This window comes from Vidua chalybeata, chromosome 5, assembly GCF_026979565.1.
Source record: "Vidua chalybeata isolate OUT-0048 chromosome 5, bVidCha1 merged haplotype, whole genome shotgun sequence".
In the NCBI taxonomy this organism is placed as follows: domain Eukaryota; kingdom Metazoa; phylum Chordata; class Aves; order Passeriformes; family Viduidae; genus Vidua; species Vidua chalybeata.
In genome coordinates this window covers 33,931,415-34,059,336 of record NC_071534.1, presented here as the reverse complement: position 1 = coordinate 34,059,336, position 127,922 = coordinate 33,931,415, and the positions used below count along the sequence as shown (strand labels likewise).

Below are 127,922 nucleotides of genomic sequence, written 5' to 3'. Positions count from 1 at the left end.
TTTCCTGATACAAGAAGCCAGGATTCAAGGGGTTTCTGCCAGTCATGCTGCAAAGACTTGACAGATGTCTCGTTTATAAATAATAACATCCCTCAATGGGGAAACCTGGCTCGGTTGAATGTTAGGGAAAACGATCATGCAAGGACCGTGATGGGAGTATGTGCTATCTGTTGAAGAGCTTATGTAGGTGATAAGATGGGTAAGCCTGCACGGAAAACTCAGCTTTTTTTGGTTTGCCCGAACTCACTATGTCTTTGTAGCACCCTGGAAGTTGATCATGGTACTTTTGAAAATCACAGCTTCCAATTGACTTGTGACTTGCTTAATCATGCTTTATGAGTGGTATGGTGAGGGAAAGGAGTGCCACCTTTCCAGCTGGCTCAGGACAAGATACAAGTTTACATCAATCAGAGGAAATCCATATAGCCTGGATTTACCTAGCTGAGAGCACATGATCACCTTTTCTCCTCTTTTCAGATTCACTCCTGAATTTGTCCACCTAGTTAATAAAATTAAGTAGTACTTCAGAATATAAACTTTGCAAGGATTTTTGGTTTCTTTTTACAGAAAAAAAAAATTATATATAGGTGATAGGGATAAAAAATATCCAGCAAAATGGAACTCCAAGTATCTGCTGCTAGGCTCTCTGCACAATGTAATTAACAGTATTAGTCCATGTAGTAGCCACTTGTGCCTTAAATAAGCCACTACCTTGTTGTCTTTCACAGCAGTGGGCACAGTTTCACCCTGCCAATCTTCTCTGCCCTTCTGATGATCATTCATTTACTTGGACTTTTCACTGACCTCATATTTGATTTCTGCTCTGGTCTGGATTTAGGGGTGTTTCTGGTGTGGTGGTTGGTTTTGAAGGGGCATTTAAATGTTCATATATGTGGAAGTTAAGGTACAGTTTCATTACTGCAGGCAAACCTCTTATCTTTCAGGCCAAGGGAAAATCTCCAAACAAAACCAGCTAGTTATTCAGTGTTGGCTTGGAAAGCTGTAAATAGGCTGAAAAATAGATGGTAAAAACATAGTTCTGCTACTCTTTACTACTTGGCAGTACAAAATAAGTAAAGTTGGTCCTAACAGAAGTTTTGACTAAGCACTCTCTCGAAGAAAAAATTCTTACCTACACTCTTATCTGTAGAGTTTTTAAATTAGACAAGTACTCAGTTGTATTTCTAGGAAATATCATCTAGAAAAAGGATTTCTGATATGAGTTCTTGTCTCTCCTATCATGTAATTTTTTCCCATTTATACAAGGAAGAGCTTTTCTTGAAAGAATCATATAACTGTGACAATAACAGTATTTCACCCTCATTATTACATACCATGAGCAGCACAGCTGGCCAAATATTAGCAAAAAAGTCATATTAGAAAGTTGTTACTTACAGCATGTTGTGCATATTGAGAAATACAACAATGTATTTTAGTTCTTAGGACACCCTCAGTTTTCTGCTACCCAGGTCATGCCAGCTGCCCCTTGAGCCCCTCTCTCTGTGGCAATCTGTAGCAGCTATCAAGGCTTAGATGTGCCTGCCCTGCTTCACATCCCATGTGCCCACCTTTCTTATATGTAGAAGCTGACATGTCCAGGCTTTAGCTGTACTCTGCTGTTAGTTTTTTTTTTCCTCTCTACTGTAAAACATTGTGAGGTTTGGGGGAAGGGGGGGGGCGTTTGGGTTTTTTTGGTGGGTTTTTTATTTGGTTTTTTTGTGCCAAAAAGGCTTTGTTTACTTTATAGTCTGTTATAAATGAACAGAAGTTATGTTGTGGTGAATGAGGTTGGGCTTAAGTGCCCAATACAGAAATGCTGACTGTCAGGTGTTTGCATCTCAATAAGGTTGTCTGTGCTGGAGAGCTTTCAGGGATAAAGTCCCAAATAGTTTAAGTATCACGCTGCATGTTTTTCTCTGCCACAAGGGAGAACAGCTTAATAGGTTGCAAACATTTTTAGAACAACACTTTTCTCTTTTCTTACAAAGGAAAAAAAATCTTCAGGATATCTTAAGTCCTAGAAATACAATTCATTTGATTAGCTATGCTTTAAACTGGCGTAATGATAAGGGTCCTTAAGCCTTAAGATATTGGGTTTTATATATTCTGGAATGAGATTCTTCCCTAGAGGTAAAATTACCACCAGGATTGGGTAGAATGATCTTGGTCTCCTTTGCCATGGAAAAAATTACTTCATTTTTTAATTTAGAGAAAAACCCATGATTCATTCTTAAAATCATAAGGAAATGAAGCACCTTTTGGGGTTGGGCACTTCAAAGCTGCCTCCTTTGTAAAGGGTTGCAAGCTGCTTCAGATGGTCATCATTTCTTCCAGAGATTAAACGAAATTATCTAACCTTATTAATGTTCTGAATTCAAGTTTATCTGAGCCATAATCTTTTCTGAAGTGGCAATTTTCAAGAGCTGGAAAATAAAACAGAGAACATAATAGCATATTAATGGCTGAGGAAATTAAGGACAACATCCAAATTCCTGCCCAATGTTTACTTGTTACCATCATGCTCTGAGCTTAGCAAACATTTGTTATATATGCTCGTGTTCTGCACTGAAACATTCCCTCCATCTCACCCTCTTCAGCATCTCTCCCCAAAGTCTCTGTTGAGTTTACTGTGTTCACCTGCCTGAGTCTCAAACATACATGCTCTTCCTTCTGCTCCAGATTTTACTTTGCCTCTGCCTGAATTTCCATGAAACTCTTCCACTTGGTGCACCTGTCTACTGTTTCCCATATTGGATCCTCTTTGAAATTCATTCACTCAGCATTCTTCATCTTTCTTCTCCCAGTCCAAACTTCTACAGTCACATACTTGCTCTACCTGTTTATCACTCACAGTTTATTAAGCTAGGTTTATTTAGCTTGCTCTGATGCTGTTCCACTAAACTTTCTCTATCTGTTGCTTTAAATTTTACTAGCTGGATAACCCTCACCCACATCACTGTACCCTAACTAACCCACCTAACTACTTATTGCTGCACTATCTGTCCAGAAATGCTGTTGCGTAAAATTGCTATGACACAGTGAAATCTTACGGCCATCTTTTTGTAGGAACATGTGTTCTTTTTATCCATAAAATTTCAAAAACCTCTCTTTAAACATTTTATGTTAAATCTCTGGCTGTAACATCTGTCTAATCTTCCTATAAATTCCCTGCCTATGTTCCATGACATTTCTAATGTCATATCTCACCTGAAAGTAAAATAGTCCTTAAGCATATGCTCCTCTTTTTTAACCTTTTATTGCTAATGGTCTTGGGTGTTTTTGTCTAAAGGCAGGTGAATTGCTATCCCTTTCAATTTAATACCACTTTCTGCTACTTCAGAGCTATGCACACTGTTCTGAGAGGCTTAGCCTATCATCAGGGATTTTCCATTTCCTCAGCTTTTTTTGCAGAAGCTGATTAAATCATTCTCTTTTTCCCCCTCACTACAGATGGGGGCCATAGTGCTAATCTTCTATCTAGGTTTTCCTCTCTAAGGTTCTAACAACTCATTATGTTCTAGTTGCTGTAGTCAGTGGTTTAAATTGATTGCTTTCTTACAGTTTGTGTCTGCAAACTTGTACAAATCTGACAATCCTGCTTTTAATTAAATGCCAGTTTTATCCTATTTGCTGTGCTACTGATGGATGGATGCTTAAACCATTTTTTTAAGTGCTAGGGTCCAATTTGAAATCTTATGTGTAAATAAAACAGAGCTTTGTGAAATAGCTGGATTTATCAGGAAGCATTAGCATTCAAGATCAGTCCTAGAGTGCATCCTCTAGTCTTGTTTCTGTATGTGTTTTACCATTCTGGAACTCAGCTATCATTTCACCAAAAAACGATGTAGTTTCTTTGAACTAGTTTGGTTTGACAGACAAACTAATATTGTTTCTTGCAGCAAAGTTTATTCATCTGTCTGATAGAAGAATGCAGTGTCAAAAGGCAGAAAACAAACTGACAGAAGTTTGCTTGATTTTTTTTTTTTATATTTTATCTTACAGTATGAAAAATTAATGTAGAGATTTCCATCAGTCTCCAGCTGGCAGTTGTTGGATAAGAATGACAGTGGGTATGGGAATGGATCCGGCATCTGTGCAGATGACTTCAGAAGTGTGATGAGAATGTCGTCTGCCATAGTTCCTAGTCTGTAAGAAGGTCTGTTGCTGCTGTTCATGTCCTGCACCATGAGGCTGTAGAGTAATGACTTGGCTTGTCTTACCTCCTTGCTATTTCTGGTGAGGTTCAGCCAGCATAGTTTTGACAAAGTTTATTGAGCAACTGTGGTACCTCTTTTTTTCATCCAAACAGGTGCTTGGAGGGCTGGATTTGAGCAGTGTACCAGGCAAGTATGCCCTAGAGCAACTTGAGGAATAGGGAAAAACAGACACAGAGTCAAAATGTTAAACAGGGAGGTATGAGGAGGTAGAGAAAAAGCTGATGCTGATGAGCCTCACAGTGCTTGGGAAAGAAGAGAGGAAAAGGTGGATGCTGTATGCTGTAAGGCAGGCTGTAAGTATACTTGGGGACTAGTTTGCAAAAGGCATAGAAGCAATTTCCCTGATGGCAGATCAGTAGAGCCAGAATACAATCACCATAAAAAAGGAGCACTTTTTAAAAAAGCTTTTCCCTACTATGAAGGAGTCTAGGGAGCATCTTGTAGCAGAGCTCTTCACTATGGCAGATCCATCAAAATTAAAGAATTGGAAAGAAACACAACAAATTGAGAAAATGAAAAACAACAAATTGACAAAGTGAATGGCAGTGATAAAGTAACAGATGGAATTCAGTGTAGGTAGACATAAAGTGACTTGTGTTGGGATAAATTTTCTAAGACACAATACCACCTGGAGATAGTTGAGCAGCACAGAGTCTGTTGAACTAAAATGCTCCTTCAGATTGCCTGTCTTCCTTGCCATAAGAATACCAGGGAGCATAACACACCAGAGGCATTGGATTTGGCCATTTGCTGGTTTATTAGTCCAGCTCCAGACTTGTCCTTTTGGGAACAAATAGAGATGCTTTGCTCTCTTTGTATTCTTTCACAGGAGAGAGCTCTCTAATCTTAAAGGATGTAAGCCAGCCTTGGGTGTTTTCTAGAGCCTGTCTTTGTGCCACATTGTCCTTTAGAGTCCCGAGTTCTTGGGAATACCTTAAATGGGCAGCCAGCCTGCCACCATCTTCATTAGTGGAAAGGCTGCCAGGTTACCCCACTGCTGTGCCATCTAAGATACTGTCTATCACCTTGGTGATAAAGAGCTGACTGTACCGCTCCACGTGATAGAAATAATATCATAGGTGTAAACTACCTTATAAGATAACCTTATCTGAGTAACACCATCTTTGGTCCTTTTTATAATGTTTCCAGCACCTATGGAGCCTACTCATTCTTTTTAAAGACAGCGACCTCTGACCATACACCTGCTTTAGTTTTAGATAGTTCTGCAGAACCAGGGAGTTGGACACAATGATCCTATGGGTCCCTTCCAACTCAAGATAATTCTGTGACCTCTATCCAGCTATCTCATAAGTTTAAAACATTGTTAAACAGATTTTTGGTCTGTACCAAAGACAATTCTGTTCCTGTCTTTCTGTATCTCCAAATGTAAGCAGGCAAATGAATAATTAGAAACCAAATCCAGTGGTTCCTGGCTCACTGTCAGTCTGTGTCTTGTTGGTACTAGTTACAATACATAATCCTTCAGGGCTGTTGTATTGTGGTTTTGGGGTTTTTTTTTTGTTTTTTAATTAACAGCACTCTAACTCAAAATTATTTTGATTTTTTGACAAACCAATACAAAGTCAGTAAAAATTAATTAAGCCTCTTGATTGTCACTGCATACTTCTTGGTTAAATTTGATTATACCTCATCTTTTTGATCTAACCTTGTTCAGGTGATGAGTTGCACACAGTAGGGAAAGTCCAGTAAGCACAAAACTATGCCCCAAAAGAATCATAGTTAAGGCTGAGGGATCTCCTCAGAGAGCTGACTAAGAAGCTTGGCCTTTGCTGAAATGCAGTAGATGATGCATGCAGAATTTAGTGTGATGGCTTTTTACAATGCTTTGTTTGAGTTATCCCTTCATTTGGAGATTATTTTTCTCCTGCAGCACAATATTTCTAGGGCCTACTGTGCTTCATGATACCATAATGAAGTTGCCTTGGAAAAGGAATCAGGCAGATATTTCAGGAATTTAGTACTGGTTATTAGAAGCAATCATCTGGAATTATCCAAAGCAAATACAAACAACAATCAATCAATGGTAGTGATGTGTCAGTGAGTGTAAGCCGAGGAGGGGGAAGCACTTGAAAGAGTTTAGAGTGATTGTGTATGAAACCAAACAGACTACAAAGGAAGTGAATAGTTTAAAGAACATAAATAAAATATGCATCCTATTGTTAACATTTTGTTGATATTTTATATTACAAAATTTATTTAATGATACATGGCCATGCTATAAACATTTAGAATAAAAGTTTGAGATTGTGAAAACTGGAACAAAACCTATGTGCCATTGTAATTATTTTATATAAACAAATGTGGACATGCTTAAAAACAAATGTTGTGATTTGCTTATAATACAAGATTTGCTGTTTCAAGATGACAAGCTTTAAATACATATTAAAAAGAAGTATAACATTCAAAAGTTACTTGAGAGAAGACAAGCTGCATACTTCAGCAAACCCATAGCCAATGCTCAATTTATTTATTTCCTAGCATTAAGACCCAACAGGCATCCCCTTATGGGTTTGCTTTATTGTAAGACACTCAAAACAAGATGAAGGAAAACTAGGAAACAGTGAATTATGCCTGCAAACACCTTGATGGGTTGAAAATAAGAAAGAAGTGTAAGACCTTTCACTCTGGAAACTGTTATGAGGTATGGAGCCTATGAAAAATAGTGCTGATTCCTGAGGAGGGGAATAACTGGTTTGAGTGGGAACAGGTGACTTTTAGGAGTGGGCTTAGTTTATGGTAAAACCACGCCCTTTCATTACAGATAACCAAGAGTAGGTGGGAACTCATTGGCTGGGTAGAGACATTCCTGCTGGGCAAAGATTAGATTATCAGTGAAAAAAAAAAAAAAAAAAAGACCCAGTGGTCAGGAAAAAATTAATGGAGTCTTTGAAACCATTCGGGATCTAAGAAGCTCAGGATAAGGCAGTGTGAGAAAAGGGGAGTGGGAGGTGAGGAACAGAGGCTGAGGGAGAGCACACAGTGTTGAGGCTGCTGCACTGGTGGAGTGAGGAATTGTGGACAGCAGAAAATTCAGCTGAAGACAAGGGGGAGCAATGAGCTCTGGAAGATGTAACCAGTGATGAGGTCTGCAGGGGGAGCGAAACAGGAGAGAGAAGTGGCAAATGAGTAGAAAGTGCAAGAAGCAAGCAGAAGGATGGGAAGTGGTCTGAGGGACTGCAAATAGGCAGCAAGTACAAGAAGGACTGAATGAGAGTGCTGGGGTCTGAATGTCTAAAGGGGAATTTCCATGGTCAGGGTGGCACTCAGGAGCAACTGAGAAAACTGACAACTAAGGTGAGGAGATGGAGGAGAGGCTGCTCGTTCCAGCAGCTGTGGCATGTCGGTAAGCTTGTAGTGACTTGTTGGTAAAATATGAAGGAGTTCTTGCACTCAGTGCCTGCATGTAGCAATCCTGAGTGCCACTCCCCATACAAAGGGAAATTTAGACAGTGCTCAAGGTCCTGGGGGAAGTGACTTCGGAGGTCTTTTATGGCTATCTCCAGGGATAACAGGGAATGTAATTAGATTTCAAAGCCCTCTCTTGCACAGAAAATAATTTTATATGGTGGCTTGGAAATAGGGCAGAACCTCATCCATGCAGAACTGAGGAGAAAAGGCTGAGGAGATCAGAAAGATGCGAGTGCCCACGGTATACTGCACCAGAGAAGGGACTGGAGGGAGAGCTACAAGGACCTCCGAGCTCTCTGGTCACACGGCAAAGCAACACACAGATGATAGTGAAAGGGGGCTGAGCAAGAAGGAGTTAACCAGTGATTCGGCATTTCAGCCAAGTGCAGTGCTGCTATGAACCGCTGATTTGACAACTTCTGATATGGAGGATTACTTTTTTTGTTGTCCCTCTTCTCTGTAGCAGAGCTGTCCTGTGGTGCTCGGTGTCTATTCCCAGTCTGTCTCTTCACTCAGTATGGGAGTCCTCACTGTGCAGGGGTACCTGCCCGCGCACACACGGATCCGTCCCGCCAGAGTCACTGGCCAGCCCTTCTTGGGTTACACTTTTTGCCTTCTGATGGAATGGATTTCAGCCCTCCAGCCGAGCCAAGCGCACTCTGCCATTCCCAGGATGTCAAGCTCCTTTCGCAGGCTTTCAGTATAAGATATTTAAAAGTAGTCCTTGCCGCCTTCAGACTAACCTAGTGCGTTTCTGGTGTCGATGAATTTGAGATTGCTGTTCTCTGCCACGCTTCATCGGTCATACTAGACCTCGCTCAGTTTACATCAGAGGCAGAGTTTCTCGAGGCACTGTCGTTTGAGCCATTCCTACGCACTGGTGTCGAGGGCAAAGCGGGAGGGACAGGTGCAGAAGCCGTGCTGCATTCCTAGACCAACAGGGAGCGGGGCTGAGGCTGTGGCCGTGCCTCGCTGCCTGGCCAAAGCCGGCCGGTACAGCGGCCGCTGTCCCGCGGGGAAGTCGCGGAAGGTCGGGAGGAACCCCAGGGGAGCCCAGAGGGAGCCGCGGAGGACTCCCGGAGCAGCCCGGGAGAAGGGAAGCCGTCTGGTGCCACCTCCCGGCCCTGCCATGCTCGGAGCTCCTCCACGGGCTGGAAACTGATCTCGGTGTCGTCATTTCTAGGCAGAAACTGGTAAAGTAATATTAGCGCTTCAGGAGTATCACTTCCGCTCCTTCCCCCTTATACTTCTGAGTTTTTTATGCACGGGGCTAAAGAAGCATCACAGAACCCTGAAGTGAAAGCTCTCTTATTTTCACAAAAAGAGTGGCTGTGGCTGTGGCTGCATTACTGGGCAATTACTTAACATAATGCATCACCAATAGCCATAGGTTAAGTGGGAGGAAAGAAATTAGTTTAATTTGGTGCTTTTCATACAGCTGAAAATAGAGGTGAGCTGCTAACAGCTGAAGAATCACCCACACTATCTGCAGTTGATGTAAATGCGGATTTTTATTTTTAAAATTTTTCATTAAATCTTTCTGGGCAGTGACTAGACTGTGTGGCAAGATGTGTATATTGTGTAATTTTGTGTAGATGTGTATTTTGTACCAACTGATGTAAAAACTCATGTTCTTTTCTCTGTCAGACTTGGGGTACAGGCCCAAGTAACTACATACAGAGAGCAGTAGCTTCATTTTAGCTGCAATGTAGCAATTCCCTCAGATCAGGTCTCCCTTTTCTGGAATTAGAGACATCATTAAAACGTGTATATAAGCAGCCACAAACAAGGGCAAGGACTATTTTCTGTCTGGGGAGAGATGAAGGCAGGGGGAGGTGCAGCAGCCAGCCTTGCTGGGGTCCCACCCGAGGCACTGCAGCAGGCGCTGGTTTGCTCAAAGAGCAATTCAGCCCAGTGAAACTCTGCTCCAAGGACTCTGTAGAGCAATGAGGGGGCACAGAAAGATGGTACCAAATAAATAAATAGTTTCTTTCCCACCATCCACCATACTTAATTACATTTTTTTTCTTTCTTCTCCAACAAATAAAGGGAAAAGACCACACCAGAAGATGAATCACGCTGTCTTGGCTAACTATTCCTGCTAAGCTTGAATAGGTTTGCAAAACAGATGTGTAGAACCCAAGCAAGAAGGGTGAAATAATTAGAGTTGGAATGTGGGGCTTTTGTCCCTGCTGTAATCGTCCCTGGGCCAGATGAGAAACATTAGACATCCAACAGGTGATGTTTTCAGATGAAAAAACTGAACAGTTCCTCCTTTCTCTAAAGGCTACATACTTTTCCTATCTAATCAGTGATACAAAATGGGGAGGTGCTGACACAAGCAGGAATAGCTGATTACCTCATCAGTATGGCAGCAGGTCTCCCTTTAAAGTGAGCAATTAATTGTAAGTTTGGGAGGTTTTGTTTTGCTTTTTAATTCTGTCTTTGGTGCAGGAACCTGCAGTCACCTGTCACGTACGTTCTAGTCTTAATTTACATCTATATTGAGGCCGAGCAAAATATTATTTGCTACTACTCTCTTAACTACTCTCTAGCTCCACTGCGGCTCCTGCAATCAAAACAAATGTAAAGCAAGCAACTCCAGTTGCCAGCATTTTTTTCACTCATGTGGCTTTGATTTAAAAACTTGAGGAAGCTGAATCACCACAGCTAAATGTAACAGTGTGTACATAACATGAATAGCAAGAGCTGCTTCTGGAAAACTTAAGAGCATTTCTTCTGTTCCCCAGCAGACAGACTGGCTATGCCTATGTGTGAAAAAAACTGTAATTTCACAGAGGTGACCAGCAGAGCTGCAACAGAACTGTTCAACAGAACCTTTAAAGCAAGTGGGAAAGCAACCCCCTACAATGCAGTGACAATTGTTTCTTCTGTCTCTTTTAAAGTACCCTCCCCCAAAAACTGTGTAATGGATGTGGAGTTTTGTTGGGTTTTTTAAATGTATTATATAGTGAATTTGTGTCATGCTTTGTTGTAACAGTCCTCTGGATTGTAACTGCCAATTAAATTTCATCTATAAAACATTATTAATCCCTCAGTTGCACAATTAAAGCACTGTCATTAACTACTGGCCATGCTGTACCATGTCAATATCTTGACAGAGAAAACTTTCAGAGAAAACTGAAGCTGCTACTAAAAGGTGAAGAGTGACTCTTAAGTGTAACTAAAAATGAGGTTGGTTACATTTTCCATACTGCACAGGCTTGAAGCCTCAGCTGCCAAGAGCCCTTGCCCACTCTTCCTTCTAGGGAGGCCCAGCCTGGAGCATCCCAGGACTGAAAGCTGCACCACATTTCAGTGTGGCAGATTTGGCCGCCTCCATTTATACTTCTGTCACAAGACCACAAGCAGCAGGGCAGAGACAAAAGGGTCCATGTTCCTTTCTTGAGGAGCTGATGTGCTACTGAGATGAGTAATACATCAAGATGGTCATAAAAGAACAGTAAAGAGCCAGCTGTGGGAAGTCAAGACACTTCCAGGATCACCAGATCGAGTACAAGTCAATATAATGATTATATCATACTCAGTTTATAAATAAATTAATACCTCCTCTGAACAGTGTTATGAGCCAGCAGCGAGCCATAACTCATACTGTTGGCTGCACTGGACAGTTCTCTGATCAGGAGTTTGGATGAGATGGGGCCTGGCCTTAAACTCTTGACTTGTTCTGATGCCACCATGCAAACCATTTATTTTCTGACATGGTCTTGCCTTTCCTAGTCTGACATCATGGTGTACTTCTTTCTCACCCCCTGTTCTTTTTTGGTGTAGATTTCCTGTCTACCATTATATTTTGGCATTATGCCTTCACTCTTGACTATAAACCTCATGGTTATGCCAGCTAGCAGGGGTATGAGCCTTCTCAGATGGAGTCCATTTGTGTTGACAGAGGTGAAATAATTAAAATTTCTCCCTCAGCACACATCTCCTAAGGCAGGTATCTTCAGAAACCCAAAAGCATGCTTTTTTCCTTGTCTAAAACATATGTAAGTAACTACTCTTCCTAAAATAAAAATGAAAGGACCCTTGTATGGCAACCCATTTGCCCTTATGGCAGCAGATGAACAGTAGCCAGGAGTACTGGACAGGTAAGATTAATACTAGTTTAATGTTCATGTGAGCACAACCCAAGTTTAGCTAGGGCAGTATTTCTAAATGAGTGAATCCCAAGATTCATATTTTGTACTTGGTGCTGAGTAAACAAACACATTGACCTGCACACTGTGAATTGTAACTGTGCTTTTGGGGAGATGGCAAGGAAACAGCAAATGTTCCACTGCAGTAAAGCAGTATGTTGTAGGAATTAGGAAGGTTCAGAGGAAATTTTTTATAAGGGAGACAAGGTGGACAAGAAATGAAATTCCAACTCCTGAGTTTTTTCTTCTAGGTAACTGCTATTGTTTGGAGCCACAAAGGCAGTCCTTATACAGCCATGCTTCCTGCACTCTCCTCCCACTTCAGCGTACTGCGCTCCTTCTTCCTCCCCAGGTTATGGCACCCTCCATAGCTGGAACTGGTTCTGGGCAGGCCATTTACCTCTTCACTCTCCACACCTGCTATTTCCATGTCTCTGTATTTGATGTTAATTCTGGACACAGGGATCCCTTTCCACATTGTGACAAGTCCCCTGAAAATCTAAGTTGCTGGTTTGAATTACCATTTAAGGCATTAGTCATTTAAGGAAGCTTGTCAGAGTCACCAGCCAGTAATAATATACTTCTTACATGCAAACAGCCTCCCAAATAATAAAATAGTCTTCCACAACCCATTTTTCTCTCTGTTGTAGATGGATTTTCTGGGGATGTAATGGATCTTAAACACAATCAGGAACAGTAAGACAATGACACAAGTTTAGCAATTGTTTTGTGAGATTAGGTTAATATAACATAAAAAATGGTTCTCAGATTCTGCACACAGAAAGGTTTATGTAAAATATATAAACATTTGTCCAAGTTGTTACAGATTGCATAAATATGGCATTTTTACTGTTGCATTTACAGATGTGCATGTACAATGATGTGCAAATAATCACAATCTGATTACAATCTTTGAAAGGTACTTGAACCTTGCATCCAAGTAATGCCATGAATGAAAAATGCCCACCAAAGAATTTAAATAGCAAACTTATAACATGGTTTAAATTCATAACAAATTTCAATGCCTTTCACACATTTAAAATATTTTGTATACATTTTATTTGTATATGTCAAAATACATTTTTTTTTCCAAAATAGTGGGTTTTGCAACTAGTTTCATGCAGATACAAGGTCTGCTCAGTACTACCAATAAATCAATATAGCACAGTAGCCATTCATTTTTTAGATAAGAAGAATAAATAACCTAAATATAAACCACGAAAATATTAGAAACACGTATTTAATCATTCACAGGCACCCAAACTTTACCAAATATAATCCAGAATATGCCTAATTGTCTTGTAACAGAACTCAACATGTTGCAGCCATTCAATTCTTTACGTTAGCATAAGACAATGGAAGTCCCTATGGTTCAGACCCACCTCTCATACAGATCAATTACAATAAGATATCTCATACTATCCATGTACCTTTAAAATCAAAAATCCTGAGCTTGGTAGTAAGAGCATTACCTTACATCTTCAAAAAACCAATCAACAGAGAGAGGACATCATGTCTTCCTTAACAAAACATATCCCACCCCTGTAAAGCTAACCCTCCCTCCCCCCCAAGTAGGCAGTAAGACACAACCTTTTTAAATGAAGGGGTACAAATTCACATTTAATATAGTATACAATATAATCAATAATACAATAGCTACTACAAGCTTTATAATGTACAATTTGTTTTAATGGCTGATCTGTTCAGTGGTTTTAGACAATAAACTATGTGCCAATAGGATGTCATACTTTGAATGGTTTAATGAAAATATAAAAGCTGTTCCTAACAAAAACGATCTTCACTTAAGTATTTTTTTGTTTTTAAAGGCCACTGAAATGTATAAAATGGTCTGACACGGTGTTATCAAATTGGATGCCTTTCTCACATGGCAACAACAGTGCATATAAACATTATTGTGAGTGTAATGGGTTATGCTTTTCAAATGATTTAGTACATTACTTTGGCTAGCACAACAGTTTTGGACAGCACTCAGATAAATACAGGTATGTGAAATGTAGTGAAGCAGTTATATTTATGCATTTTTTTATTATTGTGAACACTATCAAATGAAAAAAAAAAAGGGACAAAAAGATAATAAAGTTTTTATATAGTTTAGACCTTTTGTAAAGATAGGGCTCCATATAATGTACAATGTCTAAATTCTTTATACCATAAAAATTAACGAACCTTGTTAAACACACTATTCTGGATAGCCTAATTTGCATTAACAGACATTTGCAATAGGGAAATATATTCAAGCATGCCACATGGTGGTCTGAAAAATCAAACCAGTACACATTTATATATACAGCATCACTCAGTACCTGCTCAAATGAATGTGACCATTACAGGATCTAATGTCTTTCACTACAAACTTTTTTTTTTTTTAAGTGACCAATAAAGGCAGAAAACAAGACTCTTAAAATATTTCTAATTTCAACTGACTTTTAAAGCATTTTGTATAGGAAGTAAATGCATATTGCACAAACAGTGAAAGCAAATGTTCCACCAAACATCTCTGTTCCAGGTGGTTGGACAATACAACTCTAGTTAGCTACACAAATTATGTAATTTAAAAGGGTGTGTGGTCTCTGCAAATGGTAAAGCTGTGAAAACACTGTACAAGAAAATCTGGTACACAAAAAATTAGAAGGGAAAAAAAATCCAAACTTAAATCTTTAAGAAAAACTGAGTATAGGAAAAAAATGGGAATTGTGGCACAACAAAAACATTATTGAGTAACTGTCGTCTGTGAGAGCTGAAAGCTTTTGTTGATGTAAAGTGTTTATGTACAACTAAGGCTTACTGGTTAAATATCTGAGGCGTATCTGGCCTTGATTACTTTCATTATTATGCTGTGGCTGTAAACAAGATTTCTCAGTCATTTTATCTTCTCAGCAGCTGCATTTTAACAGAAACAATGATCTTGATACAAAAAAACACACAGGTAAGAGGGTGTTTGGCAGGATATCTGAAAATGACAATCTCTGAAGGATCTTCCCACACTTCCAGTGACTGCCATACCATGGTCCACTGGAGTTACTAGTGATGTGCAATACCGTTACTTGCTGCTGTAGTAAACCTTTTATTTGGAAAGTTTGCTTATAACTCTGATCAAGGCCCCATTTTCATCTTTTAGCCTCTGGTTGTCTGCCTTCAGGTCTGGTAGCATCTATGAAAAATGAAACATGGTGGTTATTTGCTGTTACACCCCAAGTAAAAGCAGCAAGACTAGACAAGGACTGTGAGTCAAAATCTTTATTCAGCTTAAGTATCCCGGCAGTTCTCACACTTCATATCAGCAGTTCACAAAAATCTCCCCTTTTAGCATGATACATTTAAGGGTTAGAGATTAGAAGTTTTCATTTGCTTGGATTAGATACATTAAAACTCAGTGGTGCAGATGACCAGCCTCTGACAAAAACATTTATAGTAGAATGAGGAAAGTAATGAAATACTTCAAATTCCAGGGGGGAGGAAGGTGGCAGGGGGAAATTAACTACCAACAATTTAAAGAGACTTGTCTATACTGCACTTGCAGAGCTTCAAAAAAACATGCTGTGGCTAAGCATCTCTACCACTGTGCCCTTGGATGATTTCATCCTGATGAGATAGAGTGTGATTCAGCTTGTTAGCTCATAGCATTAATCCTCCAACCACTTCCCAAGTCATGTTGAAGCACACATCCTGTAATTTGACATCATGTCCCTGAATAGCATAGTTCACACAAGCTCAGATCACTGAAACAGATCACAGCAACACCAGGCTACATACTCAGGCAGACAGGTTAGGGAATGGCAAGTTACGGCTGCCAAAGGAGATAGGTGACACAAGCACAAAAGCTGCAAGGCAGAAGCCAAATGAGGTGAGAGTTGGACTGGATCAGATAGGAAAGGAGGACAAGTCAGGGCACAGAGGTTGGTACTGGGAGATTCAGCTTCCAGAGAAACCAGAAAATATCTCAGCAGTTCTCTGTACTTACATTCACACACTGATAACAAACGGCCTATCACACTCACAGCTAAATTACACCTATGCATTGTAGCAGGGGGTTCACACAGGAGGTAACAGCAAGTGCAAGTGTATGCAGGAAGTTCAGCTACCAACTTAGGTAACACCTGTTACCCTATTCTTCACTATTTTCTTGGCACTAGTTTATTTTCATTTTACACTTTATACTTTAAAATTATACTTTCAATCCCATTATATGGGATTGAACATTATGGAATGAATGGAATTGAAAGAACTAGTAAGTTTAAAAATGCAGGGTTAGGTTTCATTTCTACATCTCCTGTCCACACTCAATTCACTGAACTGCAGACTCTTTCATGTGAATCACGACGGTGAACTGAAAATGACTGAGGTTGTAGATCTCTAGTTTATTTCCCTGCAAATATCAAATTATGTGAAAGAAAGTTGACAGGAGATCATAAGAAGAAAAAAAGTGGTCTCTACAATTAGAGTAGTCAAAAATCATTCAGCTATCCTTGATTCCAACTGTTTTATGGATGAGCCTAGGGAAAGCCACCTAAGTTGAGCTCTTTAGTCACAGGGAAGCTTTCAAGTGAGACCTGTGCTCTGAACAAAAACAGCTGTAAAATGCTGATTACTTTCAAAAACTATGTAAATATATTTGAAATTGGGCAACATGAGCGATCTTTTTGCAATTGTCAAGCATTATTGTTTAAGTCTGAGCTGTAAAAAATAACTACTGTTGTCCAAGATAGGGATCATATCCAGATAACATGCATGTGTCTGCAAACAACGGAATGGCCATTTGTTCAGGCAAACCAACCAAAAGCTTTTCTTTCTCCTTTCCATTCTGCTACAGATTTTATACCAAAGGTACTGGGTGAAACCAAAACAACCCTCATCTAGCCATGCACAGGGAATCAAGGGAGTCTGGTTTTGTACTGGTTAAATACCTTGAGTAGTGTTGTGTGTGCATTCCAATGAAACCTCAAAATAAATCCAGGAATGTCACAGTCCTCTTTCACCTTACTGAGTAGGGAGGGAGCTGCAGCCCATAATGGTTAATTACATAGAGACAGACACACAGAGAGGTAGATTTTCTAGTGAACTACTTTAACAAAATCCACTGTTCAAAATTAGAGCTTTAACATAATCCAGTACCATTATATATCTGCAAATCTCTGTAGGTAGATTTTAATCCTGGTTCAATTAATAGGTAGATTAGGTCTTAAGGAAATATTTTCTCTTTTGTTTTGAGTCTGCTAGAATACAGGGGAAGACTTGTAAGAGATAAAAGGGTTATATGACAAGATAAAATGACATCAAGTTGCACTAGGAGAGTTTTATATTGCATAGTAGGAAAAAATTCTTCACCAAGAAGGTTGTCAAGCAAAACTGCTCAGGGAAGTGGTAGAGTCACTATCCCTGACAGTATTTAAAAGACATGTAGATGTGGCACACAGGGCATGGTTTAGGTGTGGTTGTGCTGGGGTACTGGTTGGGTTTGATGATTTTTCAATCTAAATAATCTAAATCTAAATAATTCTATGGTTCTGTGAATAGCAGGAGATTCATCAGGAAGGATAAGCACATGTAACCTGAAATACTTACACTTCTCATTTATACTAATCCCCATATAATTTAAAGAAATCTCTTGGAGCAGTGCATTTCTATGGGTACTCAAACTTCTCGTGAGGTGACACCATACACTTTTCATGACAAGAAGGAGAAAAAAAGGCCTTTGTAGTAAATTCAGTAAAATTACAGTAACATACTGCACACTTTGAATTCCTGCACACTTTGAATTCCAATTTGCTTCTCACTAAAATAGCAAAGTATCTTCCTGTGTTAAGATTCGATTAAAAATGCACTGTTTTGTCTGTCTGTATCATGATTAGCTAGTAACTTTGTAGTGTTATCATTTAGCAAATGATGATTCAATAATCATCTGACATATGTGGAGCCATCTCAGATCTGTAAAATAATAATCATGTAATAATCCTTGCTGGAGGATTTACTTGATTAATAAAGATTACAAAAAGTTCATGAACTGCTGAAGTACCTGTTCACACTGCTATTGTTAACCTACCATCATACTGTCAAGGCTCCCTGCTGTGTTTCCATTGCTTCTCTTTTGCTGGTCAGGCTACTCAAGCTCCACAACGACCTGCCACTGAAAACTCCTGCTATGGAGAGGAATACTGAATGGTTTTCTGTGGTTAACACCCCAAATGGCATATCATGGTTAAAGGAATGCCAGTGCTAGCAACAAAAAAGACAATATGGATGTGTAGATGTGGACAGCAGTCATTAGATTAGCTCAGCTGTGTTGAAAAACCACATTGTTTGCTGAGGCTGATGTAAGATGGACAGCCCTAAAGGGAATGCTCTTCTTCCTCATGCAGCAGTGTGCTCCTGCTGCTTTCTGCACAGTTAATTTAATGATCCAACAATACTGGGGTAAGTTGGATCAAGTACTATTATGAATAAAGGGATTTGTTTTCAGCCAGGTCAGTGAGCTGACTTCACTTCCTCAGTAAGGGTTAACACAAGGGAGCATTGCGGAATGCAGAGCCTGGATCAGGAACACCACATCCTAATGTTAGTCCAATTCCAGAAAGACACCAAGCAAAAGGATAAACCTTTTCATTTAAGGCCTCTTAGTGGGGAAAACCCAAGATCAGATTCTGAGCAGAATGCACACTCATCGCATTCCTTTCTAAGTGGGAAGGGGGGTAGATGAAAGGAAGCAGTTTAGCAAGAGTCATTGTGCAGAAGGCTGGTTTATTTTTTTTCAACTACACATCTAAAAAGCTCACTGTAAACTCCAGCCTAGACACTTGTTATATTTAGGAGGAACAAAGGCATATAGATTTTCTATATGCCACATATAGAAACCACATTTTATCCTCATGTAAGTTTTGAACCTTCCATGGGTTTCTGAAACATCCCTGCAATAACACTAAGAACAACAGACTAGCATTGTTTTCCAAGATGAAACTCAAAGGAGTTAATACTTTTATCAGAAGGGGTCTGAACCAATCTGACACACTAGGCAGAGTTTGTTTTTGTCTGTGATTTTACAGTTCATGCACTGTAGGACTCTCATCCACACTGGGATGCCTATACATATAGCAATATAAATCAATAATCCTAACTCTGTGCTAGAACTGCATGTTTTATATTGTCTATATAAAAATAAGGATTGGCAAGACTCAAATGGGAACTTAATACTTGAAAACAGTAATCAACTTGAAATTCAAATACATTTCTGAAAAAACAATACTTTGATCCCCTTTGAAACACTGAAATACACAAATGTAAGAAAAATGGTTGCTAATGCAGCTGTTCAGGAATGCACAGTACTGAAACTGGTTCTCAAACACTTTTTTGTTAAGAGTAAACTTTTTTAAACTCTATGCACTTAAACCAAACTGCAGAAAGAAAGCTCAAATCTTAATTTCAAATTGTTAGAAAACTAGAGGCAAATCTATTTGAGCATTTACACAAACGTCAAAACAAGAGACTGACTTTAGTATATCCTCATGCAAACCCAAATCCTTTCAGTTGTTGCCAAGATTTTAACATGTCAAAGGTCTCTTGGATCCTTGCCAATTTATCTTCAAGGAGAAGCTTCAGTGCTATCAGGGGCGATACCACACCATACCAGCACATCTGCAACACCTCTAGCTTGTACACTGGGCACCATGCTTTAGCTTTAGCCACACCTCCAGAACCGAGCAGCACTGAGTCAGTTTCTGACACACAAGTGTTAATAGTAAAATTCTGTGCAAGCACAAACTGAACACCTGCCTGGCTAAACAAAGGAGAAGGAAGAAATTACAAGTCCACAGAGCGCAGTTGCCTACAGGACCCTGACAACTTGGCAAGCACTCGGGTCAAGGCCCTATTCTCAGTCACCAGTCGCTCATTTATGTGTTTCAAAGATTGAATCTGCTTTATTTGTTGCAGGTTCTGCAGGAATCAAAGAAATAGGAGTGAAAATGAGAAAAAAACCCACATGCATATTAGATGAGCAGAACTGAAAGAAAACTTAGAAGAGACAGTCCTGTTTAAAGTAAATAAGCTGCTGTGAAAGGAAAGTATTAAACAAGTGGCACATTCTTGAAAAGCAATCTAAGTACCAGTAGTGATTAGTCACAGCTTTCCAAAACAGTTCAGGATGCATTAACAATGAGAGCTATTCCTGGAATTCTTCACTTAACATCCTAATTGCACAGACTGAGTCTCCTATTCAAAACCCTGTACATAATGACACGTTTAACATATACTTTTAAACAACTGTGCAACAAACTGTGTGAAGAATACTTAATTTTTAATTCAAAACTTTCACTTCTTGCTTATTGAAAAAAAAAAAAAACAAAAACAAAAAACTTTCGGAAAAAACTACATATTTGTATTCTCTATATTTATCAGAAGCCTAACTTTCCCTAGCTCACATCCTGTCTTCTCCTCTTAGGCAGACAATTATTTTCCTCTATCATAGTTTGTTTTTTCTGTATTTCACTTCTGAAGACCCCTCAAGGAATCACGGACCTTGTGTCCTCCCTTACAGCAGACTATCTTGTTCTGAATCCAAGGGAGCCAGAGGCATCACAGCTGCTCTTTTGCCTGTCAGTTTCAATTACTTTAACAGAACTTGGTGCATGTATTTTTATGAAAAGTATTAATTTAATACTTATTAAATTAATGCCATTTCCAAGCACCAGGGGGAGCTCAAAAATGAGCTTAAAAGGAAACTTCTTGTTAATCAGTGACAAATATCAAATGTCAAAATAATGGTACTTTCATATTCCACTTAAATTCTATGAGTTTTGTTGGCCATGTCCAATGTTTATATGAAAGGACATAATAGAAAATAAACCCACCCAAATTCTCACCCTTCTTAATCATATCAGAGGGTTTAACATTAATAAAGACTGGTTAAAAAACCCAAACAGAAATGAAATTTATTTTAAAAAGAATATTGCCTCTGAGATTCATTTTATACATAGTTGAAAAAAGCACAAATCAATACGGTATGTGTCACTCATTTGACAACAGCTCAATTCTATCTACTGCATTTTGTTAAGTAAAACCTGATTCACACTATACAAACGGAAGATTTTCTTTTGGTATTGTAACATGCCATCTAATTAATAAAGAGCATGAGATAAAGATTGAAACAACATTTAATGCTTAAATATCTATACAATTATATGCTACCACTATTTAATAATAATGGATTTTAATAGTAGTAATTAGTAAATAAAACATGTGAGTATCACATCAAAATTGTAGACTGCAATTCCATCTTGATTAGCTCAAGATATGTTTCACTCTAACCACCTCTGAATGTTTCTTGTTAGCCATGTTATAGAATCCTAGAACTCAGCACCTTCTGTGCAATCATACATATATGGCTGCTTATGCCAGCACCACAGCTTTGCTACAAGCTGTGTGACAGGAGTGACTCTAACATCAAGCTGTAACTTAGTTATTTTCTACTGAAATTATAGAAACCAGTAATACTGCCAGACTACATGTCTCACTGACATAATAATACACTTTGTTATTAATAGTGTACTAATTTACTTACTTTCAGTTCTTCTTCCATTTCAGATATCCTTCTTTCTAGCGCTCTTCTTTCCTAAATCAGAAGATGTGTGTTAATGCTGAACAATACAATGTTTTAAAAATTACAGCTTGTAAATACTGTGGTAACAGTGAAATACTTCAAGTTTCAAAGATCATACAACCAAAAGCATAGTGTGGACAGAAAACTTGTGATGGCAGTGATACATAGAAATTTGGTCAATATGGAATTTTAATATCCAAAGAGGAAGATATATAGAAATTAATATAAAGTCCTACAAAACCTACCCCTTCCTTTTCACTAATTTAGAAAGGTTTTAAGTACAACTTGTTTGGATTTATTTTTCATGAGCTAGGCTTTTGTAAGACCTTACTATCCAAGAAATGCAGAAAATTATCAGAAACGAACAAGAATATTAAAAGATACAAGCACAAAAACATAAGCTTTCACAGACAAAGTTAGCTGAAACATCTGTCTCAGCTCAGTGGGATCTGTCCACACTCCGAACTGCAACAGTTGATACAACTGACATTACAGGACTTAGCTCAGTACCAAAGACATCTAGTTACATGAGATCAGCTGCTTCTTGAGAAAATGTTTTTTGATTATTTTCTGCATTTCTTGTATAGTTTAATTTTCCTTTTATTTCCCTTTTTACCTGAGAAGCAGGAGAAATTATCCTTTGTATATGAACTTGATTGCACTGATTATATAACCAAGCCAGTTTATGGAAAGTTAGCTTAGGGTTTTCTATACTACACTGCAGTCTGCAGTGCAGATATGCTTTTGTTTATTTGAAACCTATTTTTCAACACATCTGACAGATCAACAGCTAATGCAATAAACTTGGAGGTTTATAGCTTGATTGCTTGCTTTCCTGTGTCAGACGATGCAGTGTATCTCATTTAAAAGCAGCTGCAGGTATCAGTACTCTACATTCAGATTTTTTTCCAGAGGGTGAGAGGCAAAAGCAACAGATTATTGCAAAGTGGACATATGCATCTGCATACAACGGTGTTATGCAAACAGCAAGCAGCATTGACTGAGGTGTGTAAAACTTTGGTTAGATCATACCGCCCAGTAGATACTGACTCTTGCCGGACACCTTTCAGATATAAATCATTTGAATTTAGTTTAATCACAGTGCAGTTATACCCCAACATTTTCCCATTATAGCAAACAACTTTAATTTTTATCAGAGTAATACATATATTACTGCAGTTGTTACTACTTAATGTACTTAACTCCTTCAAATTAAGACTTTTTTTATAATAACTGTAATGAGCATAAGTACCAGTGAGTTAACAGGATGCAAGTAACTAACAAAAATCCCACAATGTCTTACAATATTTAGAATTTTATCTGTTACCTGCTAGTCTTACAGAATACCATATATGATGTGTTCTTATATTAAGCAATATTCAACAATTTTTTCTATTACCAAGAGATGAATGATCAAACAAATCTCAAAATTTCAGGTGTCTAGAAATTCTTAATCCTTTTGAAGTATTTGCTTAACTAGCATGTTGAGCTTGTCTATTAGCAATAAAAACCAATTCAGTAAAATATTTAACTGACTTTTTATACTTCACATTATACAAAAGAAACAAATAGACTGGTCTAGGTATAATAGTCTTTGTAAAACTGTTTTGTTCCTATTATTTGAAGCTATGCTCCTCTTTTTCTTGAACTGCTTACTCTTCTAGGAACCAGTTTGAGGGATGCCAATGAAATAATGCACTGCAGTTTCACTGAGAAGGTTTGCCAATATTATTTGATTATTTCCTGGACTCAAAGTAGTTGAAATCTATGAGGTATAAAATTTTATTACATACTTCCTCAACTCTGTAAGGTCTATCAAAAAACATTTGTAACTCACAAAAAAAGAAAACAAAATACATGCTAATCTCCCATCTTATAAAATAAAATAGCTCATTTATATTTGTATCAAAGCAACTAGGAGCCACAGGATTGTGCAGACTGATGTACACAGATACTCACACATGAAAAACGGACCCCCACAGAGCTATACAATTTTTAAGTAGTAAAACCAGATGTATATGCCTACATATATTTGTATATTCAATAATACAAAGAAATACACCTCTCCACAATTCAAATTCCCAGATGAAGAATTCTAAATTTGGGAAAAAATGTTTAAAGGTACCTATATTTTTCTGAATTCTACTCCAGACTGAAACCCATAAGTTTAAGTTTTGGTTTGAAGTTTTATTACCACGTCACAAAATTCTGCAAAGGGGTATTAGCATATTTGGCAGAGTGACAGGATGTTAAAGAAACCCTTATTTTTGCCCATGTATTGCTAGGACCTTGCACATGTGCTCTCATCTGTACCCCCATCCCCATGGAAACAATCCCTTTCTGGTAAACAGTTTTCAAATGAACAATATTCACAATGTATCACCAAGTCACATCACAGAAACCCACTTCTGAAGGGTGAATTTAAATAAAATTCAAAGCCAGTATTTTCTGAATTTTACTACTGTGCAAATCTAGGCTTAATACATATTCTCATTTTCTTCACTGAAAAGGTAGATTTCAGCTGGAAAATGTCATAGTCCAAAGATGCCTTCAGCTCTTTCTCTATTGGCCTTTTATTTCTTACAATTTTTCCTCACTACTTCAGTTTTTTCCTCTCCTCTTCTTTATGTAATTTATATTAAAATATTTAGGTTTATATTTTATTTTAGTGAAGTCACATACTTGGAGAAGTATACTTAGAAAAGCTCTACAATTTCTTTTAATTTTTGCATTTTTATTGTTACATTACACATTAAAAAGGTATCTTTATAATTATTTTGAAATGCCGAATTCAATAAGCTTATTTCTACAGATCAGCTATTGATGACTAGCAGCTGAGAATCCTGCTTCAGTCACATTCAAAGTGAAGCCTCAGATTTAAACAACAAAAAATTAAAATCATAAATGTATTCCTCATTTAAAATTCTATCTGAAGTGTAATTATAAACAAGATTCAGATGTACAAATTTTGTGTAAATCCTGTTTCAGCCATACAGCACCTAAGTTACATACATACATACATCACTAAGTTATTTATTTATCCACTAGATTTAATAGTAATACATTGAGGAAAAATAACATTTCTGAAAGATATTTTACTGTTGGTCTGAATGTCTTAAAAAAAAAGTGCAAGAATTTCTAAAAAAGCCAGTTGCTGTAATGCAACAGCCTGTTCTGGGAGAAAGCCAAGCAGCAATTTAAATCTGAAATTATGTCTATCTATGCAGTACTTCGTGCATTACCTATGAACCCACACATTAATGGATGCAGCTACATCGATTAAATAATTAAATGCCCACTTGTGTGGTCGTGCTAGCAAGGAAGAAACCAATTATCTGCTGCTGAAACCTTTCTACTGATGAAATCACTGCCCACACTAGGATGCCAAAAAAATTAAAGAGAGAAATACGTGCTAAACAGCAGCAATTAAGTGCCGAGATTATTAAGATAAAGATAATGAAACTTCAGGAAGTGCCTGAGAGTATTTCTACATCTCCATGTGCTCCTGTAAAATCTGTTTATGTACGGGACAGTTTTGTTTAACCAAAACTTGTTTTGTATAAATAAAACCTAAAATACTGGAAAATCAATACAAAAGGCTAGTGAATATGAAATCTACCAGGGATTAATAAATGTTTATCACATCACTTCTTACTGTCAAAGTTTAATTTTTTTCCCCAGTTTGTCTCTAATGTGTCACTCCAGGATCACGGGAGAAGAAAAGAACACATGGTGTTCAGAGTCAATGAAGGAAGCCAAGACCATCACAAAATCAATGTAGTTTGCTTTACACTGCTGTGAAACTAAACTTTTACAGGGCTGGATTTTAAATTAACATGAAATTACAGCCTAAAATTATCATGTGTCCAACTTCTGAAATAATTCTTGTAGTCCATCTCACATATGAATTCACTGCATGACTCTTTCCCATTCAAATTAGGGTGTCTCTGATGCCCCTCTTCCTGCACTGTTTACTCATTCTTCCACTTTATCCCCCTACCCCATTATCATATTCCTCTGAAAAAAGCTACACTGCAAGGAAAGAGGCAGATAAAGATAATTTTATATCATTAGCAGGTTTAAGGTCCCACATCTGTGAGGCAGAAACAGCTACCTCATTACCAACAATAACTGGTGCCTCTGGAAAGCTCTGAGGAAATTAACTTGTCTGAATATTGGAATTGTGTTAAAAAATGAGTCACAATGAATCTGCTTAACCCTCTGGAATGCCAAAATTGTTTTGGATGAGATGGAACAAGTGGCACATCCCTGGAGGGCAGCAGAGTTTAGAAACTTGTTATCACGAACAAATAGGCAAACTAAAGGCAATTCTTAAGTGTAATTCCCAACTTACATTCATTGCCACTTTGAAACCTAAAACCCCCAAACCTTCTAAAAAATGCAAATTATAAGAAAGGTTTCTGTTCCTACTAAAATATATCCAAACCAGGGGTTGCAAAACAAGCTAAAACAAAGCTTGAACTGGAATATTTAAAAGTTCTTTGGCAGAAACTCACCCTTTTCTCCATTTCCAAGAGTGATCTGTCAGCAAACCTTTCTTGTCTCTGAAACACAAAAATGATGAAGACATTGACATGTGCTTTGACACAACACAGAATTGAGGAAAAAAACAATTAGACGTTTTAGTATTCTGTCTGAAGTATGTAATCAAAAGCATTTTAAAGTGTGTTCAGGGAAGTAACACTGAGATAAAGAATAAGCTGGATTTATCAAGCACTTCTGTGACCATCTTTGTTATTTAATCACGACACAGCCTTTGGCTAACAGGAAAAACACAGTATTTCTATCTAAAAGCATTACAAAACAGGCATCTTCACTAACATTTGCAGGGTACCCATGAAAGACAATTAAGTACAGGTGAATTGTGGTAAATATGATCTGATAATATGAAACATTCTACAGCAAGAGTAGACAAATTTAGACAAATCTAACTCCAGTGTATGTGTCTTGTATAACTGTATGCAGCACTGTTATCTGACAGCAATTACTGGTAACAGGAATGCATTACTTGCTCTTAATTTCCAAGATAAAGCTATCTAACCAGCCAGGAAGAACTGGCAGGTTATGCCAATTTGCCAGCAGCCCCAATTGTCAGTTTGAATATAAGCTTAACAGTGCAGAAAGTGTTTACTCCTACCCTGCAAAAAAGCTGCATGCAGATACATGCTGGCAAGAGCCACTACTACTTAAGTAGGCAGGAAGCAGTCTCACATGTTTTGTTCACAGCTGAAGACCAGAATCGTGCACTCTTTTCTCTTTAGAAAGAAAGAAATTCTCCATTCCCATCTTTGAATAAAAACCAAAGCTGATGCCTAGTCAAGAGCAGCCCACAGCCTGGGGTGCTTCTGATTTATTATCTACATTGTTGGTTAAGTACATGATTTTTTTGTTTTATACAAACCTGAGTGGTCTTCTCCAACTGTAGCTTAAGATCTGTAAGTTCCATGTTGGTGTCATGTAACTGTGCTTTCAGTTTTTCATTTTCAGCTAGAATCTGTTCATAAAGCTAAGAGAAAATATTTGTTTAAAAATCAGATAATAGTGAGATTAGCCAAAAAACTTCAAAAGTATGATTGAACCACAGTAAAGTTAACAAATACATTAAGAATCTCAGAAGTAAAATAAAGATGTTTAAAATTAGCAAGCACTATAAGGAACTGTTACTAAATATTTCTAGAAACAAACAGCTTTGTATAGGGCGCACACAACTTACCTTACACATAATAAAGCCACCTTTTCTTCTTTAGACTTCACAGATTACCCCACCACCGTAAACATTTCAACAAACTCCTCTTCTATTTTAAAACAAGAGCTAAACATATTTTTACCTTATATGTATGTAAGCTGGCAAACACATAATAGTCTTCACATATGCATACATCAGTTTTAATGATACTTTTCTTACGATAAATACTATCATTTTTTTATTTGACTCTATCTTGGCTCCTCTGGATTTCTCCCTTGCCTTGAAAAGTACAAAAGTCAGAAGCTGTTTCATAATGTATATTTTTCCCCACTGTAGTGGTTGCTGTGCTTCTCCATTCAGCTAAGTTACTCTAAGCAGCATTTCGGATGCAATGTGAGACTACTTTCACACAATTTCAGAAAAGCAGTAATGAAACCAAATTTTCCCACCAAACTTATTGAATTAGATACCTTCTTAAAATCAGGGCTATCATCTTTTTCTACTCTACTGCAGTATGGTTTTCGATCTTCAAGATAACTCTGTGACCCTGATCGCCCCTGTGCTGAATCGTAACGATCACCTGCAGACATGCTGAGCGATCCCGTATCATATCTGTAAAAGAAAAGTTCTGATTTTTCTTTGCCTTTGCAGCCAAACTGAGACCCCTGACTGTATCACGTTTTGAGTTTGCTGCTACCCAGCTGAAAACAACCAAATGCAATTATGTATTGTTGTTAGACCACTGTCTTCTAATTTGATGCAAATTTCATTTTTACATTCTCTATTACTTCAAGATTCTTGGTGAAAATGTTTTCAAATTGCTCAGTCTGCAGAGTAATGCATGCAGAGACATATTTTAAATGTAATTGAATTATTTAATGCAAGCAAATATTTACATGTCTTAAAATATTTTAGAACTGGCTTAGATAACTTAATTCTTCTTTATTTATAAACAAGATTTTTTTAAAGTGTATTAGTTTAATTGAAGTGTTTTAAAAAACACTAGATGAATGGACTAGATTAAGTTTTATTACAGCAACCAGGATTTCAAAACTATTTGTTGTGAGTTCTAGCATTTCAACAGAAACAGCTGATGAAACAAATCTTTAGCAGTTTTTATCCTAATAACTCAATAAAATCCTGTATTAATAAAGTTAAGAGCAATTTCACACTGCTCACTCTTCACTAATCATGTGTTACAGCAGTTTTATTTAACATTATTTTCACCAGTCAGAACATAATAAAATTCTAATAATTAAAGCTAATGGTCCAAAAAGAAATGATTTTTTAAAAATTATCAATATTTTAGCATTTACTTCTTTAACAAATCTTAAGGAAATGTGCTTTTCAAAGGCTGTATTTTTCTTGAAGTTACGTAGAAGATTTTCAGTAGGATATTCTAAAAGAGAGGCAACAAAAACTCTTGTCTTCTTTGTAAAAGCTGGGTCTGTGCTGAAAAATCTGTAGGGCATAATACTGTGCTCACTATGTTCTGTGAAATGCCCAGCCTGCCTTCAGTGCACTACAAATATGGAGTTCAACAGATTCCCCCGCATGGAGTATTCAACCCACACGTGGCAGGACTGTAGCTTCACAATCATACTTCATGCAAAATGTAAGTATCATCATAGCCTTTGAAAGCTCAATCCAACCACTGGATTTAAGCTGAATTTGTACATAAAGAACTTAAAATGACAACATGCAGACAGAAAGTGTAACAATTCTAATTATTTTGTTTAAATTGCACATACCTTGAAAGGCTCTCACTCTGAGGAGGGAAAGGTAAAAAGAGAGAAAAAGAATGGATTGGTGAATAATTTAATTAAAATACATAACAATCTGTGAACAAATACAACTAAACTCATGCACATGCTATCCACCAGTATGTATTATCTGAACTGTGTCAAGCTTCAATTTTTTTTATGTCAAAATAGAAAAGAAGAAGAAAAGAGAAGAAATATGTGCTAGAATGCACTTGACAAAATATGATTTACAAGGACGTTAACATAACACTCTAAAAGTCTCGAGTGCCCTAAACAGTGGAGTTATTGCAGCAGTTAGTGCATTCTGGGTTTGCTTCCTGTTATCAAAGGCATCTGAACAGTGTTCCTCAAATTCACTGTTCCTTCTTTCTCTTCTTTAACATCAGCTACCATGTTTTGAACATAATGACTTCAGCTCAAAACAATATATTAAGATACAGGATCACTGTTTCAACATAGCATGACTTGAAAGAAGTTACTACAGCAACAACATAAGGAAGTACTTATTAGAGTTAATTTATATGACAGCAAATTTTGTCCCCGTGGATTCACCTGGAATGAATTAATGAAAGTAATATAAAAAATTAAACTCTTGTAAGTTGAGAAGCAAAACTAAGTGATTACTTAAGAGTGAGGGAGCATCCTCTATGTATTACATCAGCCACACAAACATTTTGCCCCTCTGGGTGGTCAATACAGATTCATAATTTTTTCCAATTATTATTCCAATCTTGAGTGAAGACATTTCAGTCAAGAAACTCTACTGACATATTATCACCTGGACATCCTCCAATGTTATTCACCTAGCAGTGGCTGAAGCCATCCCCATAGGTCGTTTTCTGGGGGAGCTGATGTGGCTTGCTTGGTTTCCTTTTATAGAAGGAAACGGTATTTTTTTCAGTGTACATAGGTAAACAGCCACATTCTCCACAATATACTCAATTTCCCCTTTGACCTTGAAGGGCTTTTACTGCACAGAGGATATCAAAGGTACATGCCATAGCCTAACCACTCCTAATAAAACATCACTCTTTTCTGTCAAGAGCATGAATAATGCTGGGAATTAAGAGATTTTGTAGAAAAATGGGCAAACTGTTCTGATGTTTCACCATAAAATCATTTGCGTTGGAAAACACTTCCACGATCACTGAGTCCAACCTTTGACTGAACACCACCATGACAACTAAACCATAATGCTCTCATGTCCAGTTGTTTCTTGAATGCTTCCAGTGATGGTGACTCCACAGCCTCTCTGGGCAACCTGTTCCAATGCTTAACTACCCTTTTCAGTGAGAAAATTCTTCCTGATGTCCAACCTGAACCTTCCTGGTTCAGCTTGAAGCCATTTCCTTTTGTCCAGTCCCTGTTACCAGCGAGAAGAGGCCAACCCCCACCTGGCTACAGCCTCCTTTCAGGGAGTTGGAGAGAGGTCTCTTCTGAGCCTCCTTTTCTCCCGGCTAAACAACCCCAGCTCCCTCAGCCACTCCTCACAGGACTTGTGCTTCACACCCTTCCCCAGCCTTGCTGCCCTTCTTTGGGCATTCTCCAGCACCTCAATGTCCTTCTTGCAGGCCCAGAACCAGACCCAGGACACAGGACTCAAGGTGTGGCCTCACCAGTGCCAAGTACAGGGACACAATCCCTGCCCAGGTCCTGCTGGCCACACTATTGCTGATCCAGGCCAGGATGCCACTGGCCTTCTCGGCCACCTGGGCACAGGCTGGCTCATGTTCAGTCACTGTCACCAGCACCCCCAGCTACTTTATCCCCTGGGCAGTTTCCAGCCACTCTGTCCCCAGCCTGTAGCACCGCATGGGGTTGTTGGGACCCAAGTTTTGTACTTGAGCCTTACCGAACCTCATCCAGTTGGCCTTGGCCTACTGATCCAGCCTGTCCAGACCCCTCTGCAGAGCCTTCCTGCCCTCCAGCAGATCGACACTGCTGCTGAACTTGGTGTTACCTGCAAACTGACTGAGGGTGGCCTAGGTCCCCTCAGCCAGGTCATAGATGAAAGTATTGAACAGGACAGGCCCCGATAATGAACCCTGGAGAATTCCATTCCTGATCAGGTGCCAGCTGGATGGAATTCCATTTACCACCACTCTCTGGCCCTAGCCACATAGCAAAAACTGCACCTGTCCGAGAACTCCTGGTCAGTCAAATTTATATGTCTCCAACATTCCAGCCCAACACACTCACCCTTTTAATAATATTCATGATTTTGGGACTGATTTAGCACTATTTCACTGTAATGTTATTAATTTTATCAGAAGCACCACATAGCATGCTCTACCAGAATTAATGTCTACAGAACAGAATATGAAGTAATTACAGACCTAGGGATAATGATATGTACCATTGGAATGGGAGGAAACAGGACTATGCAGTTATGTTAATGTGCCACAGAAATAAAAAATACAGAAAATCAAAACGGCACAGAATGAGTCTCTTAACTAAAATATTTAACAGATGTGTAATGTAAGCTTTTACAAAAAAGAAAGAAATATCACTTGTGCTTTACTTCTAAGTAATGAACATGATTGTGTAGTGTGCTACTCCAGTGTTTAGGTCAAAAGAAATATATTACATATTCTTTTTATAGTTCAGCTTATATAACTAATTCCCTCTTAACACCTTTTCATCCCACTGTCAAACACCATTCTGTTTTCAAGAACTTTTCCCATCAAATCAAACCTATTATACAGTTTTCCACTGACTTTTTATCAAGACCAATAATACTCATTTAGGATATTCAGAAAACCATTTTGTTCACTGAAGAAATTACATGCATTGCACTTTTCAACTTTCTGTGTTTCCTTAAATTAACTTCTCATATTATTTTTTAATTATAATGACAGCACTGGGCTTAATTTTCAAAGCTTTTAATTAGTGTGTATAAGTAATTGGCCATAATTTATCTGAAAATAACAATGTAGGTAAAATAAAGATTTTGCTAGGTAGAAACAGAATGCTTGCTCCAGTAACCTGCTGCATCATGTCCCTGACCTGTGCGTCAAAAATCGAATCTACATTTTCTGGATTTATAATCTACATTTTCTGGATTCTATGTTTTCTATACAAATGGAATGGAAGTCAAAACGGTCAGTTATGGCCACTGTTGATATGTAAATTCAACTGTAACAAAAATTTTACAACAAAATGTATCTCTTAAAAGTTAATTAACAAATTATCTTTCTTAAATTACCTGAGTTTCTTTCTTATTTGTTCCTTCTTCTGAATCAGATTGGTGATCCTGTTCATTTTCATCACTCTGGTGAAAGAGGTAGGAGAGGAAAAATAAAACTGTTGAAAGCTTAGTAAGATTTTAATGCATTCTACACTTTGAACATGAAAATCTAAAAGCAGCAGAATACTCCAAAGAGAATACAGAGGATATATGAAGAAAATTCTCAAACAGGTACATGTTTTCAGTACCAGAAGGAGATGAAACAATTTTGCATTTGACACATGAAAACCTGACTTTTACATTATATATGGATCCCATGACAAAGAAAAGGAAAAAGGAATAGTCTGAAACATCAACTATAACCTTTCTAATCTGACAGCAGTTCTTTAATTTGCTAAGTACATAGCTACTTGCAATGTGCCAAATAAAGAGTCTCATTTTTACAGCTTTGGTACACATGCAATAGAAAACATTTGTTGAATAATTTATTTCTTTTCCATAATTAATAATTCCTATTAAGTTATGGTTAGTACAGTGTTCTAGAATTCTGGTTAGCAGTATCAACTGAAAAAACTTAATTTTGATTCTGCTCCTGAAAGCATCAAACCAAAACCAAAGACTATTCAAATTGAAAAGCATTATATTTTCTAGAACAATGAGTTATATATTGTATTACTCTAAACAATTCTCTATTTTAAGAGTAGACTACACACATTTAATTTTGCTACAAATGAAGTTTACTTACATCCTGAGTCCAAAAAGAAACTCCTGTAGATCGTCGTTTTTCTCTTGGTCTCCGTCTTTCCCTTATAGACTTAGGCTGTGACTTATCTTCTTCCTTTTCTTCTTCTTTTTTGCACCCTTCTGTTAATAACAACTTTCTCATTCACTGAATTATGACACAGTCTAATTTTCTGAAATACTTGTTCTCAGTCTTTAAAATGTTCACAATAAATTCTTTTTACCTGAAATAAATTCACTGAAGAGCTTCTTACCACATACAGGGTTTGCTATAACATACACTTCTCAGAACACATAGCTCTAAAATACTCTAGATATTAATTTCACCTCAGTCACCTAATCAAAATGTCTTAATCTAACAGCAATACAATACAACTTGGACTTACAATTCAGTTTTCAAAACTGCCATCTAATAATTGAAACATCTGTGTCAGCAGATGTATAAAAGTACAAAAAAAAAAAAAAGAGAAGGTAATCCTTTACCATACTTCATCAAACAAGCTTTTTTGTTGCATAAATCAAGGATGCAATATTAAATAAAACCCAGCTTTTACAAATCCTTCTTAGAGTCCTCCTTTTCATCACAGTCCTCTCCATTTTTGCTCTAAGGAAGAATAAATTGGGACCTCCTAGGTTAGATTATTACTGTATTACAGATGTCCTTTTCCTTTAAAACAAATTACAATGGCAATTTGAAATAGATGCAACAACTCAGGATTGTGCTTGCTACCCCCGTTACAAGTAACGTGTGCAAAAAAAAAAACCAAAAACGAACAAAAAAAAAACCCACCAAAAAAAAACCACCATTGAACAAACCTGCCCAAACCAAAGTTCTTTACTTAATATCATGCAGTTTATTTAGCTCGATGTTCTTTTATTAAATAAAGAAACCACAGAATTGAGTCCAGATAGAAGAATCACTAATCATTAATAACTATCATCACTAGTCTTCAGAGGTAAATAAACAATTTAGAATGAAGCAAAAATTAAATAGGAAATTAAAAATTAAATAGGAAAGAAGAGAAATACATTTATGGTGAGCATACACCTTTCCTAATTTAATAAACTAGGGTTTTACTGCTGAGATTTCAGATGGTAGTGTATTTCTCCCCCAGAAGTCATAACTTGAAAAAAATAGAACCTCTGGTAGCTAATATATACGAAATGAAAACCTTTTCCATAGAACAATCTAGAGTGAGTTTCCTAGAGTAAGCATGCATTATGAAAGAATCATAATCCAAATTTCAGTTCATTTTAGGAAAAAGGGAAAAAATTAGAAAGCATATCCATGAAGCCTAGCCCCAGTAACTTCCTCAGAAAATACTGTTCTAGGGAACATGGCAATACTGCTATATAGTTCATGGAGATTTCATCAGTGGATCATTTTATCTGACCCTCTGTGGAACAAAATTATCAATTTCAATCAGTAACCCTACTGAAGTTACTGATCAATAACTTGAATTAAAGTATTTCTCTCAAGTCAACAGTGGCAAGTCCAAGAACAGGAGATCACACTGTATGTTAACAGGCTCCTCATTTGACAGGCAAAGAATCAGGCACAACATGTCTCAGAATTAAAGCAGGTAACTCACATTTGAAATGAGGGCAAAATCTCTGTGACATCAGAGAAGAACATTCTGTGATCTCTGAATCATGCATCTAATCCTCAGTTTAAGATTACATAAACCAGTTAAAGCATGCAGAAGTATGGTTACATCTGAACTGCAATAGGAAAAATACCCTTTAAGGACCTCTCAGGGCTGTATGAGCAGCTGGAAAAGGTTTCCAGCTGCTTATACAACCCTGAGAGGTCCTTAAAGAAATAAAGCATCATTCCAGTCCTTCAATGTGGAAGGAATGAAAAAAACTCCTGGTTATTTAGCAATTATTTAATCAAGTAAAATTCCTTCTTAAAACATGCAAGTATTCAGACCTTGAAATATAGTATTTTATTATAATTATTGTGTTAAAGTAGAAATTAAAGCATTATGTGGATATTTATGGGAGTATATTTGAAATTTCTGTGACCCAACAATAGAAAAAAAAACATATGGCTGCGAAACCACCAAATACAGAAAATCTTTTTTCCTCTCTATATGAAAGTTTTGAAATTTCTTACAGAAGATTTGAGCAAGCTACATCCCCAATGGTCTTACGTATCTCACCCCATTCTGAAATACCTCTGGAAATGTAAGCTACTCTTTGTCAACTAAGAGAAAAAAAAAAAAACCTTCATAAACAGTAATCCTACCTCTCTCACTTTCCTTTGTTCCACTCCGAGAATAGGCAGAAGTTATACCTATAAGACTGTTTGGTCTGTTTAGCTGACTTGAACTTGATAGAGAGCTAGTGGACGTGGAGAGTGAAGAGGTGGATGATGAAGAAGTAGAAGTTGAACTTGGTCTATAGCGATGATACGGCTATTCAACAGAAAAATGTCAGAATTAATTTACCAAGATTAATGAATACAAACCACGAGATAAGAAAACATTTAACTATATAAATTATTCTTACAGTAGTACCAAAACTAAAATAATATTGTTGGAGTAAAGATTCATATAATTTCTCTACCTAAAGAGACTCATCATGAAAATACCTCTTCAACAGTTCGGGAATATCTTTGTCTATAATCATCATCTTTAGTTTCAGATTCTTTCTTTTCTTCTTGTTTTTCTTTGTCTTGCTTTTCTTTCTCCTCCTTTTCTTTTTCTTCATTTTCCTGTTCTCTGGTTCGTGTGGGACGACTTCTTCCTATAGTTTTTTCAGCTTCTTGAAGATCTGTCAGTGTTACGCCCTGTGAAAACAGCAGTCAGCAAACACCATTTAAATATAACATTAACATTAATGTAGGTGATCACATTACATAAATATTTTAAAGAAAACATTCAACTTAAGAAAATTAAATATATCTATTAAGAAATAAATTTTACCTATATATTCTACCTATAAGCTTTCCTCTTGAATCTTTGAACCAAACATCCCTCTGGTATGTGGCAAGTATTTGCTGTAATGTGATCTACCACAGACTCTCCAGCAAGCCAATTTTTAGCTGAACTAGTAGATACAGATTGCACAGAAGATCCTATAGAAATAATTTAAGACTCCAATAGATGCTTTTAATATGATTGTAAGCATACTAAACATTTCTGAAAGAACCCTAAAAATGTAATACTCATCTTTTAAGAAATGTTGATACTTTACAAATTAATCCTTGCAATTTGATTTTTAGGTCAGCAACACTAAGAAGTCTCTTGCTATTTTTAGGCTAAAAACTAGTTTTGAAATAAGCTCAGAAAGCAAACAATTTTATGAAGACAGCTTTTCTCTACTATACTTTTCAGCTAACATATCTTAGTGAGACATTGCTCAAAACACTCTGTAATCTATTCTTCAAAGCCAACTTTGCATCTTATGAGTTACTTAATTGCTTTTAGCGTTGATAAAGTTTAATCCAGTAATTCCTGGTAGTTTCTTCACTGTACAGATTCAGCAATAGTTAGCCTGTAGTCTGACCATCATTCAGGGCTCTGAATTAGTACTACAAAGTAAAAAATAAGTCCCATACAATTAAGTTGTATCAAGCACCACAGATCTCTCATTTGGAAAGCTAACCAGAAGTATTTGAGGGGTTTAAAACTGCAAAGATTTGAAAGCAACATCAGTAAGCAATGTAGCTATGGACTCAGCCTAAAAACAGGTAAGGAAAATGGCTAGAGTATTTCTTTGTGCTGTTTTACTCAGGGACTATTTGCTGATTATTCTCAGTTTGCCAGCAGACAGTGGCTGGCAGTTACTCCACTGCCCAAAGAGCATTCGAGTACCATTAGAGATACTCTATTTTGCTCCTGCCACGTTGGTCCCTGTGACAGGATTGTGCTAGTTGCTGATAGATATGGCTAAAAACTGGGAAGAACTTCCAAATATATCAGTATGCAAACTAAGAGAGAGAAATGCTGCAAAGAGATACACAGTTAGATATTAGATTATTAGCACGTAATAATAATTACCACTCTCTTTTAGTATTTTTCCTTCTCCAGAGAAATTAGATTAAAAGTATTTTTTCCTATGTCATGAATCTTATTAGCTACCTATATGCTAATCAGCTCAATTGTACTATCTACAATAGTACATGCACAGAAAAAAAAAATTAGAAATGGATGCAATTGCAGTATGCTATGCCTATTTCTCAAGAATGATGTTATGGGTATATTTTCAAAAATGTAGAAGCTTTGGTAATACCTGTGTAGATCTTCTAGACTGTCGTGCTTGCCTGGATCTAGCTTTTCTTTGGGACTCGGACTCTTCATCCCGTACTGGAGTGAGGTATGATCTAAAGAGTTAATTACAAATAAAATTAGCATATGATAATTTTTGCACAAACTTATTAAGTGGTCAAACCCCCACCCCCTCTCCAACACTGCAGAATGAAAACTAAGGCAGTCAGAAGAAAATATTTAACTATATAGGATAGATTACATTTTAGACATTTCATTCACATCATACTGATCTACTTACTCAAGACAGCAGCTTTAGCACTCAATTAAAATTCCCAGTTTTCCTACTTTATTTAAATTTTTTCTTCCCATTTTCTATAAATTTAACTTCAGCTCTTTTGATACATCACTGGTCTACTAACACAGGGGTAGAAGACCTCAGAGATTCAGCCAGTTAAACATTTATACATTAAATATGTGTGTGTACTAACTTTTAACATAACTTGTAAGCTTTCAGAAAAAGCCAAATGTACTGTTAATGCAGAAAACCTCATTATATCATCCATTTCACCAGAAATAAAGAATCCCTCAGGAGGTGGTTACCATATTTTCACATGAATCATCCACACTTTGAGTAACCCAAGTCCCTTTGAAGAAAATGAGCTTAAAAATAAATCTTCATGAAACCCACAGAAGTTCTGCAGAATAAGCAGGTAATCAAACATAAAAGGCTACTAGAGTAGACGTGCAAGGTCTAGACTCTTTTTAAGAAATTCTCTAATCCAGTTAACAGGTAAAAAACCAACAGGACATAGATACATTCACAAATGCATATATTTGTATGTATGTAAACCCATAATTAAAGAACATAAAGATTTTAATGCATTTGTTGATTTTCTGTGGCAGAATACTCTGTGAAGCTGCTATAATTTCACACAGTTTTAAAATCCTTAAATTGGCTCTAAATTAGAAAAAATGAAAAAAAATATTTGAAAAAAGCAAAATCAAGAGGTTGCTAAAAGGCTGCTTAAAACTTCTCTGAGCTTCTTTAGATCAGATTCTGTAATATTTTCTGATTGTCTCTATATATCATTAGTTAAGAATAGTTAAGTCACTGGATAAGGATTCAATAATTTGCTAGTGATTATGCCATCAGTTATTAACACCGAAATAATTTATGTTTGGAAAGAGCAGTTTGCTCACTTAATAATATATTTAGTAGCCTTAGCACATACTAGAAAGAGTTCTGAAACAATCATAAGAGTTAAAAAACTTAATTTACACAGACCTATGGATTACAACCTATGCTCTACCCCATTAAAATACTTACAACTAACTGCTATACTTGAAAATGTTGAAACAACTTCCATCTTATGGCGCATCTTAAAAACCTGCACTATGTAAATTTGATTTCCTTATCCATGTCTCTTGCAAGCAGCATTTTTGACTGACTTTCCATTTCTCAAAAACTCTAGGCTGTATCAACACAAGGAAAAAGGTTCCCATTAAGCTGCTATAGTTAACTTGACCTGAACCACCACCTACCTAGGAGGGTTTGATTGCAGAGCAGGTGTTATCTTTAGGGCTTAAAATTGCTACAAACTGTTTCCCATAACCTCCTTTTAGTAACTGCTGTACCTACGCCTACCTTCCACTAAATCTGAAATATTTTTAATTGCACAGAGAAAATGAAAAGTCTCAACTTTTCAGGTGCACACGGCAGTTACAGTCAAGAGTAGAAAGTGCTCTTCCCTAGCATCCCTTGTGTGTGCCACACAGAGCTACCTATGCTGTATTATTCATGATACAAACATTTAAGAGACTCAAGTTTGTCATTTCCTTCCCTGTTTCTTCCTTGTTTTTTTTAGGATTTTACCAATCCTGAAAATCAAATAAAGAATACAGCTTCTTCAGCTGTTCCAAAAGAATGCACCATTATGTGCTTCATCAATAAAGTACTTTATATCTTCACTTTTCAACTATCTTTGAAACAGTCTTGCAAACATACTTTCTAAATATACAATTTCAGCTGATAAACACAGATTAACCTACTTCACTACTTAAGAAAATATATAGCATATAATATTTCATACACATTTTTTCATGTGCATAGAAACATATGTAGATACACACACAAATTATCTATCTATCTGTATATATACACATATAGATATGCTTGTGCTCATATTTAGAGTGCTACATTCTCAAATGCATGCAGCAATTATTCCAATTTTGACTTCTAAGATTCATGGATATACTAATATGCCATCAAGAATGCATCTGCAACAGTGTTTTACACAATCAGCCCAGTCAGAGAAAACCACGGCATTTCAGGCCAACTGCAGGTATCTAAAACATACGTAGTATATGCACATTAGTATACACACACTAGTGAGTGCAAACGAGACAGCAAAAGCCTAATTCGAATTTTCCTTGCCTTTCTAGCTGATATAAGACTGAAATAGTATCTGAATTTTAGAATTTGAACTACTCTGAATTATTTTCAAGAAAACGCATATTTTGTTGGTTATGCTTTTCATTTGTTGGGTTTGGTTCAAATTTCACTATGGAAAATGCAGGTTCTAACTACTGTAGTTATTGAAATGGATTGTTAGCACATGTGGACCCTTCCTGAATCACGGTGGGGAATAATAAAAACATAACCTACGTATCATAGAAGTTTTTTCATCTCAGTTTTGGGTAGGAAGGAAGTCTACAAAAAACAGAGTACCCTAATTAGGCCTCTATAAGGAATCTTTAAATGCTGCTGCCTTAAGTGAACCAAAAGAATACAATTTTCTCCTGTAGTAAGGAATGGCTTCATTACCTCTGTGAACATACAGAGATACACATATCTGGCACTGATACAGAAAGTACATTTCAAACCTACTACAGGAGCAACACACAAACCTTAACTGCAGCAGGAGGGTTAAAGGATAAACATTTATAAGTACCCAGAAAAGAAAAACATGGGAAAGCTAACAGGAATTAACAATCTTTTGAAATCTTATTTTTGCTTCCATAAATAGAAGGAAACCACTCTTTATGGAAACAAATATGCACCAATCTTAACTCATCCTTCATATAACTGTAAACAGAAAAAAACACCATATTCTTAAAATAAGATTTACATCAGGTTCTTACTCATTCTTCATACTGAATATCTCTTAAAGCATTGCATTTGAAATTGTATGACTGTTTCAAGTAGAAGAGACCCTACATCATGCAATGAAATAAACAGAATGTGTTGGGTTCAATACTCTCTTCTCAATAATGTCAGGCATACAAAATGATTGAAAAAATGCTATGCTGTGACTTATTAGCATACTGCCAATGGCATACTATCTCAGTCTGCAGCAATGTAGTTGTAGTAATTAATTAATTAATTGCTAATTTAATTATTTTTAATTCAGTGTTTTTACAGAGTTCCATTACTGGTATTTCTAAGAGGATTCAATCTGTTAAGAGAAATATAAATCTGAAAATACCATATACCATATGAGAACCCAAGGCCAGTAAAAAACATACAACATCAAAGTTTAAATTTCATTAATGGTGTCTACTAGTACTAAGCTCTTAGATGAACTGAGGTACCAGTTGTTTCAATGCACAGCAAGAAAACAACATTGCTTTACATACCGTACTGTTCAAATCTGTGGTAACCAACACATTCCTTTAAATAATAAAAAAAAAGTATAATTTTTGTGTAAGAGCAATATTACTCTTAGGACCTTTACACACCTCCGTCTCTCCCTGACCTCTGATGTTGAGGACACAGTGCCAGAAGTAGCTGTAGTCATGGCTGTGGTAGTGGCTGCAGCATTTACAACAGATGGTGCAACAGGAACGGTCACTGCTGTAGGAACAGTGTCTTTTTCTTTCTCAGTACTATCCTCAGCCCACAAACGATTTGCGGTACTACAGCATAACAAGCAGCAACACAAAAAAAGAGAAAAGGAAACAGCTAAACAATGAAAGCACTTTACTAAACAACTAGTAACATGTAAATTGAGGGATGGATTTTTTTTTAAGAAGCAAACTGAGAAAGGTCTCTACTATGAAAGCTCAGCTTGAGCTATTAAATTGAATAAATTAAGAATTACCAGTTCACAATAATTGAACTTTTATTCTTCAGACTCTTCTAACATTTGACTTATTCTTTTATATCAACATGGCTTTCATGTTACAGCAGAAAGCCATTCACAATTTTTGAGCCAAATTGTATAAAATCAAAACAAATTTAACAGTAAAGTGAAAAAATCCAGAGCCCCAGGATCTACTAAACAAGAACGCATGCACATACATAAGCACACAGTAGACCTGACAAAAAAAAGGAACAAAATGTCTTGGTGCCATTACCTGCTTTGTACACCTGCTGAAGTAGTACCTGTTGTACTCTTCATAGTAGTGTTTGTGCTGGCAGGCAGTGTTTTCTGAGGACCAGCAGAAGAGGTAACTGTTGATGCAGTACTTGGAACATTAGAACTTATCAAATCATCTTGTCTTCTACCAAAGGAGCCACTGAAGGAGAGACATGTACAATGACTGCATTTATTACTTATATTTTCTCATTAAAATATCACCAAGCTGTGAATGAACCATTAAATTTTTGCCCATGTACTCTGTGCCTCAGTTGAGTCTTGGAAACTGGTGCAAAAAAGGCATTTTTTCCATTGTTTCCTTGGCTAGGACTTTTAATTTATCATTTTGGAAGGCAGCAGAAGTGTCCCTTAGTCCCAACCATTTCTTCACCGAACAGGATAAAGAATGGAATCTCACTCGTTTATGTAAGAATGTCTTGATCACATCTACTAAAGCATTCATACAGGGCCCCAAATGTCCCATTTTTAAACTGCTGTTTCACCCACACTGAAGACCTCAGAAAATGCAGAACCTTACTGCACAGCTTGTCAGGAAAGAAAATATCATCAATATCACTCCTCTTATAATTTGAAAGCAATTAAATATGCTGCCCCATTTAAAAAAAATCTTTAATCATTCCCAGGAAGAATAACATCCCACTCAGGTTTTTCCCTTGCTCTTCAAGCTATAAAGCAGACCCAGTGGTTTACAAGAAATAAATATGATTTATGCTGTATGAGACAGCCTGGTTACTGATAACATCAATGTCAAGACTCAAAAAAATGCTAAGTATGTTTCATGTACTTCAGCAGCACATATCAATATGCAGCTTAGTTATTTGATTATTTTCTTTGATCTATTCATTTTAGCTATTTCCCCACTAATTACAATGAAGAATTTGACTTAAATAGCTACATTGAAACTACACAATGCAGCAAAGTTAATAATGCATTTTATGTGCAGCATATGATTCCTCCTGAGAAAATTCTGCAAGTTAGGAACCAGCACACCTGAGAATTATTCTCATATTTTCGTAATTTACTTTGCATTCAAGTGAATTCTATATATTCTATGATGCTGATACTCAACATAGGTATGGCTATAATTTAGAATTAAAGACAGCAGTCCAATACCTCCAAGACTGTCATGCAATAACCAGAATTCAACAGAGACAGTGTTTTCCCCCTTTTCATATACCAAGCAGAAACATTCCAACATTTAAAATAATTGATTTTGACTACTGAACTCATCTGGAAAGCATCAAATGAACCCCAAACTGAAATAAACCATAGGAAAAAGAAAGTATTTAACTTTAATTACATAGTTTAAAATCAGCACAACCACTCCATCAGCATACAACTGCACATTTAAAATCAGCACAACCATTGCAATACACACTTTGCAATTATTATGAACATGGCAAAATGTCAGTTATAAACCGTCCTTATAAAATTATTCAGTACTTGTTGACATTTAAGCCTATTTTGATAGAAAAAAGAGAAAATCCCAAAATCCCATACCTTCTTTGATAACTCGTGTTTAATGATGTAGGACCTTCATTCAAACTGTTTTTCTTGACATCTTCCTCCCATTTTCTCCTGGTGTAAGAACTGCCACCACGTATTGAACTAGCAGATGAATCTCTGTAAAGGAGATTGTAATTTAGCAAACTTACATTAAAGAAGGCTGTTTTTGATGCGAGTTGAACAGGAGCTACAAATTAAAATCCTGGATAACACACTTAAAATAAACGTAACTGAATAAGGTATAAAATTGCTCTTATGGACAATCATTTCAAGCCACTGTGGAAAGATACTATATTCATACTAAAACTATTAGAAACATAAGAAGAAAGCAGCATCAAAAGAAAACTGCTAAAGAGGATTTAATCGACATTAAATCAATTGTTGTTTATTCTCTGTGGTCATTGCTAGATCTGTTTTTCTCAAAAAAGGAACAAGACGTTTTTCTGTTTGCTCCTGAGATTATCCAGTGCAATAAGGGAAATCTACTTGGCTTTTTTAATAGCTGATTTGATGGCATTTTTCCATTCTTTGAAAAGAATTATAAGAACTTTAAAAGCTGACAAGCCCTTAGAACTCATGATACTCTAAGACCAGTGTAACTAGGCTTGCAGTAGCTGTTCCTGAGGGGTCTGACATGTATCACTAGCTGATGTGACTTCAGTCATAAGGAATTTCCAGGCTGTTGTTGCAGTTTATAGCAGCAAGGAATGACCTTGCAAAAATCTACTTAGAAAAACTATCCCCAAAATTGACATACAAAACCTGAATTTCTAATAAAAATGTCAGCTCAAGATTTGAAGTTCAGATAACAAGAAGAATAAAACATATCTTTCACAAAATTATATGTAAGGCAATCAGGTGTACAAGGCAAAATAAAACAAAACTTTGAAAAGATGTATTCTATGTTCAGATACCTTTGGCCATCATAATGCACCTCTTTTTGCATGAAAATGTATGTTAGCATTTCTGCAGCTGGAAACTGTTGGTTTTATGCATAATCTATACAGTCAGACAATGCTATAAATTATCACTGTTTGAAAACGTGAAAGTTTGTCAGTCATTCTAAAATCCTATTTAAATTTTATATTAAAAAAATATAACTTCATAGTCACCTGTTTTCTTTTTCATCAATGTCAGAGGTACTGGCCAGCCGTCTTGGTATTGTAGGTGCAACATATGCAAGTCGAGTTCCTTTACCATCTTTCTCCTGAAAGACATTCGTTTTTTGTTAATTGTTACTATTATTGATTATCTTGTCTGGAAAAGCATCATTATGCCAGCTCTGGCCGTGTTTACTGTTTATAAAAATGACCTGATTATATAAATGAGTTTTAAGCTTTAGTTAACTATCATAAAAGACTACAACAGGAAAAGGAAACTGCTAATGTTTCCATTCTTGTGATGCTAATGACTTATTTCCCTTTTTTCTTCTTTGCTGCAGTACAATTCCAACAGAGATTCTTGAAAGCAACTGGTTCAGTATTTTTATATAGTACAGTACATTATTATTCTTAATCTTTAAATCATATAAACATTTGTATTTGGAATAGAAGCACAAGTTCTATTTTGTTCAGCTACTGCAAAACACTTGGTTTAGTATATCCATGTTTAGTTACAGAACCAATTTTTGAAAATAAAAAATCACTACAAAATGAAAATGAATACAAATGAGACTTTTTTCATTTATAAGATTCTTTTAGCATAATTCTCCAAGTGATGCAAATGCTATCAAATCTCTCATGTCCCCAAATTGTAAAAATGACTATTAGCTTTGCAAGTCCTAAAAAGGAAGGAAATGCCAGACCTATGTACCAGGTCACCAGACACTGAAGGAGCACATTACACTTTGAGAGATACTATAAAGAAGCCCTGTAATTTAACTTTTTGGAATTTTAGTAAAGAACAGATGTGTATTAAAATCTTACTTCTATAATACATGATTAACATCCATACTAAGAAAGGTATATGAATTCCTCAAAATGTTGTTTTATCCTGAAAATTATTACCTTTTCTTTGTTGTCCAGAGAAGAGGAAAGTCTAGGACTTGATGCAGAACGCATAACACCTGCAGAGTCCTTTTCTTTCTGAGCTTCTTTGGCAGCAGTAATCTCTGCAAGTGCACCATAACTACCAGTTTTTCTAAGACCCAACCTCCATGAAGCAGGAGATTCATCTTTCCTCTCTTCATCTTTGGGAGATACCTTGGTTGTAGATGTTGGAAACTATAAAACACATGAAAATGAATTTACATTATTAATTTATGTTACCCGTGGTAATTCATGTTCCTTGCAAAGATTCAAGAACACAGTTGTTTTTAATAATCGTAAGTGCTGAATTTATAGAGAAGTTGTAGTGAGAAGCAACCTATGCACTTTTTTCTTGAATTAGTCAATGAGATCAGAAACATAAGACCAGTCAAGGAATACCACTCTTATATAAGTTAGCTTACAAAAAACCACACTTTTTAATACACGCTGTGAACTTGAGATAAAAACTTAGAAACATGCAAATCTGGTATAAACATTTTGATTAAATATGTTATTTTGCAACCTGTACGTAAACCTGTGCACACAAGAACCTCACCATAGATTTTCCACCCTTACTGGGCACAAGAACAATGCCAGTTTTGCGCAAGCCCTGCCTCCATGATGCAGGATCTACTGACTCCACGACAGGCATGATAGGAGGAATGAAATCATACTAAAGCCAATTAAGACAAGATGAAGATGAAGATCGAAAGGAAGGAAAATAGAAACCAAAGGTTGTTTTAACACCATATAGTTTGTTCCTAGGTTTATATTAGATAACTCTTCATTACAACACAAAAATACCAAATAAAACAGTAAGACACTTAAAACCATAGTAACAGATTACAACTAAATGTAACACAGGATGTTTAGCTCATTCAGAGACAGAATTACAGCTTGCATAGAAAAGAACAACAAAGCCTGTGACCTTACAAGGTCTGTGGCCTAAATCCTCACACTGTTGAGAATACTGGAAGATTCACACTAACATATCCCTTATCTTCTTACCATGTATCATTCAGATCCCCAAATTACGTCCCACGCTAGCGTGGCTATCCTCCCAGACTTGCCTTACCTTCAGTACCTGCAGTCACAGAGCAGCATTACTGAAAGCAATGCAGAATGAAGAAAGCCTGACTTTAGCTTAGTATAGTGCATCTGCGCCCCTTGGTTTGGCCATCTATGATGTAAAAGCAGAAGTGCAGCTACAGCAGATCAGATGGTGCAGACCCAAAAAGGCAGGTGCAAGTGTAGGTGCAAGATCACACACAGAGTGCTGCTTTACTTTCATTGGTAAAAAGAGTTTAAAGCATTTTTGTTTATCTATCTGCTCCTTTAGATCACATGTACCTGCTATGTTACAAGATCATAATTTTGATATTAAGTACATTTATTTTGTAGCTACAGAAGGACCTGAGCTTTTCACATAGTAATAGGAAGATAACTACACTTTATTTTTAGCCTGCACTTTTTACCTAGAAGACCAAATATAAAGCATTAATTTCTGCATAACACAATCAGAAGTGTACTGATGATTTATAAAAGCTTATAATTTAGCTTAAAATCAAGCTTATTTCCTCTCATGAAAATACACCCTCATATCATTAAATCACATACCTGCACCTGTTACATTAAAGTATACTTTGTAAGATGAATCACTATTAGATTCTATTTTGAATATGGACGTATAACCCCAGTAAGCTCCTAGGAGCAAAATACACTTTATAGTATTCTCCTAGTAGTATGTCTTTTCTCTCTACTGTGGCTGCAGTATATCATGGTTACCACTTCTCCTGAACATGTTTTTCAGATGCATCAGTACAGGGCTATACTTTGATGATGATGTGTACAGAAAAATTGTAATGAATGACAAATGAAGATTTACTGGCTTACTATCCAGTTTGCTCCAATATTCTAAAAGTTTGACTTCTGACTATGCATTCTGTCAGAATACCTACTGTCATTTTTTTCCCCAAGCATACCTATCTTCCCCTTACCAAGTAAAACTCAAGTTCATCCAAATTAACTTTTCCTGTAAAGTTACAAGCTGTAAAAGCTTCCAGCAAGCAATATGGCTTTGCTAGGTTTGGCTTTGAGCTATGCATTGAATAAATCATGTGTCCCTATTGTCTAGCTCTTCCATGAGGTCCTAACCATATTAAAACAGAGATGAGACCCACACAATTTTTTACTTCTTATTTCAGGTATAATTTTCAACTTCTGTGCCAAAGCACTAGATGAATACTTCAAGGGACTCCCAAAAGTCACATAGTCATGCCTGTCTCTCTAGAATTAAATGCATCAGAAATACAGGCATAGAGAGACACTAGAACTGTAGCTTCTAGAAATTCTGGAGGAGTTTGGCATAGAAAAGACTTTCAAAAGATGAAGTTTAGTTTCAGAAAAAAACAAGAACTCCACTCACTGTGCAACAGAATTTTTCTTTTTCAGAAGGATTTTACATTCTGCTATTTCATAGTTCTGTATTTTAGGTCCCTGTGCATAATTAAAGACATTCAAAATTTAAAAAAAAATTAACAGTTTCTGGGGAAGAACAGAAAGTATTTTAAGAATCTGTGCATATTTTTATCAATTCACTGGTTAACCAAATCTACTACTTACACTAGAATCAAAAAAGATATACTTACACAGAAAAAAAGAAAGAGAAAATTGTAAGATTATGATATAATAGAAAATAAAAAGGTATTTTTCTTTTACCTTCTTAACAGGTGATGTAGGTGCCCCTTGGCCACCAGCTACTGAAGGTGCCATCACAGCTACTGATGCTGATTGTGTACTTGTGGTATTTGCATTATTAGCTGCCAAGGTTTTGGTCTTATCTGCAAAATATTTACAAGATTTTAATCTTCATTTTTCATTCACAATTTCATCACCTTTACAACACCGAGTAGAATTTCTATCCAACAAATTTGACAGTTTATGGCTTTATGAACAGCATTTTATTATTTATTCCTCAGTATTTTCTACCTCACTCCCAATTTACATCTTAGCTAGGTCTACCGTTTTCTTCTAAAAGGTTGTGCATGTAACAATTTTTTTGTATTCAACAGGTGTTACCAGTCAGAGACACAGAGACAGAACTACAGAATCATTCAGGTTCAAAGCGACTCAGGACATCACCTAATTCACCCTTCTGCTCAAAGGAGGATCAATACTGCCTATGAATCAGGTTGCTCAAGGTTTTGATGAATCACGTCTTGGAAACCTCTGGAGACAGAGATTTCAGTTTCCCCACACAGCCTGTATTTTAGCAGCTGGCTACAGTAGGAGATACATTAACATCTCATCTGACCTCATTAATGCATATAAATATCTCAAAGGCAGGTGACGAGGATGGTGCCAGACTCTTCTTGGTGCTGTCCAGTGACAGGACAAGGAGCAACAGCCATAAACTAAAATACAGGAAGTTCCACCTCAACATGAGGTAGAACATTGAGGGTGGCAGAACACTGGAAAAGGCTGCCCAGGGAAGTTGTGGAATCTTCCTCTCTGGAGACATTCAAAACCCACCTGGATGCTTTTGTGCACAACCTGCTCTAGGTCACCCTGCCTCGGCAGGGGAAGTTGGACTTGATGATTTCCAGAGCTCCCTTCCTTACCCTGACTATCCTTTGATTCTGTGATTCTGTAATAGTTAATTCAAACTACAGAAGCCAGGTGCTAATTCAAAGTGATAGTCTCTGATAACTATGCGTGTTTGAGTTCAAAGAAATAATTAACTGTACAGAGAACCTGATCAGGAACCTGACCAGAATGAGCTGAGGCAGGGACTTGCCTTCCAGAGCACCAATTTTCCATTTGCTTAATTCCTTCTTTGTCTCTTGTTTTTCTTACCTACATTTCACTGTCTGCCTACCTAATTTCCTCTGCTTTGTCCAAACTCCTTCCTCTGTCCATGGCTCATGAACCTTAACCTTTCTTACACAAACACACAGAAAGTGCCAGGATTGAGATACAACAACTACTGTCACTGATTTTGCTTGAGCTTCATAAAGTTACACCTTGCTTCTGTTTCATATATTCGAACACATTCTTTGGGTTTGGATGTTGCCTCCTATTTATTAGTGCAATATGAAGCAACATGGGGTTCAACCCCCACTGGTCATGGCCCTACTATAGACACATCTTTCCATCTACATGACCCACACAGCCTAGGAGCAATTAATTTAGAAAGTATACAAGGTTTTCATGCAGTGTGTAATTTATGGTATTGGTGTTACACACTTGTTTTAGTTATGGACATAGTTGATTAGATGTTTTAAATGTTGCTTATACAGGAAACAAATACAAATATAAATAGCTTACATGACCAACGGCACTATATGGAAAGTTCTTTATAAACAGAAGTGAAAAAAAATGGTGGTAAAATTCTAGGTGATAAAAAGCTGAACAAGGCAATGTGGACTGATAGTATGATTTGAGATGATGCACAGGCAGATCTGATAGAAATTTGTAAGTAATATATCTTTAAAATACACAGAAATGATTCCTTACGTTTTAGATTTCAGTTTTCCAGATTCTGTACTGCATTAGTATATAACTGTGAACTTCATATAAAGTGTTAGCAAGTTCTCCTCGAAGTTTAGTTAAGACAACACAATCCTTTTCCAGCCTAAGAACCAAGGACACTGTTGCAGCTTCAGACCCAAAAGTTATAAACAACAGTGAATTGAGGTGAGCAATCTGGGAGGATGGGACTTCATAACCTGAAGCTGTAATTGGACAATTAACACCAATATGTAAATGGACCAAAAGTTATAAAAGTCTAAAAACTCGTGACCTGTCGTCCATCTTGGGTGTAGCCTTGGCCAAGCTCTTGTACTGCTCAAGGTGTATCCTTTGAAGGCCATTTAATAAATACCTACTTTATTCCTTTAACACTGTCTAGCCTCTGCTCTAGGTGGTAACTCAAGGCATCAGAAAAAGTTATGAGGAGTGAAAGCATGGAAGGAGAAAAATGGATTTTTCACAACTGTGTTCTGAAATTTTTTCTAGAGCAGCAAGAACACAGTTATATGCATGACTGAGCAGATATGGAGTAATTAAAAGAAAATTAGAGTATGTCAAAAAAAGTAAGTTACAAAACCCAAACTGATGAAAATTTTATTTTTTATCTTGTTTCCCTGCCCTTTGCAATACGCTACTTTCATATTCATGTTTCCCTTCTTGGTCTTACAGACAGAAGTGCATTTATATTTAAACTATATTCTCATGTAACCAATGAAACAAAAACATAGGAAAACATTTTAATTATCCCAAAAGATTCAAAATCATCATTTCCAGTACTTCAGAATACTGAACACTGTTAAAATATTTCATAACCAGAATGCTCATGCCCCTTATAATAATATTTTTCACTAGAAAAATATTTCACTACCTTAAGCTGAATAATGGTAAAAAAAAGGAAAGTAAAATCTTGGAACTTAAGAGATGTAGCTCTACAGGGAAAGGCTTCAAGTGTATCTTGCCAAATAAAGTATGATAAAGCCTTGTTGATATTAAAACCCCCAAAGTTTACATAAATTAATTCTTGTGTCACAGTCAAATTTTCCTGGCACAAACTCCTGGCAATGAAGTTACCAGAGTTACCAGAGTCATAAAGTTCAGCAGACATTACAGTCAGCACAGTGACAGAGAAATTACTACATGTTATATATTATAAGTAGTTTGAATTTAGCAAAGCTCAGTAAATAATGGATTCAAGTACACTAAGGTTAAAAAAGTAATTACAAAGTCTGCCAGACACTTTTTTTTCAGCTTAATACTGAAATGCTGGATTATTTCAAACTGAAAAAAAAAATTAAAACATAATAGAAAGTTTGGTTTTGCAAATTATTTTTACTTCGACCTACATTAAATGCTTATGACAGATTGGCTAGCTCTAAAATACATCCTTAGTCTTATCTTTGCAGGTGAAGAAGTTAGAATGCATTAAAATAAAAACCAACAGCTCACCAAAACCAGTTATTTTTAAAAGTTTATGCATAAATATTAACAAGCTGTTTCTAATGACTTCCACGTCTATGTATTGTACTGGTGCATTGCAATTCTAATATTCTTTATTAGGATTGAACATACATCTTTATTGCCCGACACTTATTTTCTGGTTTGAAAGGAAAATATATTATGTTGCTCTTTTATCAGTACTTGCTACTCTGATAATTGTTCTAGAAAAAAACAACCCACTAATTCCATTTCTGAAGAGAGAAATAATGTGCATACAATGCAGAACTTTTAAAAGAACTTTCTCTTAAAGTTATATATGAAATAACAGTCCACATTAAAATAACACATTTAAAAGTTTATTTCAGTACACACAAATTATATGCACTACTACTTTATAAATACTTGAGCCAGATTAATTGGTAATTACTTCAAGATGACAAGAACAAATGAGAATGTTTGCACTTCTGCTGATCCAATCTCTGTACTAGTTCCACAAGCAAATACTGCTAAGAAGTCTTCCTCTATAATTTGATCTTCTAACTTTTTTAATGTTTCTGACATGCTACTTCAGACTTATATTGTTCTATCTAATTAACAGCATCTATTGGTTAAGCAGCCAATCAAGTAAGCTGGCTAATAGCTTTAACCTAAGTAGCTACCAGTAAAGACACCCATTTGATACATCTGTTATGACTCAACTTTAGACATATATAAACTTACTTTAAAATAACTGGAAACTTAGTGAAATACAGAAGAATAAGTGAAATGTAACATACTTAACTCTGTATCATGGGATATTAAACAGGTAAATTTATGAAGTAAATATTTAATGAAATGGAATGCTCCAAAAATATACCTGTCTCTGCTTCAGATTCTGAGTCATCATCTTCTTCCTCTTCACTAGAACAACTGGATTCATCCTTCTTTCCTTCTTCTTCTTCATCTGCTTTCTCTTGCTCCAGAGACTCTATACTAGATGCATTCTTTTCTTGCTCCATAATCAGCGTCTCCTTACTGAATGTGTAAAGAGAAGCATTTACTAAGTACTGAAAAATTTACTAAAGCCTGTTAAGTAAGACTTTGTGACAGCTTGTAAAGTCATCTTTTTAAAGACTTCATAATTTTTCTTATTTTTACTTACTTTTTAAATGTTTTCTGTGTCTGATTATTATCCATGTTGGCTGTGGATTCAATTAGTGGAGATTTCTTTTCACGTTTTTCACTATGAAGCTTCAAAACAGAGAATGATGCAGTTTAATTCTTAGAATGGCATCAGTGTGACAAAATAACAAATGGAGGGGAATCTCTAAATACTACAAACACTGGAATGCATAAAAACTTTCAAAGGATGAATGTTCAAAGCTCAAAAAATCTTAGAAACTGTTATTCCAAGTAAGATGCTCATTGTTGATACTTCAGATCATAAAATGTCCACTGGACATGGCAAGTTGTAGATCGCCTTTTTCTTCCAAGGCTTTTTTGGTCACCATAGGTGACCAAGTAAGGGCATAAAAGAAGTTTGGAGATGACTGTGGCATCACCTGAATTGAAGCCCTGAATTTAGAACTTTGTTTTTAATTTATATCCTATTCTGAGTTGGATACCATAATCATATGTATATTAAAATGCAAGATACATTCATATATATATCTATACGTGCACAAGGCCTACCAGATTCTGCTTCTTTTGTAACTCTTCTAAATATCCTAGAATATCTTCATCTGCCACATCAAATGCTGTCTGACCCTGGAGAAGGGGAATAAGTAAAACACCATAATTGTACAACAGATTTTATATGTATCAGACTACAATGTCTTCTCATCACATGCAGGTTAAGGAGAATGTTTAGAGAGAGAAATTGGAAAATATTAATCAAGCTCTACTGCAAACTGTTAGTCTGTCAGTACTAGAAAACAATTTTTTAAAAAACCCTTTTTTTTGGGGTGGGGGAGGAATTCAAACAAAAACATTTATACCTGATGAGTAAACACATTTTTAAGTGATAAAGACATGATAATAAAATTTTACTGTCATTTAAAGGAAAAAAAGAACACCATGAATGAGAAGTAGATTGATGAATATAATCTCACAGTATTAGTGCCAAACAACTGTTCACAACAACAGCTGAATGGATGGATCCTGAGCAATTCAGTATCCTCCCCATCTTAGACTATCACATATAGCTTGATTTTTTAAGTTTTAATCATTTAAGGGAGTTGCACTAAATTTAAGCATTCATGCATTCACATTTTACAGCAAAACTGTATTTTACAATTTAGATTCTATTTTATAAAAGATCTGCTATGACCACTTGTTATTTCTCCTCAGGGTATGATTTCCATGGGACATATACTTGAAGGTTGGAATCTAGGCAAAGTCCTATATTCACTGGCATAAATGCAGCTGCATCAACATGCTGGGTGGGCTTACTGAGATGCTGGGGGGATCATGACAAGATCAAACAAGGAAGTACTTCTGTACAATAACCAGTAATAGAAACAGAGCTGTCATTTAAAAGTGGCCAGAGTAGCTTATAAAAATAATGAAAGGTGTTCCTGTTTGTCTGTGCTTATTTCAGTTTCTCAAAATGTTAACTAAAGGCAAACTTATTCCTAATTATACTGTGAAGACTATCTTAACTAGTTAGAAAGGATGAACCTTTAAACCACTATTTCTGATCATACAGCAGAAGCATGTGCACCTTTCAACAAGCATTAGCCAAAACAGCTTGAGGTCTTCTAGCATTGGAACTATTATCACAAGTTTGTATTTGCACTATAACTACAGTTTTTAATATGGCCTTCTATTCAGGTAGCTATTACTTGGTAGTTAGACCTGCTATGACCACAAAAAGTCACTTTGCAGAAAACTGTTGCAGTTGGAAGGTTATATCTTAAACCCAACTCTGCAACAGTTGATAGCTAAAGTCAGGTGCCTAAACAATAATGGCTGACTTCTCTGAGATGCTAAGCACATACAACTGAAACCAAATCCAGAGTTTTCAATCCTTGTATTTCCAAAAGCAAAAAACAGGCTTTCCTTAAAAACAGGCAAATCTTTCCTAGCTTACAGAGACAAGTCCATATACAAAAAAAAAAAAAAAGCTGATATGTCTCTACACCTCCTTTTTCCTTATTCTTGTCCAGTGGATTTGAACGTACTTTTATGAGAGTGCTCTCTAGTGTAAAACATCTACATTTTCACAACCCCAGTAAAAAAATCTAACACATAAATTGAAAGTAGAACAGAATCTATCTGTAAACACACTATGACAAGAAGAATGAGAGCACTTACATGGCTGAATGAAAAGGTTTGGATCCTTTTGATGGCTATGTGAACTCATGAACATATTTGTGTCTATTGGGAGCAAGATCAGCAAGCTACACGGGCCATTGCATAAAAGTCAAAGAAATAGAGCTTAGGAAGCATTCAGGTTATGTCCAGGAGGTCCAGAGTTTCTTCCACCACACCCAAATCAGCATAATATAGTGACAACTCTTCAATATACCAACACAAAGAGTTAAAACACTACCTAAAGCTATCATAATTATCTTCAGAGATCAAATGAAAGCCTAAATGCAATCCATCAAGTCACTAATTTTGTACCTCTGAAATGCCAACAAACTCTTTCAATTACGAATTTTCATGTCAAAGATTGAATGGATCTAAATATTTAATACAGAACTAAGCATAAAGTTGGCCTGGAAATTAATTTAGACAATCAGAGAATTTAGTTCTGAACACAACCATGCTGTTTTGACAACACATGCATTATATAAAGCTCCACGTACAGTAAACAGCAGTTTATCATCACTTTTCTTACCCTGGCTTCTAAAGTCACTTTAGAGACCAGAACTTTGTATCTTGACAAGGATTACATAAAAATCCTACCACTTTGTTGACAGCCTCCATATCACATAGGTTTTCCACTAAAATGCGACATGCTTCTTCTTTACCCCAGTGAGCAGCAGCATGAAGTGGTGTCCAGCCATCATAATCTTTAATATTTACATCATAGTGAGCCTGTATTAAAAGCCTGAAGAAATTAAAAGAAATAGATCTTGACACTGCTGACAGGGATAAATACCTAAAAATTTTAGAACAGCTCTATGGTAGTATCTTTCTTCTCTTTTCTCAAAGATATTTTATTTGGGCTACTGACAGTTGATTAATTTTAATTCTCACAGAAACATCTGCCTTTTGTTTAGCGGGTATGTATACATATTTTAAGGAAAATTCAAGAAAAACAGCCTTTTCAATTTTCTTCTCTATTCACTTCCTCTCCAAAGACCATTTTTTTACAGTTAGATATTCTTCTGCCTATTACATGCAGTAATAGGCAAAAGGCTTTCTAAGGAAAAGAGTCGTAAAATGTAAAAAATTATTAGATACTGTGTTCTTATTAGCAAACTATTAAAACGTCCTTTCATTCTAAAATTAGCTGCTTGAAACTTTCACTTCCTGCCATTAACCTTTTGCAAAAATCTAGGGTTTAACATGCTTCAACTGCTCTCTCTGAGAGGGAGCAGAGCTGCTCAAAGAGACAACCTGCTGTTCTGCCTGCATTCAGCACTCGCATTCATCATGGTTCTCAGGTAAGCATTAGAGTACAAAGTACACTTAACCTAAAAAGTATTTTTATGTAAAGAGCTAAGACCTGTATGAACCACTGTCCATAACTGTTAGAAATCACACAAGAACAAAATATTCTTTTAAAAAAATTCCCTCAGTTTCTAAAGAGCCAATATACTTATAGTAATATCCTTCAATGAGTCAACTTTCACACATGCTGAGCTGCAGATCTTGCAGTCTTGCATTTAATACAGAGCACATATTTTTATAATTTGAAGCAATCATAAAAATTGCCTGCACATATGTTTTGCCTCTCCTAGGAGAAATATACAGACTGGACTACAAAAAACACAGTAAGTGAGGGAGCTAAAAAACACCCAAACAGTTATAGATACAACTCCCTTACAGACACCTGCTACTCTAAAACAAAAATTCTTCTTTTTCAACAGAATAATTTGTCTTCGTCATGTTGAAGCATCAGGGTTTTTTGAAACAGAACTCCCACTCAATAAATTGCTCTGCAGACCTTAAAGGCACCAATACTCACAGCCAGGATGTGTGCTCATTTTCACTCATGTTCAGTTTGTAAGCTCTCTTAGCTTTGCTAAAGCAGTCAAATAAATTTACAACCACGTTAAAGCAATGTATTACTAATTATGCTTTACTACAATAAAAGTGGAGCTTTGATGAAAAAGAAATTAAATATGTTACAATATGTATTGATATTACATTATGAAAAGCTGTGAATTAGGGGACATCTCACCTAAAGCTTTCCAGGGAAGATTTTAAGAGTCATGACTTAAAAACGTCATCAAAACACAAAGTTAAATTATCTAGTTTTCAAGTGTAAAAACTTTTAGCCTGAATTACACACTCTGCTTTATTTATGGAAATAAATACGGTGTCCTGAAAATATGCACCAACTAGGATGCTAATTGGCATTATAAAAAGGTCTTAAGCTTGTTTACATAGCTGCCTTTAGAAACAGGGCAAGTTTTTAATCAACTTTCTTCCTTTACAATAAGTATTTAGGCTCAACATGTATACTGTATTCATATTTTGAATGACTTAGAATAGAAAGCTAACCACATCATGATTTATGAGTGCTTGAAAATATAAAATCAAGCTTTGAGAATAGCTTGTTCTAGAGAGACTGGGATTTTCAAGATACACTCTCTACAAGTTAGAAGTGCCCAATTCCAAACAGCATTACATCAAGACAATAAAATATGAAGAAGTTAAACCACACTTACTTTAAGACTTCTGTATAGCCTTTAGCAGCAGCTACATGAAGTGCTGTACCACCAGATTTTGCATGCCTGACATCATTTATATGGCCACTGTTGAGCCACTGTCTTGCATCTCTTAGCATTATTCGTTCTTCTTCTTTTCGAGCTGACTCTATATCAACCCCTAATTCAGACAGAGAGAAGGGGAGAGGGGAAGAGAAGACACAAAGTATTTTAGTTCAAATACTTAAATTCAATTATATAACAATTTTTATGCCACATTTATATGACATGGTAAAAATATATAAATTTGAATAATGTTCAGAGTTAGATATGAATATTTTTTGAAGATTAATTCCAAGGTTATGAAAACATCCAATATTGTAAGAAAACTTGCATAATGCCTTTTATAACAAAAGGAGGGGCTAGGTGAACAAAGTATTATAAATAAATAATAATAAAAATCAATCCACTAGAACTCTTCAAACTCATTATTGAATGTCTACCATCACACTAATAACCACTGAAGTGACCTGTTAAAAAAAGAGAAAAATTCTGTTTTAATTTTCTAAGCAACAAAAAATAAAGTTTGTATTGATGTATCTGTATACAGTAAAAAACAGCTGAAGTTGTTTTATAAACAGATCTCTGTGGGAAGAGAAACAATCTTGCTTCTTAACACTAATGACAAGATGGAGCTATACCTTTTATACTTTCTAAAGAATTAATCACAAACCTTATACACAAATAGACAATACTTTGGATACTGCACTTCATAGCTCTACTAAAAAAACACCCAGAACACTGAAAACTTTTTACAGTATTTTTCACAAAAAAATTATACACTGATGGAAAGGGATAATCACAGTCTACCATCATAATACCTACAAGTATATGCATGAGGTTAAACAAATGGAAATAAATTCTAGACCCTGAATGGGTAATACAAACACATTATTTGCAAGCATTTATGTAAGTACTACTTTAAAACATAGCAGGAAAGAGATCTTGAAAAGAACTGTGAATGAGCATAATTCTATCTGTGATGGCTGAATGGTGACAACTCATAAGGAAAAGCAATTTAGAAACTGTGATCATCAAGAGCACAAACTGTATCTGGGTTGACCTCTATCAGAAAATCGTGGCCCAACCATCAACAAAATGTTTTTATGCATATGATTTCTCTAATCTTACACATTGGTAAGCAGGGACTTGAGAGATAGATACTGTAAAACTTTATGCTAAAGACAATCAAAAGATAAAACTTCACTACATACCATAAAGTAATTGAAGCAAGTTAAACAGTCAGTGTTCTGAGGACTTGACTGAACTCCTAGACTCATTCAATTAATTGCCCAGCAAAACTATTTTAATCTTGATGATTTAGGTAAAAAATGAATAGAATTACATTTTATCAGAAACTGATGAAAAACCATAATCTGGATGTTGACTCTCCAAGATGCAGGAAGACATATAAGGCTCTTGAAGGACTCAACAGAGGAAAAAGCTGAAAAACTTTCCAAGTATGACAAACATGAAGACTGAAGACCAGGAACTCTGAATTAATAATACATTGATAGTCACATATTCTCATTCCTCAGGAAGGTCCTACATATTGATATCTCAACTACTAACTTCATAGGCCTGAGCATCTGTTCGTCTTTCAGAATGACACAGCAGTGATCAGCAGATCCTGGGACAATACTCTAGAATACAGTCATTTACACGTCAGTGTTACCTGCAAAATACTACTATATAAATAAATAGTGTATATTTGATCATCTCTTAGTCACATTTATGTCCATTCCCTTTTTGTATGCTCAAAGTCCAACCATGAATCCTTATCAGCATGAGTAATTTTCTCCACCTGAAGAATCTGAAAAAAATCCTATAAGTGTAAAACTGTTATTTACATAGCTGTTTGTTCTGAGGTACTTTGGTATAAAGGAAGAACAGAGAAAAAAAACTCATTCCAGACCCTGATCTTGTGAGCTTCTGATGGGTCACATCTAAGCTTACTTTTCAGACAGGCCTAACGACCCAGGTTATTAGTCAAAACAGCAATGTTTTTGCAGAAAATGTAACTAATACTCAATATAGACCTCCATTAAAATCACAAACTATTGCATTTCTGAAGCCCAAACAAAATATAATGGTTGCAGAGGAGTAATGGCTGTATCAATACATTATTTTACAAGACAGTAAATTTCACGTCATATTTCAACAGAAGAAAGTACCAGAATCTTGCCAATCTAAATAAAACATTCCACATTAGATACTGGAGTGAAAATGGGAATTAAACTTTGTGGTACAGAAAAAAAGCTGTGCCCTAAGATAAATACAATTCCCATTATTAACTACAGAAAATGGAATGTAAACAGCCTTTATTATACCTTGTATGGGCCTTTCTCCTTCCTTTTGTTTTCCAGACCAGGGAAAAAGAAAATGCTCACCATCTGTTTCCAACCCTTTCTCCCGACGGCCCATAGATGGCAATGTGCTGCCTCCCAGCTCAGCCTCAGCCACAGCACTCGCTCACACCACCAGTGTGCTTTACTCCTCTGGCAGCCTAACAACTTATATCATTAATAATTCATTGCTAAATGCTTCCACTTTTTTCTGATCAACAAGTGTTACTCAACAGCCCCAAACAGGTCTGGAAACAGTGCGCCATTCAGTGAGCATTTAATGAAAATTCAGCATAAATTTAACTGCGGAATCATTGTTTCAGGTCGGCTCAGCCATATAAAGGCATGTTTTATAGTTACTGCAGGAAAGATCAACCTACTTTTTACTTCCTGAAGTGAATGTTTATATACAAATGTAATAGTTCGCATTTTATCCACATAAGCAAATCTGAGTTAAGCAATACACCTGGGAGAGTCTTTTTACATTACCTATAATTAAGAATGAAGAACATGTGTTTCTCCTTGGAACAGGAGGAATGACCACTCTGATAGTTACTGAATAAATAGCTACCACACTGAACCCCTGATTCACCTCACATTACCTCTCCCCACTAACTCACCTCCTGAGAATGTTTCCTATAATTCAAAATAACTGCTTAAGCAGTTAAAAATAATTTTAAGAGGACATCTGATGATCAACAGCTAAAAAAGTCACTTCAAACCATTATATGTAACCCCACTCAAGCCCTGAGGAGAGACAACACTTAAAATTGACCAGAGCTGGCCAAGACTAAAGCCACATCTCTTTCAAGTCTGCTGGTTTTCACCAGTGCAAATGAAAACTTTACTGGTAAAAGACAACTTCCACAACTCTTTGTTGAAACACTGCAGAGTAGAAACAAGACAGGTCACAATGAGAAACTAAATAATATTTTTGATTAAGCTAAATGATTCTGAGAATTGCAGTGGCCCTTATATATACATGGGACTGACCGAAGATATTAGTCATATGGAGGAACAACAAAACAAATCCTTGATAAAGGATTTTTTTATAACATACAAAGTAGTTTAACCATATGGAGTGCAAACAGAACAGCTGTTCAGCACTATTCTGGATAATTTCCATGAAACACCTGATTTTGTTATCTGTGAAGTGTTTGTAACTGGGTCAAAAAAATCTTTATACCTTACTTGAGCATGTAATTTACCTTCTCACAAATTACAAAACTAAGGTAGGTTTTAAGCTTAAAAAATTATTAAGCCAATAATTCTCCACTGAAGATTAGGTTAGAAAAATATTTTCCTAACTATCAGAGTGGTACAGCTTCAATTACAGGATACCTATTCCCTTAGTTCACAATTCCTGCACAGTCCATTATGTCAAGTCATGCAATTTGCTCAGCAGGATACAAGAGGACACATGAAAAGGCACCTGACCCTGGGTGCAATTTAGCGGTATAGCATGTGGGGATCAGAATGACTAAAGTAAAACAGATACTGGATAATAATACTAGAAAATCTTTATTCTTTAACGGCCAACACTCATTACAATAGAACTTGTATAACAAGAAGATTATTTTGGATCACTGACCATCTCCTCTCTAGTCAGATCAGACCTTGGAGCTTGAATACTAAAATAGGATGAGGAAACATTTTATTAAGCCTGTAATGTCACACAGAACTGAACTGTATTTTATTGTATGATTTATTTTTGTGCATTTAATGTCTCTAGAGGCTTCTACATTTTGTCCTGTAATAAGACGTCCTTAAAATACAGCATGATAGCTGCCAAAAAATTGGGCATAAGTACAAATTGATGATTAACAGAATGCTGAGTAGCTGAGTAGTCTGTTTCAACATTTCCTATAAAGACATAAGGCCTGCAAAAGCAGCAAAAAAGGAAACATAACAAGTGATTCTTCTTGGATTTCTAAAAGGAACAAACATCAAATATCATCACTTAAATCTAAATCACAATGAACCTGACCAATCTTTCCAAGTAATTTTTTGCCACCAAACAACTCTGACAACTGCCAATATGTAGGAAGCCGAATTTACAGCATTAACACTGCAACACAAAAAATGAAACTACAGTGAACATAGGAATAAATACATGAGAGGGTTTCAAGGCAAAAATGTTGTGGAAAATGCCTACTTAATTTTCACTCTGCATATTTTATCTACACAGAGAGAGGATATTTTGTCACCCAGGCTTTATTTTCAAAATAAATAGGCTGGTCTTCCATTACCCTTAACACTGAGTCAGGGCTGAACATTCCACAGACCCCACTGTTAACTTGCATTATCAAAACTGTGGCAATGTTTTATTTGATATGAAGGAGTGTACCATATGGAAGAAATACCAATTATCTCACTGCTAGAGGGATAATTATATTCAGCTATATGTATAGCCAAAGATGAAACTGTCACAATGCCTCACTGTTAATTGCACATTAAGAGAAACAATTAGGTTCCTATTTTAGAGCTATTAACTTCTCTAGCCACAACACACACAATTACGCACTTTTTAAGTGATTCTGATAATGACTAAATAATCATTTTTAAATGTAACATTCACATACAAATTTATGTAATATCTACATGCAATTCAGGATGCCATCAAAGGTGCATAATTAAAACCTTATTGCTGAGACAACTGTCTCATGATTTAGTAAGATACACTCTAAGTTCACATCCAGATTCATACCCTATCTATTCCATTCTTATCCTCAATCATGAAATATTTCCTGTGATTTTATGTCTGCACATAAAAGCCCTTAGTTCATATGTCTTCAAACACAAATCTAGAAGGAGGGATAATGCATGCCTTCTTCCCTTCTTCCATGAAACAAGCAAGCAAACCAACTGCCATAAAAATGCAAGAGGAAGGAAAGTAGGCTGTCTATACCAAGTGACATTTAGTATTTTAAAACAACCTAAATTATTCCTTTAGAAGCTAATAGCTACAGTGTGGGAACATATACCTTCTTCTCAGATTTATAAAGATAGTACACCGTAGATAGTTTACAGTAAGCTTCAATTGTGAAATATGTAAACCTCACTGAAATTTTCAGTACTGTGGCATTATGCTAATTTTATAATTGGGCTGTTCAAAATAATTTAATTAAACTTGCAAAATAATGAAAATTAGTGTTGTACTTAGTAATGTTGAATATCTGCATTATAAAAATGTATGTAAAATCCCATATAATAAAATATTTCTTTTTAAAAAAGCAATAACACATTAAAGAGAGATTTTGGAGGAGTTCATTCCAAACAATTCCAATTTCATAAAGAGCTACTGTGGTCATTTAGTATTGCACATAAGTAAAGCCAAGCATTTCAAGAACAACCTTAAAAAATCTAGGCTGAGGAGCATTCCAGAAACAACTCTCAAGCAAGACTGACAGTACTGTTAAAAAAGAGAACAACAAATTAAAATAGAGAAATAGTAATACAGACAAAAAATACACACAACTGTCTAATCTGATGTTCGTTGTGTGTTAACTGTAAAAACTGCTAATCAAATTTCTGTTAACACTACCAATTAACTGAATCAAAGCCTTTGCAAATCCACTGTCTACTTCCGTGTATGGTATCTCTTATTTCCCTGCAGATCTTGTCTTCCAGTTTCTTTTCACCATTTGCTCAGGGCATTAAATGGGTTTAAGCATATAAATTAAAACTGGGCAAAGCCTGAAACAATTACTAGTTTACTGTTAAATTATGTAAATCTGTTTTAAGAGATAGACACTTAAACACTATACATCCTATACTGACCAACTCTCTTAAGAAAATAAATTGACTTTAACAACCACAATTTAGCCCAAGTTTTCAAAAATACATTTAGTGTCCATAAATACAACCACCCTTCTGTATTACCTTGTCTATTTACTTCATTCTGAAGCAGCTCTTCCATTGCCTCTTCTTCAGCAATATCTAATGGAGTGTCTCCTTCACTATTTACAGCTCCTACATGTGCTCCTTGACTAATTAAATACCTGTCAATAGACAAAGAAAGAAAGCCTGTAATTAACACAGCAAAGCTGATGCTAAAAAAAACCCAAACCAATGTATCAGCCACTAGAATATAATATGCACACATAGAAATAATAGAAACATTTATATTGGGTATAAGTACCAACCCTTTTGACTGTCTGCAACCTGTGAATACCCATATGTCTTTTCATCCTAATACCCATTAATACAAATAGCCTTCTGGTGTTAGTTTGCCGAAAAGACTCCTGACAAGTTCAATACATACCTGAAAGAACTGAAAGAAGAAAATGGCTAGATAATGACCAAAAGTGATGACAAGATGAACAGGGATGGAACCATCAATTCCTGTGACCGCCTCTTATTAAGCCACTTTTCCTATAAGTCAGTGGCATACACAATTTGCCAAAATGATGACTCCTGATCTCTTTGGCAGCTTCTTAAAGTCAATAAAAACAAAACTACATCTACTTCTAAGTACCCATAAGGTCAGCTTTAGTGGGGAAGAGGCAAGGGGGAGAAAAAAAACAGTGCTTTACACATTTCAACCCCATTATGTTTTCTTATTTAATATGTTACTGTCTCAGAAGTCAAGAACCCAAAATTCTCAATTTCCAATTACATCAAAGGATCAATTCCAACAGTAGGTCACTGAAGTATTATATTATTTAACTGTACTAAACCATAAGCCTATGAAGTTATTGACAAGCTACAGTTAATGAACAATTAAAATTTATCAATAGTCTTGCAGCTTCTGACCATAATATTCCCATTTACCTAATAAATGCAATACTTTGAGGCATGACAGGAGACAAGACAAACAAAAAACTGCAAACACACCTCCTGTCTTGCACAGCTTAATTCATATATTCCATATATTTGAGGAAAAAAAATATCAGGACATATTGAAGAATCAATCATCTATCATAACAGGTGTACGAAATAAAGAGTGCTTTCCTACCTTCACTATTACAGAATGCCAAATTATGCAGGAGACAATCACAAAATTAATCCATTACTAATACAAATGCTTTGAAGTACTTTATTGCTGCCTTAACTTCTGCCAATTAATTATCATCCTAGACAGCTGGAATCTTTATCTTTAACCAATAACTCAGCATTAAATACTCTAATATATCTGTATTTTTAATGTATGACTTAAGTAGTACTTGTTACTAAATCTCTTATGTCAAGAAGTGGTAAGAACTAGTAGATCACAAAATGAAAACTAATTCCCAGAAATGCAACTATTATCTCCTGACATATACATCATCAGTTGCTATCAACAGCTTTGATGCTGGTATACCACGTTGGTTTTATACTGTTCTTGAAAGAGTGCTGTACTCTAACTCTGACCTCCCTCCCTTTAAGAGATTGAACTTCTACAGGAATGAAAAATTAATACAGAGGAACAACGTTTCTCAACAATACTAGTTGTATTAACAGTGAAACAGCTCCCCAGGTCACAGATCAGGTAATTACTGTGCAGGCATTTGCTAAACAGGCAGGAACAGCACTGCGGAAATCAACTCTTTTATAAAGTCGAAATAAAGTCAACCACTTACAAATATATCTTCATTAAAAAATCCAAGTGAATATTAAATGTTCTTTCAATGTTTACATTCTAATATAGACAGGAAAAAAACAATATGTATTTCCACATAATACCACTAGCAGAAAATTAAACTACTTCTGTAAGGAAAATACATATCTCATTGAAGCAGTATTTGATCAGCTGGGTCAACAATTTATAGATATGATAAAAGAAGGAATGCATTAAAAAGTGTAGGGAATGAATAAAAGGCTAGCATAGCATTTTAAAGAGTTATTATTGTTATAGATGGACAACTTCACAATCAATTGATCCTTTAAAGCAGACTTCAAAATGAAGCTGCTTAAAGATCAAAATCAGATCAGCAATGCTAGGGGATTAGTAGGCTTGGAGAAGTAGTTACCTGATTTTCCTTTTGCAGGTGCTTACAGGGCTTTGGTTTTCCTGGGTCAGCAAAGTAAGCATAGGTGAACTTGCTCCAAGTTCACAGGATTTAAAGGGATGGAAGAAGCACAACAAAGATAAAAGGCGGCACACTCCTAGCCAAAGAAGTGAGAACACAATTTTCCCAGCCTTCCTTCAGCCACTCCAACTAGGCCTCTCTGCTGCTATCCCTCTCAAAAAATTAACAGTGATCCTCAGGAAAATTGTGAAAAGAACATTATTTATGATAAACCAAGTAACTCAAATTCCAACTATTTTAAAGACACCTTTTAATGTGCAAACATTTTTCACCTGATAATGAAATCTACATTTGTTCTCTTTTCCATATCAATCAGATTACCTAGTCCTGTAAAAGTGCATTATGCATTTTTTAACTTACAGTACAGCTACTTTCAGCAAAGCAATGACAGAGTTCACATGGTACGTAAAGTCAACCTGCTACCTACAGAATCAACCATTTCATTAGAAACTTAGTACTACCAATGGAAAGGAGAGGAATAATTTACCATATGTAGATAACTTGACTCTGCATTGCATACACAAAGAAAATAGATTTGGTAAACAAGACCAAGCAAATGATGCCCTGACTTTGTAGGGCATAACTGAACAGAAGACAGCACCAGAATAATCCCAAGAATGAGATGATTTTCCTGTTTACATAAGAAAAATATTTCTCAAGTGAACTGTATTTCAAACTAAATGTTAATTAAAACTTATATAGTATGACTTCAAATAAGGGTGTATTTAACATTTCAGTTACCCTGGTACCATATACTAAAACCTTCACATGTTACTGTGTATTATTGTGTGTAGGTATGTATGCATCTATTAAGACTTCCATGTTTTTGGAAAAAAACCCAAAAAATGTATACAAACAACTGCTTGTATTTTACCTTTTTAAAGTAGATGTTACCTTCATCTTGAAATTTCATCTTTCTAAAGCAAGCAAACATAATGTAACTTCATTTCTTTGACAGATATTTAATTTATACAGCTACATGTATACAGTGAAAATGAAATTGAAGCTGTGTAATAAAAAGTCCAGACCCATGCATTTTGACACCATGTTTATAAAAAGGTGCTTTATGTAAACTTGGAAGCAGTGAAAAAGTAAGAACATATAAGATTTCCACCATCACCTACTAAACTTTTTTTGCATAGGACTTGAATTTGTATCTTTTGAAATTCACTTGTTCAAAAATGGTCAGAAGAAAAATTCAGAAAATCCAGTGATAATCTATACAATATATTGGTTCATTCTAAATCTAAATAGATGACGAGGAAACGGTAGTTTGATTCATACCATCCTGTTTATCAAGTTAAAGCTTTCAAGTGTTAACACTGAAGCTAAAGGTACCACTTTTAGACTCTTGGGGTCTAAATATAGAGAACTGTAAGTATCCCAGGAATACTCAGAAAGAGAAAAGCAGCAGAAGAAAAGAAAATAATTCCTGATATTTTTGTCCTGATATTTCCATGACAAGTATCATGCAGTCTGGGTAAGACTGGAAGAAGTTTGCTTAGCAATACCATTGTTTTATGAAGGCAAATATACTTCTAACTGAATTTTTTTTTTAGGAGTCACTGCTATATACTCCTCAACAGCTACTGAAAACTGAAATTAACTACTTTGAAAAAAAAAGTAAACATTTTTTTTCTAGAATTATTATGAAACCCAGATAACCCAGATACTCTCCCATCCTTTAGTGAAAAATATATTTTTATATCACGAATAAAGGGCTGGAATCTCAGTATATCTGAGACAATAAGAACCAACCCTCTGAGATTACTGTACCAAAGCCAAACAGTCCACAACAAAACCAATCCCTGGAAATAAAAAAAAAATTAACTAGCAACATGGCCTACATTCTGAATTAAAAAAAAAAAATAAAAAACCCTTACAACTGAACTTTGTGTGTGTGTACATCTGTTAACAAAATGCATATATAGACAAAAAGAGAGGAAAACACCTCTCTCTGAAGACACTTTGTATACAAAGTTGAGTCATATCTCTGAATTTAGAACTTAAGAATCTGAAAGATGCTCAAACTTGGATAACAGCATACACTGCAGATATCATTTTCGTATTATTTATCTCAGCACCAGAAAGAGGGGCATATGTTTACATTCGAACCTTGGCCCAGTTCACAGTATCTGGAAACAAGTTTGCAAAGTCATTACAGACATAATTAACTTGAAGTACTGGCTCAACCTAAAGGTCACCAGAAGGGTGGCAAGCCCAGGGAAGGGCAGAGCAGTGGCCATTACAAACTGCTTGCTGAACTCATTGGACACTCACTAGTGCAAACAAGTGGTCCCATCAGATTGCTCAGAAGACTGGACAGCAGATCCTGACTCCTAAAATGTGATGAGAGGGACCTGACTAAAAAAATGTTACATATACATTTTAATAAACATGCTCAGTATGTCCTTCCTGGAAAACAAGGCCTAATTGCCAGTAGAGGGCCCAACTAACAGCACAACTGGTCTGCCAAGAACTTTTAACTAATTAGCTAACATTTAAGATGTCAGCTAAACCCAGCTGGGTTAAAAAAAATCCATACATGGTGGCGTTCAAATTAATTCCATGAGAATCTTAACTGAATGATAATAGGGAGCCAGAGACTGAAAACGCATCACTGTATTCATGCAGCTGTGTAAACCGTAATTTGAAGAAACTACGAAAAAAATTAAAAACTGATGATTTTGGAATATGTATTTTAATTGGTTTTTTTTTAAATAAAATACCTTTCAGTATGGTTTCACTGTTTATTTTTTTTATCATATAAAGTATCAATGCACTTGTAAAAGTATATCTTTATAAAACATTCATATTACTGGTAAGAATACATTTATAGTAACTCTGGCCGAACAATTAGATCTTCAAGAGACATTTAACAAATAAAAATATAAAATTTTAATATTACTATTTCAATTTTTTTTTAAGTTGAAGTACACTGAAACCTGATCCTTCTCTTGCTTTAAATGCCTGGAAATATTTCTTAAAATATTTTCTAACTATAAAATAGTTCCACTCTGATTTCCTAACAATGTTGTTACTAACTCAGACAAGGTAGAAATACTACCTCAATATTACTTATCATTTCCAAATATAGTTTTGTTTTGGTCTGGTTTTATCAGTTTGGGGTTTTATATGGTACTTAACTTTCAGCAAAAATAAACTTAAAGGCCAGATAAGCAAAAGTATACATACCTGTATGGACAACATACTGAGATACTGGATTATAGCTTCTATGTGATTCTTGAATTATAAGGATGCACTTCTCAAAATAAGATATTGAAGAAAGGTCTGGTCTTTTTATTTTTCTTAAATGTCTTAAAATAATACAAACCTGAAGCAAATCCAGTAGCATTAGAGTGACATTATGCTAAATTCTGTTGTGGTACACAGTATAAATATGCCCTTTGTCAGTGGGCAAGTCCCACAGAAAACATACAGTTGGCTGAACAGGTATGAACAGCCAGTGTACAGCCACCTCTCAATCACTTCCTCATGCACCCTCACAATGTTACACTCTCTTTTGAACATGTAATTCAAACCCCAGATAAATGTAATGACAAAAAGCCACAACTTCATGGTTTTGAAAACATGTTATAATCCCTAGAAGCATTTGGTGGAGAGTGTTAAAATGTGTGCAACATGGGGCAGGCAACAGCAGGTCTCGCCAAGTGAGGAGGAGCCCTGCCTGCCTGGGCAGGGATCCCTCACACAGCCCCTGCTCTGCACCACCGGGGACTCTCCTCACCCCCTGGAGAGAAAACCAACAGGTTTTCCCCCAACTCCCCTCAACTCCTTTCTCCACAGCTGAAGTACTACTGCAGTTCTCTCTACTGAATCTATGATTTATAAAAGAAAATGAAGGCTCCAAATACAGCATTGGAACCAAAACTGTAGAAATTCAAGTGGGCCTAGAATCCTTTCTCCTGCATGATTTTAAGACCAAAGGAGAATAAATCAAATGACTTGAAAAACAAAGTCAAACTCGCAGGGATGCCTTATTCAGGCACTCTGCAAAATGCCATCCCACACTGTCAGTCACTGCTGTGCCTCAACATTCTGCCTCTGAGCATTTAAAACTGAACAGAGACTGGCACAAGAGAGACAAGCTTCTGTGATGGCATTTAAATTAAACCAAATAATGAAAAAATTCAAGCACTTCTAAGGTTATGCTGTTTTGCAAAATCCAGAAGACTTTCACTCATCTTTCTCTTTTGAAAAAAGAGTGTTGCAGCATTTTCTAAAAAGGAATGCTCCCCCCATAAGCAGTATCATCAGCTAGTAGCTGATGCAAAAGACCAAGTTAAATCAGACCAATTAGGGTTATTTGGCATAACTAGACAATTATTTACTCTGAAATACATGAGTGATGATTTTAAGACAGCTATTATCATCAAGAGACCTGAGGTAAATTTATGATTTTTCTCTTGCAGAACACAAACCCCAAGAACTTCTGATAGTTAGAGATGCTTAAAAAAAAAGAATACCAAAAAATAGGTGAGAAACAAATGGCCAAAAGATTTTAAGCAAATAGAAGGAGACATTTATTTTCAATTTTCATCAGGATAATCCAGACTAAAGCATGTATCTTTTTTTCTAAACAATTAATCAGTTGGCAAAGACTTTTTTATGTCCTTCAATATGCAACAGCTCTTGCAGATAGCATCAAATCCAGCTTCTGATTCTCTCCCGTGAAGCTCTTATGAAAGGCATCTTGGACCGACACACATCTTTGCTTCAAAATTGTCAAACATTCCCAAAGCTATCAAAATAGTCAAACAAACAAACAAAAAAATCTTCCTATGTAAACACCACTTTCTATCACTTCTAAATATTGTACCTATAGAAAAAATATATTTATGATTAGAAAGCCAACATTCCATAACATACCAACACATCACTGAATTTTGCACATAGCTGGCTGTTCCCAGCCTCCAATGCTCCAATGCATCCTTTCATATGCCCCAGGAAGCACACTAAGTAGAATCCCATCTGTCTTCCTTCTTGGTATGCAGGAGCATAAAAGAAACAGTGTAGATAACAGTATCTGGTTAGTTTTAGTCCTCTTGATCTCCAAGAAACCTCTGAAAGAAGCCAGCTCTAGAAATAATGGTACGTAGGTGGCCAGCTAAACTTAACAGTGCAAAATTCCAACTTGCATCATCTGAAAAGCAACTAAGCCTTCATATTTTGCCTTATTCATATAGAGGGAAAGACATTTGAGAGGTGGCAGGGCAATGTTTAGGTGAAAATAAACAGTGAGCGAAGCAACTAAAATTGAAAACATGAAGAAAGCCATATAGGGAAACATATGGCCTACTTCAAAAAAAGGACAAACCAAAAACCAACCAACCAAAAAAACCACTCTAAATGAAGCAGCACCCAAGAAAAAACTGAAGTGGAACCTGGATTGCCAAGAGGAATACAGGGCAAAAATTTCAACAGGAATGAAATGAAGCAAAACAGTGTAAATCAGTTTTAAAGTGTATATCAAATGTTATTTTCATTATGCACTTCATGAATGAGTGTTCATTTTGAAGCTTGCAGCATATTGTGCAAAAGTGAAGGCTGAGTATGAAAAACATCTCACTGCAGCTGCAGAGGTCATACTGTAACTCCAGCTGACAACACTGCTTGAAATGCTTTCTCATAGTAAGTCTCCAAGCATTTGTGGTGATTTACCCAACCATCATCAAGGTGAACAATTTGGATTGTGTTACAGTGGTTGAGAAGAAGAGATAACAGCAGCATGGAGGCAGAAGAGGAGGAGGGAGAAGGAAGACCATGCTGCTTCCCAGTTTCCTCAGCTAACAAGAGGTGATCCCACCAGCAGCTCACCATCCCTCCTGCCTTATGCCAAAAGCAGCATTGCTATATTTGGGTATGGTAGCATCAAAAATAATGATTTTACCTGTTGATTTCTATTTCAGCAGAAGTTATGAGCATGGACTTAACAGGCTTGTTTTTCTCCAACAGCCACATGGTCACATTTATAGCAGAAAAAAATTTAAACCAAGATCAATTCTTTTCCTGTGTTAAACAGATCTTAGCATATACATAACTACTACATCACAGAACTTATCTTACTTGTAATATTATGTAATAATATAGTAAGCAGACCTCTGTAAAGCAACATTACTATCACAGTGCAGTTTCTAGCATCACTCAGTAGTACTAAACTTAGTCTGACCCCCATTTAGATACCAGCAATCTGCACTTCATAGCAATTGTTTACATGTTCAGTCTGCTTTGAATTTCCTTGAAATCAATCTTCTTCCAAAAGAAAGTCCTACTCTTCATTCAAATTTGATAAGCAGCATCTTGTCTGTAATAAAGAGGTTTCAAATAATTACTTTCTTATACTTTTTTCCTGTCAAATCCACTGGTTATAGAAAACCTTCACATTTCTGTGTCTTAGTGTCTGAACCCAAATAACTCACTTTCATCAATGAACAGCAGCCCTTATGTGTCTAGAGACACCATGGCTACATCTACATGCATTTTAGAAGACCTCAAACATCTTTTATCCTACCTCAGTCAGGGATAAGACTAGAAAAAGACTAGAAAAACACACACAGATTATGATCATTTGCACTGAAATGACGCAGTTTAGGATAGCCAACAAAAGACATGGCTTTAAGGCAGGATAAGTAGGTCATAAATTGTTTTAGTGTCACTAGAAAGCCTACTGTATATGCCAAAATAGGGTCAAACTCACAACAGAGAAAACCACTCAAGTAAAAGCTGAAAGAAAATCAAAACTGAGATGCAGAGAAGTGACAATCTATACCACAACCTTGTTTTCTCCTAGAACACAATCCTCAAAACCAACTTTGTTAGTAGTTAAATTATTTTTGTATCAGATAACTCAATAAATACTATATTCAGTGGTCAACAGCACTAATAAATCCATAGATTCCACACTCTACAGATGATCTATCATCACCTCTGTCATATAGCAAATTTGAATTGGTTGATAAGGCCCTCACATGTGACAGTAAGCCATACTCGCCAAGCCTTTGTGCAATTCAGAACTTGGTTGCTCATGTATACAATATAACTAGAGCTGTTCTCCCATGTTCTAGTCCTACCTAGAAAATAGGAACTTACTGGTGGCAATAGGCAGTTACAAGCTATCAGCCAGGAAGGACCTGAGTGTTGTTTCTTGTGAGTCTATACAAGTTCTCAGGTTTCCATATCTATCACTCTTCTGTATAGGTTCTTTTCCATATGTACCACCTTCAACTTCAGAATACAGATGTATGGCATTTACTCTAAATTGTTCTCAGAATACCAATAAAATCAATGTTTTGTGAGAAACAAGTAAGATCTCTCCTATTTCACTTCTCAAAGAATGATGCTTTTTTCAGACACCAGCTCCATTTTCAAATTCCTTTTCAGCCAAATATTAAGAGTGCACTGAGCATTACAATGGGCATCAGTCCCTTGACCTTTCATTAGACTGAATTAACTGCTAAACTGTATTAAAAGAAAAAAAGATGTTTCCCATTAAATTGTGTTCCTGAGGAAGATATCTCTGAACTTAATTTCTATTACATTTCCCCTTAGAAGAACAGGAACACTTACTAAATACTAATACACTAACTAAAAATATTTAGGGTCACAAGTAGAGATGCACACAGTAAGCCAATCTGAAAGAAGGCAGCTACAGAGCACACACTTTGTACATTCTACAGTGACCAGCTCTCCTTGACTCCCTCACCTAAACAAACACGTATGAAAATTGGTTAAGTTCTAGAGTTTCCTCTAACCCATCAACCATATTTTACTGTGTATTTCTGCCAGCTGGGTTTTATCCACACATCAGATCACAGATAAATAGTAGAAAAGATTAAACTCTACCACATGATTTCAAAAAGAGAACTTCACCATCAACCGTAACATTTCATTAGCATTTCATTTTTCTTATGACATACATACAAGAAGCAAAAACATGCTGGAAACAGGACACTGCCACAGTACATCTTCATAAAACAAAATGCCAACTGATACTACCTCACTGATCTTCTCCCAGTCTGTCCACTATTTTATCTAACAGAATTTAGCTTTATCCTTGCAGATAACTAATGCAAGTTTGGAGAAGGAGGAACTTTTATGTTGCACAGAGCATCACATTTTTGACTGGAAGGAGAAGAGACTAGAGGACATGTTTTTTTCCCGATCTGTTTTTCCAGAAAGAAGGCAATAAATGGAAATTAACTGAAACAATCTTCTAAAGCCTGCAGTGACCTTTTCCCAGCTCTCAAAACAAACACTGCAGCTTTATCAATATCAACTTGTAAGAGTCAGTCATTCTTCTAGAAGAGATGTTTTTCCTTGGCTGGGAATATATCTTTTTTCTCTGTTTTTGTTTTGTCACATGGCTTGTTTTATCCTTCTGAAGTCCTCTTCTCATTTTCTTGAGTGGGTTATATGATGTTTCATCTTTGCTTGCTTTTCCTTTTAATTATACACCTCCAGTTAACATGTCCCAGTATTTAAATAAACATTTTGGATCCTGACAAAAACATCCCTTCACCTTGTAGCATCTCTGTAAGAACAAACTCCATTCCAGTTTGCGTCATCAGTTTGCATGTGGTTTACCTCAGACCACAAGCTTTACCTTGTTGTTCAAAAATCCAAATATCTGATTACTCTCCAAAGATCCATTTCTGAATGTATCACTAGTAATATCACTTCCTATTCACTTAATTACAACCGTAACTCGTAACCAAGCAGAAGGAGATAGGAGCCATCCCTGACATTTTTATTAGTGTGCTTTGCCTAAGTAATGTTTTGCTCCTTAGGATTAAAATGGGTTACATCAAAAGAGTTTAGATTAAAAACTCACTAGTAAGTAAGAAACAGCTTCAGATGATCAAGTTATTAAAACTTTCAGAGAAAATGGATTAAAAACAACTGCTTTGAAACATACTTTCTGGCACCAATACCCTCAGATATCAGGAAAGACCACTGAATAAGTACCAAGTGGCTCAGGTTCATGAGGTGGGAGATGAAGCATGAGACTCCACCACTGAACACCAGCTCTACTCAGCCAGGCTTCTGATCAGAAGTAAAAGATATGTCTGAAAAGCAGCTTAGATTTTTTTTTTTTTAACCTGCATATCTATGCCATGTGCTGCTGGCAAGCCAGGTCAGCTCAGTGATCCAAAAGAGAATAAAGCCTCCAAAGCCCCTGAAGGCTATTCTCATGCTTATAGTTCCCACATTGTTGTGTGATTGTTAGATAACTCAAGAGGGAAGGTGGAGGAGGCAAAACCAAGGGAGGAAGTGAGTATCTGCCTGCTTCTGCAATAATCTCAAGTTAGATTACTCTAATCATGTTGTCAAAGTCCACTGAATTCTCTTGACTACCTGTTGCTAGATGAGCACTGGTCCTGTACCACAGGCAGGACTCACTACCAGGCAGCACCCACAGCAGTCCTCCCAAGGCAATTAGAGCTGTAAGAAAACCACCTATCACTGAACATCTAGCTATCCATCTACAGGTTTGCAGGATTGTCTTAAAGTCCTCTGTCTATCAGACAAGGATCACTCATTTAGTCTTAATGGACTGTTACTAAAATAAGGAGATCCTGTGACAATGGTTTGCAAAGGATTCAGCAAAGGAGTTTGGCTGGGTTCACTTTCAGGTGTCTGGGTCTGGAAGAACAGATGGACATCAGCAGCAAGCCTGTGGTTACACACAAGCCTTTTAAAGTCTGCTTTAAATATTAGGGGAAGGAGGGGATATATAACATAGGAAATTTCGGGCAGAAAGGAAAAGTGGGTGTTTTACAGCAGCAGAGTTGGTCAAACTACTATTCTCTTCTTAAATAAACTGACTGAGGAGACTCTGAACTTGAAATGTTTTTCTGTTTCTGACTGTAATCATATGCTTCAGCCTTTAGAACCTCTTAAATAAAGAAGGTGTATTTTGAAATTGCGCTGTCTTAGGATTTGTATGAGTATCAAACTACAGGTACCAAACATGCTTTTCAAACATAAAAGCTACCATACAGAATTAGTCCAAGTACCCAGTTAACATCAAGCCCATCTCCAGACATTAAGATCTCCAAGGAGAATAAAAGTAGAGCAAATACATGCTACTTTTCATATAATACCTTTCCAACAACTTTCATAGACTTTCTCAACCAGATTCCATTTGTATGTATGTATTCCGCCTTAATATTTTTAACGTATCCACCTCCATGGATTTCTCATCCCTTGAACCCTTGAGGAATTTTAGTATCTACAGCAACATTTGTCAAATTGTTTGTAATACCTACTGCATGAAAGTATGAAAATGCTGTTCTTCCTTCAGCAGACATCTCTCTTACCCTTCAGTGTTTGGGTGGGTTTTTTTGCAACAAAACTGTAACTGTCACTGACTTTATGTTAGTTGTGAAAAACACTCTCTTACACTTCTTAGAAGATGCATCTTTCATTCTGGGTAAAATGAAAAACCATTCCTATTTAAGCAGGATAACTGTATAGTAGCCTCTGAACAGTTGCAAACAAGGTTCAAAATACACCAACTACACACTCACAACTAGGCAACCTACGAAGCCTACAAGAAAGTAATTTTTAGCACAAACTTTAATTATTGAACAAAAGAGAAATTTGTACTATTTCAGATTTTTCTTTATCTGGTGTGATACATAGCAGAGAGAAATAAAAATGTAAGCATTTTAAAATTGTTTCTTAAATGCCACTTTGCACTATTTTGCCCACTCCCATTATTATTTTTGCATTCAAGAAAAGTTACTTGTTTATTCCCTGATACTGAAATAATATATAAACTTTTCAACCACAGAAGAGATCTATCAGATAAAACAATTCATTATACACAAGGAAACAGTTGTATAAAGGTAAATTTAAGGGTCCTACCCATTAAATAGCATCTTAAGGAATGCACACGAAATTTCTGTTCAAGTCCTTCTGCATTCAAGTTTCTTTTCACGTAACTATAATTTTACAAAGTATTTCATGTTGACTTCTTAATTTACACTAACACATTAGTGGGGAAAAAAAAGCTCATTTGGGTAAAGCTTTCCGTGTATGGAAAAAATGGAGAACAGAAAGAGAACATACTATACAAAATCCACCTGTTATGGAAATGTTGAAGAATTTTAATTTAAAACATGTTCATATTACAATTACTTGTAAGGTGATTTACATAATCATAAATTAGATGAACAGCACTCTAAATAGACAATTCTAAAATTAAAGTATTCAAAGAATTTCTAGTAAGCTGAAACACTCTCAGCATTTACAGATGTCAGAAAAAACAGAAGCAGTTGCCTTCCATGCCAGAAATTTTACTTTTACAGCACAACTCCCCCTTTGCAAGCAGCTGACACATTGTTACCCACTAAACTATGTTCTTTGCTGTATTTTAATTGAAGAGGCCTTCTATAAGACAAATATTTCTTAAAGTGGAAGATGCATTTTTTTAGAAGAGACAGGAAGCATTTTCAAGGCAAGATGGCTATTCTGAAGGAGCAGGAAACTGAAATGGCACAGGAGATACTACTTGGAGAAGCTGTCTCAGGAGTGGTGAACACAGTGGAGGATAACAGGGACAGGGAATACACCTGCAGTGACAAGCCCACTGACCAGACAGTACAGAGCAAAATAAAATCCCAACAAGTGGGAGGCCATGCTACAAATTCACTCAGCCCACGAGAAATTAGCATGGGACCAAGGCAAAAACATTGCTGAAGTGGTGGCTCCCTGAGATATCCAGAGATTTTTTCAGAGAAGCTTCCTACCACCTCCATATTCTGTACTTCTCATAGATATCCAGCACATGGGTGCACTCACTCAGGAACATCTGAGTAGCAGCAGGGACTACTTAAGAGTAATGTGCACATTACAGCTCACATATATACCTTATACCTGCCTTCTTGTACCTAAAGGGGACTATAGGAGAGCTGAAGAGGAACTTCTAACAAGGGCATGCAGCGACAGGAAAAGGGGGAATAGCTTCAAACTGAAAGAGGGAAGGTTTTGATTAGATATTAAGAAGAAGCTCTTTGCTGTGTCATCTACAGAGCAACCAAGGGATCAGGCACACCCAGTATGGGCTTAGGAAAGGCAGGTCCTGCTTGACCAATCTGATCTCCCTTCTAATGACCAGATGACCCATCAACTGGATGAGAAAGGCTGTGAATGTTGTCCACTAGGACTTCAGAAAAGCTTCTGACACTCTCTCTCTCAGCAGTCTCCTGCAGAAACTGGCTCCTCATGGCCTGGCCAGGCACATTTTTTGCTGGATAAAAAACTGTCTTGATAGACACACCCAGAGAGTGGCAATGAACATCCAGCTCGTGGTTGGTGTTCCCCAGGGCTCTGCAGTGGGGCTAGTCTGGTTTATTATCTTTATGGATGATCTGGACAAGGGGATCAATGACAACCTCAGTCAGTTTGCAGGTAACACCAAGTTCAGCAGCAGTGTCGATCTGCTGGAGGGCAGGAAGGCTCTGCAGAGGGGTCTGGACAGGCTGGATCAGTAGGCCAAGGCCAACTGGATGAGGTCCAACAAGGCCAAGTACTGGGTCCTACACTTGGGTCCCAACCCCATGCGGTGCTACAGGCTGGGGACAGAGTGGCTGGAAACTGCCCAGGGGATAAAGTAGCTGGGGGTGCTGGTGACAGTGACTGAACATGAGCCAGCCTGTGCCCAGGTGGCCGAGAAGGCCAGTGGCATCCTGGCCTGGATCAGCAGTAGTGTGGCCAGCAGGACCTGGGCAGGGATTGTGTCCCTGTACTTGGCACTGGTGAGGCCACACCTTGAGTCCTGTGTCCTGGGTCTGGTTCTGGGCCTGCAAGAAAGACATTGAGGTGCTGGAGAATGCCCAAAGAAGGGCAACAAGGCTGGGGAAGGGTGTGAAGCACAAGTCCTGTGAGGAGTGGCTGAGGGAGCTGGGGTTGTTTAGCCGGGAGAAAAGGAGGCTCAGAAGAGACCTCTCTCCAACTCCCTGAAAGGAGGCTGTAGCCAGGTGGGGGTTGGCCTCTTCTCGCTGGTAACAGGGACTGGACAAAAGGAAATGGCTTCAAGCTGAACCAGGAAGGTTCAGGTTGGACATCAGGAAGAATTTTCTCACTGAAAAGGGTAGTTAAGCATTGGAACAGGTTGCCCAGAGAGGCTGTGGAGTCACCATCACTGGAAGCATTCAAGAAACAACTGGACATGAGAGCGTTACGGTTTAGTTGTCATGGTGGTGTTCAGTCAAAGGTTGGACTCAGTGATCTTGGAAGTGTTTTCCAACGCAAATGATTTTATGGTGAAACATCAGAACAGGTTGCCCAGAGAAGTCATAGATGTCCCACTCCTGGAATTGTTCAAGGCCAAATTGAACACGGCTCTCATCTAGTTGTAGATGTCCCTGCTCACTGCAGAGGGGTTGGACTAGTTGACCCATGAAAGGTCCCTGCCAACTCAAACACTCTGTAATTCTAGGATTAGAATGAAAATCTCCTAGTTCAGTTGCTTTCTTAAATATAGTTTTAGATTTTGAGACATGCATGCCTGAAATAATATTTTGCATATTTGGATGATTTAAGAGTTGTGCTATCTCAATAAGTAAGTTCCAACTAAAAGGCGGGCAGACGGGCGTAAAGAAGGCCTAAGAAACCTTAAGATGGAAGCAGAAGAAACAGAAACAAGATTGCCACGTCCCCAATTTGAGAAGCACTACAAATCTGTGCAACAGGCAATTCCACAGGAGGATCAGGAAAGGAAGCACAGGTCAGACTCTTCCCAGCCCTTTATCAATAAACTTAGAAAACGACAGAACTCATTCCCCTGACTGTCTTCTCTCTTGCACAAAAATAGGTGCTAAAAGTAAAATACATCAGATTCAGTCACAGACACACACAAATACACATTGTCATGCTTCCCAGGAATGCATCCTCACTAAAGCAGATGCTGGATCTGAAGCACATACTACGGACTGAATTAAAATAAAATTTCTAATCTCTGGTAGTTTATTGTATCATCCTTTCACCATCCCCCAGTTTTGCTTCAGCTGCAAACTGTGGTTTGTAGAACTCATTTTTGTAAATTATTTGAAGATGAGATTGTGGAGAAGCAGTCTGAAGATCTAAACTCTATGGGCATCATCAGATATAAATATTGTTCCACTCATGTCAGGTCCTCCTCAGCTGTATATGGAAATTTGTTTCAGCAGCTTATCTTCAAAACTCCGTGCACCTTAGAAACACTGCTCTTCCAACATCTTAGACATCTCACATCCCAAAGGACTATAGTTCAATAACCCCATTTCTCTGAAGGCTATCTATAGAAAATATGCAGAGAGATTCTGCTCCAGTCTGAGATAATAAGAACCAGATAAATCTCAGATATTCAAGGCAACAGGGAAAACTGTTCAGTGGACAAGGGACATTGCTCTCTCTTTCCTCAACAAGTGCCTATGTTTGGCTGAAATGCCAAATCAAGATCACTTACTTAAACTTTTTCCTATTGTGGAATAAAGGCAGGTGGTTTACTTTCACTAAACTGTAGAAAGGCTTATATTATCTCAATTTGCAGGGAAATTCTTGTCATAGTATAGCCAAGAAGTAAAACATCTCCAGTACTCATGCAAGGAGGGTAACAGCATCAAACATCTGCACAGCGTAGAAAGGCAGATTACAAAGTTAGTGGTCACACAGTGCCCCAGGTATACCAAGGATATACGAAGCATATCACTCTGTAAACACCTCAAAAAAAAAATTCCAGGGAAAATTATATATTAGAGTTCCAAGAATTTTTCATTTCTCTCTAGACTGCAGCAAGTAAAACTCTCAAACTCACAGAACAAACTCACAATTTTCATTCTTCACCACTGCAGTTAGTACATAATTACATCATAAAATTTCTTTCTAAAATTACTTTCTATTTTATCCAAATCTTACAGTGGATCAGTTGTCACAACGAGTTTGGTAAAATTAATAAATTTTGTGTCTACCCAAAGAGTTTTAAAAAAGACTTTATTAACTGCTTAACTACAACAACAGTGTCCTGAACAACATATGCCACACATTTTCTCCAAAGAATCATAATTTCAGGCTTGAACAGATAATCTCTCAAAAATTCTGATTTTAGCACACCTTCAGTGTCTCTCGATGAACTTCAAAAATAACAAAACCACTCCTGGAATTCAGTAGTGAGTAAGCTTTGAGTAATACTCAAACGGGCATCCAGCTTTTACTGCAGGCTTTTGCTCCACAGTCAAAAGAACTAGTCAACCATAGCTGAAAAACAAATGTTTCAAGACTGCAAATACAACTGTAAAACTTATCTCCTTCACATAGACATATTCCAGGATAATGTTTCAGACTATCAATAAATGTAGAATGTAGTTTGGAACATTGTCCCTGTGCCTTCCCCCAGAAAATCTTTCTACCGGGAAAAAAAAAAAATAAAAATTGACAGTCATAAGCAGATAAGCAGTCATATGTTTATGTTTGTATCTACCTAATATGCAATGTAAAAAAACTAGAAAGGGAAAATGCAACACACAAAGTTACAGACACAGCACATTTCACGATCAATACACAATATCAAAGTATTCTTCCTCACTACACATCCCAGAGGCAACTTATGAATCCCATCTGCTTCTACTGTCTCTCTAGCAATGTACTAGCAAAATACATAGGTTTTAAAAATAGAGGAAAAAGTCTTACTCTGCTATATCAAGATATCCACAGGAAGCAGCTGCATGTAGCGGTATCCAGCCTTCATTATCTGGTTGATTAATATTTGCTCCATTTTCCACCAGAAATTTCACCATATCTACGTTATCATCTATACAAGCCTACAAAGAAAGAAAGAGTTAAGAAGTAAGTTCATACCAAAGCCGTTCTACAATACTGAGAATCTTTAAGCAAAATCTTCAGAATAAAATGTAAGTATTTTCAGTTCTGATGAAGAAGTAGGGTTTCTTTGTTGGGGTCTGACAGCAAGACAGGAAGAATTTGAGAGATAAAGAGCAGGTGTTCCAGATTTATAAAACTTTTTAAATAAATGAGTTTAAACAGTTTAAAAAAGTCAAAAAATATAATTTCCTTAGGTAAGTGCATTCTGGTTTTCTGAGAAGCCCTTTACAATCCCCACTGAATCCTTATTATCCAATATGAAGTCGTTCCTCAGGTCCTCACTTTGTCCCAGGCCCAGCTCAGCCACTTGAGTGGATATTAAAATTGAATAAACATTTACACCATGAAGTAGAATTGTGACTAAAAGCTAGGGAAGCACTTTGAAAACAATACCATAATGTGATTTTTACCTGTAATGTAGATGAAACTACGTAGTATGATGGGGATGCTATACAGTATTTCAACATCCCCCTACTGTTTTCAACTGCAGTATATTCTATACCATCATAAATATTTTAACAGTCTATTAATCACTCCTGCTTATAAACTTATTTGAGTATAATTTTGGCAATTGCCAGAATATTATCATCTGCCCACATCTCTTAATTACGAAGCAAAGAGCGTTGCTCAGATGCAGAATTACTGCCATTCTCCAGACCTCCATCTTGATTGACTCCTGTTTTGCCTTTCTTCTCTGTGTTCGAGTATTTTTCTCACAGGGTGCTCGGTGAGTTTTCTTGCCAACTTCTATCCTGCTGCCCTTAAAAGGGCAGAGCAACTGAGAGAAAAGTCCCTCTGCATTTCAGGGCAGCAAGAACTCCAAGCAGCTAGGTTAGACCCCACAAGACTGGTATTAATTTTTCAGATTAATAAATCAACAATACTGCATAGCCACAGGGTTGAAATGAGAACCTCTACTCTTGGGCTCCGAAATGCAACTAAGGTATAAATTTTACTTTTCAGAATACTTCTGAAAAATCCCCAAAATTACTATAGAAAGAAAGCAACTCCGATATCCCTATTTAAGCAATTGCATGCTCAAAGATGAATCCTTTAGTTTTCCTCCATTCTGCAATGCTGAGGCAACAGCTACACCATGAGGAGGATGCTGCTGCCCAGTGTAACCAGCCAAACAAAACCAGACACAAATTATCCTTCTTTGATTCCATTTGCTTTAGTTAGGTACAGCTAGACTGCAACTAGACTGCAATACACTGCTTGCATTATTTATTTTTCAGTTAAAAACAAAATCCCATTCTTGAATGAAAACTTCCCTACCTTTTCAGGTATCCTTGAAAACTGACTTGAAAACTTTTTAGTCATATGCATCCCTAATAAAATAATTTCTTAACAATAAAGACTACAAATTTGTCAACCATATTTGTCTTCAATTTCTCCCACTTATCAACAGTGTACAATGATTATACACTTATAACAAGCTCTGAAAGAAGAGAATCACCTCTTTTTGTAAGACATTTTGTAACTTAGTGAAAAAGAATCCAAATGCAAGACATGATTAATCAGTTTGGGAGAAAAACAAATTCAAGAAACTCAGATGTTTACACTTAACAGAAATATCAACTATATATAGCCATATATCCAGTTTCTCTGGATATTCAATTTGTCCAACCACTGATATTCTATACCTATAATAATATTCACCATCCAATTATAAGGAAAAATAACTTTATACCAGAACATTTTTCAAATATAGGTATTTGAATATATAAATTTAATATGCTGCATGCTTATCTTAAAATTCCCAAAAATTCGTCATCTGTGAAAAAAGCTATCTTAAAGCTGATTAGTGCTATTACAAAAAAAAAAAACAAACAAACAACAAAAAACCCCAAACAAACAACAAACACACACAAAAAACCACAAACAAACAAACAAAAACCACAAAAAAAAACAAAAAAAAAAAACACTAAAACCAACCAACACCCTCCCTCCCCCCCGCCCCAAAACCAAAAACCCAACCTTCTGGTCGTGACACAACCCAACAATCCTTGCCTGTTTTTTAAATACACATGAGAGAACCTGACAAGACATACTCATGAAAGTGCTGTTGCTAAGTGAATCAAAAGCTTACATATGCAGCACATTAAAAGACACATGAGTAAGTGGCTAAAAATATTTGACCAAATTTGGGCTGTTTATTGTGGCATACATGCCAAGAACTGGGAGAGCTCAAATACACTTATCAGGTATTATCATCAGAAACTGCACATTTATAACAACCAAAAATATTTTATTAAAAACTCACTGTTGTCCTCAAAAAGGTAATACCCATCTTAAGTCTAATACAACAAATTGCAATTGATTCTGTTGCTGAAAAACATAAATCTACTGCATCCTATGTCTCCATGTCCCCTTTTTCTTAAGAGAACTACAGGCAGGTGTTGGATAGATCCTCTCACTCTCAGCACTTTCCATAGGAAAGGCACTTCTCACTATCATCACGTACCTTGAGACAGAAAGCCAAGAAGCAAATGTTATAAAATAAATTTTATCTAAATCTTTTTCCATTTCTACTGCACTGCTCACTTCCGAAAGCAATATTTATCAATTGTCAGAAATGCCTCTGTTGTTAAAGACTGACATCTCAACCACAAAAGGAAAGCTTGTCAGATCAGCATGATAAACTTAAAGCAGTAGCCTCTGAACAGACTGCCCTTCTAGATCTCAGCCTGCAAGTTATTACAAAGGAAAAAGCAATGTATATGCAAGATGTAAAAACTAGAGTTCTGCTGATGCTCTGCTGATACTCACCATTCTTTCTGTCCCAGAATCTGAACAGAGGACGCAGACAGCTGCAGGTCTTCCTTTTCCACATATCTTACAGAGATCCCTTCCAAGACCCATCTCTGCTCTCCACAGTCATCTGCCCTTATCCCCAGTCTCTCCCTTCATAGCCCATAGTTCCCACCTAGAGCGTCAGTTACCACCTAGTGAAACCACAGGTCATCCTAAAGCTCTTTCCAAGTGCTTGCAAAACACATCTGTAAAGCACATACACCAGCCAGCTCCTATGGCAAGCAGAACATGGGATCACACATAAGATACCTTTCATCCTATGAATTGGTTTCTCTCCCTCAACCCCAGCCTCACCAACTGGCAAAAAGGCATTTCTGCATGAAGCACTCATTACCCTGCCAAATTTGACCTAAGTTAGCAAACGGGCTTCAAACAGAACGACAGTTGCCAGTGCAATCATATAAACCTTTTTCCTTTGAGAACCAATTTAGAAATTAGGCTAATCAGTCATAAAGTCAAAGCATAGTTGAGAATACAAAGTCTGGCTACCTTTTCTGATAAGAAAAAGGAAGTACACTGAAGTCCAGAAAAGAAAACCACTTTCTATTTGTACAACCACCTGAAACTTGGACTGCAAAGACCAGCAAAGATCAACAGCACCTGGCTCCCACACAGACCAGTCCTATGTCTAGCTTGTGCTGGAAACAACATTTCAACCTTCTCCCATAAATACTAAAAAGGGGATAACCAGACACCTGCTGAACATGCTAGACTTTAAACTGTTTGCCATGATTTTGTATTCCATTGCAAGTGGCAGGTGATACAGTTGGCTCTTGATACTATGTGTTAAGAACATCGGTGATGGGGAAATATAATTTAGTCAGTAGCCTTAAAAAGAGGTAATTTTAAAAGAAACATCAGAAGTGCTTGGTTCTTAAGTGAGTAACCACCCAAAGAATTCAGCAGACAGCACCTTTCCACAAAAGACGGGAAAAACAAGCCTGTAATTATTTTGAAAAAAAAAGAAATCTTGTAGGGAAAGAAGCAATCAGTCTGTTAGACCACTGTCCCATATACATGAAGCAGAGCCATACACCATGCACCTTACATGGGGCTACAATTACTGATTCTCATTACATTAACATCTAAAGAGGTAACGCCATCTAATTTTGCGTTCAGACATTACACTTCTTTTAATAAGTTTTGGTAAAATTTGTCTCCATTCTCCACAGAGAGATTAAAACCTACCCTTTAACTGATTAGATTAATATTCTGATCTATTCCATAAATTATTTTCCATCTCTTAGGACAACAAACATGTTTTTTGTTTGACACCTCTACCACCACCACATTTTATTTTTTCCATTTTTACTCTTGGTACAAAAAAGAGTCAAAAATATGAACACAGAAGAATATATTAAGGGGATAAAACAAGTCGAGCAGCCATTCTGAATTGCCATGTGAATACTGGAAACAGGAAGAAGACCTCACACAGTGGGTCTGGAGTACAGTTTGTCCCCTCTTCCGATTTTTTGAGTGAAGTAATTCCAGTGGGTCCAACAGGACTTAGTAGGACATGAACATCTGTGCTACTGTAGCTGAGAATCAAATTAAAGCAGCAGAGCTGGTTAAAGTGGTTCCCATTCTCTTCGCATTGGGTTGCTTGTTCCTCTGCCATGACATACCACACTCCCTTACAATTTTGCTGACACATTTTGCTAAACTGAATCCAAACTGGATCAGAAAGGCAATTAGAATTTAAAATGAAATAAATAAGAAAGAAAAATACTCTTACCTTTATCTGGTTAAAGCAGAATTATTTGCTTTGATTATATTAAAATGGCTTTTGTATTCAGAGAAGCAGCATAGCTCCAAAATTCATTTTCATGTCCTAATTTCACTAGCAAAGAAACAAAATTTAATTTCACTCTGAATTTTCACCTATTATAAAGCCTGTGTTAAAACTTCTTGTTTCAAACTGACACTTTTTGAAAGACATATTTCTAATTAGCAACTGCTTCTACCACTCGTACTTTTAAATTCACAACACATTTAAGCCTATTTTCTTGTTTGTAAGTATTTCATAGAATCATAAAATATTTTGGGTTCAAAGAGACTCATCTAGTTCCAAATGGACAGGAACACCTGGTTGCTGAGAGCCCCATCCAACCTGGCCTTGTACAGCCTTCCTATAGAAATCGCATTACTCGCTCTGCCTACCTCACTGTCCTCCCTCCCTTGCGGAGCAGTTTCAACTGAAACTGAGGCAGCAACAGAGGCTGAAGAGAATTAAATTCATCAGTTGTCATGAAAAGGTGGTTAATGATGAATCCTCTGAAATAATGGCACCACAGAGTAGTTCACAGTGTGAACTCAACAATTACTCCTCCTATCCAAGTCCTCGTGCTGACCTCCATGAGATAATGCCCCCAGTTTGAATGCTGGTCTCACTCTGCAATAATTTTTGCCCTCATGAGGAAAGATTTTCTTAGGAGAGAGGATATCACAGCTCACTAATCACATCTTCTGTTCATCTTCACTCACACTGGGAAAAAGAGTAAGTTTACATATTGCAGTTCTTATAGGTGTTCTTCTGTCAATAAACCACTAATGGAGAAGGTCTAAAAAGAAATCTGGTCAAAAGAACCAAACCAGGTTTGAGCAATGCTTTCCACTTTTCAATAACTTACATATTTATGCTGCACATTAATGAACAATGAAGCACCAACAAATGAAGTGGCAGTAAGGTGTATGAAATGAAACATGAGCCTTATCTAACTTTCAAGCTACAGACTCAAAGTAATCTGGGAGTTACTGCCACTAGAAAAAAGGAGGATTTTTTTTTTTCATCTAATTTGTTATTCCGCTATTAATTCAATGTTTTCATACAAAGTATAACATCTTAAGGTTCTAATATTTGTAATGACTATGTCCTAAGATTCACTGAATATTCTGGAACACTTTCAGGATGAAGGGTAATAAGAATGACCAACAAATGAGGTTATGAAATAGCACTGATTACTACAGTTATTTACTGTTCAAGCAATCACTATAAAACCAGGTATTTTACATTTGCCAAGTATTCTGTTTAATACAGTACATATAGGGTGGAGAGGCTGTTGATGTTCATGTTTACGTTAAGAAACAGAAGAGTTTTGGTGTTGAAACAGAACTTCAGGCAATAACCTAGTATTACAGATAACAAATGTTGCTCAATTATGAAATTAAGTGTTCATTTAGCCAACCCACAAGTCTCAGCTTCTATTTTTCAATAGCTGGGGTAATACCGGATACCTTGCCTACTGACAAAATCTACTTTTAGGATTGAATATTTTACTTCATTAAAGCATGCTTTCTAGTAAAAATGGTATGGTTTACAATGCAAACATCCTTGCTAAACTAGCAATATTACCCTTTTGCTAGACTAGTGTTACTTTGTTTAGCTTGCCTGTAAATATTATGTGTATGACACACTTGTGTGTTATTTTTTGGTAAGAATGGCCTACTATTTAAAATCCTGGAGAATTGGCCCACAAAAAATAGTTAAAATTATTATTACTATATCCAATAATTCAAACTACTGAAGTATTTCAAGAGTATCTCATGGCTTCTGCAAGTTACAGCAAACTCTTCTCCACAGAAAGTTCTTGAAAACACTTCATTTTAAGCACAGAAAATGAGAAACATTTTAGATATCTGCAAAAGAAGGTAAGAAAGACACTTTCTCCTAAGCAAAAACCACTACTTGAAGATGATGCAACATTTCATGTCCATTCAAGTCTCATGGGGAAGGCATGCAGAGAATATTGAAACTGAACACCCATTAACTATCGTTACTTAATTCAAATCCTGGAGAACTGTCAAACATTGACAAAAATAGACAAATCATCCCAGAACTCAAACTTCTCTAGCTATTAGTTCCACTTCATGTAAACCACTTGTCAAAGTTTTCTAAGATATACACAAATATATCTCAACAAAAGTTAACTTAAGATTTTTTTTCAGCTCCAAGATAAAACCAGAAGCTCCATGAAATCAGTATATGTTTAGCTCAAATATGCAGCAAGAGCATAATGTAATTTTCATCCTACAATTCTGTCTTGTTTTCTTTGCTACACTGAATTACTAATTTAATTACATGCCCTTAAGCTTTGCTAGTTTGCAATTTATAGTTAAAGCTGCAAGTTTAATTATGGGCACAACTCATGAAAAATACTAAATTCTATTGCTGCTGAGACTGATATAATCTACATGTTAAAAAACTGATCTCATAGGGATTTTCCACTATTTAAATCCTCATGAATGCTTAATCATAGATCTTAATCAGAACTGCAACAGGATACATATATTTGAGTAGTTTCAGAGCGTTTCAAGTAGAGATAGAATTATTCTTGCCCTCTAACCTCCTGCCAAGATAAATAAGGAGAGTTGGCTGCTGCAATGTTATTTACTCTAACCAGAGATGCTACCCTTAGTGTTACGAATCCCCGTAATGGATCAAGACTCATTCCAACAGACATTATATGGACAAAACAACCCAGTCTAATACCTGCTCCTGTTCTTGCTGAAATAATCCAATTATCCAGGCCACCTAGTATTACATGCAAATGTGCTTCAAAATAAATACTTGTTTTCATTTTTAAATCTGTGAAAATCTGTTTTCAGGAACACTTGGAATTCCCACACCAGAAGTTACCTCATCATTAAAACCACCATACTAAATATGTAGTATTAAACTTTAATGGTATTCATCTACTGCAACGTGAAGGAAAATCTCAAGACAACCTGCCAAAAACATCTGCCTAAACCCCTCAAATAATCCTTGGAAAATGAGGTGTCATGGAAAAAAAAAATTATTATGGAAGAGATCAAATCAAATGGCATTGAAAGATGAAGTTATTGATGTTGGTGCAGCTATATTTGCCTGAGTAGCCTTTTTTCTCCTGGCTCAACATATTGACAAAGTTGGTGAAGAGACTGGACTCTATGAAGCAATCTCTGAAGTTCACACAAATGAGGCTTTTTCTTAAACTTGTGGTATTAACTGCCTGAGAAACAACTTCTGCTTTTCGTTCTGATTTCTTTTAATTTAAAAAGAACACTAGTACTTTTTGTGGAACTTGCTTATAAATGTACTTTCAGGTTTCTTAGGCATCTTTTTAACCATATGCCAAGTGAAAGAACAGGAGTTTACCAGGCAAAATGGAGAAACAAAGATTGGACTGACACCATGGTATTATAACTGGTACAATGTGCAAATTCACAAGCTGTCTTGAACCCTGAAGGCTTAGGCAGGTAAGTATGTATAAATTACATGACAGACCTTTATTTTAGCTACATATTTTTGAAACCTATCAAAAATCAGTGAATTTGGGAGTCGCATCCAGAACTGAATTTCAAGCTCACTTGTTTCACAAATGGCTTTCTCTTTTTTCTGGCCTTATGAGGCAATTTCAACAGATCAGAGAATCACAGAATGGGTCAGGTGGGAAGAGACATCCTCTGACATGCTCCCTTCAGATACTAATAGACAGTGATGAGGTCCCCTGTAAGTTGTCTTTTCTCAAGGCTGAACAGGCCCCATGGTTGATGCACCATGCTCAGTGGGACAAAGACAATACAACCCACCACATGACAAGTGTGGAAAAGAAATAAGGAGTAAACAAAATTGGCATACTGTAAAAATATAGTGCCATTATAAAGTTATGCTTTCATTAAGCATTTATTGCTACAACTTTGGCAGATAGCTATTTGTTTACATGGTCACACAGTGTGTAGATATTACATTTGAGAAGGAGAAAGCAATGTCATATAGGACATGTATTTTTGTCCCAGCCTAATTAAACAGTAGCAATTGCATTTCAAATAGGTGTTTTTTTTTTTTTTTTTTAATGAGTAAACATAACCAGCTTTCAGCATATGGGTGACTAATCAAGTTCTTGAGCCAAAGTAGCTTTTCAATTTAAAATACCTAACTTCCTGATATCCCCTTAATGCACTTTCTTAACCAGCATAATCTAGCAAAACAAAAAAGCATCAAGAAAACTTTGCAGGGGAACCTGTTTACATAAATAAATAGGTTTGTTCATTGCTATGTTCTTTCTATTAAATTTAAACCATATGTGCCAAGTTTTTTTTTTCTTTTTCCCTCTGCTTCTGACTATCACCTCTATACAGTTCAGAGTTCTTCAGAGCGGAAGAGCGCACTGCCTTGGAAGAAAGCAAACCTAACCACATCTATCAGCCCTCCTCTGTGAACTCATAGGCTATGTTTGCATTCTAGTCATCAGCTGACATTTAATCTTCTGTATTAGCAGGATCTAGGGGAAGTGTTCCCTGCTTTCTAATTTTAGCTAAGTGAAGTGGCAGAACTGAGTAGAATAAAAGTAATAACATTGAATTTAGGACAAACAATGATAACCCTTCACACCATCAAGGGGGGAAAAATTTACATGCTGATAGAGCACCCCAGAGTAATCAAGACAGACTTTCTGTGTGCTCACTTTCCTACTACACATTACCGCTGACAATAAAAAGGACCTTTAACAGAAAAAACCAAGATTACAGGTACAAAAAGGCAGTAAGACACTCATTCAATTAGCATTTGCCATGTGTGGTTTTATCCTTAGCATTATACAGTATATTAGTAGTAAAAGCAGATATAGTAAGCCGATAAAGCTGATATCAGTCAGGGCTCTTTTACTCCCTAAGCAGGGGAATCTATGCAAATAAATTACTAATTTGTATAACTCAATTTAACATAGAATGAAAAAGTACACGTGAAGTTTGAACGATGCATCAGTTGGATTTATATGCTTTTTACATGTAAAAAGTAAATATACTCAAAGAGAATGAAAAAAACTCATACATGGATGGAACCAAGAATAAAATGAGAAGTAAAACTGGCATTTCAAATTAATGCTTCAACATTAATCAAATAATCTTAAATATATTTATCTTAATGATAAATATATTTGTTTATCAAAACTGCATTCTGTGCCCAAAGCCACTTTAAAAAGGTAGGACTACATATACACAAGGAAACTAATTGTTTCACAATTTTCCATTTTTAAGGAAAGAATATCTTGCCCCTGCTACTTTCTGTTCCTAGACTGAGAAAAGAAAAGCTATTATTCTCTTATGTAAATCCCAGAAAATTCTTCAATTTGTGATCAAACTTATGATTCGTTGAATTGACTAGATAAATTGGAAATAATTTCCAGCTTTTCAAAAATGCTACTAAGTCTTGAGGCTGACTTAGGTAGCAAGTCAGCAGGTTCAGGATGAAAGAAAAGTATTCTGACAGGCTCACCAAAACTTTAGCAGAAAACCAAGATTTTCCTGAAAAAACCCAATTAAACAGAGTTTAAGTGAAATTATCCAAAAGCATATCAGCCAAACATGTTACAGTAAATATCAAACAGCTGCTTTTTCTCAAAACTGTATTTTTAATATAGACTTTATCTATTCAGATGGTAATAAGGTGAAAAACCTGCAGCTTCCAGTCCCTGCAACCCTGCAGGTGTCAGACAACACTTTTGCCAGGTGTATCAGCAGTAACACCTCAATCAATGCTCCTCAGGACAGGCCTTGCTCTGAGGCAGGGCAACACAGAAACCTGTTGAGAAAACATCAGAATAATTCTTGTAGCACAGTGTGTTTTACACATAACAGAGATGTCTATGCATTTTAACTTAATTTTTCAACCAAAATACCCCCAAACTAGGAAGAAGCTCTCCAATTTTCTCCAGTAGCTGTGGAACACATATATATAAATAACTTCATTTTACAATCACTCAATTTCTGCTTTCAGAAATACATTCAGAACAAAACCAGAAGAAACTGGGACATGGTTTGCTTTCTGTTCTGTTGTAAGTTTGAAGGAATTACTCAGGGGAGTGCATAAGGTATAGACAATGCTAAAAAATTCAGTGTAAGGTAATTTCCATATACATTTTCAGGTTCCACATTGTAGGAACACACAGAGCACCATTTGGAAGAACCTATCCAAAGCCTTTTTTTCTCATTTAATCTGCACAAAAAATGTCCCTGTGGTCTCCAAAAGCTAAGGTACTTGCAACAAAGGTCACCAAAGCTCATATTCTCTGCAAGTATAAGATGACATCAGGACATACCTAAAGCCAAAATTCAAGTCAGCCAAGTCACCTAAAGAAACCTTTGGAAGTTATAAAAAAAAGTGTTTTCATGGTGTCCCTTTGCTAAACAATCTTTTAACATAATTTTTATGCATGCTTCAGAATAGTTAACAAAACTTTTTGTTCAAACAAATAAAGATAATAATCAAACACACCGCAAGCCTCTGTAAATTATAAAGAATAAAAAGAAGTATTCAAGACCGAACTCCCTCTCTCTCAGAGGCCAGCTATGCAGCTGTTTATCTGCTCAGACATAGTTTGCAACTTCTAAAAAAGGCGTTTTTGCCACAGTGTAACTTAACACCCTCTTCAATAGACTCGCTACATTGTGAACTTGCTGAGCAAACCCTCACTGGTTGGAGGGAAGATGCAATCCCATGTGGATGCTTCCTTTGCCCCAGCAGCAACACCAGTCCCACCTCCAACAACTGCCTTTTGATTGTTTCCAAATCTTTCACTAGCACAAGAAAACAGCCGTGAGTATTTCCTAACAGGGACAGCCATCTAGGATTTCTCTCGAGCCACAAAATTAACAACCACCACTTTGGAATCCTCACTCTCCCAAAAGAGCACGACTGAAGTACCAGCTTTGACAGCGGATTCCCTCCGGTCTATATATAAACAGGAAATTCTTTGGTACAGTTTTCCCATTAGAAACTCATTATGACAGATTAACAAAGAAACTGCAAGTAATCACAAGTTCCTCAGAAACCACTTACATCCCAATTACAGTGAAAACTGGTCAGGAAGACAACAGCCAACAAGTAAAATAATCTGAGTTTATTTAGACCCATCCACAACAGCATGTATCACTGTATATACACAATACATGGCATTTTAAAAGAGCCAATTTTCAAGTCTTTTTTTAAATCCTCTGAATGGGTATCACATGGACCAAAAGCCATTATTCTAAAAGGCAATTTTATTAGGAAGTTACTGTAGTAAAGAAATAAAGCAAAATTATGGCAGCAAATAAAAAATAATTTTTAACAAATAAAACTGAGACAATCAAGATAAAATTTGAAGTAAAAATGGGTATAAATAGTATAAATTTACAGTAACAGAGAAGAGATTTGGAAAGAAAAGTTACAAACATCAATGAAAAAACAAAAAAACCCACAAACAGTATATAGGGCACAAAGAAATAAATATAGAAAATAGGTCAACAAATACTTCTAATTTGTGTTTTGAAAGAGTCAGAAAGTTTTGTCTTGCATAATGAGGCTGATATACCTTCTATTCTACTAGTAATAAGAAAGAATATTAAAACCCCATGGATCACTATTTTACCTTAGTAGATCTTGGTAATACAAATCACAAGTGTGCTTGGGTAGCTCCCTAGCCACTGTCTAAGAACTAATGCAGCTTCAAGTTTGCCAATGTTTGTCTTCTAAACAGATTTTGAAATACCTGGAAAACAGCAAAGGACTGCAAAGCAGCAACAGAAATGCCTGAATGTGTTAGCTTGTCAGCCATACTGGATAAAATAAATTTTAAAAAATACAAACAAAAAAAATCCATGTGAAAGATTCTAAGATAACTGAGTTCATTAGGCTTATCAGCAGGAAGGCAATAACATACCAACACAGTTATACTGTCCCAAAAGTTTTGCTTAGCTTCACCAACAGCACCACTGCTTTTTTTGTACCATGGAGCCAGACCTGATTGACACAGAATGCAGCTGACACTCACTCCTATGATCTGGGGCACTAGCGGTTTTGAAACAACATGGGTCCAACGAGGCTTTTTAAGCGTGCAGCCTTGCCAGACAAAAGTTTACCCCACTCAGAACAACTGTTCATAGATGTTCGTGAAAGCTTACTAGCAGAGACACTTTTGGTGCAGAACCTGAAGAAGCTTCCTCCGGAGAGGACACCTTGAAGTATGTCTCCCCAGTCCTGAGTAACAACAGATTTTTCTTTTTTTGGTCATAGTATACGCTCCAGCATATGAAGTATCAGACTAACTCTGCTGTTTTGGCACACAATGTATGAAAACCCAGCACAAACTAAGTATTTTTTGAAAAGCAGTTCTCAAGACTGCATCTGCAATCAGTGTTACTGCTGCTCTCTTCAAGCATTAAAAAGCAAACCAGACTCTGATACAGAGTGTCTGATATTTACTCTGATACAGAAGTCAAGAATGATACATGCTGACTTTTCATCACTGTATTAGAAGTACTGGCATACTAAAAATGTTATACATTTGTCAGTATATTACAAAAGCAGCTTCTTTGTTTTCAAACTGCTGTGTGTGCTGCAGTACCAACTCCATCTCAAGCCTCATTCTGGCAGATTTGTTTGTATGCTCTGGTGCAGGCTATACCACCTTCGCCACTGCCACCAAATACATAGGACAGCAGATCTGCAGCATTTCACATGGCAAGACTTTATAGGCTTATGTGACTTTATGGCTCTCCAAGTCACAGCTCTGGTCACATCTATTCTGTGTGGCACAACTTGCACTGCCTCAAGAGGTCATGCCTGCTATCCCCTAAGTCTCTACAAATTCTAGGGAAGAGCTTAGAGACAAGGCAAGGATATAGTTGTGTATTCCCCATCCTCTACAGAGCCTTTGATCCTCACAAATCAAGTTATCTCTGTGTGTAAAGGCAAACTTGTAAACTAGTAAATGCTGAATTTTCTAGCTCTTGCTAACCTTCTTAAGAGCAATTTAATCCATGCAAGCAAACAAGATAAAAATACTGTAACTAGATGAGCAACTGTCACCCATAGCATACATGCCAAAATCAGCATGGCAAAATCATGGTGTCCTCTGCACTTTTGCCAGAGAACAAGAATTCAGACGTTCATACACATGCTGCAGCTGTTCACCTATAGCTTGTCAGTCCTGCACGCCAAATTTTGGAAGCTCAGAAATGAGTTCCAAGGAAAAAAGGCACTAAAGAAACTTGCTAATGATGTTTTTTTTCCACTGTCTTTAGCTGCACACAATACCACTTTTAAAAGATAATGGAGAATATACCTTTGGTAAAAGTTCTTGTAGTCGAATGCTGATAAAAACAGACACTTTAGGAAAGCATTTAAAGTCAGCTTTTATGATCTTCTTTCCCTGTTACACTTGATTTTAGGCAGTTACACAAAAACCATATCCCAGCTGATAGCAATTAGACCCTCATCTTGCTTTATTTTGCTTTAGAATCTATGATATTCAGATAACAAAAATGTTTCAAAGTATTTATAAACACCATCCCTATCCAATAATTTGCCTATGTTTCAAGATGAGTTTTACGCAATAATCTGTTCCCTGCAGGAGGTAGTGTTATAAAACCAGAAAACTCTAATTCCTTTGAGCTAACATACACTAATCATAATCACTCAGGGCATGATTCTACACGAGCTCACTGTTGACAAACAGGGAGGTCCCAGTCTCCCTCTTCATTCTCAACTGCACACTCCCAAAAGCATTTGTCAGACTCTCCATTAGCCAATTCACTAACCAGCAAGGCAGAAATAACCTTTTCTTCCTCCCCACCCACTGAAACAAACAAAAAAGGAGGAGGGAAAACAACCAGCATGGTGGGAGGAAGAGCACACCCTTTCAAGGCAGCGAAGCAGGGCACTGCCTCAGCAGCACCTGGAGCTGCAGCCACTTCAGAGTTTCAGTCTAAAAAGGATTCTAGAGAAAAGGACAAAAGCCTAATTATGCTAATTATGCAGTAACTCGTTTGTATTGACTTCTAACTTCTGAGAGGCTGCTGACATCTTTGAATTGCATCAGGACAGAAAATACACTGACTTTCTCTTTACCAGGACTGTGTCAGCTTGAAAGAAATAACAAAAGCTCAGAAGTCTGTTGTTTACCTGACCTTAGCAGTATGCATGTCATCACAAATCAATCACAAATGTTCTAAAGTTTGCTTCCTGTACATCAGACTTATAGTTAAAGATTATTATTATTAAAGAGCATAAAAACAAAAGCCTGGCTGAAAAGCACATTGGCTTCAAGGTCAGACATACAAATGCACACTAGCTTTACTGACTGCTTTTCCCCGAGAAATACCTACCCACAAAAAATGAAATTGTTTTGACTTTATGGAGAAAGCACACACACACTGCCTGAGCATGGGGAAAGTCTGCAGAGTTTTGGTGGGTAACCACTCAGTATCCCTGGAAGGGGAGGAGCAATAGCAAGGACAGGGTTTGACATGGAAGACTTCCAAGTTTTTGCATTTAAGACAAATGAACAAAGGCCCATGTGACTTTCTCTACTATTCAATCATCCACTGCTCATGCTGTAAACTGAAAGCTCCTGCAATGCAAACTGTTTTGAAAAATGGTTCTCAATTTATTTTCACAAAAGCTCTACCCATCAGGCTAGGGGCTATACTCCAAATACCTCAGAGTACTTGGTGAGAAACTGACTTTATGTTGTACAGAAAAGAGAAACCCACTCCTTGACATTCCAGAAGATGACCTTTTGATGCCTTGAACTTGCTTTTCCTCCTCTACAGTGCACACTTCTACAAAAAAAACTTCAGAAGCGGAAAGCTGTTCTGCCAGCCTAATTTCCACTATTAAATTAGGTAAAAAAGTGATAGAGCTTTATGCTTCTCTAAGGACTCTACTCTGACATTACATATTCATTATGCACCTATATATAAGCAATAGTAAGGCTGAACAGCCAAATATTCCAGACCTAGATGTTTTAATTAACACTGCCTAAGCCAAAGCAATTGGCCCAACAAACCTCTGACCTGTGTACAGTCCTACATGATCTCTACTTCCCTGTGGCTAAAGGAACTTTTTTCATTCAATCTGTGAGATGATCAGTACTTCCATAATGTATGGCTATTCAAAATTATGGATTTTTCTTTACAGTTCAGTGTTCAGCCTGTACTACTTAAATCTTGTTCCAAACAGAGCTCACTCTCTCATGTGCTCTTACTTGCCGCTTGACAACCATTTAGGTACATAAGCAGGATTCATAAAACCTCCACCCCAAAAGTCATTGCTTTACAGATCATAAAACAAACAAAACAAACAAGAAGGTCAACATAAGCCATACACCCTGACTTAACCATACAATTTGAAATACCATGGAACTGAGGTTTTATGATATCCACTACTTCATATGGCTAAAGGAAAGCTTCCTTTCATTACACTTACAATCACAGGCACATACAGATTTTCCTGCAGATTTCCCTCCTATCCCATAGACCATTCTCTTCTTCTCCCCCTCATTATAAAGCAAAAGTTCAATGAGCAACAGTAACTTTTATCAAATGTCCTGAACTATCCCAAGAGCAAATCCTCTATGAGGCCCTATAATCTAGGTATGATGACACAATACAGTATTAAAAGGTTAATGCATGTTAAGTCCAAGTACAGATTTCATATTAATTACCTCATATCTAATATACCAACAACCGAGTTCCTTTATTTCAGTATTCCCAATATCAGTCTTTCTTTTCCACACTATCACTTAATTTTCCCAACTCTCAGTTTCATCCTGACAGCCAGCCCACATCTGACAGCTTGCTTTTGCCTCCACTCTTCTGACTCACTCCTGCGTCCCTACTCTATTTTTGAATCTTAGAGCTTCCTCCTCTGTGCTAGTGGAGGCAAAGAGGTCACAGCACAGATACTACCAGCCTAAGTCTAGATGAATTTTACAAGTCCACAGCACCCTGACATCTGTACAGCTTCTGTGTTCTGAATAATCATACTCAAAATTAACACAGATATATCACTGTATGGTACTGTAGGTTTTTTTAGGTCTTGGTATATTCTGTTGGATATCAGCTTTTCCCTGAAGCACTCTTCTGGTAAACCTGAAAATATTTGAAAAAAGGTTTTCTTCTGAAAAATCTTATCTCACTGCAAATGCTAGAATATGAAAACATAGATCCGTCCAAGGAGATTTTGCTTCTGGCAATCTAATTCAGTATTAAAAAAATTCCATCCTCCTTTACAGCTTCATAGCTGAAAACAGTAAGAGAACAGACTTTGTAGAGATCCAGAGTCTTAGTCAAAGGTATGGACTATCTCCCAGAAAAAGAACTCAATAGGCAGAACTCTTCAGCCTAAAACAAAATGACACTGACAACCATGTCACAAGACTAAAAATCAGTAATAAGAGAAACCTGTTCACCATTTCTGCTAAAACAATGAGTTCAAGTCATTACATGAAGCTAGTAGAATCTGCAACCAAAAGACATGAAGAAACAAAAGCTGCTTTTCTGAGAACTGATTGGAATGCTACGTACCAGCAGAAGCAAAGATCTACCAGACTTATCACTGGTCTCAGTAGACTGGTCTCTCCTTTTCACACAAATCAGACACTGGAGCTGTATGATTAACTGAAAGAATGCTAAAGGCCTCAGACAGCTATATAGAGGAAAAAAACCCTCTTAACTACAATTTAAATTAATACTGTAGCATTTTTACTGATACTTCTCACAGTAGGTAAGAGATGAAGTGCTTTGGTTTTTTTTCTCTTTTCTGCAATAGAAAATATGTTGTGGTTTTTTATTAGGACTACAAGTAAAGGTAATGACATTCTTGCATTTGACAAGTTTCTGTGTATCTGAATAAAGAGATATGACTAAGTTTAACAATCTAGCCTCTCATTCATGAGGGTTTTTTAAAGTATAGGTATATAAATTACCATACAGAGAATTACAGTAAAGCTTCTGTGCATCCTACTACTTGAAAGTACAGGGTAGTTCACCTCACTGGTGCTACTATACCCAGATGCTCTTTCCAGAGGAACCTGAACCAGATCTCTCTGAAGCAATCCCTTAATATGCAAGCCTCAAAAGTTGCTTATTTAAACTCTTGCCATATGATGGGGCTACAGCATTGGTAGATGGAGCAGAGCAACTGACACCATCCACTTGACTTATGCAAATGGTTTGACACCGTCCCACATGATATCCTTCCCTATAAACTGAAAAGACATGGATTTGATGAATGTATCACTTGGTGGATAAAGAAATGACTGATTGACTGCATGCAAGAGTTGTGGTCAATGCCTCGTTGTCCACATGGAGACCAGTGACAACTGGAGTCCCTCAGCAGTTGGGGCAGATACTGCTCAACATCTTTGCCAGCAACACTGACAATGGGACCAAGAACACGCTCAGCATGTTCGCTGACGGCACCACGCCGTGTGATGTGATGCAGCACCATCCAGGGGACCTGGACACGCTTGAGAGATGGGCCAATGCAAACCTCATGAAGTTCAACAAAGCTAAGTGCTAGGTCCTACACCTGGGTCATGGCAATCCCAGGCACACCTAGAGGAGTGGGCAAAAAAATGATTGAGAGTAGCCCTGTGAAGAAGGACTTGGTGCGATAGTTGATGAAAACGCAACATGAGCCATCAGTCTGTGTTCACAGCCCAGAAAGCCAATCCTGGGCTGCGCCAAAAAGAACATGGTCAGCAGGCCAAGGCGGGGATTCTCCCCCTCTACCCTGCTCTGGCTGTAACAGCTACTGGAATGATAACCAGTTTACAACAAGCTTGGGTAGAGGCACAACACCTTACATGATAGCAAAAGTGCATTATGCAATAAAGCAGTAGTATCAATATGCTACTACCCTAGTATAAAGTCATTGCCACAAAAGAAATTTCTTCTACTAGCTACTCAGGCTCTTGCCACATTTTCAGTTTTAACAATTAGCTACTGTGCTACTGAAGGAGGCCAAGAAAGAGAGTATTACAGACAAAGCTAAAGACAGCTGGGCTGGTGGCTTTTTTACCCGTTTTTGGATGGCTGCCTTCATTTCACTAGAACACTACAAAGCAAGTTGACCATATAAGGCACTGGGATTCCCATGGAAAATGCTTACACAAATCTATCCATTAAGTTTATTTAGTTTATATATCACAGTTAAGACGAACATTTGCAGCACATTTTTAAGACACTTTAGAATTAAACCTTACACATACTGCATTACTTTTGTTTTAACTGAGCTCATGGAAATAGCCTTCCAGAAGAATCTACAGCTTAACATTCAACTGAATGCATTTCTTTACATAATATTAAGACCAGATCAATTTCAAAACTGCAGGTAGCATTCATAAACACAACATCCTTGATTTTGGTGCAAATGAAAGTACCAGAAAAGCCTAATTCAGAAGTCTGACAGCAAATGAATCTCACTGTCAGCCACTGGCTGCAGCCTGCATTTATCAGAGGCAGCAACGTACTGCATGGAAAGGTTATTTGTAGCCTAGATTCCAACAAGAATAACTCTAACGAGCAAGTGCTTATAAGGAGATGGTAATAAGCAGTCTGCAGAGAAAGGACAGAGAGAACTGAAGAAAGCAACATTCTTGAACAGATGGGGGTGTAAAATAGAGAGGACTGCAGGGCTTCCACTTGAGAAGGGCAAGGGAGCTTTCAAGACAATGGAAGCAAACAATCTAGAAGATGGGGCTAGAAAAAAATAAGTATGAACTTCGGGATTACACATATAAATACAGGAATACAAAAAGCTGCAGTTAGAGGTATGTGCCAGCATGACAACAGTGTCTTCTTAGCTCTAGGGTTTATTTTTCAGAAGGAATCAAGCACTTAAACATTGGGAAGCAACACTTCTAACACAGTATCAAAATTTCTAGAGAACTCTGCCATATTTTTAATATACTACACTCCCTGAATATTTGCATTAATCTTTTTAGGTAAGAATTTCACAATTGACCTTTATGACAGGTCAATTTTGCCAATAAAATACATAGTTTAGTCAATACTGGGTTTCCTCTTCAAACAGATATCCAAACCTCACAGTATTCTCTAAACCAGACCTGTTGAATTAAGTAGGACATTTTGCACCTACTTTAGGTAGGACTAGAATGCAATTCTTCAATCAACACATAGCCTGTTGACTCCTAAGGACAAAAAATTGTGCTTGTACATTAACACAATCTGAACAGAACTATTCCTTCCCATAAATGTTACCTGCTGCCAGACCTAGCTGCCTTTTTGCACCTCAGCAAATATACTCCATCTAACAAAGACACTAAAAAAAAAAAAAAAAAAAAAAAAAAAAAAACAAAGCAGAAAAACTAAGCAGTGTGTAGCCAAACAAGATCCAGAACCAGTTTTATTACAGAAACTGAGTACATATGTGACCATGGTAAAAATACAAAAAAAATTACAGCTACCTTTGTGTAAAAGGTGAAACTTTAGTCTGATCTTAAATTTGACCCTGAGGCTAAACACATTTGAAACCTATTCACCAGACTGAATCAGGAGCCACCTCTACTCACATTTGGAATTAATTTGGTTAACATTCCCCCAAATTAAAAACATTCCTTAAGAAGCTATAGATTTACGTAATTTTATCAACAGAGGAGAGCTAAGACTAGCTCTCAGGATCACGTCATGGGGTGGACATGCAGCAATTTAACGGACTGCTCAATTGGTTATATCAGTATTTTAGAAGTTACTGCTCTCCAACTGCAAGGTCACCTACCACGTGACTTGCCAAGTGAACTAATTAAACTCCCCTACGCAAGAGTGAATGGGCATGGGAATGTACAGGAGCTGTCAACAGGATATGGGAATGCACAGGAGCTGCCTACTTGTGCTTAAGTAGGCATTTAGTCTACAATAACAACAGCACACTAGTTCACTGGATCTATACCTCCATCTAAAGTAAATGCCTTCTTAGTTCAGAAATATGTACCATTATACCAAGCTACTTCAGATAACTTCAGAGTAGCTACAACTATATTTTTGCTCTGCAGGGTATCAACTTGCTAAAAGCACATTTTACAAGGTCTTAGACTCAAAAAGCCACATATATGGGCTCTCCTTAGAAGAAATCTTTAAGGGCAGAGACTGCCTCTGTGGGATGACTCAGCTGGGATGCTGAGGTTTTGTTTGAAAGGACTGTATCAATACAATTCTAGATTAAAATTCACTACTTATCAGTCCTGCACTGAAGCAATAAATATAACATTAACACTCCTGTCTTTAGGAATGGCACAGAAAATACCTACTACTACTGCTCTGCTGAGGATTTATTAATTTGATTGAATTAGGTTAGGCAAAAGATGACACAGACATATGAATATCACAAGCACTCCTCTGTGACACACTAGAGAGCAAGAGGGAGAAGGAAATGAGATGGCAGGTGAGTTTTTGCCTTTCCATGTTAGTCTGGGCTATAGTTTATTTTCTTCCCATGGAAATCATTAATGTCTGAGACAGAACAGGTTGCTAAAAGGGTCACATACTGTGCAATTAAACATCTTAAGCTGCAGTGCACAAGATGTGGGACTCTACACAAACAGGAGTTGATGCTGAACAGTGACTCTGGGCCTTCTTATCCAGTCACTAGCAGTCATTAGCTAATAATGTTAGAATCACTTCATATCTTCCCCTTTCCTCATTCCACTCCTGCTGCCCAGGAATAGTGAGATGGTAACTGATTATCAACAAAATTCAGCCCACCAGTCTTCACGACCATTTAGGAAAAAGAATGTAAATTCAGATCAGAGAAAATCAAAAGCTTTAATATGTGATTTTGAAGTTTTAAGCCTAGTAAGATCACAAAGGTAAAGCACTCTTCAAAAACCTACAAACAGCTGACCTTGAACACATGTTGGGGCAGCGCTCATCCTCATTTTAGTCACAAAATTGCATCTCAACTGCAGAGGACAGTTGTGAAAGAAGATATGTGGCAGAATGCAACACTCACTTTCTGAGCTCAAAGTAGAAGTTCAGATCCAGACTACTTAAATCCAAATAAAGTCACTTTCTAGTCAAGAAACTTCCAGTAACTTTGCAGTTGTTCTCTGTATCTCCATACAATATAGTTTTATTGATATACTCATCAATAAAATATGTATATATCTGCACTAAAATCAATGTACATGTCGAGTTCCAGAAGAAAAAAGTTTAAGATGGTAATGAGAATCAACTCCCACAGTCTTAATGAAAAGCAACAGGACATCGACACATTTATAAACGGATAAGGTCATTAACCAAGCTGAATAAAACTGAGCTGTCCTACATGAAGATGGGAAGCAAAAACAATGGTGACACAAAATACACCATCTTGCTGCTCTAGGGTTTGCATTTAACCACACTATTCCAAAAGCAGAGCATATCATTATGTAACAGACCAGAAAAAGTACTTTGATAAGTACCGCTGTAAAACAGATTTAGGTATTACTATAATAGTTCCTTTTACTAAGCAAGTCATTTAGCTAAAACAGATGCAACCCCTGCACTTGGATATGAGTTGTTTATTGTTATAGAGAAGGGAAATCTAGAAAGATGTGTTAAAGTTATAGCTATAGTTCTGGAGAACCTAGAAGATATAATTTTAAACTTGATTATTGAAAAAGTGTACCAAGGGCTGTAGAGTTTGGCCACAAATCTGCAAGCCTTACAGAAAATTCTACTGAGGTTGTGGTATTTAGAGAAGCTTAAGTGTTTCCAGGAGTAGAAGCAAGATCCAATTCTTCAGTCTTTTTCTCACTACTTCTATGGTAGAGCCGTATAAAGACTTATAAAGAAATTAATTATTGTTTCTTACACAAGCATTGAAAATTGAGGTTTTTAGATTAAGGTGTCAGGCATTGATTCATAATGTTCTTAAAAGTGATCAACAATAGTTGGTGAAGAAGTTATCAAGTGTAACATGAATTTATGCAAAAAAGGGGCTCACTGTGTTAATTTTCCCTATGCTTTAAATTGCTGTGTCCAGGTGTTTGTGGAGTCTAACAAAGAGATTAGAAAACTGTTGGACTGAAATGTGGCCAGTGCATATAAAGGTATACCAAAACCCTTGCTCCAGAACTTCCCCATTCTTATTTAGGAAGCTAATGCTATCTAGGGAAGAAGTCTATGCATGCTTGTGCCTTAAACCATCTGCATAATGGACACAGCATTCATGCAGGAGCCAGCATCAAAGACTGGATATGGAAAGGTAAAAAAAGGAAAACTCAGAATCATCACTTTGAAAAAGATGTGATTAATTGTGTTTAATTTTTGCTTCCCCTTGAGAAACCTGACAACAAAGCCAGTTTTCTGTAATTTAGAGCTCATTTGGATGTCATGAAATCAGGAGTTAATTCCTGCCATGTTATTTATAAACATATTTCAAGAGCACTGAGGTAACAAAAGAAGTATCTATAAAATAAATGTCTACCCAATTGCAATGTGCATTACAACACAAGTTCCAAGTACTGTTTTGGTAGGTACCTCTATATGTCCAACTACAGGCCTAGCAAGTAATACTGCAGAATATGACTATGTAGTTTAGAAAGAACATTGTTTACTAGTTTTAGCTTGGGCAAATGTATAGCTAGAAGAGCTTGAATTAAACAAGAATCCAAGGAAAGAAGCACCTTATTGTTGATTTGATTAATATCATTCTTTATATGAGACATCTATGAGCTAGCCTCATTCAACTATGAAGTAATGACTCTCTAATTACAGCAATCTTCCCTATTAATGCTTAATATTCAAAATTACCCTGTACTTAAGGTCTTGAACTGAAGATATGAGGTCTAAATGAAGGTTAAATGTGGAACTGCAATACATTATTTATCTTGCTCATAAGGAAATGGCTTATTTCTTTCATTTGCAAATTGATTTATATCTCAGAACTCTGGCATGAAGACTAGTACCAGAGAAGCTGAACAGTTGATGGCCCTTGTGTTACCAGCAACCTCCTCATGACTCCAAAGAAGCACACAGCTGTTGGCAGAAGACAAGCAAACTGGCACCGGCCTTATTCTTCAGGTGTCATTTATAAGCAGGCAACGTGAGTCTCCTCAGTTAAACTGTACCTTAATCTCAGATGACTGTACTGTGTTGTCTTATGGCTCGTCAACTAAGGTAGTAGTAGACCCACCCTAGCACACCAAAGTATGAAATCTATTTGGCAAAACTGGGAAATTTTACTAAAAATGACACTTGAGCAGTACAACTGGAAAACCAGAAGTACAGGATTATCTTCAACCTCGTTTATGAAGTGCTTAAACTTAGCTTCTGTTTTAAGAATTACGTTTTGCCTTTTAGCTAATTTCTGTTCTCAACTTGGACTGAGTCATTTTTTCCATTACTGCAAGCAAGCTACTTTGTTTTTGTTGGATGCTTTAAGTCTAAGCATGTTCAGAACATCACAATTACAGAACTATAGTTAAAGCAAGATAAAATTTGCTGAAATTAACAATTCAAATGAGATTGAACCAAGAGTTACAGCCCATCTATTAAAAAAAAAATCTTTTCAATACTTTAATATCAGTATACAAAATTTAACCCATTCCTTCTTTGCCCTTAAGTAACACATAGCAACAGCTTTACTACCTCTTGGATCAATTTTAGAGACCCAACTTTTAGATCTTTTTACCAGTAGAGATCTTAACTTATACCATCTCATATGCAAGAAGGTAATCAATTGTGTAATTTTAATTTATTACTTTAGGATCTTGGATTTATATAAATGAAAACTTAATAAAAATCAGAGACTGCTGAAAGGTCCTCTCTGTCACATTAGAAATAAAGTCTTTGAAAGCAAGACAGCATTTTTTTTCTTTAATAACTATTACATTAAGTGTGTGAAGACACTATTACAAAAAAATTTTACATTTTGCAAGATCTGATAATTTCACACAACAGCATTCCTGTTTCCAAAAAAAAAAAAAAAACCCCAAAATGTTTACAGGTTGGAGTAAAGTTACCCTAAGGAAGTTGAATAATTATGTCTACCAAACTACCCAAATTAATCAGGTAGGTTAAAAAAAAAAAACAAACACAAAAAAAACAACCAAAAAAAAAAAACCCACCCAAAAAAAACCCCACCCAAAAAACCCCAAAAAAACCCTGCAAAAAACCAAAAACACCACAAAGCAAACACCAAGCAGCAGCTCAGGACCTGTCAACAATTTCCCACCCTCTGGTACTACTATAGTGCCCCTCAATTCACCAGTTACAGATACAAATATAGTACAATCTATATTTGACAGAATGGTATAATAACAAAAAAAAAAAAATCAAAAAGAATCAAATATTAAAATGCAGCAAGCATACTCCATGTATTTGACTGTGTTCTTCCCAAACTTCATACACATCTTCCACTATGATGCACTGTAGAGCAGGAACGATGTCTTCAGAGGTCTACAGCCTAGAACAAGTGAAGCCACTGTTTCATTAGGAGTTTCTGCTGTGTCTCTATGTCACACCCATTATGAGAGAAAAGCCATTGAATACAGCAGTTACCACATAAATTCCCATATTACTGTAACAACTAAGACCAGGATCTCCAGAAAGATCTATATCCACATCTATGGAGTAATTCAGGTTTTCTGGAAGAGATGTCTGCTTCAGTAGCCAAAAAGCTACCAGAGTACAGAAAACGTCAGCAGTGTCTCCAAAAAGTACTAAAAACAAAACAAGAAAACCAGACAGACAAGCATTAGTTGGCATACCAGCAGAAGTCCTGATCTCCCCAAACAATACTCCTGAAGAACTATATTGGGCATCTATATTTCTGTAACCAATTCAAAGAATCATTATTCAATGCAGACAATCTAAATCATACTTTCATTAAAAAAAAAAAAAAAGCCACAGCAAAAAATACCTTCTGTTAAAACTCATTTCTCATCAAGCCAGTGTCCCCTGGCACCTCTCAGTCACCTGGTCACATGTCATTAAAAAAAAAAGTCAAAAGACAATGTAAGGCAAGACTGCTGCAAACTCTAGGAATGTAAGATAACCCATGTATTAAATAAACATTTGCTTACTTACACAGCACTAAAGTTAACAACTGCATTTTACATTTCTGCTTTGTGGAACAAAGCATGCTCTGCTATTAAAAACAACTTGTTACTCTCTTTTTGTAACAAACCTTTTCTACTTGGTATGCTACAATTCCTCTCTTCCACTCATTTCTCTGCTTCCTATGCCATGCTTTTCAGGAATTAAGACCACACTTCTGTCCAGACTAACTTTGCAGTAGGTGGAAAGATTACAACACATGCCTACCTACCTGCCAAAAAAAAGTAAGCTCTGAGATCCAGGTATAGATTGAGCAAAGACATCCCTGATCAGCAGACTGAAGCCTGAATGCTTGCATTTAGGCTGGAGAGAAACTCCTTGCTTGGACTGATTGAAACAGGAAAGACCACACCACATGCTATCAAGGTCAATGTAATATCAAACAGCATTCTGAAACTGCTGGCTAAACAGACATAGGAAAAAGATCTGTAAAGCAAAAATAATTTTATTCCTTCTGGTAACCTTGGGAACAGAAAAAACTAGGGCACCAGAATACAGCAAGAAACAGAAGATTGTTTTGTAGATAACTATAGTAAGCATCCCATCTCTAGTTACGTACTTGGTTCCATGGCTGAAGATTTGAGGAAGTCAGAATTCCTTAGGCCCTAAAAATCAAAATCCTCAAAATTCAGATTAAAAAAAAAAAAGTATTTTAAAGTAGAAGAAAATCCCTCATTTTTATTTCACCTAAAAGTAAGCAGACAAAGGCTAAGCAAATATCCTCCAGATAATTCAGTGGCAGAAGTAGTAACCCCTTCCACCAGACACTCAACAGCCAGCATCTAAAGGTACTTTATATACTTTAAATACAGGCCACCTCATCACAGAAAGTAGTACCATGCTCACTGTGTCTACCACTTGAGAGCTAAATCAGAAAGGTTGTACAACTGGAGCAACATCAGATTTTGTCTTCAAGGACCAGCAGAAGTTTTTGGGTTGTGTTTTGGTTTTTTTTTTTTCTCTTTTACATCATTTTTAGCAAATCACAGCTCTATTTTGTCTTTCATGTTCTTAATGGTCACCCAAAAAGCACCTTCCACCAAAAAGAATTCTTAGTGTGATCTGGTTATTGGGAAAGATTTTGCACCTTTCATGGCATTAGCTGTGTGGTTTTTGCAGCCTTAGGGCACAACCACAAAAGCCTTTTTTTCTTTAAAGGCAAAGTTTCAGTATGGCTACCAGGAATTCAGATTAAGGAGGCTGCATAATTTTTCTTCCAATTTATGTAGGATCCTTGGGAACATGTTAGCAGAACTGTTTGGTGGTTTGCCTGCATATATTGCCTGCTTTGCTTCTGCCTACAAGTCAGATTTTTGTCAAAAACTAAACCTAAAGTAGTGCTAGTTGCAAGCCTCCATGACAACCTAAAATATGCAGCAAGTTTTCACACAAACTAAAAATTTCTACAACAGTTAAATGATGGTTTTATAAGTTTAAATAAGTAGCCCCCGGGAACAGCAAAGAACACTAGCAACTCATACAATTTCACCCAGTTTTTGTCTTCAATTTCCAAAGCTAAACTGAGGATAAAACAGTAGATCTTTCATCTAGGCAGTACATTTAATTCTGAGCCACAGATTTCATGGAATTTGTCACTTCTACATTCAATAGGCTTTTTAGCTCAACAATTCCACACCAACCTCTACAACTGCAGGTGATCAGCATCATTGCTGCATGAAAATGTACATATTTGTACATCTTGGTTTCCTGCCATTCAATCAGTAAAAGCTGATTCAGTGCAAATAAACACTAACTCCCTAAAACAGCAGCCATGGAAGTAGAGGTTGGGGAGTAGCAAGAGTTTGTTGTTTTAGGAGAGGAAGTTAGAAGCAGTAAAGGAAAGTAAGAATTACAAAGAAAAGACTTATGTGAAAAAAGAAAAAAAAACTTTGTATAGTAAGCAGTGCCTTCATAAAAATACTTCCTGACTTCTTGGAAAAAAAATCACAGATTGAAAGCAAGTGGCAAATTCAAGGCTCAACTGTCATTTGGTTTTTGAACAGAAGAATAAAGTTATGAGTTTGCTTCAGTATTTGTCTCCTGGAATTCACAGCTGCTTGGCTCCAATTTCCATCTGCAAAATGGATAATTTCCATTTTAGGAGACCAGCTTGCAGGAGGTCAGAGCCATCTGGCTATACTTGATTACACATCATAGTTTGTTACAAGCTGAAGGAGCTGCCTGTGCCAGTACATGCACAAAATAAAATCTAAGTTCAACAAAGCAAGTTCAACAGGACTTCATCAACTGAGGCAAAAGTTACCCTGAACTTTACTTCTGAAATTCAACTGCTACTGGAGAATTTAATATCTACTTCTAGCAGTTTTAGCTCAAATGCTGGATGAAATTACAAACTAAATAATCCCATATCACAGTAATGGAGAGCCAGGATTTTGACTTCACACATTCAAAGATTTCTCTATCTCCAAATTCAGTGGCATGTACAAGTCGTACATTTACCAATTAGCAAATACAGAACATCTATTCTTCTCCTTCCCCGCAATCCTTTGCAGGAAATTGGGGAAAAAAAGGATTAGTGATTTATGGTGCTCAGTGAAATACAACTTGTTACAACTACTGGCAAAATATAGGGAAGAATTATGGCAATACAGAAAATTCAGAATTATTAATTGTACGTGACACTTATATTGAAATCACAGGTCAAACCCAAAACTAACACTAAAGTAGAGAAGTCCAAATACTTCTAAAGCTAAGTAGACAAACAAAACCATTATGTGTTTGCTCTGATCTATAACCTTCTGATACTTGCCTATGAAAGATACTCATTCCTGTTGCAAAAATGCAACTTTTCTTGACCACAGCTGCTTGTAACTATATCACCTTCAGCAAGAGGTTTCCAGTAAGCTTTCCTCAATACTTCAAGTCCTACAGCCTTTACCATAACCAGTTTAATCAGACCTTTTGCACTATTTCAGTGAGATGCAGCACATCCCTTTGATTCTTCCTTTTCTGGACATGACCTCTGACAGAGACAAAAGAATACACTTGATGGCAAGTCAAAAGCCTCACATTTAACAAGCCTCAGAGTACACACTGAAATCCAAGACAGCAAAGCAGCCACACTGACTCAATTGCAGAAACTCATCCCTTGCTGGTTAAAGGGAGGATTCTCTTATCATGACACACCAGTCCATTCAGCCAGTACATTACAGCCCTGCTGCATTTTTCAGTTCAGACACTGTGCCCAGTGTAATTTTCAAATTAAAAGCTACTCTCATTTCCTCTAGCCCCCTTGCAGAGAATGGGGCAGACACATTACCTTTCCCAAGTTGTTCCAGAAGACCCCATCATTCTGCTACTCATCAGCCTCCCACAGCACACTCCTGGAAAAGCTGGCAGCCCATGGCTTGGACAAGTGCACCCTTTTACTGGGTTAAGAACTGGCTGGATGGCTGGGCCCAACTAGTGGTGGTAGATGGTGCTGCATCCAGCTGGTGGATGTTCCCTGGTGGCATCCCCCATGATCAACTTTGGGCACAGTCCTGTTTAGTATCTTTACTGATGATCAGGATGAGGGGATTGAGTCTACCATTAGGAAATTCACAGACAACACCAAGGTGTGTGTGTGTGTTGATCTGCTGGAGGCTAGGAGGGCTCTGCAGAAGGCCCTGGGCAGGCTGGATCCATGGAATGCATCCAATGATTTGAGGTTCAGCAAGACCAAGTGCCGTGTCCTGTACTTTGGCCACAACAATCCCATGCAGCACTACAGGCTGGGGACAGGGTGGCTGGATATCAGCCAGGCAGAAAGAAACCTGGGGGTACTGATTAACAGCAGCTGAACACGAGCCAGCAGTGTGCCCAGGTGGCCAGTGGCATCCTGGCCTGTATCAGGAATAGTGTGGCCAGCAGGACAAGGGCAGTGATTGTTCCTTGGTACTCAGCACTGGTGAGGCTGCACCTTGAGTGCCGTGTCCAATGCTGGACTCCTCAGTTTAGGAAGGATGTTGATATGCTGGAGCGTGTCCAGAGAAGGGCAACAAGGCTGGTGAAGGGTGTGGAACACCAGTCCACTGAGGAGCGGCTGAAAGAGCTGGGGATGTTTAGCCTGGAGAAAAGGCTCAGGGGAGACCCAATCACTCTCTACATCTCCCTGAACAGAGGCTGTAGCCAGGTGAGGGTTGATCTCTTCTCTCAGGCAACTAGGGACAGGACAAGAGCACACAGACTCAAGCTGCAGCAGCGGAGGTTTAGGCTGGACATTAAGAAGAAATTCCTCACAGAAAGGGTCACTGGGCATTGGAATGGACTGCCCAGGGAGGTGGTGGAGTCACCATCTCTGCAGGTGTTTAAGGAAAGACTGGATGTGGCACTTAGTGCCATGACCTAGCTGAAAATGGTGGTTTAAGGTCATGGGTTGGACTGGACCGCAAAGGTCTTTTCCAACCTAGTTGATTCTGTGATCACGTATTAGGAAGAACTTCCCTCCACTCCTTACTCTCTGCTAAACTGGCAACATTATTGCTGTTGTATGCATATAGTGTTTTAGGCAAGGAGGGAATCATATTTATCCTCTAAGAAATTGACAACTTTCTGCAGTATTGACCACAGTGGTTACTAACTTCTTTCCAAACATTTGTTATCATAGAGTCAGGTTCCACCGATAAAATTCAAGCCTAGAATGCACTGTCTAGAACTTTAAGTCCTACATGCAGAAAGCAAGAAAACTGCAGAACCCCTCACCACCACACCGTGCCTAAACTGGATGTACTATCTGCATCTTAACCTAAGCTTTTAAGAAAGATTATTGTATGCAACTTCTAAAGCCAGAGCATTAATAAAACTGGACTTCACCCTGACACACCTACAGGCTGGTCAGAGAGATGATTGAGAGCAGGTCTGTGGAAAAGGAATTGGGGTGATGTTTGATGAAAAACTCAGCTTGAGTTGTCAGCACACCATTACAGCCCAGAAGGCAAACCATACCCTGGGCTGTGTCAAAAGGAGTGTGGTCAGCAGGTCAGGTGAGGAGATTCTCCCCCACTACTCTGCTCTTGTGAGACCCCATCTGGAGTGGTGTGTGTAGTTCTGATGCTCTCAACATAAGGGCATGAAACTGTTGGAACAAGCCCAGAGGAGGACCACAAAGTTGGTAAGAGAACTGGAGCATGTCCCTGGCAGGCCAGGTTGAGAGAATCAGGGCTGTTAAGCACAGAGAAGAAAAGGCTGCATGGAGACCTCATAGCAATCTTCCAGTACCTAAAGGGGGCCTTTAGGTAGCTGGAAAGCTGAAAAATGACCTTTTGTCAGGAACTGTAGCAATAGAAATAGGAGTAATGGGTACAAATAGAAAGATGTGAAATTTAGACTAGATGTTTAAAGAATTTTTTTTTACTGTGAGTGCAGTGAGACACTGGAACATGCTGCCTAGGGAGGTTGTAGATGACCCAGCCCTGACAGTATTCACAACCAGTTTTGGTAAGGCTTTGACCAACCTGATCTAGCAGGAGGTGTCACTGCCCATGGCAGGGATTTGGTTGGGATTAGATGATCTTTAAGGTCCCTTCCAACCCTTAATATTCTATGATTATATGAAAAATAATTGGGATTAAGGAGATAAATACCTTAACAGAGTCATATATTCTCAGTGAATCAAGAGTCATCAGAAGTGCCAAAAGCATTTCACAATCTACACTCTGAGGTTGACAAAAGCCAAAGTATATGGAAATCTTTAATTTACATACTTGGCTTTACAGGAACAATTCCTTGTATTCTGCAATTAAGCAAAGTTAAAACATTCCAGAGAGAGAAATTTATAATGCACCCATGGGTTTGGGGGTATGGAGAGTCATCTTAGGTGTCCTAACAAGGAGGAAGAAAAGCAGACATCTAAATATCATGTGTCTGAATGGTTGCTGATAGTACTAAAGGAACCAACCCTCATCAGACCTTTCTTGGAGAAAGAAATCAAAGCAGGGCATATGGTGGATTTCTGTAAATACCAGCACCTTGTTAAGGTCTCTATAGATAAAACTTGAATTTGGAGACTGCTTCTATAATTCTAAAAGCTGCTTATTTATTAAAAGCTACAAGGCAGATGGATTTGATTGTCAAAAATCCAGTTTCTGTAACATGAATAGACCAAGGTGACAGGAGGACAGAAAAAGAGAAAGGGGAGCAATTTACCTGGATTAAAAAAAAAATCCTACCTTTATCACTGTTCTATCTTAGGATCAGAAGACTGGTTTTTAGCCTGTGTTTCCCAATGCCCATTTTCATCTAGGTCACAGAACTTCTTAAGAAGATAAACTCATGCAACTGTATGTAGGAATATGGGTCTCATGAACCACAGCTACCAAAAGTACAGAAGTATTGCTAAAAAGTTAGTGATGTCACTCCTAGTTAAGTGACACTCCTCAGCTTTACAGCCTACTATGAGCTCAACTGCAGAACAGCTGAAGCCAGATTTTAAACCATTTTTGTTTTAAAAAGTGAGGATTCTGACTTAAAGTTTAAAACCCAAGTAATACTTGCAGTTTAAGCTGCAATGAAGCAGTCCAAATCAGTTGACTTAGGCTGTTTGAATTCTGCACAAGCACCCTTCAAGTAGTAATAGAATTCAAAGCATCAATTATCAAATACATTATCAGCAGCAAAACACGACAAAGCAAAATGAATAGGCAAAAAAAGCACCAAGAAATTTCTTCCATATTTAAGTCATTTAACTTGGCAATATAAAATAAAATTAGATAATTGCAGATAAGGAATTAAAAGGGCCCAAACTCCTACAAGAAATGAAAGAACAAAGTCTTTCAAATGCTGACATGAGAGTTTGTCTTGAAAAGACAAAGTACTTGTTAAAATATGTGCAGGTAAGAAGCTATTGCAATACAAAACCCTTGGAGGATCTCCCAGATGGGGGAAATTACACATCAGCTCTTAAGGCAAACACTTCAGTCATATCTTTGTGTAGTTGATGAGAAATGATGTCACTGAAGAAGATGGTTCTGATGCCAAGGTTTCTTAACAGAAAGTTACTTTTAAGTACTATTTGGTCTTTTATTTGAATCCCAACAGTTTGCCTGCCTTCAGCTTTCACTGATGCTTTTATTTATATGCTGTGTTTTGGAAACAAAAAAAAAAAATCCACCACACACACAAGAAACAGTAACAAAAATCCTAAAAACAAACTTAAAATGAAAAGTATTTTTAATAGGACTACTATCATGCAAGCTTTTCTATGCCAGAGCTTTCTTGGTTTTGTTTTAATCCAGCATATGCACCTGATATGGCAGGTGTCTTATTCTTAAAAAGGATGCCAAACCATAATTGCAGCAACAGCTTTTGAAACTCACGATCTTAATAATCACACATTTTGTTTTAGTAGTACCTTTCCTAGCTTTTGCAAAGTCTTCCTAAGTCAAACTGAAGCTGTCATCTTCCCTTGGGAACTGCTCCATACACATCCAGAAAAATTCTTGTTTCCATGTTCCTTGTGCCATAGAACCTACTAATGATTAGGCTCCTGAAAGTTATGATACTTTGTTTACGCGAACAGCAATTGTCACAAAAGTAGGCTTCTTGCAGCAAAAAATTCTAATAGTGCTCATCTCCAGCAGTCACATCTTAACAGCTACTTGAGCTTGCAAATGCTATTTGCTATCATTACAATTGACACGTTTTTTACTATTACAGAGTACAGCAACCTCCTCAATTGCTGAGAAAACCACTGAGAAAGAGCTCTCCCACCCCCAGACCTTACATGGCTAAGTGATAAAACACTTTGCAAAATATGTAATGTATCTTCTGTCATTCATACCAACTTTTTCCCTGTTTTCCTTAAAACTGATAGTTTTAAAATCACCACTGCTGTATTTACCTAGAGCTATAGATAAGACTTGTTTCTACAGTAATTTCATGAGCTTTCTTAGGAGTCATGTTCGATAGATCCTGCCAAAGCCCACCTTCAATATTTAGTAAGTCTATTACAAGTGTTAAGTACAGGAGACACTAGACCTGTTAAGTCACTCCTCTGCAGAGATGCAGGAAAGCTGTTTCTCTTCCTAAGTGTACAAATACCTGCTAAGCACTGTGATATACAAGTATTAGTGTTCACTAGTTCACTATCACTATTGAGCACGTACAAACACAGCTATAGAGAGACAAGTGCCAAGCATTTGGCTAGGCTTGTCTGCAAGGAAGTAGACAATGAGTGACCAAAAAGCCATGTCCAGAGAGGTTCATAAACAAAAACCCACTGACAGTCCCAATGCTAGCACAACTCACCCCCTCTGCTCTGTTATATTCAGAAACCAAGAAACTGTCATTACACAGAAATTCTTCTTTCTGAGGTAAGCACTACACTTCTATTTTCTACTGAGGAGATGAAGTGCAGGCTCCTCATAAAAAAAAAAAAAAAAAAAAAAGGACCTAAAATAATTCAATTTGCTACAGTAGCTGAATAAAATAAAAGTGGTGGGAAATTGTGAAGTTTGCCAAGCTTTATAAAGACATTGTTTTATATAATTGGATAGAAAAGAGATTATTGCTTATCAGGAGTCCAGATTTGGCCTGCAGACACAATGTTATCACCCCAATTTTCAGTCTTCGTTTTGGATAAAACCTAAGGTAATTCACGTTGCCCAAATTTTCAACAGGTTAAAGCACCATGTTTAAAAACAGATTGGCAAAACAACTTAAAGAGCATTGACTTTTCATAAAAATGTAAATAAAAATAAAAAATAACTTAATGCTGTAACGACAATAAGCAGGGTTACTTATATTTTCTAGAATACAGGACTAGTTGTCATAATTTACACTGATTGAAGAAATAATACAAGTAGTTTCAGATTGTTTCATCTCTGGGATGAAAACTGATTTATTTTGATAAAATTATTAACTTAATTAAGCTTACTTATTCAAGTATAATTGCATCTATTTGCAAACACACTGCAAGCAGCAACACTTTTGTTAAAACATGGGACAACATGCTTTACAGCCTTAAAATAACAACTTCTCCACTTCAGTAAGAAAAGGGTAGTTTTTCAGTCAAGAGCACTAAAGCAATTATCAGGATATTTGTAAGCTGAAAGTTTCAAAGCCATAGGTCTGAGATGCTATTCCAGTCACAAAAGGGGCCCACAAGGATCAGCTTTGACAGAGGAATGCAGCTCCTCAGTGAAAACTTCATCTAAGTTAACTGTTTCAGAAGGCAGCACTGACCATACATATACAGTGTACATGCTTGTCAGATGTATTCACCTTGGTTACGAGATGAAGATATTGTTATTTTGCCTTAGACAAATACTTGCTTCAAGTGTGAAATTTTAAGAAAAACTAGCAAGGTAAGTTCATCCCATAAGATTGGAGATTTGTTAGAATTACTAACAAACAGGTTTCATGTTAACATTCACCTCAGTCCTTCTGTGAAAGAACAAAAAAAAGAAAACTCTAGGAAATTGAAAAAACAAGAGATCTATCTATCTATCAGATTCACAGCACAAAGCTAACACTTGCAAGTAATTCCCTGATGTAAAAGAAACCTCAAATACTCAAGAAGTGTATCTACACAGATATCTCTGGTTACTCTTCTAGCTTCACAGTCAGGGCAGTAAAACAAACTCCAAAACTAAACAATCATCCCAGAACTAAAACTTGTATAATAATCACCACTGGCTGGCTAACTGATCACATCAAAGCAAGCTGTCATAGCTCCAACTCAAGACCCTGAACTACAACCATAACATGGGAAAATCAATCAAAGCATATTTCAGACTGAACTAAAAATAATTTTTAAAAAAATCAGTGAGACATGGCCCTATTGAATGTTTTAGGGCTACAACCATTTCTAACAATAGCTTACAGATAATTTCATATTAGAATCAATGGTCATGTGCTAGTTATAGATCAAATTTAAGCATTCAGAAACTATAGTAGTATAGGAACTATTTATTTGCCATCTTGAAGATTCTGTGTGTAGGCTCAAAATGAGGCTACATTTGATTCTCAGGGGCTTCACCCTCTTTTTAAAGCCAACTCCACACTTCACTCTGTTTAACAGACCTTTAGAAGCCGCTAGCCGAACAAATATATTGCTAAGAGGGTGAGTGCTAACACCACTCAGGCATAAATGGGAAACAGTCTTGTTCAAGGACTTAACCATATTGCTCTAATTTTGGTTTTGTCAATGAACTGGCAAAGATTCAGTGTTTCCAGGATAAGCACAGTGGCTGATTCAGTGTGCTCAATAACTGAAGCACAAGAGCTGGGTACCAGGTCTTGTCAAAACAATGCATTAAAAAAAAAAACAAAAACTCAACAATGCTTCCCCCCACCAAGTACCGTGATCATCTTTTGCCTTCTTGTGTTCTATCTTACAGACTTGAAATTACTAGAAAGGAAACAACTAAGGAATGGTGCTACTCTTATGCCACGCTTTCCATTGACTGTCATTTCAGTAACGCATATAGGAAAGTAAAGGAGCTTGGAATGTCTCCACCCATCCAGCAGCATCAGAGGCTGACCAGCTTAGGGGATGGCTCCACTGCCTTACAGCTGCATTCCAGTTTGCATTTTATGGTTGTCAAGATCAGTGAAGAAAAATATACTGTTGGGCACCGAGAAAACATTTGTTAGGCAAATGTCCTCATATGCTGCATATCTTATCTTACTTGACATGATCTATATTTATACTACAAGACAGCAGTAATAAGATGCAATTTATAGTTTCTTGGCTGCAAGAATCCTAGAAAGGTATTGTAGTCGTGCTACAGTTGTTCAAAACTACCTCCACGTTGCTTTCAGAGCATATTAGTTCATCTAAGTCCAACGCATCTGGACATATCCTTGGATAAAATTTTGGTATTTGCTAGAACAGGTCATGTTCCTCAATTCCACATGGTGTAAGTCCAGCCTCAGGAAACAATTACACTGAGAGAGACTACCAATTTGCTGGGCTCTCAGTTTTTGAGAGGATTGCACTAAGTATCTTACTAGCCTAAGTAATAACTTAGAGAAAGGGAGCAACTGAGAGCATGAGCAAAGGGATAAACAAGTAAAGAACTGCACAAGAGCCTGTCAAACCATCTGTTCCAACTAAAGCACAGCATATATTGTTAAGCCTGGAACAGAGATCCCTCCAGAGTGGTAAATCTACTAGTGATTTATACTGACTGCTTCCATCTCCTAGCCTCAGAATTAGCTAACAACTGAAATTCAATAATTTGGTAAAACAGCATTCTTGCTACTACAATGTCAAAATCATAAAGGCCTTAAATCAAGTGTGTTCATATCAGTTTTATTCATACATACAAAAGCACAACTCCTCTACTCTTACAAGGTGCTTTTTAATGACTTATCATGAGAAAGTGTTCTAATAATACCAAAAATATACTAGAACACATGGAAAAACCACAGACAAAGCTGTACTATAAAAGCAGCATTAATGCTACAGTGAAATTCATATCTAGAGACCAACAGAAATTGTCCCTGAACATTAGCTTCAGTAAATACTAAAGCCCTACCAGCTGAATTCATCCTTACACTGGAATGCAGAACTCTTCTTCCATGACTAGCAAGTTTAAGAAACCTGTCAGTTACGCTAACAAGAAAACTGGTTTTAAATACTTTAAGTAATTTCTATATGCTAGAATTCACTTGGGTTCTTCTGTTTGTGCACAAGAAATACCCATAGCAATGAAAATACACAGAAATCCCAAGTTCAGACTGGACAGACATAAACCTAAAAAGGTGAAGAGATTGTTACTCATTTCTTTCATAAAACACCAAGAAGAACACAATTTTTTGAATACAGTATTTAAATTTCCACTATTATACTCACAGTATGTTATGGAAAATCATACCTTTTTTCCCCCTCTTCTCGCCTCCATTTCAAAGAGTAAAAAAAAAATTAAAAAATCTTAGATGACAACATCAGTAGGAAGTTAACAAGTACTTAACTGTACCATCTGAACCTAGCTACTGTAACTACAGAGAGAAAGATCTGTGGCCCAGACAAGAACCAATTACAAAAGGGAATTTAAACAAATATGCCTCTGTAGTCTAATTACTGAGTGAAGTTAACATGACATTTATTTCTGGACTAATTTTCTCTGTTTATCTTGTAGCATAGATAAACAGGGGGAAAAAAAAGCCACAATAAAAGAATAATAAAATTAGCTGAACAAATAACTCCAAAATTCTCAGTGGTAGAACATCTACAATGAGAGCATTAGGAGGTTTGGTGATTGGTAGGTTGCTTCCCCTCCAGTGATACTTCAACAAAGTATACTTTACAAAACTGAGTACAAACCTTTCGGTACGAAATGAAAACCTCCTACTTGACAGTTTTGGAAAGTTAACAAGTTTCCCACATGCACCAGTATTTTCATTCTCTGAAAGAGTAATGATAGAAGTCATAGCCAGGTGGTTACTAGGATAGCTTTGAGCTAATTCCATACCCTCCCTACGGTTAGCTGTGGGGTGCTGCTGCTATAATGCAAACACTCTAGAGATTTAAGACTCTGCCAACCTCATCTTTGCTCTTAGAGCCTGATGGGCTGCAGCCCCAGCTCAAATACATGACCTGTGTTACCATTCATCAGAAGGAATATGGACAGCACAGCTGTGATGCCCTCTATCAAATTCTACGGCAAAGGAATCCAGTGCTGGTAGATTTTATGTTCCTTTTGTATCACTGGCTACAGTTTGAAAGGGTGTCGTAACAAGGACACAGTTGGTGCCAAAGGTATCCATACTCCTTACCATATCAGGTACTAAGAATATGCCACCAGAAGCCCTGACTTAACTTTTCACATAAACAGTTGCAAACACTCCTGCAAAGGAAGGTACTTCTTATCTAAGAAATAAATCTCATAGAACCCAAAGAAAAATAACAGAAGTAACTGTCCTTTCTCAGAAATAGCAAGCAAATATTCTGTGAAACACACAATCTTAATTAGTATTCAGGGATAAACACATCAGAGTCCTACAACAGTGGCAGTAAATTGAAATTTCTATTTAACACTGCTCTATATACAAACTAGGACATAACTATAACGTTGGTAAAACAGTCTCACCTCCACATTCAATTGAGCACCTAAAGAATTGCAGAAAAACACTATTTGATACAGAGAGATAGCCTTCAAGGAAATTTGCTTAATTAAACTGTAGTTATCACAGACAAAAAAGATGACACAAATCATTCAACAAGGATCAGGGGCCTTCACCAACATCCCCTGTGGGTGCGCAATGATCCCCACGCACAGACAGCCAAGATAATTTCCCTTATCTTACCTCAAAAGCAGTACCCTCCCCAGAACAGGTAAGAACAGCACAGCAGGACAAGTTCTTTCCATGCTGTGTGGTGGAATCAGGCTACAGCATTCACCTTCTTCACCCAGAGAGAATGAGGCCAAAAACAAGGTTACCATATCCTAGGACTGAGCAGCCTCAAAGAAAAAGGGCAGTCAAAAAGCAGGCTGCATAAATTGTGATACCTAACCACAGCCTAATCTCAGCCAGTGCTGAGGTGTGTGCAGATACTCCACACTGCACATCCGATATTCCCAGGAGAGCAATGTGCACAGGAAATCCAGCCTTCCAGGAAACTGGTGACATTGTGGTCCTTCCCCCACTACATGCAGTCTTTCCGTGGTGCTGTGCAGAAAGGTACACTTTCCTGTACAAAGCTCTATGTAACTTCCAGATAAACTCCTTGCAGCCACTTAAGCAATAAACTCCAGTCAGAGCTAGTGAACTAAATTCTCTTTCATGAAAGCCAAAGAAAGCAGAAGAGAGTCTACATTTTGAGGAATGACAGGCATTAAGCTTTCAGGATGAGAGAACTGAATCCCACTCTGAAGAAATATGTCTGCCTAAGAAGAGATCAGGTTTTATTGAAAATATTATATGGCTTCTTAAGATTATTTCAGAATATGCCACTTCTAGACCCCCACTCTTGGGACACTAATAAACTGCAAGGTCACAGTTCACCTTTGAGCTTCTTTCTTGTCTCAAGTTCCCCTTCCATTCCATTGTTAAGGCAGATTAGAAAAGCTGCATTTCAAGTTAGATCTCATCCTGCATAACAGCTGTCTGAGAGTGCAACATTCAAAACTTCCACCTGCACTGAAGTAATGGCACTGACATCTGATTGTAAAATTTAAGTTCTCACTTAAAAGTTTTCTGGTCTTACAGATAAATACACACAATATGTATATAATGCAGATCATACACACTATCCTGCTGCAATATCCTATATTGCATATATATCTCAGAGATAGAAAAACATACATAAGTCTTGTCCTTTTTGCTGAAGGCCTAACCTGAGGACTTGTGCAGAACAAGTTCTTAAAGCGAGCTTTGAACTCAAAATTTTGTAGAGGAATAATAACCAGTAATAACCTAATGACAATTTTTCCTCTTCAGCAAGATACCAAAGAATTTAATTAATCTGTCCTCAGATATGATGCACTCAAGTCCACTCATTTGTGCACATGCAGATATAAAACAAAATCTGCTCACTGGCACTGTCAAGAGTTGAAACAAGTACCTATATATATCCTCTCTGCTTTCCACCTCTCACCTACCAAGTCAAGTAATTGCTTTCTTTCCCGTATGCATGAAGAGAAACAATTCTACATGCAGCTCTCTGATGGTGATGGCACTCTACCCCACTGTCCTAGGTTGACTGTTTGATGCTTTTATCACCAATCGTCTGCTCTGTTTATGTTGAATAATAAGTTTTGCACCTTCAAGACTTGTTCCAGGAGTGAAGGTGGGGAGAAGAAGCACAGAGTTTGTTTTCAGAAACTGCACTCACTCCTCTACATTCCTTCTCCTGGACTGTGTTGTCTACAGAGAGACAGCGAGACAGAGCTCTCCTTTGCTTTTTAGTTAGTTTTAGCTAGCTGAAGCAAAGAAGTTCCCTGGACTGTGGCTTTTCCTTTTCTTTGGACCTGCTCAAACCTGCTGTGGACTGAACACCAAGAAGAGCACCGGCAGCTCGCACCTGTGGCCCAGCGGGCCGGGCCTGGGCCGCGGCATTTCCAGCGCTGCAGGGACTGATAAGAGACTGAGTGAGCCGACCTGCAGCCCGGGGCGGGGGGGATATTTTTCTGAGTTTGTATCTCTTTTAAAGCAGCAAGAAGTTTCATTGTTTAATATTGTTTAGGTTTTCTTGTTTAATAAACAGTTTTTTCCACTTTTCATCAAGGAAGTATTCTTCCCCGAACCGGTTGGGGGGAGGGGCCAATTGAATCTGCCTTTTTAGAGGAGCCCCTTTGGGGATTCTCTCCCAAATTTGCCCTGAACCAGGACACCCACTCAGAGGAAAAGCTTAGCTAATGGCTTCAACAACAAAGCTTGATGCTCCATTAAAGACCAAACCAGAATTCAGTTCAGTTCAGAATAAAGTTCACTACAATTTCAGGATTAATGGTCCTTCCCCCTTAGCACTTCCAACGACCTGGGCTGTGAAAAATAAAACAAAGCTGAAGTCTCTTCCTATAACTGCCATATGTAGCAGGAAAATCAAAGGCTAAATATTACATTAAATATTTAATTCTATTGCTATTTCAGACATATGCATTTTCTCTCAACTAGAAAAAATAAACTGATGGAAGACAAAAAAGACACAACCTAAAAAAGTACAGTAATTTTACCTTCACTGAGATAAATTTATTTCTTTGAAAAGCAATGTCTTCTACATGGGATCTGACAGATGACACAAAACAGAAAAAACCCCAATCAAAGAACCACAAAGCAACAGCACTCCATGGCAGTCTTAAACATAACAACACGGACTTGAACACAAGTACCATCAGTCAGTCAAAAGTGCCAGGAAGAATGACAAGTTTTTGAAGGGCTTCTTTTGAGAACAGATAAAGATTTTTTCACACTGCAGCCAAATCGGATTAAATTAATTCATGTTACAGACTGCATCATGTGTGATTTGCACCTTTTATATGGCATATTAGAGAAAATAAGATTTTGTGTTAACAATGAAGTGAAACCATTCAGAGTTGTCACAGGCAGGGATTTGTTATATGTTTTTTTTATAGCAACAGGTAACTTACTGTTCTGCCTCAAGAGGATTATAACTTCACAAGTGATCTTATTTGCTTTCAGTGTCAAAATCAGAAAAGGTCTTTTGATATCAATAAAGGAGGGGAGGGGGCAGGAGGAGCATGAGCAAGAATTTTAGCAGTGATGTAAATCTTTACCTCTGTTCCCTTAGACTTTGCCCTTCCAAACCGCAAGCTGACTACTACGCACAAAAAAGGGGGGGAGAATATGCTAAGAATTACCCTGAGGAAAGCTTTTTTGTATACAATAAAGACATTTTGAAAATGCCTTCTGGACATCAGAAAGACAGAACGTCATCTCTTATTCTAACAATAGACTTAAACTAAACATCATCCTTCCCTACCAATGGTTGGAGTACAGCAACTTGCAGACCCAAGGATCTAACCAGTTAAGGTATGGCTTCTCATACAGAGCTCCCTGGAAGCATGAAGCTACCATAACTTGATTAGAGGAGGATAAATACAGAAAACCTTGCAATGAAGTGACAGGCTAGCCTGCAGTCAGGTAACATGTTGACAGGCTTAACCACAACACACACTCATTCTTCCAGTACAGTTCACAACTGAAAGTAAACCAACACCCTTTACAGGGGAGCAAGTGACAACTCAGATACAGCAAACAGAGCAAAGAGTCATAGAATTTTATAGCCCATGTTCAAGAGGGGATTCTATCCAGTTCTGCAAGGCAGTTTATGTATTTCTAGAGCCTCATATACTTGAAAAACCTATATAGGATGGAGAAAACAAATTCACCATCTCATTTTTTTCAATGTAACAAACCACCTCACAACCATTTTGGGAAGATTTCTACTGATCAACCTACAACACATAAGCATTAAGATATTTTTTTAAACTACGGAACAACTTCTAAACTTAGAACAAGAAGCTAGTCTGTCAAAGATATTTTTTTGCTTTCTAGATATTCAGTGAATCTAGTATTCTGTGGAAGCTTTTGGCCTTCTAGAGAAAAAAAACTATTCAGGCAAACCCGCATTATCTCCGGATTGCCACAGGCTTTCCTTATTTGGCTAACGTTTTGAGATTCCAATCAGACTGCTATGAAGTTCAACATGCACAAAGCATCCATTTTGAGGAAACTTCACAGCCAGTTTCCAGTCCATTCCCCCCCGGCCCCAGTGAAAGTTACCTCCCTCGGCACCAATACCCCAGCCACATACCCACACCAGAACAAAGCGATATGGATTGGTTTTTTAATACTTTCCAACGCACGAAAAAAAATTTAAGACCCCTGCTCCCCTTGAAGTTCAGCTTTCACACTGCGGCGGAAGCCATCGGTAACGAAAACAAGCACCCCTTACTGATACGGGTTTCTATATAATGAACAAAACACTGGTTTCCCCTAGAAACCGTAGAGAAATAGATGATCTGTCTCTCAACACGGCCGCCCGCACACACGAGCTGGCTTTAATCGGCTCAACTACTGCGGAACCGGGGAGACGAGGGAAGCAGGGAACTACTACCGGGATGCCGGGCAAGGGGCAGCGGCAGAAGCGCCCCCCGAGGGCGGCCCGCTTCTTCTCACCTGCAGTCACCCTCCCACGCCGGGGGGCGCCTGCCTCTGGCCCCCTCAGTCCATACTGGGCAGAGCCCGCTCCCCCCAGCCCTCCAAGGGAAGCGCTGCCAAAAGGGGAAAACGAAAGAGGGTCAGTGGCACCTCCTTCCCGCCGGAGGAAAGGCCCATCCGCCCCTTCCGACGCCCTGTTCGCAGGGAGGGGGTGCAACCTCCCGCCCCTGCAGCCCGCCGGCCCGGGGCTCAGCCCGCAGCCTCCGGCCGGTCCCAGGCTGACCCTACTGCCACCTCCCCGCCCCGACACCCCCCAGCGGAGGGAGCGCAGCCGCCTCCGGCCCCTTCCTCCTCCACCTCCTCCTCCCGGGCGGGGGGGGGGGCAGTCGGCCGACCTCGCCCCACTCCGGCTAGGGGTCCCTCGATCGGCCCAGCACCAACCTGGTGGAGAGCGGTGAGCCCGTCCACATTGGCGTAGTTAATGTCGGCACCCCGCTCCAGCAGTCGCAGCACCTCCTCGGTGTCTCCGCTGGAGCAGGCGGCCAAGAAGACGGCGCCGTCGTCAAACTTCACCTTGGTCTTCTTGCGCTTGACCACGGGCGGCTCCAGGTCGGTCTCGGAGCCGATCCAGCGCTTCAGCTGCTCGTTCCGCTTCTGCTTAGCGTCCGCCATCTTCATGCCCCGCTCGCGCCGGCCCCCTCAGCCACGGCCGCGCCGAGCGTACACTTTATACAGCCACTATCCCACAGCGCACCGCGGCCGCGCGCGCTCAGGGAGGGCGCGGGGGAGGCAGAGAGCGAAGAGGCGGGGCGGTGGCGGTCTCGTTAGCATAATCCCGCGAGATTGCCGGGGGGCGGGCAGCGGGGCGGGAGGCAGCGCGCGAGGCAGCGCGCGAGCGGGGCGGGGCGGGGCGGGGCGGGGCGGGGCTGGGCCAGGCCGAGCCGAGCCGAGCCGAGCCGAGCCGAGTCGAGTCGAGTCGAGTCGAGTCGGCAGAGGGGAGTGGGGGGTCCAGCCCCACCTCCGTCGGGCCGCTTCGCTACAGGCGCTGCCCGTTCCCGCCGGCGACTTCTGTCACCTGTGGCAACGTCGGTGTTTCTGCCTGCGCTGGCAAACAGGGCACGTGCAACCACTTGACTGGAAAAGAGGAAATAAATGGAGCAACATGGTTGAGGGCAATTTGTTTTGGGAGGTTAGACAGGACTACCTCAGACCAGCTTGATGTACAAAAACAGCCCTTTTGCCTCTACACTTCAGGGGGCCCTCTAGGGAAGCTGGAGAGGGACTTCTTTTCAGGAACTGTAATGATAGAACCAGGAGCAATGGGTACAAATTACACTAGATGTTTTTGTAAAAAATTCTTTATTGTGAGTGCGGTGAGACACTGGAACAGGTTGCCCAGGGAGGATGTGGATGCACTGGCCCTGGCAGTGATCAAAGCCAGTTTGGATAAGGCTTTGACCAACCTGGTGTAGAGGGAGGTGCTGCTGCCCATGGCAGGGATTTGGTTGGGATTAGATGATTTTCAAAATCTGTTCCAACCCCATAACATTCTATGATTTCATCATTCTGCATGGCAGTGGACAAAGCCCTGTGCTTATTGTCCATTTCACTTACAGTTCACTTCCATTATGCCAAAACCTGGGGGGTAGCACAGCCATCCTTTCTCTTGGGCGAAAACAAGTAGTTACAAACCACACAGCATTTGAAGATACAAAGACTAAAATGTTTTTGTTCAGAGTTGCAACTTCTAGGAACCAAGCTATAACAGATAATAAAGTTTTTTCTATGCACAGCATGTTTTCTTTAGCTAAAAGCAATATGTATTTGGCTTTAAATGGAATCATCTCTGGGGATAAAATGTGGTTTTGAATTTACTGGAAAATAAGTTTTATTTTCAACTAATTATAGGAAACAAAGTATAGTTTGTGAGAGTCACCAAACCTCATACACTTCAAATTTTGCATGATTTGTGCTTTTCTAGTTACAATGTCTCCTTCTTATGATGGGCAATCGTGCAGCTGACTCAGGCTCTTATTTCCCTTTATATTGATAAAGATGTCAGTGACATTTCACAAGAAGTAGTAGTTGCAAGGTACCTGCAGCAACGTGCTGTCTTCATGTCTTTCAGAAGAGATTTTCATCTGGAGATATTTGCATAATATCCATCAGACTTATTCATACAGCAGTGCATGAGATACATGCACTGGCAATTTGCAGGCATAATGTGATTGAGAACAAAAGACAACATCTGGTAGTCAAGATGAAAGATTTGCCAGAAAAGGATTTGCAGTCTAAGTAGGTAGATGAAAGATACCTGGCACCTAACTTATACCTTCCCTTTGGCAGCCTGTGTGACTATCCAGGGGTACATTTTAGATTCCTGGACTTGAAAATATGGCTGACTGCAAAGCACAATTCAAGACCAGTCTTTGCAGTGTTTATTACTCACACGAGTGATTTAGCTGTGCTTTGGCATAGCACTGGTACCATCAGCATGGCATGTACAGCTACCAGCTGGGAGCTTGGCTGCAGCACCTAACTCATGTCTAAGGAGGGAATTTGTGCAGGTTCCAGCCTCCTGCTGTGGTCTTGTCCTTGTGGGCAAACTCCCCCAGGGACTGACTCTCAACACAGTGCCATTTCCTAGGAACTTGAAAACTATAACCTGGAAAAAGGCAATGCAAGATAAAAGCTGCATTCCCCTGCCTCAAATGTCTCAGATATTTTATAAGTCACCTCCCCATCATGCTGCTTATCTCTCAGTTGGCTGTCTGAAAATCTGACTCTTCAAGAAACCTCATATCTGAAGAATGTTTGATTTCAGCAAATAATATTTAAATAGAGTGCTTTATTAGCAACAAAGTAATTCTAGGCAAATCAATAGCCACACGTTCAACATGCACTCTCTCAGGAATTTCAATGTCATGGAGCAAGTTTCTAAGTTTTCATTAGAGTTCCAGTCCCCTCTGCTTGATTTCAATTTTCCAGCTCAGCTTTTTCTTTCTGGTCATGGATCCTCTTTTAACTCCAACTTGCTTTTCTTGGCTTGTTAGTGAAATGCAGAGGTTCTACAGCTCAATTTTATTCTTAAATATCATGCAGTTAGTTTGGTTTTAAAACCCAGATTTTATACTTTCCTTTTATTATTCTTTCCAGGAAAGTTTTTTCACTTTCAGATTCAGCTCCAGCTTTTCAGAGAACTTCAGCAAATATTTTTCCATTCACTGCAGCTATTTGTATGTTCCACATTCTTGACATTATTTTCCTTGACTTTTTAATTTTTTTGGATTGCACCTCATGGTTGGGAGTTATGTTATGTTTGAGGGGTTTTGCAGACACTAGAGGCAAGATACAATTCATTTGTACAGTCAGCTGAAACTCAGATATTCCATATATATTGAATATAAATGTCTTTTGGAGATAGCTGTGTGCTCTGCTGGAAATTATACGTAGTTCTTAAATCTAGCAAAGCATATGGTCTTCCTTAAGCAAAAAGTAGAGCTGTCATTTGGGTAAACTAGTTAATCTCTGCAAGTGTTCACACTTCAAGAAGGGAATAATAATACTAATAATAATATTTTTAATTTCTAATTTTTTCCTATCTCATATCTCCCATAAATGTTTGTAATTTCAATAGCAAAGGCATATTGGGCCATATT

The 127,922-nt window shown here is 37.4% G+C and overlaps 1 protein-coding gene across 5 annotated transcripts; it reads right to left on the bottom strand.

Annotated features, from left to right (window-relative positions):
• Window positions 1–12,572: 12,572 nt before the first annotated feature.
• PPP1R12A (protein phosphatase 1 regulatory subunit 12A) lies at window positions 12,573–125,035 on the bottom strand. 5 transcript variants are annotated; one of them, XM_053942361.1, is made up of 25 exons: window positions 124,705–125,035; window positions 80,821–80,951; window positions 62,999–63,117; window positions 56,733–56,892; window positions 54,799–54,943; window positions 52,579–52,653; window positions 52,049–52,137; window positions 51,764–51,921; window positions 47,659–47,780; window positions 44,920–45,135; window positions 44,026–44,120; window positions 42,908–43,030; window positions 41,385–41,546; window positions 40,767–40,943; window positions 37,051–37,141; window positions 35,408–35,605; window positions 35,063–35,231; window positions 32,816–32,934; window positions 32,089–32,154; window positions 28,872–28,888; window positions 27,591–27,732; window positions 26,836–26,940; window positions 25,931–25,978; window positions 21,375–21,425; window positions 12,573–14,975 (listed from the first exon to the last, which is right to left on the bottom strand). In XM_053942361.1, exons 1-25 carry the CDS (start codon window positions 124,939–124,941, stop codon window positions 14,889–14,891), a joined length of 3,102 nt encoding a protein of 1,033 aa, XP_053798336.1. In that variant the 5' UTR covers window positions 124,942–125,035; the 3' UTR covers window positions 12,573–14,888. The 5 variants fall into 5 exon arrangements, with proteins under 5 accessions (XP_053798336.1, XP_053798338.1, XP_053798337.1 ...); XM_053942363.1 differs by lacking the exon at window positions 40,767–40,943; XM_053942362.1 differs by lacking the exon at window positions 52,579–52,653.
• Window positions 125,036–127,922: the final 2,887 nt, after the last annotated feature.

What these genes read in the sequence shown, in the direction of transcription:
- PPP1R12A (XM_053942361.1), bottom strand. Translation starts at nt 124,941, where the DNA reads ATGAAGATGGCGGACGCTAAGCAGAAGCGGAACGAGCAGCTGAAGCGC. An exon ending in GAGGTCAGGGAGAGACGGAG is followed by an intron (nt 37,142 to 40,766) that starts GTGTGTAAAGGT and finishes TTAACTCTTTAG; the next exon opens with ATCATACCTCACTCCAGTAC. An exon ending in TCTTGGAAATGGAGAAAAGG is followed by an intron (nt 21,426 to 25,930) that starts GTGAGTTTCTGC and finishes CTTCTGATTTAG; the next exon opens with GAAAGAAGAGCGCTAGAAAG.